The 118,949-nt window shown below is 36.9% G+C and overlaps 2 protein-coding genes across 10 annotated transcripts; both read left to right on the forward strand.

Moving 5' to 3' along the window:
* Window positions 1-2,863: 2,863 nt before the first annotated feature.
* On the forward strand, window positions 2,864-78,988 carry GABARAPL1 (GABA type A receptor associated protein like 1). 8 transcript variants are annotated; one of them, XM_078075593.1, is made up of 6 exons: window positions 2,865-3,239; window positions 7,557-7,635; window positions 8,683-8,801; window positions 9,656-9,717; window positions 30,946-30,992; window positions 73,039-73,094. In XM_078075593.1, the coding sequence occupies exons 1-6, from the start codon at window positions 3,150-3,152 to the stop codon at window positions 73,077-73,079; spliced, it is 438 nt and encodes a 145-aa protein (XP_077931719.1). In that variant the 5' UTR covers window positions 2,865-3,149; the 3' UTR covers window positions 73,080-73,094. The 8 variants fall into 8 exon arrangements, with proteins under 8 accessions (XP_077931717.1, XP_077931719.1, XP_035922347.1 ...); XM_036066454.2 differs by lacking the exon at window positions 73,039-73,094 and adding an exon at window positions 31,788-31,864; XM_078075591.1 differs by lacking the exons at window positions 30,946-30,992; window positions 73,039-73,094 and adding an exon at window positions 19,163-21,347 and having other exon boundaries at window positions 2,864-3,239.
* Window positions 78,980-84,812, forward strand: KLRD1 (killer cell lectin like receptor D1). Of its 2 annotated transcripts, XM_036121278.2 has the most exons (7): window positions 79,007-79,038; window positions 80,094-80,129; window positions 80,393-80,485; window positions 80,630-80,692; window positions 82,206-82,357; window positions 83,213-83,316; window positions 84,362-84,812. In XM_036121278.2, exons 3-7 carry the CDS (start codon window positions 80,455-80,457, stop codon window positions 84,480-84,482), a joined length of 471 nt encoding a protein of 156 aa, XP_035977171.2. In that variant the 5' UTR covers window positions 79,007-79,038; window positions 80,094-80,129; window positions 80,393-80,454; the 3' UTR covers window positions 84,483-84,812. The 2 variants fall into 2 exon arrangements, with proteins under 2 accessions (XP_035977170.2, XP_035977171.2); XM_036121277.2 differs by lacking the exon at window positions 80,094-80,129 and having other exon boundaries at window positions 78,980-79,038.
* Window positions 84,813-118,949: the final 34,137 nt, after the last annotated feature.

Raw genomic sequence — 118,949 nt, forward strand, 5'->3', positions numbered from 1 at the left:
TATTTTTTGAAATTTTTTACCTATTTGAAAATGTTCATAAAAGATCAAAAAAATTCTAACCCTTGAGAACACAAAAAATTAGATTACAAGGAAAAATTGAAATGTGTATTTGAGAAAATGTGAGCTTTTTTTAAGACCTTATTGTTTTTGTTTTTTTAAGATTTTATTTATTTGAGAGACAGAGAGAGAGAGATCACAAGCCGGGGGGAGGGGCAGAGGGAGAAACAGGCTCCCGGCTTAGCAGGAGCCCGATGCAGGGCTCAAAGCAGGGCTCTATGCAGGGCTCAATGCTGTGCTCTATCCCAGGACCCTGGGATCATGACCTGAGCCGAAGGCAGATGCTTAACTGACTGAGCAACCCAGGCGCCCCAGGACCTTATTATTTTTAGAGCAGTTTTAGGTTCACAACAAAATTAGGAGGAAGATAGAGATTTCCCATATACCTACTGCCCCCCACACATGCAGAGCCTCTCCCATTATTAGTATTCTCCACCAGAGTGGTACATTTGTTACAAATGAGGAATCTACATCGACACATCATAATCATCCCAAATCCAAAGTTTACATTAGGGTTCAGTTTTGGTGTCATACATTATACTGGTTTGGACAAATGTTTAATGACATGTATCCATCATTATACGAGAATTTTCACTATTCTCCACCTAGTCATCCCCGACCCCCAACCCCTGGCAACCATTGAACTTTTTACTGTCTCCATAGTTTTGCTTTTCTCAGAATGTCATATACAGTTGGAATCATACAGTATTTAGCCTTTTAGATCGGCTTCTTTCACTTAGTAATATGCATTTAAGATATTTTCATGTCTTGATAGTTCATTTCCTTTTGGCACTGATAATATTACATTGCCTGGATGAACTACAGTTTATCCATTCACCTACCAAAAGGCATCTTGATTGCTTCCAAGTTTTGGCAATTATGAATAAAGCTGCTATAAACATCTGTGTGTAGGTTTTTATGTGGACAGAGTTTTAAGTTTCTTTGGGTAAATACTAAGGAGGATGATTGTTGGCTCATATTGTAAGAATATGTTTAGTTTTCTAAGAAACCACTAAACTGGCTTCCGAAGTGGTTATGCCATTTTCCATCCCTCTCAGTAATGAATGAGAATTCCTGAAATGTGAGGTTTTTAATATAGTATTTTGTCTCTGGTTAAAAATTGAATGTTGGTTGGATATTTTGTCTGATTCAATGTGTTAATTTATAAAATTACTGTTTGCATAATATTTTAAATGTTATGCTGATAATAAAGGTAGAGAGCAAACTTTGAAAGATGCCAAATTGTATATTCTGAGATTAGCATTTTTAAAAACTTTGAGGTAGAAATATTAACTGAAATTTTATCTTCAAACTATTTTTCATATGTAAGTTGCCATTGCGCTTAGGTATTTTTTAAAATAAAAGTTAAAATCAGCATTTTAACTAGCTATGATTTGATCAGAGAACCACACTCTCAAAATACTAATCTCCATCATGGTTACCTTTCTCACCTGGTTGTAAAGTACTTCCTTTAAGAGATCTTAGCTGTAGTGGGTCAAAACTAAAATGAGCTAATAATTTGAATCTGAAAATAAGGACTAAAGATTATAAACATATAATGCAATAGAATAGTTCCTGGATTTTTATTCAAAAAAGGACTGAAAGATGCCATGGAGAAAAATAGTTAACATCAAGAAGTAAAGCTATGCTTTTCATTTTCCTTTTTTCAATGATGAAACTTAGATTTTTTTTTTTTTTTTAATTTTGTGGGTTTGTTTTTTTAAACCAGAGACACCGAGACCGTGATAAAAGAAGGTAGGTGACAGGGACTGCCGTTGTATATTTCAGAGCTCCCTGGACTCCATCAGAGCAAAGTGGTCCTTCCTCTCTCTTCTGTATCATTTACAGTTTTCGCTGCCTTCCCCCTACAAGTCCCTGGAATCCCTGCCATTAGCGGTGGCTGGAAAGGCCTCAGTCCTTTGATTCTTAGTGGGGAGAGGGAGGGCCGGACGGAGGCGACAATGGCTCCTAGCCCACCAGTCTTCCATCAGCCCTTCCGGGGGGCACTTTATTTTCACCTTAGGGACACTTAACAAGTAATACTATCCTCCGGTGAATTTTTGCAGAATAAAAACAGAAATGTTTAAGAAGTACTGAGTTAACCACCTGAATTGCTTGATATTTTCTTTTACGGAAGACAGGCCCAACTTCTGAGTTAAACAGGAGAAAGTGAATCATTTCTATACTGGAACATGAGCGAAGCCCTTAGCAGTCCTGACTGACATCACTTCTCTGGACCTTGATTACATCGCTTGCCCTTCACCTTATACATCTCCTCAAATTCCTGAGTCATGCTTTGTTTATGCTGCCGCTCTAGGAGCAAACTGCGACAAGGACCCAAACAAAATGACGCCAGCGTGGTGAAGGAGGGGTCAGGGTCGGAGGGAGCCAGCCTAGCACCCCGGGAGCTGGCGGCGCAGCTGAAGGAGCAAAGGGCAAAATGCAAGCACCGCGCATTTCCGTACTGGTCAAAGGAATTCCAGGACCCCCATTCTTTCCTTCCCTAGACTCCCCATCCCAATAAGCTGGAAAAAGCTGGATTTTCGCCCTCTGTGTTTGTTTTTGGATCAAACCAAGAAACAGCGAGAAAGAGGGAAGACGATATTTTTGGGACGTATTTTTTGCATTCAAACCATTTTTAGTGTTACAGCCACAATAAAATTCGAAGTAAAAAATTTTCATGTCTGCAACAAACTCTCCTCAGGAAAGTTTAGATTGAAAGAGAACTCCTCGAAAATAGATCGTGTTCCGCCCTTCCCCCCGCCCGGCGCGGTCCAAACGCTGGGGGCGGGGTGGGGAGGCGGGACGTCATGACGTCACAATACCAACGCGCTGCCGTGTTGTTTTTGTGCTCCCAGCGCTCGGGAAAAGCCGCTGGGATTTCTCTACCTGATCCACTCTGTCCTGCGTCCGAGGGGACCCGACATCCCTTCTGAAAGCTCTGCCAAGCTGCGTTGCGACGGGCGCTGACATTTCTGGGGCGGTTCTGATACCTATCGAAATTTGGCAGAGGGAAGGGAGACGGGAGAGACGCAACCATCAGCGAGGAAGGCAGGCCCCGTCCGGGGATCTTAGAAACCCTGCGGTCCATCATGAAGTTCCAGTATAAGGAGGACCATCCCTTTGAGTATCGGAAAAAGGAAGGAGAAAAGATCCGGAAGAAATATCCGGACAGGGTCCCTGTGAGTGTAATGGGGAACGGGGAGGGGGAGGGAAGGGGGTTAGCGGGGCTGGGGGGAACGGGGGAGTCGTGATGGCTGCCCTAAGGTACCGAAGAAGGGTGGTCTCTATGATGACTGAGCCCTGAACACCCTTCACTGCTAGGACAGCCGATGGAATGGACGTTCTCACTGCAGATCTTTTAAAACTCATCTCCCCAGGGCCCGTCATCTTTGGAACTGACCGCATCTTTAGAGCGGAGCCTACGTTTGAGTGACTCAGCAGTATTCAGAGGATGTGTAGGTGTTCAAAATGTGGCCCTTTGTGAGAGAAGGATCAGGTTGGGACCCTACATTTGTTCCCTTTAAGATCCCAGGGAAATTGTTCTGGAAATAACTTGATGCAATGAGGTTTGCGTCCATCGATTTCTGTTTTAGGTCCTTCTCCCTTAAGTCGACTTTGGCCCTCGTAACATTGGGTTTGGGAGGGAAAGGTTCAGAAACCAATGGATCCTTTCTTTATTCCGTAAGTAGAAAAGTGTGTGTGTGTTGTGGGGGGAGGGGAGGGGGCGCCACAAGACAGGTCTGGCCCAGAAAACAAGGTCACGTTCTCTGCGCAACAGCCCGATTGCCTCATCATTCTTGGCTCCAGGGGCATTTATGGATGAAGCCAGTCTCCCACCGGTACTTATTCGATCAGATTGTACCTGCACACAATGATGAAGGACTGAGGCCTTTTTCTTTTCGTTTTGGAAGCTGGTTTATGTGGTTAAAATTAGTGCCTGCAGTTAGGAGATGAGAGGAAACATTAAGGTAGCTTTCTGCATCCGGGCGCTTTTTCCGTCACCCCCTCCCCCGCCACTTGCCTGGTTTTTCTGTAATGTAGGCTGCGCAGCTGGATTGGAAGGTAGAAGACTTTTAAGTGTGGTAGGGGGAACAACAAACCCTTGCGTTTTGGAGATGGAAGAGCAGAGACTTTCAGATTGTGCTATCTTCAGGCAGGGATATTAGGATAAAGATTACATATTATGTACAGGTAAAGTAATTGTGATTATCTGGTGTCAGTTTTTGACCCGCAGGTACCCTTTGGGACTCTTCACTCCTTACCTAATTTTCATCGTGTTACGGCTACTGGAAGCATCTTGGGCATTATGCCCGCAGTAGAAACCCCGTGCAGTCCTTCATAAGGAAGCAAGAAGACCTTAGGGCTGTTCCATTCACCAGGAATTGCACACAAGGGTGTTCGGCTAAAAAGGAGAGCTAGCTCTGTTACCCAGTTAATGATCCTTTGCAAATTACTTGTTCAGTCTCTGGACCTTGGGTGACTGCTTCAGAAGTTTCCCCCAATTGTGGTGATAGCGGTCCTGCTTTCTTAGAATATTTAAAAATGTCAACTTTCATTGACTGATAGTTTTCTCTGTATCTGGAAGTATTGTGCATGCTCTGACTTTATTCACTTAATCCTCACACCATTATAATCCCGTTCTACAATTGAAGGATCTGTAGCACAGAGAAATGAAGTATTCCTAAAGGTTTCCTGTGGCTGGTGTGTGGCAGAGCTGAGATTCCAACTCTGGTTGTTGGATCTTCCATGCCATATCGTTTCTCAGTTTCTAATACAGTTCTATTAAACGATTAAGGAGGCACTGTGTACCTCACACTGTTAGGTATTGGAAATCAAGAGAAAACATCGTGGCCCTCAAAAGGTCAGAGTCGTATGATGCCAGACAGCATCAGTGACTACCATTTATTCAGAACTCTTAGGTCTGAGGTTCTGTTGCAGTAGCTCTACCTAAGTCACAAACTCTGAAATGTACCTGTTCCTAAATCTAGTTAAAATTCCCAGGTATTTCTTCAAAACTGAGCCCTTCCCATTTCAGCCATTTACATGCATTCACCCAGAATATTTCAACTCATCCTCCCTATTTTCCTGCTCATTGTTTGATGTAAAAAAAATGTTTTACCTCTGTGATAATTTGTAAGCTGTTAGAACCATCAGTCAGATCTCATGGTTCCTCCAGTTGGGTTTTAACCAGTTTATAAGCCTCCTAACTGCTCTTCACGTGCTCAGCCTGTGACCTTTGTAGTTGTGACACAGGAAGAAGAGCTCTGCTCTCTGAGTTGTGAGATTTTGTTCTAGTTCTGGGCAGGATCCTTAATCTTGATGTCCTAAAGTGTCCATTTTACAAAAAAAAAGAGGGTTAGTGTAAGTGATTTCTGAAGCCCCTTCCAGCTGGACCATTGGTGTTACCAATGCAATCAAGTACCCTGACTGCTCACATAACTCAATTTTAGTTTGGCCCCACCTTATCTCTTAGCTACCATCCAAAAGAATAGATGTGTCATACCTCCAGAGGGGAGGGTTTCTTGAGATCTTAAAGTATCTTAATAGCTACAATGTATTGAAAATCTGCAACATTGCAGTTAGGAACAGATTGTCTAGGCTTTAAACTGTGTAAAAGGCCCTGTGGAATATAGGCCACATTGCACGGAAGAAAAAAAACCTGAGCACCATAGAGGAAAAGCATTTAACCCAGGGCCCACGAGTAGAGTTGGGATTCTTGGAAACCTAAAATATTTTCTGGTAAGCCAAGGCCTTAATGATTATCCAACCCCTTCCTGTTCCTCTCCAAAGCCTGCCCTCCTGTCTGGATGTCTTATCTGCAGTATGTTTTATTGCCCTCTTTTTCTGCTCTCTTTTTGTGGTTTCCATCACTTCCGACTGATGGGAGCTGGCAGCTCTCAGGGTTCCTTTGAGACACAGTGCTAGGCTCCCTCTCTTTCCCTTTGATTTTATTAACTTGCTGCCTCCTGTCCATCCTCATTGTTGGGCCTTCACTGGTCTCTCCCTGAACCTCTTCCTACTTTTTCTTTTAAATTTCTGATTCACATTTTTTTTTCTCCAGTTTTCATTTTAAAATTTTTAGTGGGATCATGTCCCTCTGGTCTTCCTGGTTCAGGATTCTTTTTCTCCAGAAACACAAAATAATGTTTTTCACTATTTTAATGTGTTCCCTTTCTTTTAAAAGCTTCAAGCCCCAAGTCCTGCTCTTGAAGCCAATCCTTATATTAAGATAATTCTTTATAATTTACAAATCATTGTCACATAAAATTATATGGATTACTCAAGGTTATTGTATCAGTACCGTGACTGTAAAAGATATGTTGGAAAGTTACCATCTTCTTTTACTCACTGGAATGCTGTGGCTCAGTGAAGTTAAGTGACCTGTTGAAGATCACACAGTTCCTTGGGATACTTGTCTAGTGTTACTTCTGCTTCTGTAACTCTTCTACATTTATTGTATGTTTGATCAGGAATTACTGTATTTTCTTTCTTTTTTTTTTTTTGTAAGATTTTATTTATTTATTTGACAGAGAGACAGCAAGAGAGGGAACACAAGCAGGGGGAGTGGGAGAGGGAGAAGCAGGCTTCCCGCGGAGCAGTGAGCCCGACACGGGGCTTCATCCCAGGACCCCGGGATCATGACTTGAGCCAAAGGCAGATGCTAAAAATCGAAAGCTGATGGTTTTATAAAAGATTTTAAATATTTATAATTTTAATTAAATTACATAAGCTATAAATACTAAGTATAAATTTGTAATTATTATATAAATTAAACATAAATGTTATTTAAATATTTAAAATTTTATGCATAAAATCTTCAATTTTTATATATCTTCATTTTTTCTTTTCATTACAGAAATATATGATCTCTATAAAACTTGACGTATTATAGAAATATTTAATGTAGACATTGAAATCCCTTAAAATACCAACGCCTAACCAATATTGATAAATGGGTTCTTGTAAATGACTTCGTATTACAGGATCTCATACTCTCAGTACTATTTAGTACTTTCTTTGACCTAATAAAACATGCCTTGAACATTTTTTTTCAGTCATTTTTGAAAATTTTGACACAGTATAAAAATTAAACCACATTTTATGTATACCTTTAATAAGTGCATTCATTAGAAAGAATAAAACCAGTAGGTACTCAGGAGCATTGGAGGAAATGCACAGTCCTCTTGATGCTCTCATTAAATACGAGGAAGTGTAGATCCTATACCTGACAGGTAACTTGTAATTACTTAAACTCAAGGTTCTTTTTACTTTTCATCACATGCCCTCCATTCTCTTCTTGTTGCAGTAATAGAACTGTAATCTTACTAAGGAAGCCCATGTTCCCATAGGTTTTGTAAGAGGTAAAGGGGAATAAGAAATGGGAACATTTTAGTGGGTCTAGACAAATGCACTTCAAATAGGGCAACTGTAGGATGTGGAAGGAAAAATACTAGATTAGATTCTGTATTTTTCATTCTCACTTTCCTCCCTCCCAGGTGATTGTGGAGAAGGCTCCTAAGGCCAGGGTGCCTGATCTGGACAAGAGGAAGTACCTGGTGCCTTCTGACCTCACAGGTAATGTTTTTTCCCTCCCCAGGCCCTCCTTCCCATCGTGGAGCCTCTCTCGTACCTCCTGTGTGCATGAGATTGTGGGATTGAGAGGAAGTAGAGTTGAAGAAAGTGGGTGGGATTCTCCAGAGAGTGGGGGGGGACGCAAACCGGAGTGACTCAGCCGTTCTTCTCCATTGCCAGTTCGCTTATGCATTTCCCATCACAAAGTCTTGTGTGATTTAGACACAGCAGAATGCACAACATTGAAAGCAATGGCCAGATGCCTGTGTTTTAAACTACTTAGAATCTGCTTTGTTATTGTGATACCAGTTTATTCCAAAAGGAAAGTCAGAGGGCGGATTACATTTTAGAGATTCGCAGGTGAATACTTTGTCTCCTCATATTTGGTAATATGTTTTGTAGATACTGTTTGGTATTACAAAGAATATATTGTTCACCTTAGTGATCGTTAATGGAATAATCACGAATCCAGAAAATACTGGAAAGATTTTGTAGATGTATTTGCCCCAGGGTTGTTAGATTTGAGTATCAGTCTTCTAGAACTTTTTCAATATGTTTGGTAGAAGGTGCAGCATTGAACCCCACTTATTGCCCAGACTTTGGGATGAGCGACCATGCTGAGATTACTGGAGTCCAGTAGACCTCTCCCCATCACTTGTTTGTTGTAAGATGGGAATGGGGATGGAAGTGCATTTCAGATCCCATTTAGACAACGATTAGAGAGTATTTTGGTCTAGATGTACGTAGGATTCCCTCAAAGTCTTCCTCAAGCTTTGAGTGGAGATGCTAACAGTATGTCTGAAATTGAGTAAAGTGGGAAAGGATTGAAGAATAAGCTTCTCAGTGGCATGTCAGGGAATATGGAGGCTTCTTTGAGTTGCACGTTCTATTTCTAAAGCTATAGGACAGTATTTGGCTCTGCTGAGATTTTATCTAAAGCTGGTACTTTAAAGGGCACAGGTGCAGTAGAGGTTTTGTTTTGTTTTTTCTAGGCCTTCCCCCCTTGTTTTTCCTAATTGTCTTCCTTTTCTAAAACCTTCCTTTATCCAGTTGGCCAGTTCTACTTCTTAATCCGGAAGAGGATCCACCTGAGGCCTGAGGACGCCTTATTCTTCTTTGTCAACAACACTATCCCTCCTACTAGTGCTACCATGGGCCAGCTCTATGAGGTAAGTGTCCTAGTCACAACACCGTGCAGTCTCGTGTTCTCTAGCCTTTGTTCCAGGATCTGTTGATAACACACCTGGGAAGTGGGGCAAGAGGTGTTACTTCCCTGTATCCCCTTACACATCGCAGTGTAAGGCTCTGGGCGATTAAATGTCACTTGGCCTCTAGGGATTGAGCAGTTTACTAGATTCATTCTTTTTGAATTCTCAGTTTTGCCTTCTTCTAGGGTTCTAATCTTGGATTGTCTTTATTGAAACAGCAAGAAATTGTTTCTGATTGCAAATTCTAAGTAGAATGAAATTTAAAATTACAAGGCAAAGCCTTTAAATTGATTCATTTGTCTTAATTGATAAACTCAGTTGGAGAGAGTAATTTGCTGACTTCATTTGGTTTAATTGGTAAACTGTCAGGATCTAATGAGAAAACTGTTGTAAAGGACTTGCTCATGCTGTATCACCCAATTTTATGGCTGTGTTATTCCTTAAAGGATTTCACATGGTATTGCCTTCTTATTGTGCCCTGTGAGTTGTGTAAACTTATTCTAACAATCTCTTAATCTCATTTTTATTCCATAGCCTATAATCCCTGTTAGTGTATATTGTAGTATATGTATTTTTTGTATCTGTGTTCCCCTTGCCTAGAATGAGCTTTTTTAAGGGTCATGTTCTTATCCCTGATATCTATATGTATGGATGTTCTCTTTGAAGATTTTTTGTGAACTCAAAAGTTGAATTCCTGTCACTTCTTTATTCTTTTCTCAGTGGAGGCTAATGACGCCTATACCTACCTACCTTGTGTGAGGCTCAAAATCCTAAAGATAGTGAATGTGATGTTTCCCTCTTGTCTCTTTCCTCAGGACAACCATGAGGAAGACTATTTTCTGTATGTGGCCTACAGTGACGAGAGTGTCTATGGGAAGTGAGTGTTGGAAGCCCAGCAGATGGGAGCACCTGGACTCGGGGGTAGGGGGAGGGGTGTGTGTGGGACTTGGGGAAAGAGAGGGAGGGCTCCCACCGTGGAGGAGACAGAAGGGGAAGATATCTGGAAACACTACACTGCACACACCGTCATCATATTTTCACACGCTCAATTGATATTTTCTGCTGCTTCCTCGGCCCAGGGAGAAAGTATGTCAGGACAGAGGCGTTGGATTGGCTTTGATAGAGGAATGAAGACGATTTAATTTCACAACATTTCTGTGAATTGTTTTTTGTGTGACTGCACGGAAGAGGCAGGAGGCGGGCAAGTTGGGACCAGAGATGATTGTGGACCACCCGTAACTTCCTGCTCTCTTTCCTCTTTGGGCAGAGATTCTATTTTTGACATTTGCACAAGACAGGTAGGGAAAGGGGATGAGGATGTTTTAGGACTACTTTCTGGCTTTTCATTCCTAGGGACCAAAAGAAGCCCATTGTAATTAAAGCATTGTGACCCTGACCTATCTCCACTCCTCCCCATCCCTGTCATAATCCCACATACATCCCAAGACATCACAGCGCCACCCAGTGGTGCTGGTTGACATTAGGCAGACATTGAGATGGAGCTCTCTCACCACTGGAAGACAGGGGCCTGGCATGAGGGATGGTGTAGTTTTGAAGATAGTTTTGGTAGCATTAAACTGGAATTGACTAAGCTGAGCATCTCTGTCTAACCTGCTCTCTCTCTGGTGCCCCTTATCCCACACCTACGTGGGACTTCAGTGAGCCACAACCATTTCCAATTACGAGCTATAAAACCACTCCTTCAGCATTTCCCAAACTTTGCTCCACGTATAGGGACAGAGATGTCTTATATATGGAAGGGGCAGGTATGAGGTGAGACAGATTGTCTGCGCCTCCCACTCAGCCAGGATTCTTGCTCCCTTGTTGCTGTCCCTTCAGTCCCAGGCACACAGAACTGCTAAGTGATGACCAGCTGCCTCCTGACTTAGGTTTTCATGTACTGCAGCTGCTAGTTAGACAGGTTTGAGGGGATGACTTAATACTTCACCGGGATTCTATGGATTCTGATTATTTTCACTTTGGGGGTTATGTGGGTGGGGGTGGGGAGCAGGCATCGCACTCAGACATGACATTTCAGTTCATCTCTGCTAATGAAAAGGGTCCTTCCTGTGGGAGAAATCTGTGTCCGTTCTGTCAGCTGCAGATTCTTGTGTAATGAAGTTTATGCTGTCAGGCCAAGGAAATAAAATAATTGCATACCTTGAAAACCAGCCATGAGTTCAGAGATGTTGCTTTTTTTGACCGTACATGTGAATAGATGGCGTGTGGACTCTGAGCAGAAAACTTTGAGTGAGGGTGGCTGTTAGAAATGAATGTTCATGCATGGTCAAACGTAGACAGGTTTACTTAGCTCTTTACTGGCCAGGAGCTGCTGTTCAGAGGTGAATGTGGTGGGGCAGCGTGCCTGGGGCGTGGGTGACGTGTGTGTGATTTTTCTGCTCCACAGGTAATGCTTTGTCATTGCTTTGTCATTGCTTTATGTGTTTCTCAAAGCTGAAGATGGAACACTGCCTGGGTGAGACTATAAGGGGTAAGGTGGGGGTGTGCTTATTAAAAGTGCAGATGTCTATGGCTCGTCCCAGAGTTAGCTGACTCAGAATCTCAGCGTAGGCGTCTGTGTTGTTCACCAGCTCCTCCTGATTCTGCTGTGCGCCCAAGGTGGAGAGGCATTGCTCTCTGTACCCGGTTTGTTCTGAGTCCCAACCAGACCTGTTCTCTCTGTCACGTCTTGGTCATTGTGAGGCCACCATGTCCCAGAGTAGCAAATGGCACATAGGTAAGGCTCCTGGGGTCAGAACAAGCTTGATGTCTTCTTTTTTTTTTTTTTTTTTTTTTTAAAGATTTTATTTATTTGACAGAGACAGAGATAGCGAGAGAGGGAACACAAGCAGGGGCAGTGGGAGAGGGAGAAGCAGGCTTCCCGCCGAGGAGGGAGCCCGATGTGGGCCTCGATCCCAGGACCCTGGGATCATGACCTGAGCCGAAGGCAGACGCTTAACGACTGAGCCACCCAGGCGCCCTAGCTTGATGTCTTCTGACCATATGAGAGTCTCTCATTCATTCATTTGGAACCAAAATGTGGGTGGGCAGTGAGGGTGTAAAGTTATGAGACAATGAAACACCAAGGAAGTAGTATAAAGTCCTGTTTTTTAACCTTAAAGGCCATCTCTAATCCTCTTTCATCTCTTGCAGCCATGTGTCCAGATGGTGTCTATCTCTAGACTTTTATGGACTATATCACAGTCAACAGATGGATAGAAATAGGTGGTTACAAAAGATCCATGGCAGGGTTCCAACCACCACCAAACCGTGCCCAGTGCACTGACTGAGAGAGTTAAGTCAGGATTGGGAGAAAAGGAAGAAGCCCAAGCCCCGCAAGCACAACACGCAGAGAATTATGGAAAGCTCGCAGGAATTTGGATTTTGACATCAAAGCCTTAAAAATGAACACCTGTCAGTACAGACAGAAGAACATCAGGGTGTTGTTTCTGATAAAGTCAAATGGAAGCTCATATTTGAATTATGATACAAACTATATTTTGAAACAAATAGACTTTACCCACTAGCTAGGAATGAGATTAGGTGAATGTTTAAAAGCTAACAAATACATGGCAGATCCCAGCTCTCTGTACACATTGCAGACAGTCCCTGTAGCGCAGGAGACTTGGGCCCTTGCTAAACCTAAGTAGTTAAGTTTGGAGGTTCTCCCCGAGGTGGCCTTTTATTTCAGTCCTCATCTCTGGATATTCCTGGTGGGGAAAATTGCTCCTTGGGTGGGACATTTCATACCATTTTAGACCAGTCTTCTGATTTTATAGGTCCATAAAGTTGAATAACTTTTTTTTTTTTTTTAATTTATTTATTTGTCAGAGAGAGGGAACACAAGCAGGGGGAGTGCAAGGGAGAAGCAGGCTCCCCACTGAGCAGGGAGCCCGATGTCGGGCTCGATCCCAGGACCTGGAATCATGACCTGAGCTGAAGGCAGACGCTTAACCGACTGAGCCACCCGGGTGTCCCCATGAAATTGAGTAACTTAGCTAAGTTCAGAGCCAGACCAGATATTTGAGTGCTGTAATTTGGGTCTGATGCTCTTTTGTGAACAGTATCTCTCCCAAGTGTGTCTCCTGTGTTTCCTGCTAGTGAAGCTTTAAAGCTGCTTTGTAGCCTCAGGCAATTGTGTCAGTCTTGAACTAAAAACACTTTAGGAAATGTCTTTTCATTAACCTTGGGTTAATGTCCCAGGTAAGATTGACTTGCCCTGATCCTTCCTTCTGGAGACCAAGGTTAAATGATGTGTCAAAAAGCCCATTCTTCCCTTGGAGGCCGGTATGACTCAGCAGCAGAGATGAGTGAATCCTTTGCTGTACTCTGGTAGAAAGATCTCAAATACTAGTATGTCGGGTGAGCCTAGATCTCGGTTTCCCAAGGATAGCCTTGGTTCATGCACTTTTGTCCTGATTGATTTATTAATGGTTCCTTATTTCACTGTCTCAAGTTTCCCAGTGGACAAAACATATGGTCCTACTCCTAAGTTTAAAAAAAAAAAAAAATAGAAGTTTGTCCCCCCCCATCAAGAGAGAACACCTGTGTCATCCAGACAGCATGCCCCAGTACGGCTCTGTGTGGGTGACGACTAGAAAAAATGCCACTTCGGAATGGCAGACTGTACTGTTTTATTCCATTTTTTCTTGCTCAGTGCAGAATCGTTCTCTTCCTTTAAAGCACTGTGCACTTAAAAGCATAGTGGTAGCCAGGCAAGCACGTGCACTGTGTCGGGCCACTCCCGGCTATGCTTCTATGGCCAAGTGTGAACGGTGCTCCCCAAAATGGGTGGTGCACAGTCCTCTGGCTGTTACAGTGACCCTTCGAACACAGTATTTTATTGCCGGTTGCTATGGAAATGTTACATTTATTAAGCAGTTTTACATTGTCTTTTTATCATTAAGCAAATGTAGGTATGGTATGACATGGATACAGCGCCAAGTCAGCTGTAAAGAACAAATTCAGTCACTTCTGGAAAATAAATGAGTTGATACATTGATTCCATCCAGTGTTTACAGAACTTAATCAACTATTCATAGCTGTGTTTTCTTTTGGATCTTTTTTACTCTGACAGATTTGAACAAGCTCCAAGCATTCATAGTTGTTTTGTGTTTGTTTGTTTTTTTATCCCCCTGCATGAAACCACCAATTATTTTCAGAAACTGGCCCATTTTGGCCTAGGGTGGCTCTAAGTCCACGTTTGTCACTTCAGTGCAACCCTGAGTAACCAAGTATTTCCTTCCTCTCTCTTGCCTGCCACCCACCTCCTCACCCGCCCTTCTGTTTACCTGGGTATCACTGTGTTAGGTGTGAAGTTTGGTCGGCTCTGGCCTGTGGCACATGGTCCTGTGGATGACTTGGGCTGTGGAGCTTGTTTTTCTCACTTTGGTACATGCTTAAAAACAACAACAGAAAAAAACCCCAGAAACACAAAGGAGTCCCTGTCTCAAAGGCTGTGAGAGGCTGTGGTGATGTGAGCCTGATTGTCCTATGTCTTATGTCATAGGACCATTTTTTCCCACTTTCTATTATTACAGTTATGGACACTTCGGTACTTCATAAATATACGTGCAGATTATTTTCTATGTTTGATGTAGCAGGAAATGATCACCCCCAGAAGTAGTCAGATGACAATTCAATATGCCATTGTTTCAACAGTGACTAACAAGCCCTAAGTCATTCTGGTTGGTGTGTGTCCAACAGCGTGTTGCACCAACAGTGTGTTGGACAGTTTGTTTTGACAGTTCTGTTTTCAGCCTGGCAGGGTGTTTATCTGAGATCTTTATGACTTTGGTTGAGAGGTACTTAAGCACCTAAAACTTGAATAAAATGATCTTGAGATCTTGGGTGGAGGGTTGAAGTGCATTTTCTGTTTTTACACTTCTAAGTAGGTTCAACGTTACCTCAGATCGTTCAGTGAAAGCATGCTGATTGCCTCTTGCTGGGTGTTCAGAGGCTCAAAGTGACAGTAAGCTGCATTTTAGGGGCTGGCATTAGCTAACTCTCTCCAAATCTTTGTTCTGCTGTCACCTCAGGACCGCCCTGAGCACCCTCTTAAGTATTTCAGCAACCTGCACTTACTTGCCACTCTCCCACTCATTCCTACCATGCTTGTTTCTTCACTTAACACAGATCACCTTTTTTTTTTTTTCCAAGATTTATTTATTTGTTTTAGAGAGAGAGCATGTGCACATGCAAACCGGGGGGTTGGGGAGTGATGGAGGATGAGAGGGGCAGAGGGAGAAGCAGAAACAACAAGCAGACTCTGTGCTCAGCGTGGGGCTCAACCTCACGACCCTGAGATCAGGACCTGAGCTGAAATCAAGAGGCTGGCGCGCTTAACTGACTGCACCACGCAGGTGCCCCAGCACAGATCACCTTTTAACTTTTTTTTTTTTAAGTCTTCTCACAAGAATCTAAGTTCCACAAAGGCAGAAACTGTTTTGTTCACTGATTTACATGAACTGGTCAGAACTGTGCCTGACACATAGTTTATGCTCAAAAATAGTGAAAGAACAGTAGCTTCTGATAGGACAGAAGGTTTCAGCTCGAGGACTAGGTAATTCTGCTAAGAACTAAATTAACCGTAAAAGCACAGATTAGAAAAGGGCCATCAAGGAACTCTGGGAGCCCCTTGGAACTTACTAGATCTTGAGGCAGGAAATAGGGCTCGAATCTCAGTGCTGCCACCTCACTAGCTCTGTGACACGGGCCAATCTGTCTACTGTTCAAATGAAATTCTGACTTCCTTTCCTCTCAGATATAATAACAATCACATCTTAGGTTGTGACTGTTGAATAAGTCCTTTGCAAACCACTAAATAGCATTATTGCCTATTCGGAGTAAATTTTATTTAAAACGACAGTAACAGGGTAGCTGGCAGAAAAATTTAGGTTTTTATTATTTGCTGACATTCATTGACAACTGCAGGATAGAGCCTGAGTCGGGGAAAATGAAGCGGCCTGTATTCCGCTGGATGCCTGTAAAGACAGCTCTTAGACGATGGGAAACACAAAAGGGTTTTTTTTTTTTTCTTTCTGTTAAACTCTCCTTGAGGATTGATTTTCTTGATTATCCATTTATCCTCCATTTATCCTCAGTACTGTTGGTCTTTTCCACAGCAGGCAGTAAAACGTAGACGTGGGGCAGAGTAGCTAGACCATTTTTCATCTTCATCGAGCTGGAATCAATATCATGAACCTTTAAACTTTTTTTTTTGCTAAATAATTATGAAATGTCCAGACAAACATTCAAGATGATATACACAAATTAACAGAACTAACTCCCATTCATTAGCTTTTATGCCACCCAAAGCAGAACGTAAAACACGGCCTTCCAAGGAGGACGCCCTTGGCTCTGGTGTTCCGCAGCCGGAAGTGTGGTGCAACCGGAAGTGCCGTGCGGTGCAACCGGAAGTGCTGTGCGGCGCACCAGGAGCGCTTCCCCGCTCCGGAGTGCAGCCCGTGGCTCCAGGAGACTAGTTCCCGGATGGCGAATTAGGTGTCTTTTCTCTTTGCTTGCTTTTGCCTCTTTCGTCTTTATAATCCCCAAATGTCGCATTCTTCTAGAACCCACACTTCTTTTTTTTTTTTTTTTAATTTGACAGAGGGAGACACAGCGAGAGAGGGAACACAAGCAGCGGGAGTGGGAGAGGGAGAAGCAGGCTTCCGGCTGAGCAGGGAGCCCGATGCGGGGCTCGATCCCAGGACCCTGGGACCATGACCTGAGCCGAAGGCAGACGCTCAACGGCTGAGCCACCCAGGCGCCCCTAGAACCCACACTTCTTAAATATGAGTGGGCAAGAAGGAGAGTTAGAGGTGAGAGGGAGAAGAACAAACACGGCCCTCCAAAATAAAGACTAGATTTTCCTGCCCTCCTTGCAATTCTGCATAAATATGCCGGTGACTTTAGCCTCATGAATTTCAGTTTCCTCATTGGTAAATCAGAAGTGATGATGTCTGCCTCCCAATGGCATAGTTCTGTATATAATTCTGTGATGTTACTAAAATCCTGTCACTCTCTAGTTGTTTCTCTCCTTAAGGCCTGGATTATGTTTAATTCATCTTTGTATCTCAGTGCGTGGCTCTGAGTAACATTGGGGTTGGATCTGGAATGACTGCAGTACAAGATAGCAATAAAGACTAAAGCCGATTGGGCATTTTTCATATCTTAAATATTAAATACAATCCTCAGAATTCTCTAGCTAGCGGGTGAGTCATCTTTGGAAGCAAAATTAAATCTTCAAAGCCAACTAGAACAAAGTATAACAAAGTTACTTCCCTACTGGCCTCTCTCAGCTTCAGCTAGTGTTACTCTGCCTTTTGCAGTCTGTGCTGTCGCTTTGGTGGCTCGCTTAGTCCCTCAAGCTCACCAAGGTCCTCATAACCTCAAGACCTTCCAAAGATTTATCTGGAATATCTGTCCCTCTATATTAGTCAAGTTTCTCTGGAGAAACAGAACTAATAGGCTTATATAGAGAGCTATAAATATTTCTTTACAAGATATTTAAGTACTTACCTCATCCTACTTGTTCTTCATAATTTGTCCCTCAAACAAACATGAAGACTCAAAATATTAACCATGGTTTTACCATCTGGTTTTACTCACTTGTCTTCCACTCAAAACATGAAATTAGAAATGCATTTATTTGGCAAGAGAAGTATATCGAAGAACACCCAATAGGAGGAAAAAGAAAAAAAAAGTAGCATTTGCAGTGGTGCAGACAGAAGTTTGTGTTGCTCTGCATTTCCTCTTAGGACGCTGGAGAAGACACTTGGCTTTTTGTGGTGAGACCCATCTGCAAGCATTTCTTGCAGGGATCCAGTCCCCTCCGCTGCAGCCCTGAAGGACATACGCCGCATGTCCTGCAGACGGCGCTGGCCTGTCTAGCTCTCATGCTTTGGACCGCAGCATGACATCAGCAGAGAGAGAAGCAGGCAGAGATTTTTTTTTTTTTTTAAAGCTCCTGAAAATAGCTGCAGGATTCTCATCACCAAAGCTCACCTGAAAATTGAAGACTGTTCTTTGTAATGGTTGTTCTAAGCCCTTCATGGCAAAAAGACAGAAACGGTGTCTCTGTGCTCCTCTCTGGGCAAGGCCTCTCCCCTCACTGTCTGACAGCAGAACTGGACCTGTTCCACTCCGGGTCACCTGGGATGCCTGAGTCAGGGGAGAACCCGGGGAATCAAATCACCAAATCACCTGGCTGGATGGAGCCTCTGGTTTCATCTTTTCTTTTATTAGCTATTGATTTTTCTCAGCTGAAGATTTGGGTGTGCTGATTCCACCCAACCTACTATGCTACTAAGATAATAAATACAAACATAATATTTGCCTTTTACAAGTCTTTTAAAATTCCAGTGCCTTATTTAACTCTTACCACAAACTCATGGAGTCATTATCCACATTCTGCAGATAAAGAAACACTGTCAAAGGGTTTGTGTCCAATGGGTCTGGCTAAGGCAAACATGTTCACCTTTCTGAGTCTTCTGTGTCTCTGTTTTCTCATCTATAAATTACAAGTACTGCCAACTGCAGCTGACAAAAGAGTAAAGCTTCAATCAAAGTTCTTGATTCTACTGGGTAAACGTTTCCTTCCTTTCTAATGTTTAATGAGGAACTCACTCGGAGAGTAAAACGATTTATGCATGGTTTTATTCCTAGTAATTGACAAGAGTTGGGATTCCCATCCAGGTCTTGTAATTTCAAATACCATGGATTTCCCCACAGGTTGATATACAGGCATGGGGCATGCTTCCTTCCTAAAGACGTGTTAGGAGGATGAGAAAAAAATTCTAAGAACAAGGAGAAGCTACACCAAAAAGCCATCAAGGAGGATGGGATGGTTTGACTAGTGGTTCTCAAATTTAAGAGTATATCAGAATCAGCGAGAGGGCTGGTTAAAATACTTTTTGGGGGCCTCACCATGAGTTTCTGATTCCGTAAGTTCAGAAGGGGGCTAGAATTCGCATTTCTGTAAGAAATTCCCAGGTGGTGCTGATGCTACTGGTCCAAGAACCACACTTTGGAAACCACTGTAGTAGAAATTAAATATAAAAACATCTCTTACCTTATTGTACACACTCCCAAGCCCTTGGTGAATTAGTAAGTTGCAATATCGCTAAGCAAAGCTTCTCTGAGATGCATGAAACTACCTGCATCTCCGGATTGCTTGTTAGGTAAACGGAGATTTCTCCTTATTACTCCAAACTTACTAATGTGCATTTCTGAGGGGTAAATACGGAAAACTGCATTTTATTTATTTTTAATATATATATATTTAAAAGATTTATTTATTTTATTATTTATTTATTTGACAGAGAGAAAGAGACAGCGAGAGAAGGAACACAAGCAGGGGGAGTGGGAGAGGGAGAAGCAGGCTTCCCGCTGAGCAGGGAGCCCGATGAGGGCCTTGATGCGGGGCTCGATCCCAGGACCCCGGGATCATGACCTGAGCCAAAGGCAGACGCTTAACAACTGAGCCATCCAGATGCCCCTGCATTTTAAACAAGGCTTTATGTATGTAGATGAAATCTCTGGAACCACTAGGTAAAGTGTCACACGTCCCCTAGAACGAGAGAAATTCACAGTTCGCGTAATAATGTCCCACAATCCGATATATCTAGGCCCCAAAAGGAGTGAAGACCAGGAGACTCATTTGGGATACTTTCTTTGTAGAACAGATTTATTGGAGCCTATTCAAGGAAGTTCTAAAAAGTTATATTTTGGGTTTCTTTTCATTTTCTAATCTTTTTTGAAAACTTAGGTAATATTGGTGTGTTATAATCTGCTGTAATGTAGGGGGTTTTGTTTGTATATCATTGAACAAAATGACCTGTGGCTTTATAACCATGTTGAATTGAAATCACCATCCATCCTACTGAATGGGGTTAAGGGACGTGCTGTTTCCATTTCTGGCTGCCCATTAGCTCAAGTGGCAAGCATTTAAAAACCACTCGTACCAGGGCCCCACTTCAGCGTCACTCCTGGGAAGGACACGGGGAGGGTCTAAGCATCTTTACTTTTCACAAACCCCTCAAGTGATCTCTAGTCAGGGTTGTGAACAATTCATTGGGCTGCGCTTGTTGCACAACATATCGGTATCAGTTCTGGTACTAGGAACTTCTCTCCTGAATTTGCTTAATTTTTCTTCTATGTAACAGACAGAATAATTCCTGCCAGATCCATATTTCCTTCTCCAACTCTTGCAGTGCCGCAGACCCTAAGACAATTTTAATTAGTGAATTTGATTTCTGCTACAGACGAATGGAGGCTATAGCATGAGGCTTCTTGCAAATCTTTAAGAAAATAAGTCACCTGTCTTCTGTCAGCAGTGGCTTTGATGCCATTTTGATCTGACCCAAAGACTTTGATGAACTAACTTGCAAGGCATCCTTATCGTCAACTCTATCACAGCAAGGGAGTCCAGGTTTTTGAAACACTTGGCACGTGTTTATATGTAATGAACACTTATGGCCACAAGGTGGCGGGCCAGATCCACTTAGTAACTCAATGCAGTCGATTGCCAAAGGTGGAGGCTATCATTTTCCCATTTGTCACTAATAAAAGAGTGCGCCACCTTACCGTAATCAAAGGCCATATAATCTTAGGACTAGACAAAAATATGAGAGATCATCTTGTTCATTTACTGTCAACTTTTTTTTTAATCTTTTCCCAAAGGAGGGAGATGCATTACACATTTTTAAATTGTTATTCCAACTCCGGTATCTCTTTCAGAATCTAGATAAATACCAACACTCTTATCTCAAACACATGGAAATGTTTCTGCTGAAAAAATTAACAGTGATGTATATCTAAGAACTCAATTGCTGAAGGAAATAGAGGCCTAGTTAAAAGGAAATAATGTCACATAAATTTGTTCCCTCATTTGTTGTTTGAGCTACTTAAGAGGTAGAAAAAAATTGGAAGACCAATAAAGATTTATAAGGGGAAAAAGCAAAATGCTTAGTTTCAACTCTGATTTTTACACCTCTGAAAGTATTTGCTTCTGTAAAAGGTGAAGTTTTATTTGTAGACTATTGTGGCAATTCAAAAAGCGGGTGCCAATTATAAATTCTTTTAAATGTCTCTCGAACTGACCTTGCCCTCATTTCCTCCACTTATAGAGGGTTAGAAGCTAATGAAGAACTTCCCATGCCAAGGTGGCTAGCAGAGGGTGAGGCAGGGAAAGAAGGGAAAAGAAAAAGAAATAAACATTTTTAGCATCTTTTTTCCAAACGTACTCTACTCCTTGTTTGTTTAGAGATTAAGCTTTCATATAAGGATACAAAGACCAGAAACGCATTTTGGAATTGCCTTAAAAAAAAAAAAAAAGGCAAACAACATAAAAATTAAAAAATAAAAAGACTTCTGCAGCCACAAAATATATATCTAAGTAACGTTCTTTATAATGTCCAAATCTAAAGAGATGTAGCCCTCTGCTTATCTCTCCAACAGCATGTGTCATATGCCCATTGCCCTCTCACTAATTAATCTTAAACCACAGTGGTCTTGCGTCTGTTTCTGGAACTATATTAAGCAATTTCCTGTCTCAGGGCTCTGTACTTGCTGGTATGTTTTGCTGAATTGCTACTCCCTTAGCTTTCTGTATGTCCCATTCATCCTTACACTTTGTCCTGGCTTAATTACTGCCATCTCTCATCACCCAATTAGTGATTGTCCGTCCCTCCACTATTGCTCTGAAGCTCAAACCCTTTTTTGTTTCATTTATAACACTGATTGGAACTTTTTTTTTTTTGCCTTTTACTTAGATTTTGTAATTTTTTTTTTTTTAAGATTTATTTATTTTAGAGAGTGAGCAGGAAGAAGGGCAGAGAGAGAGGGAGACAAAACAGACTCTGCGCTGAGCGGGGAACCCGACGCAGGGCTCGATCCCAGGACCCTAAGATCATGACCTGAGCTGAAACCCAACAGTCAGATACTTAATGGACTGAGCCACCCAGGCACCCCTATAATTTCTTTCATTAGGAGTAATATAGTCTCCCTGAAGACAGAGGCCATGTTTGTTTTTCATTCATACATTTTGTCACTTGAATATTTAATTTGTGGCTACTAAGTGTCAGGTACTATGCTGATAAGCAAGCAGTAAATATTCATTAAATAAGTAACAATATCTCTTTAGAAGGAATGCCTCAATTTTCTATATATGAATTGAGAAGCAAATAGTAAGAGTTTACACTCTTGAATTTAACCTAAGTAGATAATTTCACTTGAATCTCAATGAGAAAGAAATTTAATAGATACGCCTGTTAAATAAGATGAATATGTGAAAAAAGGGGAGCAATTAATTGACCTAATGACTCAAATATGTAGAACACATACCAGAGAACCAGACACATCCTAGCCTAGAACCAAAATAATCTAGCATACAACATTAGTTTAACAAACATAGTGATGAGTTCAAATTTGGTGAAATGAGACAGAGCCAGTCCATTTGGGGTCAAAGTTAGGGGGATTTTCCACCTTAACATATGATTATAGTGACCTTTCCTTTCATTACAATTGTGTGAATCTCATCTGACAAAGGATAACAATGAGTGGTTTGAAATTCACATTTGTGGTCTCTGGGCCTGAGAATTTTCCAGTTCATCCACCTTTTCAGGCCTTCAGAATTTTTAAAGTGTGTCTTGGGCACTCACCTAATTATTGCTAAATTGTTCAAGAAGCTCAGGAATTCTGGAATGCTTGACTAGGCAGGCAGATGAGCCGTTGCCAAAGATTTTCCCTGTTGTTTTATTCCTGTTGTTTTTGCTGTAGCTTGTCACTTAACTTTTAGCATAATTTAACAAGATCTAAAGATATTTATTTAGTAGCATGCAGCTGAAGTAGGCTTCCTCTGGGCCAATGGCCGAGGATAGGCAGGGGAATACAGGACAGCTAACATATTCAAAGAATATCTATTATATAGCAAGCAAGCTTGGTACTAAACAGAGGCACTCCTACAACTAATCTCTAGGCATATGAGTTCTAAGAACCCAAGGTACTGTGAAGATAACTGGAGAATTCCTTTCTCTGTCCAGGAAAAAGACTCTAAAAGCATGACCCGCTCTCTGGGGGTGATACCAATTCAGCTCCACCATTTCTTGTCTTTTCGGTAGTGCCATCACGCGTTCTGATGTCTATAGTTGATCTACCATCTCTCTATCCTTCTAGCATTACTGTAATACAACCTCTGTAGTAAAGCTTTTATTTTAATTTTGTCAATTTTAAGTGAATTAATTTGCTTCCCCTAAGATTATGAAATCACATAGTCATGTCAACAATCTACTGTAGGTGTTTCTTGTGCATCATTTATCCATCCTGGAAAGTGACCATGGAGGCTCTGTGGCTTAACATCAACTATGTGCATGCAATTAGACACCCTGATCCAAGGCTCTGGAATAGTAACTATACAGTCAGAGAGGAGTGTTTCGGTACTGAGTGGTCTGCCAGCTGGACTCAACCTCTTCTGTGGTGGCCACGGCCGGTGTAGTTGAGGTCATGTACGTAGGTTCCAAAGCCAGGCTGCTGGTATTCAAGTCCCAGCTCCTCCACTTCCTAGCTGTAAAACTTTGGGTAAAATATACATGCTCTCTGCATTTAGGTGTTCCATCTGACAAATGGGGATAACTAGGGCATCTACTTCATAGAGTAGTTGTGCGGGTTAAATATTTTACTACATGAAAAGTTCAGTATTTTACTACATGAAAAGTGTTTGTCACTTGGAAAATACACAACAAATATCACTTTTTATATTATATATTCCACTTTTAATTGGGTCTTTTTGCTACATCTTCTCTTTCTTAAAACCTTCTGCCTAATGCTAAATTTCTTTGCTTAGCTTCACCATAGTAATTTGCTTTAGAAGAAAATTACCAAGGGTGAAGCTTCACGGTGTTCTAGGATGCTCACTTCTACTTTCTGAGTGTCTTTTTCCGCTCATGTTTATTGCTCAGATTCATGTCATGATCTTGTGTGCTATGACTTGCTTAGTAGAGCATCCTTCAGACACGTCCTCTGTACCCAGTGACCAAGGGAGAAAAACGTGTTTTTGTATTCTTTAACTTTCTGTTGTGGAAAAGAATTTATTTATTTATTTATTTATTTATTTATTTATTTATTTGAGAGAGAGCGTGAGGGAGGTGAGGGGGTGGGGGAGGGGCAGAGGCCTATAGTCTGGAAAGGTGACCATCTCACAACCTCTAGTCAAATGGAAGCGATGAGAAAATGGGAGAAAAGTGATGACCTTAATTCCTTGTTCAACTCTCCACATCCTCCAAAGTGTTGACCATCGTATTTGCAGTTGTATTTGGAATGTCAATGCTGTCCTGATTTTCTTTTACTAATGTAGAATAAGTTTATAATTTTATGTTTTATGGTGACATTAACAAAATCTGGAATGCTTAAATATTAACTAAAACACGTTACAGAATGCAATTTTCACTTGCCTCAACCTCATGTTTGGACATAAACAAGAAAACACAATCAATCCCTCCTCTCACAAACCAACCAAAACATTATCCACTCCACTATCTTGTAGATAAAGATTCATTTACTCACAATCAAACAAAGGATATGGGACAATGTGTGAGATCTGGGTGCTGTTATTTTCCTTGTCAGTGCTTAGCACTGTTGAGTAGCAATGTCATGGAGTGAGACATCTCCCCAGGAAAAGGGATGTGCCCGTCTAGATGCTATCATGTGGAACATTGGTCTGTTAGGAATTCTCATCGGAAGAGGTTTTATAAACCAGAGTTGAGAAGAACATGATTTCAAAATACAATGTTTCCGTGTTGATTTTGATAAACATGTGATTCACTAATCACTTACTGTAAGTATGTGGGGCTAAAATAAGGTGTTAATACCTCACGCAAGAACTTCAAAGGCTTGCCAGCTGCTGGGGCTCCTTGCAGAAAACCACTGCTCTGGGTGAGCTGTTGGTGGGCTTCAGTTTTCTCACACTGAAGGAGTCAAAGAATTGTGGCAAATAAGTCACTTCTTGGTAGCCAAAAATCTCAGGCAATCTACTAAGGATCAGGGAAATGGTTCTGAACTCCCCTAGCCAGGAGATTTAGGGGAAAATCTGTTTCATAAAACTTTGTAGTCTATGATTTTGCTGTTAAAACTTGAGTGTATATATATATAAAAAAAGACATGCAAATGCCTGAAGGAAGATCAGGGAACAACTTCAGGACTAAAAACTAGAAATTAATCATTCAGTTAGTAACTACCCCTCAGGCTCAAGGATTTACAAACCATCAAATCACCCATTTACTCACTATCAGTCTGTTTATGGGATTTGAAGCCCCAGATACCAGAAACAAACAAAGCCAGAAATAAAGATGATGAAAAAGGACTGATTACCAAGAAACTCAATTACATTGAAGGAGACCATGCTCTTTCAACAAAGTCTGAATCTCACTGATTTAATTTAAATATAACCTCCAGTGATAGTTAACGCTGATTGATGTTCACTATGTGCCTGGCTTCGTATTAAGCATTTGCATGCATTAGTTCATAAGATCTTTGCCATGATACAATGAGGTAGATCACATTGCTCTCTGTATTTTACATATGAAGACACTGAGAATTAAACATTAACATGCTCAAGTTCACCAAGCTGGTAAATTGCAAAAGTTTATTGTCTAAGAAATGTTTATTGCACTCCAGGTTGAGTGCACAGAAAGACAATATGCGTAATTACATTAAAATCCAATTTCTTTTTGCCTCAATTATCCCAGTAATTTTGTAGCTCTCTGGTTGAACTTAGCTGTATAAAAAAGCATGCACGTATTACATGTATTTTGATTATTTAATCATTAGTTGCTGTACATATACTTGTCTATGTACTATATACCTGTTCTCATTGAGCTAAAATATAAATTTTGGCATATAATGAAACTTTGGCTATAACCAAAGTAGTTTTAGGAGTGTAGACATGCTTTCATTATGTGCCTTATTTCCCAGTTTCTTTCTTCCCATGAGTTCTGTCCTTTAAGGAGTGTATACTTACTTTAAAAATAGTCAACTCTCCCTTTCTCTATATTAGAATTTTGTGATACCTTTTTTTAAAGATTTTATTTATTTATCTGACAGAGAGAGAGAGCACAAGCAGGGGGAGCAGCAGGCCGAGGGAGAAGTAGGCTCCCTGGGAAGGATGCAGGACTTGATCCTAGATCTCTGGGATCATGAGCCCCTTGTGATACTTTTTGACATACCTTTCACTTTATTATTGTATTGCTGTTGAGTGGGGCCAATTTTGTGATTTCCTTAGAATTTATTTGAAGTTAACTTTTTTTTTTTTGCCTGAATTGTATGTTGCTCCCTCTTTCAGTTCTGTGTGTGTGTGTGTGTGTGTCTATGAGCGTGTGAGGAGGAAGCTCTGACTGGAAAGATGTCAGTTCAAAGTTGTCACTATAGTCTGAATGAAGAAACGGTAAGGAATTTTCCATTCAGTATCGATGAGCTTTATGTTTACCAAGTTCCAGTAAACATAAAATTACTAAGGGGGTAAAATTATGGCAAAATATGGTATCTCCTTTTTTTTTTTTTTTTTTAAAGATTTTATTTATTTATTTGACAGAGAGAGACACAGCGAGAGAGGGAACACGAGCAGGGGGAGTGGGAGAGGGAGAAGCAGGCTTCCTGCAGAGCAGGGAGCCCGATGCGGGGCTCGATCCCAGGATCCTGGGATCATGACCTGAGCCGAAGGCAGACGCTTAACGACTGAGCCACCCAGGCGCCCCACTGGTATCTCTTTTTTAAGAGCTCAGTCCAGTGGAAAAACTAATAAACACACACCAGTCATAATACATTGATATGATGTAGATGAGGTGTGCATGGCATATAGTCATTAGAGGGTTCAAATCATCCCTCTTGCCTCACCTTTGACTATTTCATCCAGCCTGCTGTTGAAATCCTCTAGTGTAGTTTTGCAGTTCGGTTATTGTATTCTTTAGCTTGGTGACTTCTGTTTGGTACTTTCTTATATTTATATCTCTTTGTATTTTATTCTTTTTTACATTTATATTTTTTATTTAAATTCAATTAGCCAAGGTATAGTACATCATGAGTTTTTGATATAATGTTCAATGATTCATTGGTTGGCTGTATCACCCAGTGCTCATCATATCACGTGCACTCTTTAATCTCTTTGTAGAAGTTCTCCTGTGTTCATCCATTCATTTCCAAGTTTGGTGAACATCTTTATGACCATAACCTTGAAGTCTTTATCACTTAGATTACTTATCTCTGTTGCATTAAGGTCTTTTCTGAAGTTTTATTTGTTCTTTTATTTGGGACATATTCCTATTTTCTCATTTGGTGTGATTCTGTGTTTGTTCCCATCTATTAGGTGAAGCAACTACCTCTCCTAGTCTTTAAAAAAATGGCTTTGTGTAGGAGGTGAATCTTATTGTCCTAGCTCTTGATTGTCTCTCTTTGCCCTAGCTCTTGATTTTCTCTCAAACCTTGGTGATTGTCTAAGCAGCTTGATTTTTTCTTTTTTGGAGGGAGGGGGTGACCAACCCATTTTATTGAGGGGCTTCGGGGAAAGGTCGAAGGGGAGGAGGACAGGAAGATCCAATGTCCTCAGCCCAGCTGGAACATTCCTAGCGTCACAGTCCCCAAAAGCAGCAGCTTGATTTATTCTTGATGGGTCCCTGTTGTCGAGGATGTGCCAAGACCTGTCAGTGTTCCAAGCGGAGGGATCTCATTTAGCACCTAGTTTCAGGCTGATTGGAAGGCAGACCATCAGCTAATTTTTGGTTCTTTTTCTGAAGGAATTGTTCCATATGTAGCTGTAGATCTGGTGTGTCCATGAGAGGAAGTGAGTTCAGGATCTTCCTATGCCACCATCTTTAACTGCTCCCTGACTGCTTCAAAATTAATGTAGGAAACAATCTGTGGCCTGTTGAGAAAAGCCTTTCATGCCATCTCCTAAGTTGAATTTGCCCTATAGGCTTTGGATATCCAAAAAGTATATTTGGTGGTCTTTAATAAAGATTACAGTTTGTGAATTTAATATGAATACATTCTCATTTCAGATAAAAGTGCAGAAAAACAGATAAGAAAAATTAGAAATGATCTATATCCTATATACTCTGTCCTTGGCCTTTTAAATATAGTTGATTCACTCATAGAAACAAACTTTGGGTATTACACGTAGTTATCCAGGTTGACTGCTAGACCAGTTACTTCTGCTATTATTTCTTTAATGTTCAGATTTCATACAGTAGCTACAATACTAAGGCCTCTCTGTATTTTGGGAATTCATTGGACCTTTCTTGTGTACTCTTCCTGCAAGCATGGAAGGGGTCATATTAAAATACTTATCAACTGGTATAGAAATGGATATTGGCATGCCATATCATTCAGTAGACAAAATAAAAATTTATCTTCCTCTTTATTCTGCAATTATATGTTATAAATGGAATATGGAAGGAACATGTCATTTGTCAAATCATTTATAGAATGTACAAATTTTTTAAAGAAAATGTTGATGCAAGTTTTTTTTTTTTTTCCTGCATCTAGCTGTATTTCACATGTGTGTGATTGAATTGAAATAGCGAAGCGGATTGAAATCTATCTTCAATAGTCCATTAAATTGAGAATCAGCTGTTTATATATTCCATAATAATTTTCTACATATTTCTGCTGAGCTAATAGCAGTTGAATTTGAAACTTGTTTAGCTCTTATCATACTGATATTTTAATATTTGTAATGTCATTTAAGTCATCAGAACAATTTATTGAAATGCCATTTAGTCAGCTAATATAATTTTTTAAAAAACTTCTCATCTGAGTAGGTTTGCAAACTTCATTTTGCCCTGTTTCATAGCTCAATTAATTCAAAAACTAAAAAGTTTACTCTATTTTTCACAATTGTCATCAAAAACACAATTTTTATATAATTTTTTAGATAATTTAATAGATTTTTACGTGTTAGACTTGACGTAGTATTTTGCTTCTTTAAAATTTATCATACTTATTTTTATATTTTGCTTCATTTTCATATTTTCCTCTCCTCAATCTATTTCAATAAGTCTAAGATATGTTGTTTTTCACATTTTAACATCTCTGAAATCAGGATACCTCTTAAAATATATGGAGTCTTACAATAACTGTAGATCAGAAGACATATGCTCTGTCTTTGTAATTGTGTGCATATAACTGACCTTCATCATGGATGGTGATAGTGTTCTTCAGATAAGTTATGTATGGGCGCCTGGGTGGCTCAGTTGGTTAAGCGACTGCCTTCGGCTTAGGTCATGATCCTGGAGTCCCTGGATCGAGTCCCGCATCAGGCTCCCTGCTCGGCGGGAAGCCTGCTTCTCCCTCTCCCACTCCCCGTTTGTGTTCCCTCTCTCGCTGTGTCTTTCTCTGTCAAATAAATAAATAAAATCTTTAAAAAAAAAAAAAACAAATAAGTTATGTACATTGGTTGTCCTGCATATTTTTGTCAACAGACTGCTTAAGCACCACCATTCAAGAATGGAATATAAAACCTCTTTTTTTTTCTCCAAAATTTTTACAGACAACTTCACAAAATTTTCACAGATCAAGTAATTATTAGCATAAAGCCTGAATAATGAGCACCAAAAGCTAGGAAGAAAATCTTTACAGACAGTAGAGGGCACTCTTTTAAGAAATGCTACAAGATTTTTGTTCTTAGTATCACAGAGGACAATGTTGTGTTCAGAACAATTCTGATGACAATAAATACATTTCCTTTGCTGACAGTAATCAACTATTTTAAGATTTTATTTTGTATATGTTTTATTGTTTGAAATGAATTACGATATTTAAATATATTTTCTTATTGAAGATGCAAATTTCTTTTATTTGAAACACGAACTTTAATAGAACATCATTATTGTTCTGTTACCATAGAAGACTTTTTAACACTTTCATACTTGAAAATACTAATTTTGAGTTCCATTTGAGTCACTAATTACCAGGTATAAATTCATATATAGCAAGGCATACATGACTGAGAATGTATACCCTATTATCCTTGCCATAAAGTAAGCATATCTTCAAGTATGGGGACATGAGCATCAGCAAACCATTGGAGAAAGTTCTAAATTGAGCATAAAGGGGGAGAAATGGGAGTTGCTAACATTTCTTACATTGGACAATTGAGGCAGTTCTTGATGCCAAATCCTGAGGCCTTTACTATATAAAATATTTCCAGAAAGAAAAAAAATGTAGTAAAACTATGCAAAAGGAGAAAAAGGTATTGACTTGAACAAAGGACAATAACAATAGTTCATGCTTTCTCATTTAATACCTAGAAGAACCCTTTGATAAAGGTACTCTTTTCTCTTCTTTTTACAAATATGGAAATATTGAATTCGTGAGGTCAGCTGGACCAAGATTATACAGGTTTGAATGCACAAATGGAATTAGTATCTTGCCTTATCTGATACCAAAGTTGTACTCTTAATCACAGCATCAGAACACTTCCAAGAAAGTTAAAGAGAGAGCTTGGAACCAGTGTAGAAAAATCTCAAAAATAAATAAATAAATAAATAAAATTTCTTTTATTTATTAAGGAACAACCTTGAAAAAACTTGAAAAGGAAATGTATGAAATCATTTCACACTTGATTTTTTACAAAGAACAAATAATGAGTCTCCTCCCACATGTATCACCTATACGAGGTGGGTAGGTGTCGTGAGGGCTGTGACAATGCTTTTCATCCAGGAAGGGCCATTTACTCTGAACTCTGCTGGGCAGAGGGGTGGGGCTGTGTCACGGTGGTTATAATGAGCTCCTTGATTCAATGACTTTATTTGTGGTTTCATCTGAACTCAGAGGAGCTGCCACTGCTCCGTCTTTGTGGCTCTCATCTCTTCGGAAATGAAGAGGGTGTCAGTCTTCATGTTTTGTACAAGTCAACTTTTAGGACTCCTTATTGTATAGACTTTGTCCATCATGCTCAGATTCCCTAGGGCTTAAACTTCTACCCTGAGTCTCAGTCTATTTATATGGTGGTGAATTCGGCTGTCAACCTAGAAGGAAACATCCCCATCTCCTCAACCTCTCTTTCGAGTCTATGTCAAGTTCCAAGGTCGTGATAACTTTCTGCTTTCCTTTTTAGATGGTCTTATTCTGGTCCGTCTGAATGGTGCTGGAAGCTAAGAAAGGGTGAGCAAAGGCAAAAGCCCTGCTGGTTTGTTTTGGCCCCCATATTTTAACATATTAAAAATCATCTAAAGCCCTTATTGTAATCTAAATGTTTCCTATTGAAGATCCTATCCTCAGTTTGCACATAGATGAAGAGAAAGTCAGAGGCATCTGCTCTCATTTTGCATTGTCCCAAACTTTCCTCCTTAACCTAGGTAAGGCTTGGCTATTAATTTATCAGTTAACTTTTAAAACTTCACCTTTAATTCACATTTGCAACAACCCCTGATTATTCTTCCATATATGTTGAAACAAGTCAGTAGGAAGTGGCTTCAAAATCAGATAATATTCTTAGAATGAGTATTTAGGGTAATAATGTAAGGTGTCTTGTATCTGTAAAGCTAGATAAGATCCACACCAGAAGAAAGTTTTAGGCATTTAAGACCATGTTAATGATTCTGCACCTAACATTCCAATGTGTGTGGGTTTTTTTTTTTTTTTCCCATGCAACCAATCAGTTCTCAGACACCAGCTGGTGTTTTCCGTGTTTGGCTCTTTATTCTTCCATCCTCCTCTCTTAGTGGGTAAAGGCTGTCATTCTGAATTTAGTGTTGTTTCTTGTGGTCACTCTTAACCAGAGTCATAACAACACAAACAATGACATTAAAGTGATAATGATCACCCACATCCAGGCTTGCACACCTCAGTTTTGGGTCTCTTCTTCTCCTTAAGTTTTATCTTCTTCTGTTCTTTGGCCAGGTGCACTGCTTTGACTCCTACTATATTTTTTCAGTTGCTTCTTTTTCTTTTAATCAGAAATGCTGTTGGGGCCCCTGAGTGGCTTATCGTTAAGTGTCTGCCTTCGGCTCAGATCATGATCTCGGGATCCTGGGATCGAGCCCCTCATCGGATCTCTGCTCAGCGGGGAGCCTGCTTCTCCCTCTCCCACTCCCCCTGCTTGTGTTCCTGCTCTCCCTGTGTATCTCTCTGTCAAATAAATAAATAAAATCTTTTTAAAAAATGCTGTTCCCTTCACCTCATCCTCATAAGACCTACGTAGGTACTAAATGTTTTAAGCAGCAACGACTCTACAACTGGAAGTATTCTGTACTGTACAGTGTGATTTGTCAGCCATACATGTTGGACACACTGTATTGAACTCACTGAGTGTATTGAACTAATGCATCATGTCTGAAGAATGATAGGTTGATTGATCCCAAATGACCATTTAGTAGCATTTCTAAAAATTTCAACAGTGTGTCATATCATAATCCAGACAATTCAGTTAAACTTTAATCTCCAAACTAATTATAAGTAATCACCACTTCTGTCCTATGAGCCCCAACATATATATATTTAAATATATATTATATATAAGTATATATGATATTTTTATATGATATACATTATAATCCTTTTAATACTTTTTATGTTTATATATTGAATCATCTTTATGATATATTGCTAATAAACTATTCAGTTTAATTTTATATTTCCCAGATGATGGAAATGAACCTTTTTTTTTTTAAAGATTTTATTTATTTATTTGAGAGAGAGAACAAGCAGGGGGAACGGCAGAGGGAGAGGGAGAGGCAGGCTCTCTGTTGAGCAGGAAGCCCGATGCAGGGCTCTATCCCAGGACTCTCGATCATGACCTGAGCCAAAAGTGGACACTTAACCAAGGAGCCACCCAGGCGCCCTGATGGAAATGAATCTTGAGATTATGTATCCTATTCAGGTTTATAGATCTAACAAAAGAATCAGGCACTTGAAACAATTGACTTTTGATACATCACATTCAGCAGGTTGAAGAAGGAAGGGAAAAGAATTGTCCACTCAATTAGGACATTTAAAAATTAGATTTGAATGTTAAATAATCTGCCTTGTATTGTCATCCTATTTACTTTTGTGCTGCCAGTTTTCTAGATACTCTGTGTGCATTGTTCTCATTAGATTACCCTACTCAATTGATCATTTGGAATGATTATGAACATCACTGAACAAACCCATTTAATTCAGTTTTCCTTTCCTATGTAATACTGAGACATTGGTGTTGAACTGACCTTAGTTGATTTTTAAGTGTCATTCAAATTCATAATGCTACCCCTCACATGGTTCCATTTATACATTCATGCATGCATTCATTCACTGATCATAGAATTATTATTTTTTTAATTTTGCTGAGGGCTTTTCATATATGACTTTTATGATACTGGAGTATGTTCCCTCTATCCCTATACTGTGAAGAGTTTTAATCAAGAAAGGATGCTGTACTTTGTCAAATGCTTTTTCTGCATCTATTGATAGGATCATATGGTTCTTGTCCTTTCTTTTATTTATGTAGTGTATCACAGTGATTGATTTGCAGATGTTGAACCACCCTTGCAGCTCAGGAATAAATACCACTTGGTCATGGAGAATAATCCTTTTAATGTAGTGTTGGATCCTATTGGCTAGTATTTTGATGACAATATTTGCATCCATGTTCATCAGGGATATTGGTCTGTAATTCTTTTGGTGAGGCCTTTGTTTGGTTTTGGGATCAAGATAATGCTGGCTTCATACAACAGAGTTTGGAAATTTTTCTTCCAACAGCTTCAGAATAAGTATTAGTTCTTTAACTGTTTTGTAGAATGCCCCTGAGAAGCCTTCCAGCCCTGGACTTTTGTTTATTGGGAAATTTTTGATTACTCCTTCAATTTCCTTGCTGGCTATGGGTCTGTTCAAGTTTTCTATTTCTTCCTGGTTCAGTTTTGGTAGTTTATATGTCTCTAGGAATGCATCCATTTCTTCCAGATTGCCCAATTTGTTGGCATATTGTTGTCAGAATATGTTCTTATAATTGTTTGTATTTCTTCAGTGTTGGTTGTGATCTCTCCTCTTTCATTCATGATTTTATTTATTTGGGTCCTTTCTCTTTCCTTTTTGATAAGTCTGGCCAAGGGTTTATCAATCTTATTAAAATATTTGCAAACCACATATCTGACAAGGAGTTAATATCCAAAATTTATAAAGAACTCCTACAACTCAGTAGCAGAAAAATATTCCAAATTAAAAATGGGCAAAGGATCTTGAGATTTCATATGAATTTTAGGATAGCTTTTTCTATTTTTACAAAAAACAAAAAAACAACTCACATAAAGTAAGCTACAGATTCAATACAATCCCTGTAAATTCTGAGTGAGTTGTTAAGTGATAAGTTTTCTCATCAATAAACACAGGATGCCTTTCCAATTATTTATGTCTTTGTTTCAGCAATGTTTTATAATTCTCCATGTATAAATCTTTACCTCTTTGCTTATGTTTATTCCTAAGTATCTTATTCTTTTTTATTCTATTTGTAAATATGATTTTCTTCCTTATTTCTGTTTCAGATTATTCATTGTTAGTATATAGAAACACATCCCAATTTTGTGTTTTGAGTTTGTATCATGAAATTTACTAAGTTTCTTTATTAGTTCTTACAGTTTGTGTGTGTGTTTTGTGTGCATGGGGAGGGGTGGAAGATCTTTGGTTTTCTCTAGATAAGTTCCTGTCGTCTATTACATCTTTTTTTCCAATGCCTTTTTTTTGATGCCTTCTCTCTCTCTCTCTCTCTTTTCTTTCTTTCTTCCTAATTGCTTGGGCTAGAACTTCCCCATACTATGGTAAATAAAAGTGACAGAAGTGGGCATCTTTCTCTTGTTTTTAGTCTTAAAGGAAAAGCTTTGAGTATATTAGCTGTGGGCTTTTCATATATGAATTTTCATATATTTCCTTCTATTTCTAGTTTGTCAACTTCTTCATCATGAAGAAGTGTAGAATTTTGCCAAATGACTTTTTTTTTTTGCATAAATTGAGATGATTGTGTGATTTTTTTCTCCCTTTAGTCTGTTAATTTGATGTATCATGTTAATTGATTTTCATATGTGGAACCATTTTTGCTTTCCATGAATAAATCTTATTTGGACAATGGTATATAATCTTTTTAATATACCACTGAATTTGGTTTCTAGTATTTTATTGAGGGTTTGTGATGGTAATTTTATGTGCCAATTTGATTGGACCATGGTGTGCCCAGATTAAACATTATTTCTGTGTATGTCTGGGAAGGTGAAGTTCTGGATGAGTTTAGCATTTAAATCTGTGAGCTCTGTAATGTAGATATCCCTCCATATTGTGGATGGTATCATCCAGTCTCCTTGATAGCCTGGTTATGAAGAGGAAAATTACGCAGAGCAGACCCAGGCCCGGCAGGCCCCAGAAGATGGAAATTTACTAGAGATAACCAGAAGCCCCACTGGGAGCAAGAGATAACCAGCCGTTTCTGCTTCTGTAAGCAGGCTTCCCAACACGAGCTTCCTGCACTGCCCTAACCACTGCCCTAACCGCTGTTCCTGCCTAAAGCAACTCCCCCCACCCCCAATTAAACCCACCTACCAGCAGTCAGCACAGCCCTTGGAACCTGGCCCTCTGCACTGTCCTATAAAAAAGTGGAAGAAGGAAGGATTCCTTCCTCTCTTGCCTGCCTGTTTGAGGTGGAACATCAGTCTTCTTTTGCCCTTAGCCTGACATTTACATTATTGGCTCCCCTGGTGTGTATATCTTCATACTTGGACTGGAACTACACCCACTAGCTCTCCTGGGTCTCCAGCTTGTAGATGGCAGATCATGACAAGATTTCAGATGGATCTCACTTCTCCCACTTGCACGTCTCAGGTTCTATAATTGCATGAGCCAATTCCCATCCTATTGGTTCTATCCTATTGGTTATGTTTTCCTGGAGAACACTGACTAACACAGATTTTGGTACCAAGAGTGGTTCTAAAGGAACAGGATTTTAAGATGAGTTTTCTGAATTGGTTTTGGGGTTACTGGAATTGGTTCTGTAACCTGATTCGGTTTAAAGATGTCTAGACAGTATTGTTAATAATGAGAGCACTGATGGTCCATGGCATGATCAGGTGATAGAGATATGAAAAATATCTGCATTGGATATTTCTAAGCAACCACTTAGAAGAATCAAGGAGCTGAGTCCCTCTGTATATGATACTTTCAAGCACTTTGGGAAACTAATGTTTATAATGATGCTGACCAGTTGCTCCTAATGTCGCTGGATAAAGTGATAAAAGAAAAAAATAAGCCCAGGGGGTTCACATTTTGAGCTCAAGATCTGGGTTGTCACTCCCACCAGACCAAGGCCATGCCATATCAGGGAGACTGTGGGACAATGGCAAACAAAAATGCCACAAAATTCCCTGCTGTTCTGAATGTGGCTTTTTTCTTGGGTAGACACTCTGCAAGTCTTTGACTGTTTCCCAGAGCACTTATACAGTAATTTTAGCTAGTCTTTAATCATCATTTTCAATATTTTTATGGGGGAAACAAGGGCCTGGAACTTCCTAGTCTGCCATTTTGTTGACATCACTCCAACTCTCTCCAATTTTTTGTGATGTATATATATTTTTTTATCTGTGACTAAAATATTTTTTTTTAAATCTTGGCTTCTCTACCTTACATTATAAGTATTTTTATGGTTGTAGAGAGAGAAGCTTAACTTGCTAGATGATTTGGTGAATCTAGCTCAGGTCAGATGATCCCTGCCACTCCCATTCCCTCTATAAACATATGAATCTGAAGGAAATCAGAAGTCTTTTCCTGTTGTGCAATGTATAGTATGTTCAGTTGTGCTCAGCCCAAGCTCATCTTTCTTTGGTCTGATCAAAGTCTGTGGCACCATGTGTTATCCTTAGTTTTCTTGTGCCTTCTTTCATGAGTCATTTGTGGTGTTTGTCCTATTGAATTAGTAGACAATTTTTTCCCATCATGGGACATAAACTACTCTTTCCCAAGATAATGGCCTTTTGGAAATGGAGCAAATTCTGTCCAGCAACTTTGGGGTGAGGGGGTGTCTTCTTTTGAGGAACAATAGTGGGGCATTCAGCCTAAATAAGATAGTCAACGATAAAATGATAATGGGAATTATGTCTGGGGACTACAAAATCCTGGTGCAGAAGATCTGTTGAAAATAGAAATTGAGATAATACATATGTTTCAAATCTCAGGTATTGAAACAGTTGGAAGAATCAATTACTACCAGTTCCACATAGAGACAAACTAGTCTTTACAGAAACAGATATGTCTCAAGGGGAGGAAATACTGCAAAAGAGACCTTTGAAATTTATTGTAGGCCTTCACTTGAGACTGAAAAACAAAGGGAGAGCAAGAATAACGTGAAGATGAAGCTTCTAGGGGTACCTGGGTGGCTCAGTTGGTTAAGCGTTTGCCTTTGACTCAGGTCATGATCCCAGAGTCCTGGGATCAAGCCCCACATCGGGCTCCCTGCTCAGCAGGGAGTCTGCTTCTCCCTCTCTCTCTGCCGCTCCCCCTCGCTCATTTTCTCTCTCTCAAAAATAAATAAATAAAATCTTTTAAAAAAATGAGGCTTATTAAGATGTGACTTCCTCACAAAACTACATGGCTATTTTTCTAGAAAAAGAGGTTGAGAAAAATATATTGTGGGTTACCAATCTCTCTCTCTCTATATAAAGCCAAGGTAAGTGATTCTGTAAGAACTGTGGAAAATTGTGACTCAGAGGTACCTGGGGATGCTTTCACTTTTGCCCTTAGAATCATTCATTCTCATTCTCCAATATCCACCCTCAGTACTTTATGGGCCCCTGAACACTCAGAAAAGACCCAAAAGATAAGGCTGAAGTTCTTGTTTGAACTCCTGCATCTTTGTCTAAAAATGATTCTGATATGAAATCTCTTCCTTCATTGACTTCATTGAATATAATTCTACTAATTAAGTTATTCAATAAATTATTGTTCCATTAATTGAGATAAATTCCTTCACTATATTCATAGTTTTATAAAATTTTGTTATTATTTTAGTGTTTATCCTGAAAATCCCAACATGTGTCCTTGACTTATTAATGTCCAATATAAATAATTGTTTTACCTCTTCTAGACATTGTGATAAACTTAGGCCCTTTAAACTCCACTTATCCCCCTTTTGGTTTAATTGCTACACTTATAGTGTACTTTAAAAAAAAAAAACAAACCTTTTATTTACTTATTTGAGAGAGAGAGAGAGAGAGAGCACACGAGTGGGGGGAGGGGCAGAGGGATAGAGAGAGAGACAGAATTTCAAGCAGGCTCCACACGCAGCATGGAGCCTGATGCAGGGCTCAATCTCATGATCCTGAGATCATGACCTGAGCCAAAATCAAGAGTCGGATGCTTAACCGACTGAGCCAGCCAGGCGCCCCCACTTAGAGTGTACTTTGATTTTACACAATTTTAAACCATAGACATTAATATTATGGTTTTATATAATCACTGTTTCAACTTATACCCACATTTACCTATTTCATTGTCCCTTCAAGGTTCCATTTGGAATAATTTTCTTACACCTAAAGAACCCACTATAGTTTATATCCTTAGTGCAGACCCAAAGTAATAAATTCTTTTTTCTCTATCTTTAATTACCTTTATTTCTTCTATGAAATATGATCATGTACCCATACGATTCTTATATATTTAGAATATTTCCTCTGGGAATAGAGTTTTAGCATGGCACTTTTCTTTCAGTAAGTATGTGGCTTTCATGGTTTTTTTGTCTTATTTATTATTTATTTTTTTAAAAAAATTATTTATTTGAGAGAAAGAGAGAGAGAGAGAGAATGAGTGGGGAGGAGGGGCAGAGGGAGAGGGAGAAGCAGACTCCCCAAAGAGAAGGGAGCCTGACATGGGACTTGATCCGGGACCCTGGGATCATGACCTGAGCTGAAAGTAGATGCTTAACCAACTGAGCCACCCAGGCGCCATCTTTGCCTTTAAGAGTTAGCTGCCAATTGCTCATTTGAAGGTAAATTCTATTTTTCTCTGACTGCCTTTCAACCTTCTCCTGTCTTTGGTTTTCAGCAATTTACAAGATACACATAAATTTGTTTTCACTTTGTTCACCTTCCTGGGGTTCATAAGGCTTTGTCAATATGTAATTTGATGTCTTCTGTCAGTTCGGGAATATTCACAGACATTATCTCTTTCACTCTAGGTTATAGGTAAACTGATGTACAAAAGTGAATTTTGAGGTTTAGGAGACATTACCTTAGCAAACTCATTATATACATTTTTACATGCTTTTCCTGAAAGAGTTCACTGATGATCTGTATATACAAGTTTAGTTTAAAGCATAGTGTGTGGATGAGATGAAAGCATCACCACTGGGGAAAACTTTTAGGTGTGCTTTGTTGAAGATTACTCAAAGTGGAGTTCAGCCTCAGTAAGGAAGAGTGTTGTAATTATGAACGAGCCTTCCCCAGAGCACCATATAGAAATCGTCAGCATATATGCCACAAATTTACCATCGCAGATGTAGATTGAAGTCTTTATTAAAGGCAGTAACAACTTGAATACAGTGCAAAAAGAGCAACAATATAAATGCAAGAGTCACATATTGGAGGAGAATTAAAAATAAAGGAGATTTATATTCTTCAGGCTTGTTAGAGTCTACTAGGGGAAAAATCCCTTCTATTAATCTTTTTTTTTCATATTCCAAAGAATAATTAATATAAACATGTCAATCCTCATGAACAGCTATCATGATATTTGATTCTTGAAAGTTCTTTTTATTTGTCCGTTTCTGAAAGATACATCCAGGGGAGAAAAATATAAATCTGCTTGTATAAGCGCATCTATTTCCAACAAAAGCAATATTCTTACAACTTGGTTTAATATGATCTATTGTTCTGGGGTTAGCATAGCATAATGATTATGCTAATGATCTCTAGAGTAAGACTATCATGGCTTAAATCTTGTTTCTAATTCTTGCTAGCTACAGAATCCTCTCTGGACCTCAGTTTCTTTATTAATATGACAACAGTAATGACAGTATTGTCTCATAAGATTATTGGGGCAGTACATGTTTTAATATATGTAATCACTCAAGTATTACTAGGAATATTAGAAACAATCAATAAACATTAGCTGTTTTAAGGTGCCAATTATGACCAGATTCCCTTTAGTTTGTATGTCTTATGTGATTTCTACTCCTCCCCATTTATTTACTAAGGTATGAAATTTTTATATATTAGTATATACTTCTATATGCAAATATATTAAAAATTTTAAAATCACATAAACATTTTAAGTCCATTTTTTAATATTTTCAGTTTGATTGAGATCTCCGCTTATAATATGTTGAGAATTCTTGAAAGCACACAAGATATTAAAAGGTTTATAATTATGTTCTGTATAAGAAAATATGGTAATGAATATCATGCCATACACTTCCAATTCTTCCTTGCCATTTGTCTTGATAAGACTGGAGCTCAGTACTTCAGAACAGTTTTCTTGTTGCCAAGATTTTATTTTTCAGTGGAAATAAAATATCAGTTTTCTTCAGAAAAGACCAGTTACCTTGACAAAAAAAAGTACATGCATGAAGATAACTTTGTCATCATGTTTGCTCAATGTATTATAATTTTTGTATTATTATTTTTAATTATGCTCCCTAATTTCAAGAGTTATATGAAACTTTTTTTCTGATACCTATGCCATAGTTATCTAACTTTGATGTTATATTTATTAATTGCAAATATACATCTAGATTTAAACAGTTTATATGTGATGCCAAGATTCCCATTGCAATCCAATACATACCTCTGCTTTGTTATATTATTTTGCAATATGTCGTGTCATTTTGCTTAATGGTTTCATGTGTCATCAGAACCCCTTCTAGACAACGAACTGAAATTCATAAAATTTGCAAAGGAAAATACATTTTAAGACTATTATCATTTTCAAACAGTGTTGCAAATAAAATAGAAATCTAACATTTCTTCAATACAACTTAGCCATTTATTTTTTATTATTAACTGAGGAATGAATTGTAAAATATCATCAGCAAGTAACTGATCTAAAATATGAACTTTTCCTTATGGCACATACTTAAGAGTTAATTACTGGTGCTTTGATAATTGTAATTTTCTACATCTGATTGATGCCATTCTAAGCAGTTAGTAAACCTGGACAGTCTGGACATAATGACCTAAGTTATATTTGAAGCAAACATCTTTGACATAGCACACATCCAATCAGCCACAAAGTACTATTTATTCTATCACTACATTGCTTCATATATCTGTTCCCTTCTTCACAGTACCATAATCTTTTTCCTATTCAGATTTTCATTATTTTTGTATTGAGCTATTATTATATTCTACACTGTTTCTATCTCTACCTCTAGTGCTTCTTTATCACTATTTTCTTCAAATTGCCTCTAGAATTCACACTTCCAGTGCACAGCTTGAGTTATGCTACTCTATCAACCATCTGCAGAGACTATCAATTATTTATATGCTAAAATTCAAACTAAAAGGAAAAGTTTACAAAATTGTATCATTTTTCTTCACAGCTCCATTTCGAGCTATCTTCAAATATGAAAACTTTAACCCACATCATTTCACATTGATGTGCTTTGTTTTATTTTGAAGGATCTGGAACTCCATGGCATGACCTGAATTTAAAAAATAATACGCAAACAATGAATCATGGAGCACTACATCAAAAACTAATGATGTAATGTATGATGAGTAACATAACATAATAAAATAAAATTAAAAAAATAAAATAAAATAAAAATTAATAATAATAAAAATAAGAGTGAGTGGAATGTTCCTAGCTTAAATTTATTTTAGTCTGAATGGCTCATGGTTACTTCTAACAGATTTTGGAGACTTCACACAAATTATAGAGAAAATCTTCCTGCATGCTTCCTTTACCAAGATTTGATTTCAGTCCACTTACAAGAACATGAAACTTGCTGGACATGGGGCTTCAACTTAGTCAAGTGCAGACGCATATCACCATGACTTTAAGTTCTCTGGACCATATTACTCCAGCTTGAGTCCCAAATGCATTTCTGGACACATGGGAATCAATGTAATAAATATTGCTGGGTCATTCCCTCATCAGACCACTTAGAGTATTAAAGTTGAGTATTTTTGCTATGCCAATTCAATGGATAAAGAAGAAAGTATTATCATCAACTTTCCATTCCCTCACACTTGCATCTTTCATATTTGTTTCCTAAACTGTATTACATATTTTAAACATATTCTCCTGTGAAGGATGCTGCTAGTCACTGATGTGATGTTAGTTGAATACAGACCTACAACTTTTCTTTCTTGTTTAAAATGAGAAGCCAAATAATTAAGCTAAATCTTATCAATTGAATGAGCAAGCCATGCTTAATTAAATTTTGTACCAAGAACATTCTTTTTTTTTTTTTTTTTTTTTTAAAGATTCTATTTATTTATTTGAGAGAGAGAATGAGATGGAGAGAGCATGAGATGGGGGAGGGTCAGAGGGAGAAACAGACTCCCTGCCAAGCAAGGAGCCCGATGCGGGACTCGATCCCGGGACTCCAGGATCATGACCTGAGCCGAAGGCAGTCGCTTAACCAACTGAGCCACCCAGGCGCCCAAGAACATTCTTGTTTGTTTACAAAGTTGCCCTTCCATTTCTGCCATATGTTTATTCATGCATGGTTCATTTACATACTAAAACCTAAGTATCCAGGAAGATCTTCCTTCGGATTGGTAATTCACAGATAAGATTAGCTACTTGACACAGGGAAATACTTCGGCTGGTTCAACTGCTTCTCTCCTCTCTTGCTTATTAAGACAAAGTTTACTAATAGTAAAACAGAAGAAAAAGCTGTGTTTATTAGGATATTTCACCAATTTATTTTATTTATTTCATTCACAAGTTAGTATTCCATATCTAAATTATATTGGTGTCTTCATGACTTTTCCAGGATATGCTGATCAAAATAGTATGTGCAATTGCTTCTAAGCACAGCTTGGTCCTCACAATAAAATAGTCTTCTATACTTAGTGATAATTTTAAAACAGGCTTTAAAAGCACAATATCTTAGATGAGTACCCATCAGAATCCTAGTTATACTTTATTTTGGTATTTACTACCCTATGTCTGTCATACCCAAATATAATTTCTTCATTTCTAGAATATAATATTTTTCTTTTTAAATTATTTTCTCTTTTACACAAGTGATACATGAATTTATTTATTTTACAAAAAAAGTGGGTAAGTGTATACACTGTAAGGAGTAGAAAAGAGTCCCTTTCATAGTCCCTACAATACCACTTACTTCAGCAAAGACAATTCTGTAAATAGCTTTATATATATCATTCTGGTTGTTTTCTAATTGTTTACATGTCTAAATACTCTTTAATATCTCCATCTTCCATATTAACAGGCTATTGCTTGCTTTCATATTAATAATTGTTTCCATATTAACAGATTATTATATATCTGATTGCTTTGTATGAATTTATATATGTGTATGTGTTTGTATGTATGCATGTATGCTTCATCCTTATATTTTGTAAATAAGCTTGATAATTTCATACATCAAATGTGTATGAGAAAAAAAATGTGTATGAGAGTGTTTACTGTCCAAGTATTAACCCAAACCTATTGTTAAATATCTGTCATTTTGAAGAGCTTACTGTATTATATACTAAATATATATATGCCATAGGTATGAGCATGCATGTGATTTTATTATTAGGCTGTTTTTTCTTATTTCGATGTATTTATTTTATACCAGTACTATAATGTTACTTATAGCTTAATAACTTTATAGACTATTTTGATACCCGACAAGGCTAGATCTGTACCTCTCTTGTCAATATATTTCAATCTGTATTGTGTTAATCTCATACATTTTTACTTCTTTGTATAATTTTAATTAATTTATTTATCATGAAAATATACTTGCATTGGAATCACATAAATCTTAGATGAATTTAGAAGAGTATTATCATCTTCACACTTTTTTTTTTTAAAGATTTTATTTATTCATTCGAGACACAGAGATACAGGGAGAGAGAAAGAGAGCACGAGCAGGGGGAGAGGCAGAGGGAGAAGCAGGACCCCCACCGAGCCAGGAGCCAGACGTGGGGCTCGATCCCAGGACCCCGAGATCATGACCCGAGCCGAAGGCAGACGTTTAACCGTCTGAGCCACTCAGGCGCCCCTTCACACTATTAATCTTCCTACCAAGGAACATTTAATATATATTTAATTCATTAATGCCCTTCTTTATGCCTTTTAACAAAGTATTATAATCTTATATACATTATTAGGTATATGAATTTATTTAATCAAAAATGTTCACTGAGTACCTATAATGGGTTACCATAATATTCGAAAGCAAAGGATAAAATGTAGAGCAAATACAGATATGAGCTGTGTTCTAATGAAGCTACCAATCTAGTGGGAAAGACAGGCATTGAATAAATAACCACACAGATGTACAGGTAAGACTGTGAAAGATGCTACAAATGGTGGTACATAAGATACTGTAATAGAGGAAGCTGGCTTAATTATAAAATTATAAAGGAAAATTTATTTTCTGGGACAATTGATTACTCTAGGATTTAGTTACTCCAAAAAACTGTATAAGTAAGGGTACATAGGGTAAAAGGAATAGTTTATGCATATGCTCGGTAGCCAGAGAGATCATGGATCAAGTTACAATTCATGTCAATCTGCCCAGAGAAGTCCTGATTCATGCTGGTTGTCGTCCCAGAGTAATTATTAATAGCATCTACCCCATTCTTAAAATTATCTTTGTCTTTTTTTTTTTTTTAATTATCCTTGTCTTTACAATGGTAACTTTAATCATGAGTCATTTAATGAACTAGAAGACAGCAACTGTGGCTGGAGCCTAGAGAGTGAGAAAGTACATGGTACTAGCTGGGGTAGAGATCCATGGACCGAGTAAGAAAGGACTTTATAAACCATGTTAAGGATTTTTAGATTATATTGAATTTAGAGTATTAAGAAGCTAACAGTAAAAGTATGGTGAGTTTATAAAATTTATATTTTTGAGGAGGTTACTCTGGAAATTGATTAGAAGTCATGAGTGAATGTAGTTAGATCCCTTGGCGGCTTGTAGAGTAGAAAGAGAGGAAGGGAGAAAGAGAGAAAGGGAAGGAGAGGGAGAGAGCAGGTGAGAAAGAAGGAGATTGTCTTGGATTAGATGGGTAGTAATGCAAATGTAAAGAAGTGAATTAATTCACTAAGTTGAGATAATTAGTAGCACTTAGAAACAGAGATGACTCCTAGGTTCATTTCACTAAACATCAACCACCAAGAAAGACAATAGTATTAAAACATCTGATTTTTCCCTTGATGTTGGTAAGGATCCAGGTTAGGAAGATAGTCTGTTTGGAAATATAGTATGCTAGTTGTTTTTTAAAGATATCTCAGAAGAAATGTTAGTAAGAAACTTAAAATGAGGACCTAGATATTGGACCTTAGTTCTTGCTTGTATATAGTAACACTACATTAACTTTGTATCTAGCTTCCTTATTGAAGTGTTCTTTTATTCTGATTTTTTTCAGTAGATTTCCTTGTAATATATGGGTAAGAATGCACATCATCTGCAGATAATTTCAGTATTTAATTTGTAATATTTATATTATATCTAAATAGGTTTTTCTATATATTTGCTTTTCTTTTGCCAGGACATCCAAAGAAATGTTGAAGGATAGTAGTTCTATCAGTCATCCTTGTCTTACTGATTCTATTGAAAATGAGTCTAAATTTTTACTATGAAAGATATTTGATTCTTACGAATCAAATTAAATATATTTCCTTCTACTTGGAGGTATTTCTTTTTCTCCTCAATATGACAAATTTCTTGATAAATGTACAAGCCCATCCCTGATTTTAACCAGAATTTGGTTATCACATAGTATCCTTTTAATATAATAGTAGATTATGTTAGCTCTTGTATGTAGGATTTTTGCTTCTATGTTTGTCAGGGGTGTTGTCCTAAAATATTTTCCTGTGTATGGAGATAATTTGGAATAATGCTATGCTTCTCTTCCTGATCTGGGTGGCACTTTTCTTTTTTGTTAGTTTATAAACAGTTTATCTTGAAGTCAGATTAGTTATTAAGATATTTTCAAATTCATCCTTTAAAAGTTATCAGTCAGGGACGCCTGGGTGGCTCAGTCCGTTAAGCATCTGCCTTTGGCTCAGGTCATGAAGCCCACATCGGGCTCCCTGCTCAGCGGGAAGCCTGCTTCTCCCTCTCCCACTCCCCCTGCTTGTGTTCCCTCTCTCGCTGTGTCTCTGTCAAATAAATAAATAGAATCTTAAAAAAAAAAATAAAAGTTATCAGTCAGGTATCTACGTGAAGGTATATCACTGATTATTTATCTACAGAATATAGCATATATTTATCTATAGAATATAGTTATTTTATTCAATTTTTCTACATTATCTTGAGCCTTTTATCATGTGTCTTTGCAGGAAATCATACATTTAATCAAGTTTTTTGTGTTTATTATTAAAAATTATATATTCTGCTTTATTCTGAAACAATTCACTTTGAGATTATAATTGATTTAGATGTAATTATGTTTCTTAAATAAATTTATTTGCTATGTGTTTTGAATTGCTGTTTTCTCTGACTTATAAATCGTATTTATCTTACTTTCTATATTTGATGAAATTTTTCACATTTCTGGCCTGTTAATAGTGCTGTGTTATAGATTTATTCTTTTAAAAGCTAAATATTTTTTATAATGTGATGAAGTATTGAGTTTGAGCAATGTGTAGGCTCAGTACAGTATCCTGATCATTTTGCTTTATTTTTTTGATGAATACCTACCCACCATCTTTTCTTTCCTCTGTTAAATTCTCTTTTTCAAATTACTTGATTTCATGCCCTTATAGTTCATTTTTAACTGCCCTGATAGATAAATTCTATAACTGTTTCCAGTTTTTATTACATCTCACAGGTGGTGAATCTAATGTCATTATGATATTACAAAATATAGAATGCTGCTATTATTTTCCACTTTTATTAAATACCCAACTATTCACTGACATCTTTGATAAGATCACTTGGGCCTTTGCTATTGATAATTCAATAAATCACTGATTTGATAAAATACTCATATAATTAAAATATATAGTATAAGAAAATACCTTCAGGAAAATATTGTAATCAATTTAAAGACCTTTAAAAATTATATTCTAGTAATTTAAAACAAATTAATGAAATAGCTCTAAAAAGTACTTACCCTTAGCTGTCATAATCGCAGCTAGTCCCAGAAAAATAAGGTAAAGGAAGGCAAATAATATTGCAACAAGGTACCATGGAGACTCTGTCCGAAGAGAGGGAAGTGAGCTACTATGATGATCAATGAAAACAAGATTCTGTAGTTGGGATTAGAAAGAATTCTGGACAAGAACATCCAACTCACTTGAATTGGACTGAAATCTAAGCTTATGAGAGCACCAAATTGTGGAAAAATATACCCCAGCCTGAGAGGGGAACTCCCAAACTTATTTTGCAGATTTGGGTACAGCCAGAGAATATATGAATATTTTTATGTAGGAAGGGATTATGGACTAACAAGTTGCCCTATTAAAGAAGTCTTTTTAAGACTACAAATGAGTACTTTTAAGTCATTTTTAAAAAAGGACTTCTTTGTTTTTATAGTAGAACTAGGTTAAGAACAAAATTCCTGCATTAGCTGTTGGTCCAGACCGATATTCTGTGACAGTTTTGATAAAAGTCTATTTATCATGAGATATCTCACAAAATACTATAAAAGGGACACTGTGCAAGACTAAAATATCAAACTGAGAAGGTATATATGAAACATTTTTTTAAATTATTATTCTATGGGTATGGTACATTATTCTAAGCCATGTGGCCATCAGTAATACATTGTCATTGGCTTTTAATGCAGCCCTTCATGTCAATATGACCACTTTAAAGGTGTTGATATGAGAGATGAACTCCGATTCAGAGGTTTGTCCAGGAATATTTGTTTTTATGATTGGTTCATTAAAATATTCAAGCAAAAAAGGGGAATCTAGAATTTTAAATGTTTTTTACCGTTCATCTTCAAATTCCTAGTTGTTTTTCTCTTCTCAATACTTGAAGAGCCATGAACTTTGACTTCTGAGTAAGTTACACTTTCGTCACAAAACTCTAGAAAATATGTAAGAAAAACACATAACAACTATTTATATATAATTAATATATGTATGTGCATATACATATCTGATACATAAACATACAATTGAAAAGCATGCTAAAACTAGAAAAAAAAATTATGTTAAAAAAAAGAAGAAGATAGTAGGAAGGGAAAAATGAAGGGTGGGAATTGGAGGAGGAGATGAACCATGAGAGACTATGGACTCTGAGAAACAAACTGAGGGTTCTAGAGGGAAGGGGGTGGGGGGATGGGTTAGCCTGGGGATGGGTATTAAAGAGGGCACGTACTGAATGGAGCACTGGGTGTTATATGCAAACAATGAATCATGGAACACTACATCAAAAACTAATGATGTAATATATGGTGATTAACATAACATAATAAAATTAAAAAATGTAAAATAAAAAAATAAATAAAAGAAAAAAATTGCCCCATCTTATGCTTATGAGAAAGTATTAAAATTTGCTCAATCATGGAGCTGCTTTGTGAAATATGACAATTCTTTTTCTTTTTTAATTCTTTGTTTCTTTATAAAATAAAGATAACAACAGTATTCATTCATAGATATATTGTGGAGATTAAATGTATATAAAGTCGATAGCATAGTGTTTGAAGCAATCATGTACAAAGGTATATGAGGAAAAAAAATCATGCAAATGATTTTATTATTGTAGAAGTAGTAATAGTAGCCGTGTAGAGTAGTGATTGTAAGAATATAATGGGCAGTAGCATTAAGAGTAACACTGGTTGCAAAAGCAAGAGTAGAAATATAAAACTTAACTTAAATGCCTATCTTGCCCCTTCCTATAGTTGAATTTAATCTTAATTAAAAGAGCATGAAAAAAATTCATCTGATTCTCATTAGGTAGGTAAAGTCCCTTAGCAATATATTGCATGTACTCCTTTAGTACAAGTAAAGTAGAACTCAGCCACCAAGTCAGTAACATTTTCTGAATGATCTTAACTCTAACCCCATTGTAAATATTGACTTATCAAATGATGATTGTCTGAAATTTAAATCATCTTCAACTGGAAAATCTTAAATTGATTCATACAGAGAAAAGATTTTCAACTCCTCATTTGAAAGTATCTGGCTATGAACTTTGTTGTTCATAATATTATTTTCTCATTAAATAAAGGGACTACTTAGCAATAACGGCAGTATCTGATTTTACCTGTATTTATTTCATGAAATTCCACTGGCGAAGCATGAAGATCAAGACAAGGACTGGACATTGCTGATGTGTCTGGTTCCATAGTTTAGATCAGATTGCACGGGTCATATGATGAGCAGAGGGTTAGAATGAGACAGAATCCAGAAAACAGATCTCCCTATTGCATCATCAGACAGGATGTTTACTCTAATTTTAATATGTAAACTACTTTCTCCCCTTAAGAAAATAAAAGGCAATGTAATCCAGTCCCTATAGATTAAATTTGTTATTCTTCTATGCATAATGAAGCACATTTTTATTCCCAAAGATAACGTTTAAAATTATCTTAACCATACTAATTTCTTCTCTGCCATATTTTTAAAAAAGAATGAATAAACAATAAAGACTAAAACATTTATATAAATAAATGATATACTGTATTTGAATAAGATTATAACAGATACTGATTTTTGGAAATATCTTTTTTATAGTTATAAGTATCCATTCTCATTACAAATAATTGAAAAGATATTAGAATGTCTCCTATAGAAAGTGAAAATGATACAACCCTGTTTCCTCAATGTACTGTTAACATAATTATTCATAACTTTCTAATTTTTCGAGTGACCAATGAATGTTTTGTTTAAAAAAGTAAAAAGAATAATTTAACTATCAATAAATTAAATAATTAAATGAATTATAATGTCTTCCTACAGTAAAGCTTATACAGTCATTAAATATAAATAAGAGAGTTCTTCAAATACTGATATGGATAATATTCCATAATATATTAAGTGGTGAAAAGTCACAAAGTATTTCATAACATGATTTTATATTGTATTTTGTAGAAAAATAAATGTTGTTATGCATGTGTTTCTAATACAATAATATCTGCCTAACCTGGTAATTTAAGACTGTAGTGTAATAATATTTAAGTGACTAACTTGGTAGATTTTTAGTTTACCTACGTGGTTTTCCATTTTTGTATGACTGTTGAACATTTATTTTTATCATTGGTAGGAATAAAGTGTTTTATATTCAGCTAATGTATGCTTTGATATATTCACACCACAGTGACCACAGGGGCCCCTGCCCTCACCTTTGATCAACAGAATTAAACTTCGTAACAAAAGCATATAATTTGGGAGACCATAGACCGTTCTTGGGCCTTATATTGTTTTGGAAGAGTGTAAAGATAATGATCAATTTCAGACACTGATAATTTGAGTACACAGGCATTAAATTCTAGAGTAAATGCTGACAGGATGGAAAATATAACTTCAAAAATTAGGAAAGAAACATAGATGGAGAAAAGTAAATAAATACAGAAGAAGCTAGAAAGGAGGGGGGAAAGCCCAAGAGTAAGTAGGACAAAGAGAAAGCACAAAGTTATGATATTGATAAAAAAGAAAATATATCTGGGATGCCTGGGTGGCTCAGTCGGTTAAGCATCTGCCTTTGGCTTAGGGCATGATCCCAGGACCCTGGGATCGAGTCCCACATCCAGCTCCCTGCTCAGCGGGGAGTGTGCTTCTCCCTCTGCCTGCCGCTCTCCCTGCTTGTGCTCATTCTCTCTGTCTCTGACGAATAAATAAAATCTTAAAAAAAAAGAAAATATATTGTCAATAAATGTGAACCCTCTAAATGCTCCAGTAAAGAGATAAAAATTAGCACATGGCTTTTAAAAAAAAAAAATGTTATATGCTATTTACAAAAGCCACATTTAATAGGTAAGGATGAAGTGTTTGAAAATAAGAGATGAAAATATGCGTGATGCACACAAATTAAAGCAATCATAGCTTCTAATATCTGACAAAATACACTGTGCAAAATGTAGTATTTAAGGTAGATTTCTTAATAATTATTATGAAAGTTTCGATTTGATAGTAATATATCACAATTTTGATATAATCTTTTTTTTTCAAGATTTATTTATTCATTTTAGACAAAGAGCATGAGCAGGCGGAGGGGCAAAGGGAGAGGGAGAGAGAGGATCTCAAGCAGACTCCCCACTGAGCATGGAGCCAGACACAGGGCTAGAGCTGACCATCCTGAGATCACAACCTGAGCTGAAACCAAGAGTTGGACACAACCGACTGAGCCACCCAGGCGCCCCTAATATAATCTTTCAATATAACTTCAAAATATAACAAAGATAAATGATATGTGTATACAGAAAGAGAAATAAACATAATGCAATCATTTAAGGAAATTTTAACACACTTCTGACAAACATCAAGCAGACCAAAGAGATCAGATTTGGACAATCTAATGAAGATTCAAACAATACTGTTTCTTTATTGAATGAAAATGCCAATTTCTCTCAGGTTTTGTTTGAAAAATACATATTTTTTTTCCTTCATGCTTGGGAAACCTGCCTGGGTATTGAGTTTTATCTTGATTCATTTTCTGTCAACATAGCACATGCATCATTCACTTTCCTCTTATTTCCATTTTTGCTGTTGAAACAGCAGGTAGAATACATGTTGCTTATTTGCAGTAATTGCCTTTTCCTTAGTGCTGCTTTTGGAAATTTATCATTGTTCTTGGTGTTCTTCAGTTTCTACTATAATGTGTCTTTTTGTGAAATTCTTTTTTTTCTTTTATCCTGATTGATGTTAATTAGACTTCATAAATATGTGGGGTGGTGTGTCATTATCAGTGGACTGAAAAAGTCTTTGCTATTAATTTCACAGAGACCACATCTTCTCCTTTTGCTTTTCACTCTGAAATGCTACCTTTGGCATCTAGTGAAGTTGCTTCATATTTATCTTTTTCTTTTTGCCTCTATATACTATATTTTGAACAGTAGCTTCAGAAATGTCTTCCAATTCATTAATTTTCTCTTCATCTGTGCCAAGGTAGATGATAAATCTATCCAATATTTTATTTATTTTATTTTATTATTTTTTAGAAATTCTATTTAGTACATTTTCAAACTTATTTGATCATTTTTAAAGTTTCTTGTTCTCTAAACACATTTCTAAATTCGCCCTATATTTCTTTAAACATAGTAAAATACAGTTAAAATTAAGAATATAAATATACATATAAATTTATACAATGTGTTTGATAATTGCAGTAATGATTTAGAATCTTCAGCTGTCATTTTGTTCCTGCTGCTTCTTTCCAAAATGACTTGTTTACTTGTGTGCTTAATTTTTCAGTATGTTTGTTTCTGGCTCTGAGTTTCTTATCTGCCTCACTAATTTATTTATGGGAATTTAATAAGCCTGGGATGAAATGAGTTGTTCTAGAGAATATTTACATTTTCTTCTGTTAGCTGACAAACATTACTAATTTTGGATACTTTTAAAATACCGGGAGAGTGATGTCATCAAGATGACAATAAAAGCCATTCCTGACTTCCATCCCCTTCAAAGAAGACCGACCAGCAACTATCCATAGACAAGACACCATAGGGAAAATCCTAGAACACAACAGTGAGGGTAAAGTACCCTTTTGGACTACAAAGACCAAGAAGGACTGCATTAAAAGGTAAGAATAATTGTTACACTCTGATCATCACATTAATAAAATGAAAGAAAAAAATCATATGCTCATATCAATAGATGCAGAAAAAACATTTGGTGAAATAAACATCCGTTCATGATAAAAACTCTTAAAAAATTAGGTAATGAAGGAATGTACCCCAACATAATAAGGCTATATGTAATAAGACCACAGCTAACATTGTACTTAATGGTGGAAGGTTGAAAACTTTTCCTTTAAGGTTAAGGATGAGACAAGGTACCCACTCTCACCACCTTCATTCAACAGAGTACTGAAAGTCCTTGTCAGAGTAGCCAGACAAGAAAAAGATATAAAAGACATTAGAATTGGAAAGGAGAAGTAAAATTATCTCTATTTGCAGATGACAGGATTTTCTATATACAAAATCCTGTTAGAGCTATATACAAAAATCTGTTAGAGCTAATCAATTAATTCAGAAAAGTTGCAGGATACAAAATTAACAGCTAAAAATTGCAGCATTTCTATACACTAACAACAAATAATCTGACAAAGAAATCAAGAAAACAATCCCATTTACAGTAGCATCAAAAACAATAAAATACTTAAAATACTTAGGAATAAATTTACCCAAGGTGGTGAAAACTCTCTACTCTGAAAGCCATAAAACATTGATGAAAGAAATTGAAAAAGGTACAAATAAATAGAAGAATATCTCATGTTCATGGATTGAAAAATTAATATTGTTAAAATGTCCACACTACCGAAAGCCATACTTCCTGATTTGAAGCTATATTAGAAATTGAATTGAAACAGTATGGTTCTGGCATAAATACAGACACATAGACCAATGGAACAGAACTGAGGACCAAGAAATACACCTTTGCATATAAGGCCAACTAATATTTGATAAGGAAGACAAGGATACTCAATGGAGAAATGCTAGTCTCTTCAATAATGTTTGGAAAATTGGATATTCACATGCAAATGGATGAAAATAGACCTCTCTCTTAACTACTCACAAAATTTAACTTGAAATGGATTAGAGATTTAGATGTAAGACCTGGAACCACAAAACTCCTAGAAGTAAACATAGGAAATAATCTTTACATGGGTCTTGGCAAAGATTGTTTGGACATGACAACAAAACAGAAGCAACAAAAGCAAAAATAAACAAACGGGATTACATCAAATCAAAAAACTTCTGCACAGCAAAAGAAATGATCAACAAAATGAAAAAGCAACCTACTGAATGGGAGAAAATATTTACAAACCACATCTCATAAGGGGTTAATATCTAAAATATACAAGGAACTCATAGAACTTAATAGCAAAAAACCCCAAATAATCCAATTAAATAATGGACAAAGGACTTGAATAAACATTTTCCCCTCTAAATATTCAAATGGTCAAGAGGCAAAGGAAAAAGTGCTCAACATTACTAATTTTTAAGGAAGTGCAAATCAAAACCACCAGATATCACCTCACACGTATTAGAATGACTGTAATAAAAAAAGATGAGAGATAACAAATGCTGGTGAGAATGTGGAGAAAAGGGACCCTTGTGCATTACTGTTGGTAGTGTAAATTGGTAGAGCCACTATGGAAAACAGTATGGAGGTTCTTCAAAAAATTAAATAGAACTAAATCTGCAGCTCCAAGATTTTAAAGAACATTTATCGAGAACATGCGAGAAAATGAAACTGTTTCATTAAAACTGTTGTAGTGGCATCTCTAGTATGTCACGTGGCCTGATCTCATTGTTCCCAGTGACTCCTTGGACTTTCTGGAATGTGTAAATTATGTGAGGTTGGTGAGAGTGGATGGTGAACCCATCTTAGTTCATTGCAGTGCTGGAATAGGTCCAATTGGTGTGCTGGTCACTGTGGAAACAGCTGTGTGCCTAATTGAGAGAAACCTGCCCATTTACCCCTGGATGTTGTCTGGAAAATCTGAGACCAGTGTGCCATGATGTGCAGACATCAAACCAGTACAAGTTGGTATGTGAAGTGATTCTTTGTGTTTATGAAAAAGACTTAGTTCAAATGCTGGATCCCAGTTAAGACAACTGTGAAAACATTCATTCCTCTTTTCCAAGGATATCCTCCTTAAGGACAGACTTTCACTCTGGAAACAGCAAGAGGACTTTGTAGGCCATGGGAAAGGAATGAGCACATTTGAACCCAGATACTTGAAGAGGTCTATAGAAGAGGTATCGTGTACATAGAAACTGTGTAGATAATCATGCAGTTACACCATCCTTTAGGCCCCTTTTTCCTCAGATAGAAATAAGTAAAAGGGGATCTCAGTTTGGGGCTGGAGAAACAAAAGCATATTATCAAGAGACAGAAGCTTGCTTATGTAATGAATTCCTATAGAGAATAGTGAGGGCACATAAAAATACACCCCTTTCTTGATGAACTAACAATCCGTAGGACTAGACCAACAATCCCACAGTTATGGTTTAAATATCTGGAGGTATGCTATGGGTTTGAGAAAATGAGAAGGTAACAGTAAGTAGTCATAAAGGATTAGAGGGAAGAAGCCCTGTGGATAGCAGGGGAATACCATTCCAGAAATGAGAAACAGCAGTGTTAAGGCTGTTATGTTGGAGGAACAACAGCAAGGAGACTAGTGTGATTGGTGCAGAGTGACCCAAGCTTGAGAGTAGTGTGGGATGAGTTAGAGAAATAATGGGTATGGGGGCAGGTGGGGGTACTGTGAGGACTATGGCTTTCATATTGAGAGAATTGGGAAGCCATTGCAAGGTTTTCATCAGAGGAATGATGGGATCTGAGTTGTGTTTTAAAAGGATAATTGTAGGTACTGGATGAGAAAGAACTGGAATGGGATAAGGGGAGATGTAGAAGATACTGGAAGTTGCTATTGAAGCAATGCAGACCTTAGGTGATGATGGTTTGCAACAGGTAGGGAGTGAAAATGGTCAAAAGTCAGACTTTAGATCTGTTTGAAAGGCAGAGGAAATAGGATTTCCTGGCTGACTGAAGATGGGTATGATACTAAGCCTTTTGCTCTGAGCAAATGAACAATACTGTGGCCATCAACCGAGATGAGGGAGAGTGGGGAAGGAGCAGGTTTGGGGAAGTAAGACATTAGGAGTCCAGTTTCAGATATGTCTTACATTCAAATGTTTCATGTTCATTTAGAGTCAAATATGCCTAAATATATATTTTTTATAACTTCAGGGTGTTGTCTTAACAACCACAGCATACCACAGCATAACCACAGCAAACACCTACACATTATGGATGCCTGCATGTATAAAAAAGTATTTGATGGATTTTCATGCTCTCTACCATCCACAGGTGTTTGGTATTGTTGAGTTTTGGTATGGCCTCCTCAAAAATACACAAAAGAAATGTCTGGGTCTATCTTTCTCACCCCTTCTTGGTCCACATAATATGTACTTAAGAACAATCCCTGAAATAATGATGTTCTAATTATTCCTCTTTATTTTCTGACACTTACTTCCCTTGTGCATTCTGTACAGGCTGTGTTTCATCATAAGCATGGATTTATAAGCCATTAGCACTATTTGCAAAGTAAGACCTTAGTTTTAAATTATATTCTTCTTAAAACTGCCACTTATGGGAGGGATGGGGTGACTGGGTGATGGACACTGGGGAGGGTATGTGCTCTGGTGAGCGCTGTGAATTGTGCAAGACTGTTGAATCTCAGATCTGTACCTCTGAAACAAATAATGCAATATATGTTAAGAAAGAAAAAAAGAAGAAGAAGAATGTAGCAGGAGGGGAAGAATGAAGGGGGGGAAATCGGAGGGGGAGAAGAACCATGAGAGACAATGGACTCTGAAAAACCAACTGAGGGTTCTAGAGGGGAGGGGGTTGGGAGGATGGGTTAGCCTGGTGATGGGTATTGAGGAGGGCACGTTCTGCATGGAGCACTGGGTGTTATGCACAAACAATGAATCATGGAACACTATATCTAAAACTAATGATGTAATGTATGGGGATTAACATAACAATAAAAAAATTTAAAAAAAAAGTCCCTCTTTTGGAAAAAAAAAAAAAACTGCCACTTAAATGCAGAGTTTTTGTTACTGATCGCTAAGAATGAATTGTTTCTTTCAATATATTCAGCAAACCATGGCTATTTTACCTTATTGTTTCAGAAATTATTTTTATCATGGCCTCGCTTTCTGTTTCTCTAATATGAATGTCTGAATATGTTTTACAAAAACTTCCTTATCCATCAATTTATTTTTGTAGAAAGTTTAAGATTATAAAAGAGTGTTTCATATAAATAGTATGACAGGGGTTCTTCTATGCATTTACTTGCTCATTATTTTTATTTACAAAATATGTTACTTAAATAGACCCAATTGAGAAAAAATTTCCAAGAAACACATACTTGGAAATGACTAACATTTACATAGTCGTATGTAGGACTCGCATCAGAGATATTTTCTTTTCTTTTTTTTAAATTTAAATTTAAATTTTTTATTTTTATTAGATTTTTCAATTCATTTATTTGACTGACAGAGAGAGACAGCAAGAGAGGGAACACAAGCAGGGGGAGTGGGAGAGGGAGAAGGAGGCTTCCTGCAGAGCAGGGAGCCCGATGCGGGACTCGATCCCAGGACCCTGGGGTCATGACCTGAGCCAAAGGCAGATGCTTAACGACTGAGCCACCCAAGCACCCCGCATCAGAAATATTTTCATCCTCATGTTGTATCTCAGTCTCATTACATCAAAGATTTTTCTAGCCTCATGTTATTTCACTGTTAGGTTTCTCTTCATTCCTCCCTCCTTCCTCTTTCAAGGAAAAAAGCAGTTATGATGCTGAAGCTAATGTTATTAGTTGTGATGATGTGTGTCCAACTCATAAGGATGCAAATGTGACTGTTTCAGTGGTAGTGATCCCTACATCCAAGCTTGTAAATCCCAGTCTTGATTTCCTTCTCTTCCTTGAAGCTAATTCTACTGCTTCTTGGCCAGCTACACAGGTTTTACTTCCAATATCTTCTACAGTAGAATTGTTTTTTCATCAGAAATTTCAGTCTCTTTTACTATAGCCTCCTTTGTGATCCCCAAGAGTCATTACAAAAACATCAAGAGTGGTTTAGGTGCTAAACACACTTTCAAATATTAGCAACACTGTGGTTGGAAATATTCTGTACAGAGGAGTGGACAGTGAGTTTAACCGCTGGGTTAAATGCTAAAGAAAATGTTGTATCTTTCTGAAAAAGGCCACATATATCATATCAGAATACAGATGGTTTATTTATTTAGTAATTATATGACAAATATTTTTTAGCAGCCAATATTCTAGAAAACTACCACAGAGCACTTTATCAGGACTCAGTTTTTATTCCTTAATGAATAGAATACATTGATTTTTTAGTAATATATATCCTAGGCAATGTTTCGTAGGGCATCAGGATAATGATCATGTTGTGTTCCACTGTTGAGTGTCAGAAGGATACCAGGAGTTCACAGGGACAGATTTTAGCCATTTCCAGGTCCTGATTAGTCAGGGAGAAACTGAAGAATTAAATAATTTGCCTACTTTCTCCTCTCACCTTTCTTGTCAATGTCTCCCAGTGGCTGAAACTAGCCAGAAGCCAAAGCGCAGGGAGGGCTGAGTGATGCAGTTGTTACGAGTTCAGCTTCCAGGAGCATAGAACGCAGCAAAGAATTATGGAGAATGGATGTGGGTGTGACATTATGAATAAAAGATACTAACATCATGCCCACTGAAGTAGCCTATGTGACAGAGTAGTGAAAGTTCCCTTGAGAACACAATGGCATGTCTGCAATACCGGGATAAACTGTCTGAGTGTTTCTTGTGGGCTAAAAAAGGCCCAGGTGGGGGCAAAACTCAACCTGGGGCATCTTGGGTTATATGGTAGTCTGAATAATGGCCCCCAAAATATCCACATCACAATCACTGGAAACCATCAATATTACCTTCTATGGCAAAAGGACTTTGCAGAAGTGATGAAGTTAAGAATCTTGAGATGGAGTGAGTATGTTGGATTTTCCAGGTGGGCATGAAATGTAATCACAAGTATTTGCAGAAGAGGGAGGCAGAGGGAGATTTGAGTACAAAAGGGAAGGCAATGTCATCATGGAAGCAGAAATTGGAATGATTCAGCCATAAGCCAATAAATGCTGGAAGACATGAGAGCTCCATGAGGCCCGGGATATATTCAGTCCTGCTGCAACCATGATATGAGCCTTATAAAACTCTTTTGGATGTTTAGTCTCTCATGGGACACACGGTGTCTTCAGTTCCAGGGAAGAATTGGAACTAGACCACAAACCAATGGAGGTTAATGGCCCATGTCATAGGACCTGCACGTATAGGGTTTCATGGGGACTTCTCCAGGAACTCCCTGAGACTGCAGTGGGGCAAAGAGAGAAGTCAGACACACCCCTTATTCTGTGCTGTTTTTCTGTTCTGAGTTCAGCTGAAGCTATAAGAAGGAGAGAAATTTTAAATTTGCATTATATTCCATAATTTGTTATTGTACCGAACTGGACATTTGAATTGCTGAACTGGCATGTTCTTGTGGTTGACAGTAACTGAAAGATGCAACTATCTGAGAATTACTTATATTATTGGAGACCCAGGGAAGCAGGTAAAGAACAAAACTACATATCAAGTTCAAAGGAAATTGAGAGAAACCTTGACCCTAAATTTACACAGGCAATATCTGAATTATTTTAATTGTTTTGCTTTTATGAACAGGATTTTGGAACCCTGAGTAACACTGATTAGCCCAGAAATATACTCCTTTTTATCAAAATTCTGTTAAAAATATCAATAATCTAAAATCTCTTTTGGTTCCAATCTTCCTAGGGTATCTGGTATTCTTGTCTGTTTGAAAATCAACTCTTCTGGTGGTTAAATGTCCCTGTTTTGTTTATTCTATTTATTAAAATCAAACTATCTGATCTCTCTAATATTTGTCAGTATTACCTAGTCATAGAACTGTCTATAAAATAAAGTGCCTATAAAGATATAGACATTCAATAAAAATACACTTGACATAAAACTTACATATAAGAATACATTTAAAATAGTGAATCACTTTAGATTTTGAATTTCAGTTGTTGGTCCTGTGAAGGAATTTTGGCCTCTTTATCTGTCACAGGAAATATTATAGATCATATGGAATGATAAAGGCACAAATTAAGAAGGTGTGGTCAGAGAGGTTCACATCTTAAAGGGGTGACATTTGAGTAGGCCCAAATGAAGGGCTCTAAAATAGTTGGGGGCGGAACCGTACAAACAATCCAAAGACTCTAAGATGGAAGATTGCATGCTTTGTTTGAGGAAGACTAAGAAGGCACCGGGACTGGAGCAGTCAGTGAGGTAGGAAAGGAAATCAGAGGACTAGCCAGGAAAGTGAAGGTGTGGCAAATAGTTTGGATCTTATTTAAAGTAAATAGTGTACTGGTGAGGGTCCAGGAGGTAAACAAAGCCTATGGCAGATCATTAAATGGGGGGAACTTAATATAGGAAAATGGAGGGAATTTAATATAGGAAAATATTTATAAAGCAGTTGGAAAGCCCAAAAGGTAACAGGAGAAAGAAGACAGCACGGAGATGATCAAAACAGAAAGCTGGTGCCGTTCCTAGAGATGGAGGGACTGAGGGAGGAGGAGGGTTCACTGGAACGACAGTGGATGGTTCCTGGTGGGAGCTGGGAAGAAGAGGCAATTGTGTGGCCCGACCACGTTGTATGTGCAGCCCTGGCAAGAGATAAAGCCTGAAGCAGAGAGAGGAAAGAAAAAACACCATGCTTCTCCCCTCTTCCCACCTTCCAAATATCAAGCCAGTTGCTCCCATTGACTGAACCTAACTGAAAGCGGGTTGGCCATGGAAACTGTGAAATGTGTTTTGCAGGAATCAGCACGCCGAGTTATGGGCAGAGCAGGGAAAGGCCATGGAGACCAAAGAGGAAAATGATTGTGGAAGAAACCAGATTGACCACGGCATAGAATCACAATATCTGGGGACAGATGTTTCTCATATCCAAATAAAAATATGATTTGTTAGCACAATATTCTGTAAAGAGAGTAAATGTATCTTATCCAATCTGTGTCAGTCTCCTTACTGTAACATGTGGGTAGGATTTCTCAGATAAATTATCAGTATGAAACTACATATGGAAGGGTTTGATAAGAAGGGAAAGGATTTTGGAAAAAAGGTTTTGAAGAAAGAATTGAGTATACTTTAATGCATATACTGACTTGGGAGATACAACTTCCCACTTGCTTATCTATAATGCTAAAAGCCAAATATCTATAAGATAAAATATTTTTATTAGTTTGGCTCCAAAACCTGAACTCAGTTGATTATGAGTTTGGTTTTATATATTTTGCTAAGGAAATATTGTTGTGCTTAGTTATAGGGTGAACCACCACCAAATTCCACTAGTATTGTTAACTTATGACTATGCACAGATTATATTTTAAAAGACAAAATTGTGAATCTCATAATACATTTCTTTCCAGGGATTTTGGGTATAGGATTAGGGGCTATACTTGTATTTTGCACATCACTTAATTTTCAGTTCTATCTCTTTTAAAGAAATGGTGAGAAACCACTGTATAAAAGAACAACCTCTGATCTATTCTGCTTGATTTCTCCGTCTCTGTCTCTCCATCTCTCTTATTTTTTGGCTATATTGGTGTTGTTGGTACACTATGACAGTGATGTTGTGTGTTAACCTGGATTAGAATAACATTTTCTTAATTTCAAAAAGACTTTACTATTTACAAAATAAGCTCTCACCTTTAGATCATGTTCTTTTTTTTTTTTTTTTTTTTTTATTTGAGAGAGAGAGTGAGAGAGAGAGAGAGCACAAGAGGGGGGAGTGGGAGAGGGAGAAGCAGACTCCCTGCCTAGCAGGGAGCCCGATGCGGGACTTGATCCCGGGACTCCAGGATCATGACCTGAGGCGAAGGCAGTCACTTAACCAACTGAGCCACCCAGGCGCCCTAGATCATGTTCTTGATAAAATTAACATTTAAGTATGGTGTCTTGCTACCGATTGTAAAGAATGGGCTGCTTTTTTAAAATACTCAGCAAAATCATGACCGATTCACTTGTATTCCTGGAATGATTTTTGCCATATACTGACTTCTTTTTCCTCTCACGTAAATCGACTGTCTATTTTGAAAACTTTCTGTTCCAGTCACTGTGTTGTTATGATAACAGTTCAGGAGGAGCTCAGGGAGAAACAATTCTTTTCACAAACTTTTATATACACAGGCACTCCAGTAACTTTTGTATTGTATTATTTAACCATATTATTTCTCCATGGCAGTTTAAATGTTAGTTTTTTGTGTCCTTACTTATTTACCTTTTCCATCTATAAAATATGCTACCGGTAAGCATTCTATCAGAAGAAAAGTCCAGATAAAAGAAGACCTCATCTAAAATATAACTCCAGTATTTACAGTCTAATCCATGATTTATGATCTTCATGTTATTTTTCTCTGTGTTTGGCTCTTTCCTCTAACTTCCTCCCCTCTTAGTGGGTAAATGCTGTCATAATTCTGAATTTAGTGTCATTTCCGTGGTCACGTTTGCCCACATGATAATGACACAGATAATGACATTAAAGTGATAATGATCTCCACATCCAGGCTTGCAAACCTCACTTTTGGTCTCCTCCTTAAACTTTTTTTTTTTTTAAGATTTTATTTATTTATTTGACAGAGAGAGACACAGTGAGAGAGGGAACACAAGCAGGGGGAGTGGGAGAGGGAGAAGCAGGCTTCCCGCTGAGCAGAGAGCCCGATGTGGGACTCGATCCCAGGACCCCAGGATCATGACCTGAGCTGAAGGCAGACGCTTAATGACTGAGCCACCCAAGGAGCCCCATCTCTTCCTTAAACTTTATCTTCTGTTCCATGACCAGGTAAACTGCTTTGATTCCCAGTATCTTTTATAGTAGTTACAAAATAGCAGACATGCTATTTCCTCTGCCCGATACCCATTTACCATCCCCAGGATGGTACAGTCATGTCAAGGCTAGTGTGAGCATTAAATGTTATTTCAAGCAGCAACAAGTCTGTGGTTAGAAATATTTTGTACAGTAAGTGCAACTTTTACACACATAATGTGCACTGAGCTGCTGATGAAGTCTGACCAAAAGAGCCAGAGTCATATCCGAATCCAGACATCCTTCTTGAAAAACTTTAATCTCCAAACTGAATGTAATTAATGGCCCCTGTCCATAATATATATACATTATATATTACATATACATTATATATGTATATATCCTAATGTTTTTGAGCACTTACTAGATGTTAAAAGTATTTATAAGTTATCTTTATATTGATACATTAAACTATTCTTACAATATATTTCTAATAAACTATTCCTTGCATTTTACCTTTTCTGATGATGAAAATAAATATCAAAGGGGTTCTGTAACCCATTCAAGTTTACAGACCTAACAAAAGAACCAGACTCAGACACTTGAAACTACTGACTTTTGACACCTCACGTTTAACAGGCTGAAGAAGGGAAAAAAGTGATCATCTGATTGGGATCAATTAGAAATTGGTTTTGAATTCTAAACATTCTTTTTTAAAAATATTTTTTGGCCTTTGTATTGTCTTCTCATTTAGCTACATGTTATTTTTCCGGATTCTCTGTGTGCCTTGTTCACATTAGCTTATTCCACTGATATCATAATTTCCATGGTACTGAGACAGTTGTGTTGCTCCAGACTTCATCTGGTTTTTAAGTGTCATTCAGTTTTTATACATCTACTTATCACCTGATTCCATTTCTATATTCACACATTCATTCATTAAACAGATAGTTATTTTTTAAAAATCTTCTGTGGTTTAGGCATGATTCTGGGAGCTGTAGATACAGAACTAAACCAAAGAGATACAATCCCCACTCTCATATTATTTTTTTCTGTCAAGCCTACCAGAGATAGGTAACGACAAGACAGGAGCTATTTTATTTTTTATTTTATTTTTTGAGGTTTTACTTATTAATTTGAGAGAGAGAGAGATAGTGAGAGAGAGCACGAGCAGGGAGGAGAGGGAGAAGCAGGCTCCCCGATGAGCAGGGAACCTGATATGGGACTTGATCCCAGGACCCTGAGATCATGACCTGAGTCAAAGGCAGACACTTAACTGACTGAACCACCCAGGCATCCCGACAGGAACTTGGGCTCAGGTCATGATCCCAGGACCCTGGGATCGAGTCCCATATTGGGCTCCTTGCTCAGCAGGGAGCCTGCTTCTCCCTCTGCCTGCAGCTCCCCCTGCTTGTGCTCTCTCTGACAAATAAATAAATAAAAGTCTTAAAAAAAATAAAAATAGGTTCATGCCTTTCACTGTCTTCAAGTTTTGGAAGTTTTGTCTACAACTCTAGAAGTTTTAAAACTGATAGAATATTGTCGAACTCCAGCTATTGTCAGTAACAGACTGTAACATCGTATGAGTCTCCATTGGAGGGGTATTATCAGGAAATGATCAGAATAACTTTAATTCTAGCTTGTTTCAGTTTTTTAATTTTCTATACCTTTGTTATGGACATTATTATTTAAAAAATAAACATTTATTTTCATAAAGTTTGAATCCATCTAGAGGAAACATCAGTAACACCAAAAATCAAAAGCACATCAATGGGCCCCTTTTCATTCAAAAGAGAGGGAGATACTAAACTCCTATCCAGGTCCTTGAGTTTCCTCATTACTTTACTGGTGTCCAGAAAAAAGACTGGTTCCAAATCTAAACAGTGATTTCAGTGACAAAAGCAAAGTGTGCTTTCCTCGCCCTCCTGCCCCTCTGTCCTCATTCTCTAGTTCCCGTTCTCAGAGTAGTACTTGTTGCACTCTGAACCAGCTCAGAATCTTGCTTATTTTTTTCTTATATATAGCTTAATGTCCCCTATACTGTCAGTATTTCCTGCAACTTCAAAGGTGTGATGAGAAATGGTATTCACATCAATGAGCATAAATCCAGCGTGACATCTCCTCTGAATGACTCCAGGACTGTTTGTTGTCCAGACAACTGTTGGTGGTTGCAGAAAGGGAAATGGCCAGCAGGTGGGGAATAACCTTTACTATTTATCTGACATGCAGAAATCTTGCGATGTCAGCAACTACAGAACTCCACATTCTGCCATGAAAGGGAGGAATTAGTGATCTTCCTATTTTGTCTTCTGTATGATATCTGCATTTATCTTGTCCTTTTCATCTGGCTACTACTAATAAAACACCATTTATCTTTTGTAGGTCAGCATAATTATTTTGTACCCTGTAATTTACACTCATTTTATTTAGTCATCCCCAAACCAATGAGTTAAACATATAATTTTAGAAATTATGACATTCTGGCTGAGTAGTTGTAATTTATTTAATTCACCAAGCTAGAAAGTGGTAGAGCTTAGCTTTGAATCTAGATCTTTCATATTCCAATGCTAAGCCTGTGAAGCTCTGTTATTCATGCTGTTTTCTTTTTTAAAAGATTTTATTTATTTATCTGACAGAGAGAGACTCAGTGAGAGAGGGAACACAAGCAGGGGGAGTGGGAGAGGGAGAAGCAGGCCTCCCGCAGAGCAGGGAGCCTGATGTGGGGCTCGATCCCAGGACCCTGGGACCATGACCTGAGCCCAAGCCAGACGCTTAAAGACCGAGCCACCCAGGTGCCCCTATTCATGCTGTTTTATTCACTATGTTGGCTGAGGCCAATTCAATTCAGTGAGTAGTTTGAATACAGAATTTTACCTGTAATTAGTGCATCTCATTTAAGGAGAAAAATGAGAAAAAAAATAGCTTAGACTCATTAATTATAAACTCACACAACAGATCAAATGGGAAGAAAAATCTTTATCTCAAACTCTAGTTGGCTCAGTCAGAACTAACATGTTCTCATAAAAATGTTCCTATTCTTTTATTTGAAAAATGTAGATATTAACCATGCAAGCTGTCTTGATACATTATCATGTGCCATTCAATTATCTTTTAGTTTTAATGATATCTGAAAACAACAAAGGGAGGGGATGGAAAGAAAATTACAATATAAAATCATCCAAATTCATCTTTTACTTTTCCATTAAAAAAAAATGGACGTCAAATTTTATTGTTAGAAAACTGCTACTGGATGCCTGGGTAGCTCAGTTGGTTAAGCGTCTGTCTTCCGCTCAGGTAATGATCCCAAGGTTCTGGGATGAGTCCTATGTCGGGCTCCCTGCTCAGCAGGGAATCTGCTCCTCCCCCTCCCATTGCCCCTCCCCCCCACTTGTGCGCGCACGCTCTCTCTCTCTCTCTCTCTCAAATAAATAAAATCTAAAAAAAACAAAAGAAAACTGCTACCATTTTAAACATAACTGTAATCCTGATATATGCTTTTCATTATTGTTAATTTTTTAACACAGTTTTAAACAAGTATTAGATCTACTATTAGAGTTCAGAGAAAATTTATTCGAATATATTTTATTTTTTTTAAAGATTTATTTATTTATTTTAAAGGGGCAGAGGGAGAGGGAGAGACAATCCTCATGCAGACTCCCTGCTAAGTGTGGAGCCTGACTTGGGGCTCCATCCCAGGACCCTGAGATCATGACCTGAGCCAAAATCAAGAGTCAGTCATTCAAACCGATTGAGCCTCCCAGGCATGCCTCGATTATATTTTAAAGTTTATTATTTATATTTGTAAAAAAATAAAGGGAAATAGAATGAAATAAAATTGTAAATGAAAAGAAGAAAATAGGTATGTAATAGTGATCATATTAAGATGAAATATCATACAGCATAAGCAAAATGCTAAAGACAGGACCAGAGGAGATAGAGATTAACAATCAACAAGACACTTTAGATATGAAGGTAAGTTAAAGAAAATCTGTGATTAATGAATCAGATCTGTTACTGATTCCAAATAATGACTGCTCCATAATCCTTGTTTTAAATTAAACATTTTATTAGGTTTAATGTACAAATAATGTTACTTTTTGAATATATTTTATATGTGTGATGTGACTGAAACTAAGAATGTACTAAAATTAAAATTTTAATTAAAATTGAAATGAAACTGAAGTGTCCTGACTAGATAAGATGTGATAGATTTCTTTGAAATGCTTTAGATAACATATGTAAAAATGATGTATGTGAAGGAATGAAAGGACATACAACTCTTAGAGAAAATAGTGGAACAAGACAATGTAAAGATTTCAAATGGGTAAGTTCTTTTTTCTTTGAGAGAGCCTTTGAAACTACTTGTGTATCTCATACTGTTTTGGTTATCTATTGCTGTGTGTCAAACCACACCAAAATTTAATGGCTTAGAGCAACAAATATTTTGTTTCTCATGTTTCTGTGGGTTGGCTGGGAAGCGCCCAGATGGGATAGTTCTTCTTTCTGTTCCATATAATGTTGGCAGGCTTCATTCATGGAGCTGCTATTGGCACGGAAGCCTCCATGATTCCATTAATTCTGTCTTGCCCTTCAGCTAAGATGGCTGCAAGGCTGAGGCCTGTCTCTCCTTGGTCTTTATTGTCAAAGACTTCTTTCCCTTCATGGCTATTCATCTTCTGTGACCCATCTCACCATGTGGCCTTGCCAGCATGATAACCCAGACTGCTTGGTAACTTAGTTCTTCACAAGAGAGAAAAAGATTCAGGGCCTCTTAAGAGTTTGGTTAGAGAACTTGAGAAAGAAACATCATGTCCACCACATTCTATTGGTCAAGGCAAGTAACGAGGTCAGTTCAGGTTTAAAATGGAAGGGAAGGGCACAAGGGCATGAATACAAGAAGATATTATTTGGGGGTCACATTATAACAATCTGCTACACATATTAATCAATTATCAATTTAGTCTTGAGTCAATACATGTGAAAACTAACCATGAACGTCTGCTATGGCCCATTGATATTAAGAGCCAGATATGCAAAGATAGTAAAACAGTCCAAGCCTGATGTTTACAATGTTATGGGTTCAGATTCTTTATAGAATTTAATTCAATCAAAAAGGACTTATTTTTACTGTATTGGTCTGGTTCAGAAAAAAAAAAAATCAAGCAAAATCTAGAAATAGGAATATAGTTCAAGCAGATCTACTAAATTGTGAGTATTAAAACAAATAAATATATAATTTCACTCATGTAGAATTTAAGAAACAAAGAAAAAAAACAAACAAAGAAAAAAAAAGAGACAACAAAAAGAACAGATTCTTAAATGTAGAGAACTGGTGGTTGCCAGTGGGGAGATGGGTGGGGGGGATGGGTGAAACAGGTGATGGGGATTAAGAGTACACTTACCATGAAGAGCACTAAGTAATGCATAGAATTGTTGAATCACTATATTGTACACCTGAAACTAATATAATATTGTACATTAACTATACTTCAATAAAAAAATCATAGATTTTGAATGTTAGAATGGATGTTGATCATCTAAATAAGTTGCTTCTAAGTTTTAAAAGTAGCAACCTTAGATCCTCCAAGGCAAGTGTGGGGAGAGTTAAATGGGAGGGTAGCCCTGGCTTCAGTAATAATACTTCTGGGTTTTGTGTATTTTATTGGTTTATATCTCAACTTAAAATTTTATTTATATAAAAGTTCTGCTCTAAAAGATAAAAGTATGAAAATCTCTGATTTAGATCTAAGCACTCTAGCAGTGCTGCAGTTGATACCTAGAGAGGGGGCTTGTTCTGAATCATGTCCTGGTTGGTTGTGCAACCGTGAAGTTCTGTCTTCTAAGTCCCCCGTTAGCATTTTCCTCACTGTTTCTTCCTGAATATAGATGTGTTTAATTAATTTATTTTGATCCTGAACATGGAAAATTCTAATTATTTCCTTTTTCTCCTAAGAATTAACATTTTAACATATAAATAATTCATTAACTAGTTATTGCTTTAGTCCTTCAGGAATTTTCAAGGACCAAATCAGTGTTTTTATATATCAAAGGTTAAATTTGGAGCTGAAAAATATTCAAAATGACATAAATTGATCTCTGATAAGAAATCTATAATAAATCCTAATTTGTTAACTCCAAACATTTTATTGTAACCTTTTGTTGTGTTTCCCTAATTTTTAAATGCATATCTTTTGTATCTGTGGTGAAAGATGTTGTTCACTGTTGACTTTTATTCCCTTGGCATTAAGTATTTTTCTGAGTGTTAGCCTACTGTAGGATATTGTGAATCTAGCTTAGGTAAAATTCTTCCTGACATCTTCAACCTCTTTATAAACATATGAATCTGAATGAAATCAAGATTGCTTTCTCATAGCCCTATCTACAGTGGCTTTGATTGTACCCAGGCGAGCATGCCTCTCTATAGTATGAGCAGAGTCTTCTGCACCATGTACATCCTACTATCCCTGAGTTTCCTTGAGTTGTATCTTGTGTCTTTGTGGTGTTTGTCCTGTTTCATTACTGTTAGTGCCCAACATGGGACAGAAACTACTCTTTTCTGATATATGGTCTTTTGGAAGTGGAACAAGTGTTTTGCATCCACTTCGGAAGTGGGAGTCATCTCCTTTTGGGGGGGAAAAGTGGTGAGCATTCAGTGGAATGGGATGGTCAATGATAGGATGATTCTAGGAATATAACTTGGGGCTACAAATCATGAAGCAGGGGATCTACTGAAAAAAAGTAGAGATCCAAGATAATAAATTTGCTTGAAATCTCAGCTATTGAAACAGTTGGAAGAATCAACGGGGGCACCTGGGTGGCTCACTCGGTTAAGTGAGAAGCACTTCTGGGCTTAGATTGTACATTTCCTAGTAACAGCTGCAGGCTCATGTCAATAAAAGAGCCAAATGAGTACTTACACTGCAACTGTGGAGGCCACAAGCATTCAGTGCTCCTTCCCCTCCTGCATGGTTTGCTCATTCACCTCTTTTCTTTTTCATTTTTCTTTTTTTTTTTTCAAGTAGGCTCACACTCAGGTGTGGAGCCCAATGGGGGCTTGAGCTTGCAACCCTGAGATCAAGACCTGAGCTGAGATCAAAAGTTGGCTGCCTAACCGACTGAACCACCCAGGTGCCCCTTCACTCGCTCACCTCTTTCCTCTCTGCTCAGTTATCTTTTTCACAGTGAGGCTTTCCTTCATCATCTGCTTTAAAATTTTATCATCACACTTCACACCTGTCCCAGCTTTTCAAGTCCTTCTTCTTTGTTTTATTTCTCCATCTGATAAACTCTTTTTACATATGTGTGGTCTCATTGCTAGATTTCTGTAATAGAGTTAAAATACCACAAAACACAGATTGTTTTTTCTTTTGTGGGTTATTGTATTCAAAGCATCCAAAAGAGTGTCTGGCACTTAGGAGCTACCCAGGAATATTCCTTAAGTAAAGACATTGAGTTTAGCTTGAAATATCTTCAAAGGAAGTATTGATGCTTGTTAACATAAGAATTGGGGAAAATCTTAATAATTTCAATATGAACTATCTTTAAAATAGTATTTTTTTTCAAAATATTGGCTTTAACATATTCAGGTATCAATTTACTTTTCCATCAAAGTTCTTCCTAGTCTAGCCATAAAAATTTATAATTCTCATATAATAGAAAATGTGATTCTGTTCTCTATTTACTGTTGAAGAGGAAGAATGAAACTCATTCAGATTTAACTAATGGCAATTTCAAAATACTTAGTATTTCACTTTAATGATACAAGAAGACAAATAGCCAAGATATGATACTCTTCTGGGATACCTCAGCCTATTGATCAACATTCTTACAGTGTTCATAGTGGAATAGCAACACTCAACACTCACTTTCCTCTCATGCCAGTCATTGCAAAGACTAAGAGCATCAACTGCATTTAAATGACTTGGGAGAAAGTAATCAGGATACAGGCTATTTCTGTTCCTTTTTTTTAATTTCCAGCAATCTGAAGGTGACTATAACCGGGAAAAATTCATGTTAAACAAGTAAATTGTAAAATGTAGTATATGTAATATAAAAATTTTTGATTATCTTAAGGTTACAGGAAAATAAAAACAAAGTCTTTATCACTGACAAAGAAGGTTTATCTCAACTGAGACAATTTATATTTTCTACTTCATGTCATGAAGCTGACTTACCAGACCTAACTCTATTATCTCATAGCATGTTGGATGCACCCTTCTTATGTTACTAAAAAATTGAGTTACAATTTTCTAAACTTTTCACTAGACAGAGATCTTAAAATTAGAGATAACATTTATTCTCATCATTCTACCTGTTAGTGTCTGCCTGGAACATTGTAAACATGATATTCACATACAGTGAATAGTAAATATCTTTAATTGCTACTGACAAGTTATAATGTTTACTTTGCACTTACATCTTTCTGGTTAAAGATTTATCACCTCTCTCACCACACACACACACACACACACAAACAGAATAGAAAGAGGGAGCAGGGTAAAATTTTTTTTTTTTCTCTATGAAGTCTAACTGCAAACAAACCTAAAAAATTTTAAAAAGAAGCATCCACTTTGGTACCAATACCCTCTTTTTTTTTTTTTTTTTTTTTAAAGATTTTATTTATTTATTTGACACAGAGAGAGAGAGAGAGGAATCACAAGCAGGCAGAGTGGCAGGGAGCGGCAGAGGGAGAAGCAGGCTTCCCGCGGAGCAGGGAGCCCGATGTGGGACTCGATCCCAGGACCCTGGGATCGTGACCTGAGCCGAAGGCAGACGCTTAACGACTGAGCCACCCAGGCGCCCCAGTACCAATATCCTCTTAAAGTGAATTATTTTATATCTGAAAGTATCATTAAATTCACAAATAGATATTAGTGTATATAGACAGATTAAAAAAATAAGTTATATTTTTTAGAAGACAGAAAGAATGAAAACAGGCAAACCAGGAAGCAAAGCATATAACTGAAAGCTATTAGAGGTTATACAAAATTTTGGTGACAATCTAGTTTAGTGATCTGTTGAAATCTAGGTTTTATCTTCATAAAAATAAACGGTACATAGTCTAGTATGTGTGCATGCATATATTTACATATTTATAATTTATTAAATATTATGTGTATTATTAAACACTAAATATATATTTTTAAAACATTTAATTTATTTATTTGAGAGAAAGAGAGCACAGACAGGGGTTGGGGGAGGGACAGAGGGAGAGGGAGAAGCTGACTCCCCACTGAGCAGGGAGTCAAATGCGGAGCTAAATCCCAGGACCTTGGGATCATGACTTGAGCTGAAGGCAGACATTTAACCGACCAAACCACCCAGGTGCCCTTAAACATTAAATATTTATATATTTATAGATATATACAAATATATGTTATTATTATATAGAAAATATGCATCCAATACATCTATGGTTATTTATGTATCTAAAAATTGAAGATTCAAAATTACTAGGACAATGAAGGACAAATAATATACATCATCTTACAGTTATGAAAAGTGACTCTCTATATTTTGACCTATTAGAGGTAGAAAAAGCTTAGTGAGTCTCAGCTCAGCTGTTGCTAGCTAGTTGACTTAAAGCATACTTCCCTTGATAATCCTCTGTGTTTTCAACTATATAACTTAAGAAATAATGCTAAATAAAGTAAATTATGCAAAAGATCTACCACAAAGCCTGGCATATAGTAAACTGAAAAATATTTAACTGCTTTAAAGATAATTATTAGATATGAAAATTATAATATATTATGAAAATTGTGTGAATTTAAAGGAAAATAAAGTGTAAGGTATCATTATCATTGGCGTTATTACAGAATGAGAAAAATGATACAAATGGAAAAACTAGAATGTTAGAAATGTTGGAAACTGAGTCTAATAGTTTCTGTTAATAGTTTCTGTGCCACCCTCGTAACTTTTTTCTTTCCTTCCCTCTTTCCTTCTTTTCTCCTTCCTTCTTTTTTCTTTTCTTTCTTTCTTTTTTTTCTTTCTTTTTCTTTCTTTCTCTTTCTTTCTTTCTTTCTTTTCTTTCTTTCTTTTTCTTTCTTTCTTTTCCTTTCTTTCTCTTTCTTTCTTTCTCTTTCTTCCTTTCTTTCTTTTTTCTTTCTTCTCTCCTTTCCTTCTTTCTCTCCTTTTCTTGCCAAATCTATGTACCACCTAAACGATGTATTTGTTTTTGTATAACTTGATAAAATCACAAATAAATAAATAAAAGACTACTTCTCTACTAAAGAATTAGAGACACATTATAACATTTTTAAGAATAATCCTTTATGGGGAGCCTGGGTGGCTCAGATGGTTAAGCGTCTGCCTTCGGCTCAGGTCATGATCCCAGGGTCCTGGGATCGAGCCCCACATCAGGCTCCTGGCTCAGCAGGGAGCCTGCTTCTCCCTCTCCCTCTGCCTCTCTCCCTGCTCATGCTCTCTCTCTCTCTCTCTGTATCTCTGTGTCTCAAATGAATAAATAAAATCTTTAAAAAAAAAGAATAATCCTTTATATGCCTCTTTTCCTTCAGATTTAGTTCACGCTACTGGAATTTGGAAATGTATCGGTTAATTGATCTTCACTGGACAAGAGATCAGTATGAAAACTAAAAAGTGAGTTTTCCAGACTGATAGGTTTTTACTGATCTGAGTAACCTCCTGTTTGGTACTTATGTGTCTTACTATTCTTAGGGAATTCTTTTACTTCCCCTATTTTTTCTTTATGCTCAAGTTTCATCAAGAGATACTGATCATAGAGTTTTATAATGCATGTATTTTTGTCTAAAGTCAAGAAAGAGGCTCTGTGCCGTTCCACAGATATTTAGTAAAAATACTTCAGTTTTAGACTTTAGGAAGTAAACAATGTGTCACTTTGGGGTGTTATTTCAGAGTGAGAACCTAAAGACCCACCAACAGCTCACCGCAGACAAACTGTTTCCATCTACATGGGGACCGACAAGCCACAGCTGCAGCCAGCAAGGTCTTTGCGACTCTTACATGAGGTCTTACACTCTACCCAAGTCTCCTGCGATGGGACTTAGTAATTAGAAGACATATGCTTTAAAGGCTGCGATTAAGAAATTTTGAAACAAATTGTATGGTTTTTTTTTCCCCATTCTGGTTTTATAAACCCCTCTCTGCCCTTATTAATCAGAGAATGCCAATGTTTTATCCAAAATCTAGGTTACCGATTAGGACATTATTTTGAATGCTTCTTTTCCTGTGTAGACATCTTACTTTATAAAACAGCTATTAGGCAGGCTCAAGTGCTGAGAAAAATCTAAATATACCCAAAACCTTCACACTATTATTTTTTCTTTCATCTGAATCTGAATAAGCTCTTCCTGAACCAGATGCAGAGTTGCTTGTTTCTTTGGTTTTGTTGCTTGTTTTTCTACTTCTTTTGATGGGTAGGAGTTTCCTGGTACTTTTAATTTCATGGGAAAAAAGGGAAACATTCTTGCATAACATCTTTGGTTAATATCCATGATTGAATTTAAACGGTCATTTAAATCACAACTGTAGAATGATACCCTACTTGTCAAAACAACAATGCAGTATCTAAAACCCATAATATAATTGCACAGATATTGGGTAAAAAACCCGAGATCAAATTAAAACAAGGTATTGAATAAGAACTGAAAAATCAGCATTTCTACTAATGGCAAATATTTCCTCACTTGATGGAGCTACAAAATGATCATCTCAACTCCTTAGAGAAGGCCAGAGCAAGATCCTGTAAGAAACAATTCTGGTCAACTCTTAGGAAAGCTCTATTGGTGGAACTGAATGACCAATAAGAATCTGGTTACTCAATTTAAAGTGATGTCAGGATCTTTAACTCTAGGACAAGAATATTCAAAGGTGGGAAAAATTTAAATGATTTCCTATTGCTATGTTTACTTGTATAATCTTTACATTAAAGAAAGTATTGGATAAAACAGAATTTCTGATGTATTAACAAATTTCTACATCAATGAAACAGTAGAGTGCTCAAATATTTTACTAGAATTAAATGTACTGATACTGGTAAATGTGTACTCATACACTTAATGAGACATTCAATTAAACAGTAGAATAGACATGTGATATTTGCTCAATAAATGTTAAATTTTTCCCCCACTAAATCAACTTATTAAAATGAAAATTGGTAAACAAAGGAAAAGTTCCAGTCATTTACTTTGTCTTTTCTTTAGCAACCAAACTTCAGAGTAACAAAATAAATGGTGGTAATTACTTTCTAAAATATAAAAACAGAGATTATATGATAGTGGTTACACAAATTTATACACAAGACAAAATTGCATAAAACTATACACATACACACACACTCAAGCAAATAAGTGCATACAAAACTGGTGAAATCTGAATAGTGTATGGATTGTATGAATGTCAATGTCATAGATTTGATATTATACTCTAATTGTGTAAGATATTACCATGGGGAAAACTGAATGAAGGGTACCAGGGAACTACCTGTACTTATTAATTTTGCACTTTTATGTCAATCTATAAGCATTGCAACATAAAAAGTGAAAAAAAAAAGAGGTTAACAGAAGATAGTGTATTCTCTTGGTATTAGCACTAGCTATCTTCTTTTCACTTTCTTATGTCTCAACTACACTACCCTCTCTCTAAAGTCAAATTCTGTTATATTCTTTAATAAAATATTCATTCCACCTCAGAAATAGTAAATTCATGGCACCTGGGTGGCCCAGTAGGTTAAGCACCTGACTCTTGATCTCAGTCCAGGTCTTGATCTCAGGGTCATGAGTTCGAGCCCCACACTGGGTGTAGAGCCTACTTAAAAAAAATAGTAAATTCAGAGATGGTGGATGTGCTAAATGTTTTCAAATCAAAGCTCATGGAAGTCATTGCTCATCTTTATAACACTGTTTCTTGATGAATCTGGACTTGAATTGATTATAATTGGTACACAATAAGAAGTTCACTCTTTTTCTGTGCTTCAAAATAAACTTTTACATGTTGATCAGTGGTAGACTCATTCATAAAGACCATTTTAAGAAAAAAATAAAGGAAATAAAACAAACAAACAAAAACTAAAAATTATTGAAAGGGGTCAACAATTTCCCAAAGTTCATCTTTCTAGAAATTTAGTGCTTTAGATTTCCTTTAGATGATCATTACTATTCATTTTGTTTTGAGTAAAGTTGACCCCACTCCAGTGTCCAAATTAGACCCCAACTGATTCAAACCAATCAATGTGTCTTATCCACTAGCCACAGTAATTTGCATATGGCCTAGTCAGTGTCAACAAGATGGAGAGGGATCCTTGGATGACTCTCTCAAGAATGTGAGGAAAATAAGCTAGAAACAGAAGAGTTTATTTTATGTTGTTCTAGTTATATAAATTTAAGAAATGGGCAAAACTAAACTATGGTTTGCATTTGAGGTTAAGATAGTTTTGGAGTCAAGATGGTGATGATATCCAGAAGGAGAAAGAGAGTAGTAGTACCAGTTTAAGTGAGGAAAGATCTTGGGGGTGCTGGAAATGGTCTATTTCTTGATGGGGGTGGTAGTTGCAGGTCTTGCCTTTGATAATCATTAGAATTTTTGCTTTTATTACTTTTCAAAATATATATTTTATTTAAAAAAATGGGAAGAAAATATGTGTGTTGAATTTTTTCCATCTTATTTAGGTATCAGTTTGAGGCATGTCTGTTATCTACTCTCACTGTAACCACAGTTCTGTATTTCCAAGTCCAATTTATCCTACAAGCTCATGCTCAAATTTCAATTTTATTTTATTTTATTTTATTTTTTTTAAAGATTTTTATTTATTCATTTGCGAGAGAGACGGAGAGAGAACAAGCAGAGGGAGAGGCAGAGGGAGAGGGAGAAGCAGGCTCCCTGCTGAGCAAGGAGCCCGATGCGGGACTCGATCCCAGGACCCTGGGATCATGACCTGAGCCAAAGGCAGACGCTTAACCATCTGAGCCACCCAGGCGCCCTCAAATTTCAATTTTAATATGAGTCCTTTCTTTTTCTTTCTGAAGTCATCTCTCCCTCCTCTGTTTCTCTGTTCTGTTCCAGAGTGGATTGGGAATAGATTCAAGGGCTACCTCCTTTGTAATGAAGCACAAATGAGAGAGAGCTGGGGTCTCCTGTGCTTGAGGATTGATTGAATTGGTGTATTGTTATATTTTAGAGTTTTAGTGTATTTCAGTTAGAGAGTAGAGATGAATCAATATTTTCCAAACTGAGTGTCACACATTTTCCTTTGGGTGACATTGAAAAACACTTCAAGATTAAGCTGAATGTTTTTGATTTGATTGTTAGGTTATTGAATGAACATTTGAACAAATTATCTGGTTGTTCCTTGTACCTTAAAATAGTTATTATAAAACTGACATAAGGTGCCTTACCAAATTACGTGAATAGCATAAAATTCAGGTTTCTGGGAAAAGGTTAAGATACTCTTATGAAAATTTACAATGAATAAAAATAGACCATTATGAAATATTAAAATACAGACACCTGTGTTCCTATGAAAATAAATTGTTTTAATTATGAATAAAAATACGTATTCTTACCAGATGGTGTTTCATTTAAATAAAGTGATTAGGTTCATGTTTCATACTTTAGGTGATTGGAGATAAAATAGGTAATCATAATTCTAACATGTGGCTTTAAAATAGAGTAGAATTTCATTTTATCCATTGTTTTATTCAACAACCAATTAAACTTGTTTTGAATCATAACAATTTTAACTCATTTATACCATTTGTTTTAAAATAATGGGGCTTTTTTGCATCTCTGAAATAAGATGTGGAGCCATATTAGAGGTATGAATATAAAAACTAGTCCATCCTTTTAAGAAAAAAAAGTTCTTGCTATGGCTGCATTTAAAACTTTTGCTGACTTTAGAAACTATAAAAAAAAAAAAAGAAGATAGCAGGAAGGGAAAAATGAAGGGGGCAATATCGGAGGTGGAGACGAACCATGAGAGACTATGGACTCTGAGAAACAAACTGAGGGTTCTAGAGGGGAAGGGTGTGGGGGGATGGGTTAACCTGGTGATGGGTATTAAAGAGGACACGTACTGAATGGAGCACTGGGTGTTACACGCACACAATGAATCATGGAACACTACATCAAAAACTAATGATGTAATGTATGGTGATTAACATACCATAATAAAAAAAAATTGTGGTAAAAAAAACTAATGGTGTAATGTATGGTGATTAACATAACATAATAAAATTTTAAAAAATAAACTATAGACATACGCACATGCTTTATTCACAAAGTTTCATTAAATTCAAATGTCCCAAGATGGGACATCTAATTACTTAGGAAGAAAGTGTTGCTTAAGATATTTATGTTCTGATGTCTCGTAAGATGAGTACAGTTTGGTGGTGATTTATAAACCATAAGTGAATGGGCAGAAAGAGAGGGAGAGGAAGAGGAAGAGAAATGAGTCATATGATTACTTGCTTATTATAAGAGAAAATCATGTTGGAGCATGAGGTTAAATAGCGGAGTCTGATGGCATTCATTTACTTTACTCAAAATGCAATGTGCCCAGATTTGCATAGGCAAAAATAAATCTGTGACTCTTTGTGTAATTGGGGCTGCAGGGACTGGGATTTATTTTATATGTTCCACTGTGTTTCTAACCAGGGCTTTATGAACTCCCTACCATCTTAGGTCAGACATTCACTTAGTACTTGGTTTTGGGAGAATGGCTCCACTTTCTCCCATAATTTGTTAAGTGTCAGGTAGTTCTGGTGCTCTTCTGAAGTCTTTTTTTGAGTTTAACCTCAGGTAACACCAAGGCAGTTTTGTAAAATTGCCCTCAAGGTAGAGCCTCAGGGTGTGAAATTTGAGACAAGAAAACAAAGGAAACAGGATAACAATTTTTTTTTTTTAAGATTTTATTTATTTGACAGAGAGACACACAGTGAGAGAGGGAACACAAGCAGGGGGAGTGGGAGAGGGAGAAGCAGGCTTCCCGCAGAGCAGGGAGTCCGATGCGGGGCTCGATCCCAGGACCCTGGGATCATGACCTGAGCGGAAGGCAGACGCTTAACGACTGAGCCACCCAGGCGTCCCCAGGATAACAATTTGACAGGATAAAAAAATCTACCTAGATTCCCAGTAAACTCAAAGGATGAAAACCATACATGTCCTGTTTTCCAAATGATGTTTTAAGATGACTTTGATATTCACATATTAAAAAAAAAATCCCACTCATTTTCTTTTATGATAGTCAAAGGGTTTGCATTACACATGTACTGTGGTAATTTCCTGTGTTGTGGTTCCTGGAACATTTTAGAAGCTAGAGACTTTACTGCTTCTTGTTCATATGATACATTCACCAATAGAAGATTCAAGAACATTGTTCAAATAAATAATTTTTCTCTTTTTTTCTTTTAAATTTCTTCATGCATGACTTCTGGATTGTTTAGCTTCCGGCTCAGCTCTGTGAACCAACACAACACCATCCTTCTTGATTAAGCACACGTTGTGCCTTGTCGGCATCGATACTGGATCATTTCTCATGGCAGGTATGTGAGGCCCGAGTCATAAAATTTAAAAAAATGAAATGAAACAGAAAAGGCATCTCAGGGATATGGCTAATTTCAGGGCAGTGTTTTATAGGAAAAAGTAGACATTTTTAGGCTTTCTATGTATCAGCGCTTTCCACTTCTGATTCTTTATCTGTAACTTAGAAATGATTTTGTGAAGATTTTCCAGCAGGTTTAAAGAGTGGCTTCTGACAGGGATAGCTCTAAACTCTGAATGTAAACTGAATTTACCAGGTTAAATTATGAACAACATAATGCTAGCACCAAAGTAAATAGAGAATGCCAAGTATTAGTGACAATGCTTACAAGTGTTTTTTAAAAATTTACCATTTGTGCTGTGACACCCCAAATCACCTAGATTAATAGTTTGACACATTGGACTGTCTGTTAGTGGCTCTTTGGGAGTATGCTAATGTTAATGCCAAATCTCCTAACATTAAATTATTTTAGGGTAAATGCCAATAAGCAGTAATTTTTGGTATGAAAAAGCATAATGTTCTTGTAAAAAATGGTTGCTTATATATCATAATTTAATGTACTGTGAAATGAATCCAGGTCCCCAAGGTATTACCCATACATCACACCAGGTCTGGAGTGCTCCTATGTCTTATCTTCCCTACAAAAAAAACCTCTACAAAGCTACAAGCAGCCAGATATTTCTTAGGTAGAGAATGCACTAAGATGAATAGAAGGGCACATTTCCAAGTATACTATTGTGGCAATGACAGAATTTGCTAAGTAAAAGACTCTGGGTAAACAAACTTTCATTTGATTTCTGACTTGGATACTTACTAGCTTTGGTATCTGGAGAAAATAACATTATTAATGGACCTTAAGTTTTCTTTTTTTTTAATTTTATTTTATTTTGTTATGTTAGTCACCATACATCATTAGTTTTTGATGTAGTGACCTTAAGTTTTCTTATCTACTTAATGGGAATCATATTATCTTGTGATTCTTGTTGAGAAAATAAATACCTGTTATGTAAGCCCATAAAACACAACCTGATGCCTGCTGATGTCTTCTTACTCCAGATCCCTAAGCTTCTTTGTGGAATTAAGAAATAAATGGTAAGTCCACTTTATGGGGACAGGACTGGTAAAGGAGAAAAGTTATAGATAATCTCAGTAATAAATAAATTACACCACATAAAAATTTGGGTATTGGGGCGAGTTCTGATGGGAATATTTTCATTTTCCAGTGTTTCATTGGCAAGATGATTGGGTTATCAAATCAAAGAATGTTTTAGATTCTCTCTCACCATGTTGCTTTTAAGATCTTCAGCTCCTGCCTTTGTTCTTTAAATAACCACTGTATCTCTCTTTCACTACAGGTTCTCAGACCACTCCATGGAATTTGATTTCTGGGATCTTAGGAGTAATCTGCCTTTTTTTGATGGCTACTATGGGAATTTTGTTGAAAGATTGTAAGTTTTTCTAGGCAAGTTTGTATAAAGACCATAACTGTGGTGAAACCATTTAATACAAAGGTTTCATTTTATTAATGTGTAATATTTTATTATTTCATAAGCTTGTATCTAATGAAGTAAATTTTTAATCATTTCTTACAGTATATCCTAAACAAAGTATTCAGCCAACATTGTCTCCAGATGCAATCACAGAACTCCAGAAAGGTAGGTTCCATACTTTGGAAAACCTTAGTGTTGGTAGAGGATGAAATAGACAGTTTCTTGTTTTTCTCACACAGAGCATAATGGAATAGTACACTTGGTAATGCAAGTTTACCTACTAATTGTAGGATAGTAACATTTCATTATTCTCTAATGTAAAATGCATTAAATTACATTGAACATGGATCATTTACATATTTAAGTCATAAGGAAAATATTAGCCTGAAATGACATTTTTTTTCCTATATGAGTGCTCATGTTTAAATAACAAATATAAGTTACAGTAAATACTATGGTTAATCTTAATTACCTGCTGGTTTGCTCATAGCTCATACTTTTATATCTCTTTACCTTTGCTTCTGCTTCTTGCATGTCTCAGAATATAGTGCACAGATTTCTGTTATTTTAAACCTTACTTATCCAGTGAAAGCCAGCTCAAAGTCCAATTTTTAAGGTATTTTTTGCAAATGGTCTCCAAATTGTCTCACCATCTTCTGTGATCATAGTTATTTATCTTTTTCCCCTTTGCATTTTTTCCATCCGTATTGAGATATTATTGACATATAATGCTGTGTAAGTTTAAAGTAATCAACAGGTTGATTTGATACACTTATATGTTGCAATATGATTACTACCATAACATTTACTAATACCTCTATCATGTCACATGATTACCATTTCTTTTTTTATGGTGAGAACATTCAAGATCTACTTTTTTAGCAACTTGCAGTGTATAATACAGTATTGCTAACTATAATCATAACTGTGTGCATTAGATCCCCAGAACTTATTCACCTTCTAACTGGAAGTTTGTCCCCTTTGACCAACATCTCTTCATTTACCCCACTCTCCAGCTCCTAGTAACCACCATTCCACCCTACACTTCAGAACCATTCACTTGACAAAGATTTGAGTGCCTACCATGTGTCTTGACTTTTATCACTGAGGATAGTAAATGTTCAAGACCCATCACTGGTAGACTGTAGTATTAGACTTCAAGCTAATTGTTTTATTTATCTCTATTTTGAAAATAAAATATCCAAACATCAGAATTCTCCAATTTGTGCTATATTCTTCTCTGACTCGGGAAATATGCTAAAATATTTCCCTTTAAATATCTCTTTAATCTAGTTTATTCCTATTTACACAACAGAGCTCAATTTGGGGTCACTTCTTCAAAAAGGTTCTTTAGCCACCCTCCAATTTATACTCCGCTACCCAATGTTTTAACATACTGACTTATTCTTGTGTATACTTACCAAAATTATCATTAAATATAATAGATAAATGATTGGAAATTATATAGTTCTGACTCTATATCTCGAATATAATCTCTATTAGGAAAAAGGGTTATGTCTGACTTGTTCACATTAATAGCCCCTGAACTATAGTATGTGTAGTAGATTCTCAAAGAATATTTGTGGAAAATAGTGAAGAAATAACAAATGATTTTTGAATGAGTAAATAGCATTGAAAAAATTGAATGTCATAAGTCATGTTTTTTTTTTTCTCTTAGGCTCTAACTGTTGTTCTTGCCCAAAAGGGTGGATTGGGTACCACTGCAACTGCTACTTCTTTTCTGGTGAATTAAAAACCTGGGAAGAGAGTCGTGATTTCTGTGCTTCTCAGAATTCCAGTCTACTTCAGATTGAAAACGGAGATAAATTGGCATGTATTTAATTCTGGTTTCCTACCTTTTCTTTGACCTAGGAAAATATGCTACCTAAGTAAGCTGAATACTTTTGTTTGTCTTTAATTATAGTAAGTGGATTGTTATTATTTGAACTAATGACTTACTAATTTGCTATATCTTGAAACAATCATTATAAAATCTACATAAAATTTCTCAAAGATTTATATTATAGGAATAAAAATCAAGTTACATTCCAGATAAAGCACAAGGAACATTTTAGAGATAATTCAAAGAACGAATAATAGGCCATTATTTTTATTCAAAGACTAATAAAATAACTTCATAATTTTTAGTTCATTAATTAAATTTATAATATTTTTTGTAATTATATCTTTTGTCATCACTCTGGGATATAATGTGTGATAAGTACAGAGAGTATGATCAAAAAATTACCCAATTTAAGAAAAAGTGAAAAATTTCTATAGCTGCATGAAGAACCTGTCCCGAGTATAAGTTAAGTAGACTATATCTATGAAATATATCCTCAAGATACTGTTGATGTGGGATCAAATTTGATAATCTTCTTTGAAGGAGGTGTTCCATGAAAACTCTTACTTCCCTCTAATGTCTTATTCCTTTAAGAAGTGATATTTTGTGGCATTTATTTCTATATCTTAAATGAATATTTGTGGAAATTAGTGAATAAATAACATAAGGAAGAAAAGGAAGAAATATGAGGCATGTGACTATACTTTCTAAACTGGACATTAAAAATTATTTCAGTTTGTGTGATTAAAAAGCTAAATCTGATGCTGACACTTTCTTCAAAGTACATTATTCCCAGAATAGATTCAAGTTTGATTAATGTGTTTGTCTTTGTTTCCAATCAGCATTTTATGAGCTCCAGTAAATATTATTACTGGATTGGACTCTCTTACCATAAAGAATGTGATACCTGGCTGTGGGAAGATGGCTCCAGTGTCTCCCAAGATCTGTAAGTTTCTGGCAGCCAAGTTTCCTTTTAGTTCTTTCTTTCTTTTTTTTTTTTAAGGTCTTTTTAGTTGAGTTTTTTTTTTAAAGATTTTATTTATTTGACAGAGAGAGAGAGAGAGACAGGGAGAGCACAAGCAGGGGGAGCAGCAGAGGGAGAGGGAGAAGCAGGCTTCCCGCTGAGCAGGGAGCCTGATGCGGGGCTCGATCCCAGGACCCTGGGACCATGACCTGAGCCGAAGGCAAACGCTTAACGACTGAGCCACCCAGGTGCCCCTCTTTTTACTCTTTTATGAGTTTATCTATAGATCTCACCAGAGACTGTAACATTTGGGAGCACTGTAGCTAGGATAACCTGTTTAAGGCATGAAAATACAGAAAAGAAAGGAGATCTAACAATTTTAGCTCCACCTAGATCATCCAAATTTATGCTCAACTGACATGAAGTTAGTGTACTTGTGACCATTAAACAGCTTTTGACTTTTTTTTTGCTTTGTATAAGCACTTGGATGAGTATGTGCATATACGGATGCTTACCTTCACAGAAGCTCTCCAGGGAAAATAACATATTTATTATTTTTTTTACTCTTCTTGAGCCTGTTATTTTCAGTATACTCCCATGTTTCAAATATTCTGAGGTTATTTTCTGTATATTTGTAATCTTTAGTTCTCATTTTCATTCATAAACATTGGATGTGCAGCATCAGACAATGACGAATCTTATGCTTGGATTTGTTTTCCCAGGCTAGATTATCCAGTACATTTTTAAACAAAATAGAGGTATACCATATATCAAAACCATTAATAACAACAGCAAAAACACAAAATCCCTGGCCTTAATGCTGTTGATTATTGGGGCAATAGCTGAGTTTTTGTAATACTGTGCTCTGAAATTGTGAAAACATGGCTCTTGAATAAAAATCAATTGACTCAATATATTAATATCTCATTCAAGTGCTTTAAAAAATTCTATCATTTAATAAAAAAACACAATCCCTAGATATTCTCATTTCCTTTTCTCATAGTTAACATTTTATTTTTCATTACAGATTGCCATTAGTTCAAAAATTAAGTCCGGAGAAATGCGTAATGTATAACGCAAGAGGAAGTGTTTTGGATGAACGCTGTGGCAATAAATATCGTTTTATATGTAAACAAAAAATTATTTAGTGTTTCTTGGAGTGGAAGGGGTGGGTGGTGAAGATTCAGTAGTATAAGGACATGACTTTACCTCTTATATTATTGCTAATTATCTACTTCTGGGATCTGTAAAATGTTTCAAATCATATCTTGTGATACAATTTCATATATTTGAAATAATGTTTTAAAATTGGTGAAATTTGTGCACCTATATCTGTAATAACAATGCATCAAGGTAAAAAATTTCAGGACTATTGTGATTTAATGCATATGTTCAATATTAAATTTAATATATTTTATGCATATATTCTTGTAAATTTTCTTTGCAGTAATTCAAATAAAATAATTTGCATCAAATGACCTATATCAATGTCATTTAAGTTCTTTGTAAGGCATAGTAAATTGGAAGTCCCATCTTCATTTTACTTTTCTGGAACTTAGTTCTTTCTAGATATCTATATATCTGTATGTTTTAATTCAGAGCTTAAAGTGTCGTATGACAGCTTCCTCATGTGTATCATCAGACTTTAGAGGGGAACATATTTGTGTTCTTCTCTTGATAGTCCTGAGTTCTATAGAATAATTTTAAATCTTTGTCCAAATAGTGGTTCCCATGTGATTGTTTTTAGATTTTGCAAGGGTAAATGGAATCCAAGCCTGATCACATAAATTTGCAATACTTATTTTTCTATCTTACACATCTTTCTTGCTTTATGGTTATCCACCAGTAAAAAGTCACTGAGATGTAAATTGAAGATCTTAATCTCTAATCAACCCCAAGCCTTTTTCCTAAAAGTTAGGTGTGAAATACTGAACAATTCCCTTTTTCTGTCGGGGGAGGGAGCAACCCATTTAACTGAGGGGTTCTGACTGTGTCAGAGAAGGGTGGGAACATAGTACGGTCTGATGTCTGTGACCTGGATGGGGTTTTCCTAATATCACAGATATCAAAAGCCAATTCCCTTTTTTAAAACTATTGCATATACATCTTTAAAAATTTATATTGACACATCTTTTTGTTTTATATTTCAATTAAGTTATAATAATTAAGAACCTCAATTTGATTTTTAATAAAGAGCCAGGAGGAGAAAAAGCCCTGTGTGTTTTAGTTCTTAAAATATAAGTATAATAAGGGGCGCCTGGGTGGCTCAGTGGGTTAAGCATCTATCAGCCTTGGGCTCAGGTCATGATCCCAGGGTTCTGGTATAGAGCCCCACGTCAGGTTCCTTGCTCAGCTTCTCCCTCTCCCTTTGCTGCTACCCCTGCTTGTGCTCTCTTGCTCTTTCTCTCTCTGTCAAATAAATAAATAAAATCTTAAAAATATATATAAGTATAATAAGACCACTCTTCACATTCTCGTATGAAGATTAGGAAAAATGCACTTAAGTTATGTTATGAAGACTACAAGACAATCTAAATCAAATGTTTAACTTGGACTAAGAGGACACACATTATACTTTCTGGATATTTAAACTGTTTTGGCTTTGGGGCGCCTGGGTGGCTCTGTCGGTTAAGTGTCTGACTCTTGATTTGGCTCAGGTCATGATCTCATGGTCTTGGGATCAAGCCCCATGTTGGGCTCTACACTCAGCAGGGGGTCTGCTGGAGATTCTCTCTTTCCCTCTCCCTCTGTCCCTCCTCCCCACTCTCTAAAATAAATAAATAAATATCTCTAAAATGTTTTGGCTTTGTTGTCCATGTAAATTAAAAATAGTATATTTTTAATGAAATTAAAAAATAGAGATAAACATAATGAAAATTAATAGTTTTCCATCCCAACTATCCCATCTCCCTGTTCTCTTCCCATAAGGCGATTTCCTCTTGGTTTTTTGTTTGCTTTTCTATTTGGGGTGGTTTTCTCTGAAGTGAACCAAGGATGGTCTATTTTTTATAATTTTGTCCAGAATGAATCTCAAGTGTTTTCATTTAGCCACAGCCAAGTATACCTTCAAATTGTTACTTTTCATATCATCACCCTATGAGGTGCCCAGAGCCCTATCTGCCTTTATTCTGAGAACTCATGAACATTCATTAAGATTGCAAGAGCAATGAGGAAACAGAAGGTGCTAAATATGATGAATTAGATCTAATTTCAGAGAGTCATCTATGTAAAAAAAATTGTCTCTACTGAGAGAGGAAAATTCCTGTAGCCTCCCATTATAGCTTAGGTGGTTTTTTCAATTCCCATATAATTTCAGGATATTTATGATGGAAACTCCTGGATTGAAAAGAAGATACTAGTCCTCCACATTAGGGTGCCTTTCTCACAGCATGATCCCATCATATTAGTGACACTGAGTCCATGACCATTAGACCCATTTTATTTTAATTAGTCTTCCTCCTACTCTTACCTGCATACGGCCTTCCTTCATCTTAAAAATATCTTTGTCATCGTTGGGATAGGAAAGACTTCTTTTATATAAAGGTCTTCCTATTAAATATCTCTTTTCTCTTCTAACGTGATTTCTGATATATTTTTTTGGGGAGAAATGTTATTTTTCTTTTGTTCTTTTTTTTTGTTGTTGTTATGAAATGGGCTAATGCACATGGAAGGATCTAGATGAGTGAATATCTCAGTCTTGAATGTGAAACTAATGAAAGAAGGTGAGGGAATGTCCACCCCCCCAGTAACAAAATAATATTGCCAAGAGTTAGCTTATCCTTCCTTAATTTTATCCTGTTACTTAAGTGTATTACTCTGAATGTATTGGTGCATGACAAATTATGATAAATTTAGAAACTTAAAACAGCACATGTTTGTATGTCATAGTATCTATGGATCAGGAGCTGAGCATGGCTTAGACCTTAGCTCAGGGCTTCACAAGGCTAGAATCAAAGTCGTGGCCACATTGAATTCTCATCTAAAACTGAGTCCTCTTCCAAGTTTATTCAGGCTGATGGCAGAATTTAGTTCCTTGTGGTTGTAGAACTGAGACCCTTGCCTCCCAGTGGCTGCCCCTCTTTATAGATGGTCACACCGTGGATGCTTGCTTCTTCAAGGCCAGAAGGAAAGCACTCCTTTCTCTCTCACCTCTAGAGTCTTTTTTAAGTATGCAACTGATTAGGTCAGCTGTACCCACAATATTTTCTTTTTGATTAACTGAAAATTGATTAATTTAGAACCTTTGTTACATCTGAGAAATAGCCTAATCTTTCCATTTAACGTAATCTAATCACAAAGCAACATCCCATCATCTTCATAAATCCCACTGAAATTCAAGGGCACATGATTATACATATGTACACCAGGGCATGGGAATTTTGAGGTCATCTTAGAGCTGCCTACCATACCAACATATTCCTTAAAAATATGCTGTAAGTGCTGCTACATAGTTTATTGAATTTAAACATTGCCTTTTGATTCCTGGTAAGATAACTAAGAATTGAATTCATATATGCCAGGACAAATAATACTTTAAAAATTTTTTTCCAATGTATTAATTCTTAGTTCCTCTACTACTGACATCTAAGTTTGCTTAAAGACAAAGTTTTTGTATAGCTGGATTGAGACAGCTCTTTGCTTATCTCCAGGGATGCTTGTGAGTTGATTTTTGACTCTTGGCCATGTAGGGCAGTGAGCTAGCTAACTAAGTAACTAAGCCAGTTAACATAAAAACTAACTAGCATAAAAACTAATGGTAAGTTTTTTAAAAGTTCAAACTTCCTGTGTGGAACCTAGAACCAATTTGTTTATTTACAACATACTTGAGATAATTAGTTATATTTCCTGTCTCTACCATATAACCAGACTATGCAGGAAACTTCTGTCTGAGCTCTCCTAAAACCAAGTTTTTGCATATAAGAATCAGCACAAATATCAGCAGTTTTATTCAGAGATGAATCATGCCTTTGTAGAAGTAAGAACATTGGGAAGCTTTTTCCTACATGGTTTTTTGGTCCCCAACTGCTTATTTGAATTTTCTCCTGCTGTATTATATTATGTGCCTTTTTAAAAAGCCTTATATGGGTATGCTTACTAAAATCTTATGATTTCTTTCAATTATCTAAACCTGGAAATCTTTGGAACATTTATCTTTTTTTAAGATTTTATTTATTTATTTGTCAGATAGAGAGCACAAGCTGGGGGAGTAGCAGGCAGAGGGAGAAGCAGGCTCCCCGCTGAGCAAGGAACCTGATATGGGGCTCAATCCTAGGACCCTGGGATCATTACCTGAGCCAAAGGCAGACAGTTAACCAACTGAGCCACCCAGGCGCCCCTCTTTGGAACATTTAAACCCCCTTTTGCATTTCCATAATTTTGGACTTTTTGAATTTTTTCTCTTTATGTTTTAGTGTAGGAGTTAGAAAGTCTTCTCTGAAGAACTGGATAGTAAATATTATCAACTTTGTCGGCCAATCTCTGTTCAACTATTCAACTCCGCCATAGTAGTGCAAATGAAGACATTGATAATACATAAATGAATGGTTTGGCTGTGTTACAAAAGAACTTTATTTATAAAAACAGATGGTGGGGTAAATTTAGTCTGTAGGTCATAGTTTGCCAACCCCTGCCCAAATGGCTAAAATGAGAATATGTAGGCACAAACCCTACTCTCCACTTTGCCTTATCACATCTTAGCAGTTGTAAATGTACTTATTAATTTTACTGTACAAAACCAGTTGTGTCTTTTCAGTTCATTGTAAAAGGTAAAAATCCATAAAGTATATGTGTCAGTCAACCTGCAGTGTGTCTGCCAATGATCTTATCTTCTGGTGTACATACCTTTGTATAATTTCCTTCCACATTGTACCAGGGTTGATCTGTGTCACCAATAGAATACAGTGGGAATCATAATATGCCACTTCTAAGGCTAAATCATAAAAGATAGCATGGCTTCTTCCTCTCTTCTCTCTCGCACATCACTTGATATAGGGGATGCCAACTACTGTATCATGAGAAACCCTGTTGCAAGGACAATGTGACAACGAACTAAAGTATTTTATGTATAGTGAGCAAGGAGACCAAGTCCAGCGTCAGGTAATGAGACTTCCTCTTCCTTGACAGCTTCTAACTCTCCAGCCTTAGACAAACCTTCAGACGACATAGTCCCAGCCAGCATCTTGATGGAAACCTCATGAGAAACCTTGAACCAAATTCATTCTGGTAAGTTGTTCCAAGATTCCTAACCCTCAGAAAGTGTGTGATATAATACCTGTTTATTTTTAAGCTACTAAGTGTTGGAATAATGTATTACATAGCAATAGATATTTCAGATTTTGGTACCAGAAGAAACCATAAAGAAACAAACAGAGTACTTGAACCATGACAGTGGATGGAAGCTGGGAGGCCTGGAAAGACCAAAGCCTTCTGCCTGCACCTTTTTTCCCCTCCCACGCCCAGCCTGAGCCCCCGCCAGCTGGCAAGTCCAAGGCAGGCTTTCTTGCCTTCATTTTTAGAGACACTTTTCCATTCACTGTAAATTTACTTAATTTTTTAAAAGATTTTATTTATTTATTTGAGAGAGAGAGAGAGAGTGCGTGAGAAGCAGGCTCCCCCCTGAGCCAGGGGCTCAAAGTGAGGCTCCATCCCAGCACCCTGGGATCATGACCTGAACCAAAGGCAGACGCTTAACCAACTGAACCACCCAGATGCCCCTACTCACTGTAATTTTAATTGTTCACTTTGGAAAATTTGGGAACCAAAAACCAGATACAAGCAAAAAGTGAATATGTGTATATGACACATGTCTGTACACATAAATTAGTACACATGTGTATATGCAGGGGTTAATGTTTGTCCACCCTTTATTGTGAAATACAACACACTTACAGTGCATGAAGCAGAAGGCGTGTAGTTTAGCCAATAGTCATCACATGCCTGCCATGCCACTGAAGACCCCAGAGACGGTCCTTTGGGATCACCCGCTATGCTGTCCAGTGGCCCCCATCCTGATTCTGGGCATACCATTTCCTTGTTGTTCTTTGTAGTTTATAAATATGTATCCCTCAACAGGTTAGTCTGGCTTAATTTTGAGCTGTATGTGAATAAAACGTCCCATTTATATTAAAAAAAAAATGATGGAAGGTTTCTAGTGAGGGCTTACAGGAGAAGTGAGAAACATGTTTTAGAAACTGGAGTAAGAAGAATTCTTACTGTTCAGTGGCATCAAGTTTAGCATCACTGTAATATGTGGAATGTAGAAAATGTACCTAATAAATTGAGTGAACAAGCTAAAGTTATTTCTAGCCAGATTGTTGAAGATAGGGCCTAGTTTCTTCCTCTTGCTTATATTACAATGCAGTAGGAGACCCATTAGCTAAGGAAAGACCTTTAAAACAAGGAGCCAGAGCTCACTGGTTTTGAATATATATACACACAATGGACTATTATGTAGCCATCAAAAAAACTGAAATCTTGCCATTTGCAACCACATGGATGGAACTAGAGGGTATTATGCTGAGCGAAATAAGTCAATCAGAGAAAGACAAGTATCATATGATCTCACTGATATAAGGAATTCTTAATCTCAGGAAACAAACTGAGAGTTGCTGGAGTGGTGGGGGTGGGAGGGATGGGGTGGCTGGGTGATGGATATTGGGGAGGGTATGTGCTAGGTGAGCGCTGTGAATTGTGTAAGACTGATGAATCACAGACCTGTATCCCTGAAACAAATAATACATTATATGTTAAAAAAAAAAAAAGAGGATAGTAGGAAGGGAAAAATGAAGGCGGGGAATCGGAGGGGGAGACGAACCATGAGAGACTATGGACTCTGAGAAACAAACTGAGGGTTCTAGAGGGGAGGGGGATGGGGGGATGGGTTGGCCTGGTGATGGGTATTAAAGAGGGCACGTACTGCATGGAGCACTGGGTGTTATATGCAAACAATGAATCATGGAACACTACATAAAAAAATTAATTAATTAATTAAAAAAATACAAGGAGCCAGAGCTCACTGGTTTTAAAGATTCTCAAGCTTCTTCAAAGGTCAAAAAAAAAAAAAAAAGCTAAAATTAACACGGATTCTGAGTGAAGATCAAATCCAGGGTGCTCTCAGAGAAGCACAGTATAAAGCAAAAGCTATGGGTATAACTGTACAATTCTCTGTTAAGGTTACAGAAAGAGCAAAGGTGGTGCCTCAGTTCAGTAAAACAAAAGATTTATACCTCAACTAGCTTTCTAGGAAGCTTCAAATTTTCCTCAGTCATCTCAGCAGGAGCTCTCTGCAGAGAAACTCAAAGAGATGTATGTGTTTGGGCTTTTGGGAATGAAGTGAAGCCCAATAAAATGAATAGGAAACTCCAAAACATTTTTAAAATAATTATATCAGCAGAGCATGGCTAGTTTGATAAAAAAAAAACAACAAAGAAATCTTGCCATTTACAAGGACATGGATGGAACTGGAGGGTATTATGCTGAGCAAAGTAAGTCAATCAGAGAAAGACATGTATCATATGACCTCACTGATAATGAGGAATTCTTAATCTCAGGAAACAAACTGAGGGTTGCTGGAGTGGTGGGGGGTGGGAGGGATGCGGTGGCTGGGTGATAGACATTGGGGAACGTATGTGCTATGGTGAGCGCTGTGAATTGTGTAAGACTGTTGAATCACAGACCTGTAGCTCTGAAACAAATAATACATTATATGTTAAAAAAAAAAAAAGAAGAAGAAGAAGAAGATAACAGGAGGGGAAGAATGAAGGGGGGGAAATCGGAGGGGGGAGATGAACCATGAGAGACTATGGACTCTGAGAAACAAACTGAGGGTTCTAGAGGGGAGGGGGGTGGGGGGATGGGTTAGCCTGGTGATGGGTATTAAGGAGGGCATGTATTGAATGGAGCACTGGGTGTTATATGCAAACAATGAATCATGGAACACTACATCAAAAACTAATGATGTAATGTATGGTGATTAACATAACATAATAAAATAAAATTTAAAAAAAATCATGGCTAGTTGAGCTGAAAAGGACAGTGACAGTAAAAATGCATACATACACACAATACAAACACACACATACATATGTACAAACATACATAAATGGGAATCTTGGTGTCCCCAAATATTTGCAAGTAGAAAACACCTAAGAAAACTATGAAGCCACAAACAAATGCTGCCTTTAATTAAAAAGGAAGAATGATTCAGGGAGAGAACCAAGAACCTAGCAGTTTGGTCCAGGAGTTATGGAGAGATATTTTAGGGCAAAAGTAGGACTAAATCTTAATCAAGTATCCTTGGTATATTATTTTATATTATTATAACACCTATCAACTCAACCCTCCATCTATCGACATGTATCATCTATAGCACATTTTCTTTTTCCATTCATCTGTCAATGGGTATTTAGTGTGTTTCTACATCTTGGCTGTGGTGAATAGTGCTGCAATAAACATGGGAATGTTAATATCTCTTTTGATTCTGATTTCATTCTTTTGGATACATATTTAAAAGTAGGATTGCTGGATCATATAGTTTTATTTTTAATTTTTTGAGCACTCTCCATACTGTTTTCCCCAGCAGCCACACCATCTTGCATTCCCACTAAGAGTATACAAATGTTCCAATTCTTCCACATCCCGGCCAACACTTTTTTTCTTCTTTTTTTAATCTCTATTCTAACATGTATGAGATGGTATCTTGCTGTGGTTTTGATTTGCATTTCCATAATAATTAGTATTATTGAGCATCTTTTTATGTGCTGTAAATTTGTAAACGTTTTTTTAAAATTTATTTATTTTTTATTATTATGTTCAGTTAGCCACTGTATAGTACATCATTAGTTTTTTAAATTTTACTTTATTATGTTACGTTAATCACCATACATTACATCATTAGTTTTTGATGTGGTGATCCATGATCCATTGTTTTCGGATAATACCCAGTGCTCCATTCAATACGTACCCTCCTTAATACCCATCACCAGGCTAACCCATCCCCCCAACCCCCCTCCCCTCTAGAACCCTCAGTTTATTTCTCAGAGTCCATCGTCTCTTATGGTTCGTCTCCCCCTCCGATTCCCACCCTTCATTTTTCCCTTCCTGCTATCTTCTTCTGTTTTTTTAACATATAGTGTATTATTTGTTTCAGAGGTACAGGACATCATTAGTTTTTGATGTAATGTTCAATGATTCATTAGTTACGTAAACACCCCGTGCACATCACAACACGTGCCCTCCTTAATACCCATCACCCTGTTACCCCCTCCCCCTAACCTCTTCCCTTAAATTTGTAAATCTTCTTTAAAAAAATGTTTATTCAAAATTTAGCCTATTTTTTAATTGTTGTTAGTTTTTTTGGTATGGAATTATAATAATTACTTATCTATTTTGGAAATTAACTCTTTATCTGGTATATGGTTTGCAAATATTTTGTCTCATTTTATAAATTGTTTTGTCACTCTCCTGATGGTGTCCTTGATGTGCAGAAGGTTTTTAGTTTGATACAGCCCCACTTGTCTATTTTTGCTTGCTCACCTGTACTTTTGTGTCATATCCAAGAAACAATTACCAAGACCAATGTCTTGAAGGTTTTCTCCTATGTTTTATTCTAGGAGATTTATAATTTCAGGCCTTTTGGTTCAGTTTTTAATCCACTTTGTGTTGATTTTTGTGTATGGTATAAGCTACCATACTTTGCATGTGGATATCCAGTTTTCCCAACACCATTTGCTGAGGAGACAATCCTTTTCTCCATTGTGTATTCTTGGCACCCTGTCAAAGATCAGTTGACTGTACATGCCTGGATTTATCTCTGGGATCTTTATCCTGTCCTATTGATCTATGTGTCTGTTTTTATGCCAGTACCATATATCTCTGTAATATAATTTAAAATCAGGAAGTTTGATGCCTCCAGCTTTGTTTTTCTTGTGTAAGATTGCTTTGACTATTTAAGATCTTTTGTTAGTCCATATGAATTTTAGGATTTTTTTCTATTTCTGTACAAAATGTCACTGAGATTTTGGTGGGAATTGCACTGAATCTGAAAATCATTTTGAGTAATATGGACATTTTAACAATAGGGAGTCGTCTGATCTCACCAACCAGCCTGGCCAGATATTCTGCAGTACCTCCAAACTTTGTGCTAAGTTCAACCCTCTTTGTTCTTAGCAGCTCCAAGTCATCTAATGTATGCAAGTCTTCAGTGCTTTGGCATAAGGGACACTGAATCCAGTTCCTCAGGAAACCTCTGTAAAAGTTAGTTATCAGATGCTCTTTCCACTCTTTTACTCCCCAGGGAGAAGCTAGGAGCTGGAGGGTTTTGTCCACTCACTTTGTGTTGGGCCAGGGGGAGGATCTGTGGAGCTATGACAGCCTCCATCCCACACAATCATCTCTGTTCTCACTGGTACCAGGCAACCAGACTCTGCTGGGTCACATTAACACTTCAAGAGAGGCTAGAGAGAAGTCAATCCTATGGGAAGCGTCCCAGAAAGTTAGAACATTGGATGTGTAGTCCACTTCTTTTCCTTCCCAGGGAGAAGCTGGAAGTTGGAATTTTTTATTTTCTCACTCACTGCTGAGTGGGCTGTGAGGGCTATGAGACTATGATGACTACCAGCCCATACCACTGTCAAAGTTCTCGCTGGACACAAGCAGCTAGATTATGCTGGGTGTTATCAACACTCTGAAATAGGCTAGACAGAATCCAGTTGTTTGGGTAGCCTCTGGAAAAGTTAGGGCACTTAGACACTCAGCTCACCTCTTCCTTCCACAGAGAAAGCAGAGAACCTGGAGTTGCCTCCTGATTGCATAGACTTCAGCCAGGGTAAACATTATGACAAGAGGGTGTCTCAATTTTCCCTACTGGCTTCAAAGTGGGTAGTTTTGCACCCACCCAAATCACATGAAACCTCTCAGTTAGTTTTAGAATTTCTCACAAAGGGATTCTGTCTATGAATTGTTATTGAATTGGTGTGTTTGTGGTTGGAAAGAGGGTCAAGGGCTTCCTGTTTTGCCATCTTGCTGATGTCACTGGCTGATTTTTTTTCCCCTAGAAGGAAAAATAAAAATTAGCATACTATATATTTATAATTTACATGTATTTATATATACCTATTTCCAGGCTTAAGTGATATAAAATAGAGATGCTTATTACTCAATTTCTAATTTATATCTAAATCAGGTTTGAATTGCAATCAAATGTCGTTTAACTGTATTTAAATGGACAAAAGTAATCACCCTGTGTAAGTGAAAGAATTGTGACTGGATTCATCTCATGACTGGGAGAGCAATTGCCATTGTAAATAATGCCATAAAACATCTCCTTATAACACTAACTAGGAATTTTAATATTTTCTAATTACCTGTTGAGGTTTTCTGAACCATATCCTTTGAGATGCTTCTAGCCCCTATAAAACCTATGGTGTAAAATCCAATGTGATACTCTTTCTCTGTATGTTTTTACTTGCACCAGCATTAAAATTGTTAGACTTGCATTTTTTTCAGCTATTATGGACTACAGATGTTTGTTAAAACACTAAATAAATAACACAGAGGTGCTGCGAAAGAGAGCTAATGCATACATGGAGAACACTCAGTTTAGCATTTTATTTTTATTTTTTTAAAGATTTTATTTATTTATTTGACAGAGAGAGAGAGACAGCAAGAGAGAGAACACAAGCAGGGGCAGAGGGAGAAGGAGAAGCAGGCTTCCCGCGGAGCAGGGAGCTCGATGCGGGGCTCGATCCCAGGACCCTGGATCATGACCTGAGCCGAAGGGCGCTTAAGGACTGAGCCACCCAGGAGCCCCACAGTTTAACATTTTAGAGTGCTTAGTCACTGAAAACTAATGAGTCTTCCATATAAGCTTTTGCTGGATAAGACTATGAAGTATATTTTAGAGTACAGATCTAAAAGAAGGGGTATTTTAATAAATATATTAGCTAAGCCTCCAGTTTCATATTGCAGACGTTGCCTGATTTCAAATATCTCCCAGCTCTTCCCCAAATACATTCACTCAATAAGAAAAACAAATAAACCACACAAGACCCATGACCTTTCGCAACTCCTGATACGGAGTACCACAACCTCCAAATTAACCGTAAGCAGATAAAAGAGATTTAACGGAGTTCTTGCTCCAGCCTACTACTTAATGCATATATGGTGAAGCTTCTGGGGATTTCTATAAAAAGGACAACAGAAGGCGTGATGAAGCCAAGACGTAATCAATCCAGGAAGATAAAACTGCAATAATAAATTCCAAAATACTTAACATGGTTTGGGACTTGTATTTCATAAAGGGTTTGAAATGTAAGACATGTGAGAAACTTGGAAAAGCACTTTTTTTCCCCCTTGTGGGAGAAGCAGATAATAATGAAGAAGTGGTGCCTCTTAGAGATGCGAGTGTGAAAGTAATAATAATAATAATAATAACAATAATAATAATAATAATAGGGATTTAAGGATCCTGAGGAAAGGAAAAAGAAAAAAGACATGCCTTTTCCCCGCACACCGCACTCTTATGTCAGCACCATCCGAAAAGGAAACTGAACAGAACAAGGGCAGAACTGACAGAAGAGGGAGCTCTCTGACTAGGAACCTTGTACCGGTACATGACTAGGCATAGAAAAAAACCAGACTACATCTGTAGAAAATCTCTTTAACAATTCGAGAATATGAATAAAATATTTTCTACCTACAAAAAGTCATGCATCTAAAAAAGAAAACAACCATAAAGCTGATGAAAACCATAGTGCCACACAGGAAATTAAATACAAGATCCTCACACAGTCATAAAAAGGAACAGAAGTGTCCAAAAAAAAAAAAAAAAAAAAGATTGAAATGAAGCAGAAGTCAATGAAACTCAGAAAAGCAACAGATTGCCCAAAGTAAAGCGATGAACAGAGATTTACAAGGCAAACAGAAACATAAGAAAGCAGGTGTTGCAAGCCCCATAACCAGGCAAAGAGGTATACCTAAAGAGAATTAAATGAGACCAAAAAAAAAAGGACTCTTTATAATCTTAAAAGATAAATGCCACTATGAAGATTAATAGTTATGAATCTATTCAATAAGTAATAGTGACTATATATTATAAAAATTACAGTCGATGCGAGAAGAAATAGGCAGTAACACATTACTAAAAGGTGGTTTTAACAGGCCACCGTCAATAGAGGACAACAAGTTTGAACAAAATAAGTTATGTTATAGAAGCTCTAAATAACATAGTCAGCATGGTAGATATTTTAGGTATATATTGACCACTATACACTGATAGTAGAAAATATACCTTCTTTTCAAATGCATTTGAAGCATCCACAAAAAAATGTATGGATACTTTCTGATCTGGATGAAGTACATACATATACTTAGTTGTGTGTATATATATATGTACATGTATGTTTATGTTTCTGAGTATTCTAAAGTATTTTGCTTTGCAGAAAAACTCTTAAGGTATTCCAATGGAGTTAGGAAAATAGCATAGATGTCGATTATCTCCACTCTTTATTAACACTGTTTTGGTGGTCTTAGCCAATATAACTAGGCTAAAAAAAAAATAGGCAGAAAGATAAAAAAAAAAAACCCTCTATATTTGCACGTGTGATAATATACCTAAATAATATGAGATAATCGATGATAAACCTAACTCTAATAATAAGAAATTCAGTAAGTTAACAGGTTGTGGAGTTTTAATATGCAAAAATAAATAACATCTTGGGCACCTGGGTAGCTCTGTTGATTTATCTACCTTCCCCGGGTCCTGGGATCTAGCCCTGTGACGGGCTCCCTGCTCAGACAAGAGTCTGCTTCTCTCTCTGCCCCTCTCCCTGCTCATGCTTAAATAAATAAATAAGTAAATAAATAAATAAAATCTTAAAAAAATAACATCCATTTACAGAAATAAAACCAGTAAGAAGACATGTTGAAGGAAAAAACTCTATTTATAATCATGATAAATAAGATGAAATATTTGAGAATGAACTTAACAAGGACTATTTAAAATCTATTTTAAAAAACGTAAAACATTCCTGGAAGACAAAAAAATAGACTTTAAAAAGGTAAGAACATCTATTTTTGGTTGGGATCTTTTCTTAAGTTAATTTATACATTTGAAGTGATCCCTCCAAAATCCAATGACTGATGGATCTGGGCAAGTTGACATTGAAATTCATATGGAAAAATAAACACAAAATATGTAGACTGCAAAAGCATAGCTATGAGGAAGTGCTAGACCCACTAATTATTGAAACATATCTCAACAACCTCCAGTTATAGTATGGTTGGTAAAGACACACAAATAGACAGACCAAAGGAATAGAATACAAAGGCCAGAAATAGTCTCAACTACATATAGAAATTTAGATTATGATAAAGATAGTGATTTTAAATCATGGGATACATGTTGTTTGGACAACTGGATAGCTATTTGTAAAAGGTTAAAGTTAGATATATTCCTTAAACCATATACATTTATTTATTCCTATAAACGTCAAAGGGATTATAAATCTAAATAAATAAAATGAATAGAAGAAAACTGGATATATTTCTCTATGATCTGGGGGAAAGATTTCTAATTATCTTAAAAATTTCAGTGCTATAAATGTAATGCTTGAAAAAATATAGCTACCTAAATTTATTTTAATTTACATAGCAAAAAATACCAAAATCGAAGTAAAAATACACATGAAAAACTTGGAAACAAATATTTACAATATACATTACAGGTAAAGGATGATATTCTTTATATATAGAGAATGTTTAAAGACAGAAAAAAGACTAAAAATCCCCTAGCAAAAACATGGGCAAAAACCTGTGAACAATTATTTCATATAAATAGATATAAAAATGACCATTAAACTGAGAAAATCACTGCAGTCATCATGAGAGAAATGCAAACTAAAGTTATAATGAGATTCCATTTCTTTTATTTTTTATTTTTTTTAAAGATTTTGTTTATTTATTTGACAGAGAGAGACACAGGGAGAGAGGAACACAAGCAGGGGGAGTGGGAGAGGGAGAAGCAGGCTTCCCGCGGAGCAGGGGGCCCGATGGAGGGCTCGATCCCAGGACCCTGGGATCATGACCTGAGCTGAAGGCAGACGTTTAACGACTGAGCCACCCAGGCGCCCGATGAGATTCTATTTCTAATCTGCAGATAGACAAAAATTCAAAAGCTTGATGAAGTTGAGGAGAAATGGGCATTTTCATATATTGCTACTGGGCATGCTAAAGGCTACATCCCCATGGAGGAAATGTCTCTTTTCCTCTCTTCTCTCCCTCCGCCCCTCCTCACCCCATCCCCCCATAGAAGGAGAGTTATAGATATTGTTATAGGCATAGGCATAGCGATAGAGCTATAGTAATGGGTAACAACAGAGACACTCAACACACCTGATTGCATATTCATGTATTCCTTAAGTCAGCAATCCCATTTCTAGGAATTTATTTTGAAGGTGATGTGCAAGGGGAAAGAAATAGAAACCCATGGGACATACATGTGCAGGGAAAGGAAGCTGGATTAGAGACGGTATAATGTATCAATTAAGGGTACTCTCTGAAGCAAGATTTCCTGGGTCTATAATTTATGCGACTCTGGACAAGTTATTTTTTGTCAGTTCACACTTCAGTTTCCCAATTAGAAAAATGAAGACATTAATAGCATCTTCCTTGCAGAATTGTTTTTAAGAATAAATGAGTTAGTTTAAGCAAAGTACATGCAATTATAGTGGCCTATTCAATAAATGTTAACTCTTTCTAAGGGAGGAACATTATTTTTATAATGAAATTACCTTAAAAAATTATCTTTTGTTTGCTTATCTTTTGCTCAAATATTTGAATGCATTTTTTCCCAAAATGATATTTGCTTTCATGGATTAAAACAAAACAGCAAAATAAAAAATTCCTTCTCACCTTTATAGGTGTTAATTTAAAAAAATCTTGTATGGTGTTACCCTTTTATTTACTTTTAGAAGTAAGTGTATTCTCTACTTTTGATCATAGTATTATCCATTGCTCACAAAGACACTTAATAAGCGTCATTTATATGTATGGTTTTTCTTTCTCATCTTTTAAAAACTTTTTCTACCCACATCTTTTTTTTTATTTTTTATTTTTTTTTAAAGATTTTAATTATTTGACAGAGAGAGAGAGAGCACAAGTAGGGGAAACGGCAGAGGGAGAAGCAGGCTCCCTGCTGAGCAAGGAGCCTGACTTTGGGCTTGAGGGCAGACGCTTAACCAACCAGCCACCAAGGCACCCCTCTAACCACATCTTTTCGATTTCTTACTACAGCTCAAATTCATGATCTGGCACCACTCTTCTCTCTCCTGCACTCATGGTCCCTTGTATACATCTTGGGACATTTTTTTTTAAATTTAAATTCAATTAATTAATATATAATGTATTATTTGTTTCAGGGGTACGGGTCTATGATTCATCAGTCTTTTATAATACCCAGTACTCATTACAACACATACCCTTCCCAATGTCCATCACCCAGTTACCCCATCCCTCAGCCCCCTTCCCCTCCAGCAACCCTCAGTTTGTTTCTTATGATTAAAAGTCTCTTATGGTTTGTCTCCCTCTCTGGTTTCATCTTGTTTCATTTTTTCCTCTCTTCCCCTAAGATCCTCTGCCTTGTTTCTTAAATTCCACATATCAGTGAGAGATCATATAATAATTGTCTTTCTCTGACTGACTTATTTCGCTTAGCATAACACCCTCTAGCATAACACCCTCCACCCACATCATTGCAAATGGCAAGATTTCATTTTTTGATGGCTGCGTAATATTCCATTATATATGTGTGTGGTATATATATATATCACATCTTCTTTATCCATTCATCTGTCAATGAACACCTGGGCTCTTTCCATAGTTTGGCTATTGTAGACATTGCTGCTATAATCATTGGGACACAGGTGCCCCTTCGGATCACTACATTTGTATCTTTGGGGTAAATACCAAGTAGTGCAATTGCTGGGTTGTATGGTAGCTCTATTTTCAACTTTTTGAGGAACCTCCATACTGTTCTCCAGAGTGGCTGCACCAGCTTGCATTCCCACCAACAGTGTAAGAGGGTTCCCCTTGCCAACATCTGTCATTTCCTGACTTGTTAATTTTAGCCATTCTGACTGGTGTGAGGTGGTATCTCATTGTGGTTTTGGTTTGTATTTGGGAACATCATTTTTAATGGGAGGTATGTGGTGCATGAATTCAGAAAAATAATAAGAAACTAACCCCTGGGTGTCAGCATGTGCCTGGGCCTGAAATTATTTAGGGTAATGCTTTTGTATCAGACAGTATAATTAATATTATAATTAAAAGACTGACATGTAAATGTGCTTTTTACATTCATCTTAATTTCCTATTCTTCTGTAATTTATAAATCATTTTGTGCATTTTTCCCAAGGGTCTTAAGGAACAGATTGTATTTATAGTACTTCTGAATTCTGAGTGAGAAACTGAAATCATCTGGTTAAATTATGATCTACAAAATTCTAATATAGAAAAGCAAAATGAGACCAAATATAAATGTCATAATGTATAATAGCCTTATATTAGCATTTAGCATGTTTGGTGGAATATCAAAAAATGACTCAGACTTACTAATCTTGGACATTACACTCTTATCATTGACCTCACTCTTCATGACCTTGAACTTCTGGTAATGTGAATTAACATTTTAACAACATTGAGGGATTTAGGAGGAAAAGCCAGTACCAGGTATTTTTATTTTGAGTAAATGAATATGAATGGCTTATATACCACAAATCAATTTTATGGAAGAGAATCCCAGGGCTCTTCCAGCCCCCAGTGCCCCACCAGTTCAGTATTTGCATATCTGCTGTGGAACCTCCCGTGAAACCAGGTACAAAATTGTTTTCTTTTTTCCCCACATACTTCCACAAAGGTATATATACAGCTAGAAATAACTCAGAATACAACCTTCACTTGCATTGAGAAGGATATATTCCAAAAGAGTAATTTTATTTGTGACAATGGTAAAGTAGTTCAGATTTAAAGGCTCTAGCGGCTTAAACAAAGCTGAATTTGAATTCTTACTTGAATTCCTATTATATTTGAGACCCTGAGCAAGTAATATTATTTTCAGAGCCTCAGTTTTCTCATCTATACAATGGGAATATCTACTTTGTGAATTTGCTGAGAAATAAAAATAAATACTTGCAGAGCAAGCATATAAAACAGAAGTGAGAACAGAGTAGATGTGCATTAAATTGACTTCACTTGCTGTCTTCATAATGCTAGATTTCTAGGCTTCTTTGCCATTTTACTGTCTTCAAAAGCTCTGGAAAGACACTAACAGGGGTAGGGAAGGAAGAGCACAAAGAATCTTACTGGAGAATAAAGTAAATCACTAAAAAATTATGGAGTTAGAGGTCTGAACAGAATGTCTTTCTTTTCCAATGTTTCACTGGCCAGATAACTATGTATCAAATAAATGACCTAAAGACTAAAAGATACTTTCATGTATTTATTGTATGGATCCTGGAGCTTTTTGAATTCTCTCCAACTGCTTTTCACCTTTAAGACCTCCATCCCTTGAGTTCTTATCTTAACCTCTCCCCTTATCTCTCTTGCTTCCCCTGGACTGGTTCAGACTGTCCATTAAGGTTGATTTCTGAGACTTTAGGAGCACTGCACTTTCTATTGACAATCATGGTGTGACTCTTGTTACAAAAATGGTAAGTTTTTCCAGAGGAGTCTTTATGAAAATCAAAGCTTTTCTGAAGCATTTTGATCATAAAAGTTGTATTTCACCAATATATAACATGCCTTTTATTTCATGTTTTTCCCGAAAACCAAACCTAATCATATGAATATCTAATGATTCCGTCAGTGTTTTCGAAACACAGTTTTCAGGCAATATCTTCTCCAGGACCCACCATAACCACTCAGGAAGTAGGTTCTAATATGTATTTGTGAACTCCTGTGGTTGGTTTAACCTGAAAATAGAGGGTTTTCTGTACATCACCGCTCAGGAATGTGAGGGAGTATAACAAGGTAGTAAAAGTTCCCTTTTCTCAATGCGGGAGAGTCCAATTCCAATGTTCTCTGAGATAAGGATGACGGCAATGTTCAACATCTGTATACTAAATGGGTAATAGAAACATGAGCTCGATTTGACAGATTCTTCCTATGTGCATATGATTATGTAATAAGTGATAAATAAAATACCACAAATATTTCGGTGAATTCTGATGACCTGCCTGAGATTGCTCATAGCCCTTGCTCTCTTTTTTTTTTTTTTTTTAAAGATTTTATTTATTTATTTGAGACAGAGAGAATGAGAGAGAGAGAGAGAGAGCACATGAGAGGGGGGAGGGTCAGAGGGAGAAGCAGGCTCCCTGCCGAGCAGGGAGCCCGATGCGGGACTCGATCCAGGGACTCCAGGATCATGACCTGAGCCGAAGGCAGTCGCTTAACCAACTGAGCCACCCAGGCGCCCCAGCCCTTGCTCTCTTAACTCTCCCTTTGCTTCTGCTGTTAACTACATGACTCAGGAAAAAGTACAAATATTTTGCATTTCTAAGTCTTTCTTATTCTAGGAGATCCAACTCAAAATCCAAATGCTATATGAATTCTTTCCTGAAGGCTTCCTGAAATGGTCCCTTATTCTTCCATCGTCAGGAAGCACTTCTTTCATAACTCATTTTAGTGATTTCTGTGCCATTCATTTGGCAAACACTTGAGTCCTTACCATAGGCTATGTCTTATGGACACTGAGGGAAAGGAAGTAAGACGCCATAACCTTTGGGGGAAAATAAAAACACTTTCTGAACACCTATGAAAGTTTTACCATTAAACTACCTAGTTATTGATGCTCAAGTAAAATTATTTTCTTAATTTATTTGCAACTAAACAAAAAATTCCACCATTACACAAGGGTCTTTCCTGACTCAGGAGAGGTGCAAATGCTATTTCTTTTGCCTGTTAAGCTTTTCCCATTTACTGCCCCCTACGGTTAACTTCTCTTCACCCTTGAAGCTCAGCTTACAGGTCACTTCCTAAAAAAGGCTTTGTCCTAAGCACTCCTATCCCATTCTCTGCTATAGGTTCTTTTAGCATACTATAGTTGTTTTAATACTTTCCAAAAGAATAACTTACTATAATTAATAAATTATTGGTAATTTTATCATCTTACTCTTTACCTCATCTTTTATAATATAGTGTAAAAGATCAGGTCTCACTTGTGCACAGTTATATCCCCTGAGTGCATCACACTCTAGTTTATATAGTAGGTTCTCAATTAATATTTATTGATAGAATAAACAAATAACAAGTGGTTTTTGACTGAGTAAAAACCAGTAAAAATTTTTGAAAATTCCAATATCGTTAACTACGTTTTATTTTTCACTCTTACGCTTTGGCTGCTCTTTGCTGATGAAGAAAGGAATTTACCAGAGAGCTGGGTTCTCTGTGCTACTCAGAATTCCATTATACTTCAGCGGGAAAGCACAGATGATTTACTATGTACTTAATCTTGATTTTACACATTTTCCTTTGGCAGGCAGTTAGATCTTGGAAAACAAACTAGCCATGCAAGTGGAATACTTCGATATGGCTCCTTATTCAGATATTAAAATTGATAGGTATCTTTGAAAAAAAAAAAAAAGACTTCTTAATTTCCTGTACTCTGAAGTACTCATTACAAAACTGGGATAAAAAACAGGGTGCCTCATGGAGTGTAAACAACATTTCAGGGAAAATTCAATAAGAAATCATTCATATGTATCTAAAAATATAGAACATTGTGATGCCATGAAAATAATACTAAAATGTATGTATTCTATGTTGGCTGATGCTGTTTACAGGCCACTTAAGGAAACTTCTTAGTTGCATTTTTACCCTTTAGATGATTATAGGTAAAATATGTCTTATAATTTGAATGCTTAGTTTTAGAGTAATAAATACAGAAGATATGGTTTTAAGAATTACTGCATGCTTGGGAAAAAGTGGAACCTGTGCTGAGTGCAGAATCAACAGGGAGTGCCACGGGTAGTTACCCTTCCAGATAGCACTGATTTGGGATGTTGTGAGGCCAGGACCTCTGATTTTCTATGAAAGTCATATTTCACGAGAACTTTAACAACCTTCATAAAATGTTTCTGTCGTTTATCCTTAGGTAAATGAAATTTTTCTGGTTTGGTTTTGTTTTTGTTTTTCCATGGGTGGATGGGCCTGATAATGAGAACTATGAGCCATAGGACTGTCACCTCTTACTAGAAGTTAAAAATGTTTTGTGATTGACTAGCCGAGTCTGAATCTGGGCTACTGACTTTAAAAAGAAAAAAAATGCATGGTAGCAAGAGCAGATTGGATTAATTTGATGTATTTGTCCTTGTTTCTAAACAGAGTTTTATGAACTCCCTACTACCTGTTTCCTGGACTGGGCTTTTTTTTTTTTTTTTTTAATTTTTTTTATTGTTATGTTAATCCCCATACATTACATCATTAGTTTTAGATATAGTGTTCCATGATTCATTGTTTGTGCATAACACCCAGTGCTCCATGCAGAACGTGCCCTCCTCAATACCCCTCACCAGGCTAACCCATCCTCCCACCCCCCTCCCCTCTAGAACCCTCAGTTTGTTTTTCAGATAGACTGGGCTTTTTTGTAATGAAGATTGTCGAGGCTGACTCTGCTCTGTCCCCAGTCTATATGTTTCTGGCAGTTGGATATCTTTTCCGATCTTTGTAAATTTATTTTTGTATCTGGTCAGTGCAGGTTACATCTAGTAGCACTGCAGTGAGAACATGTCTTTCACACATAAAATGTGTGCAAAAGAAAAACACATTTAGCCCCACCCAGAACTTCCAAGTTTATGCTCAAGTGTCATGGAAGTTAGCAATCCTATGTCCTATGATACATTATTTTATGCCAAAATAATCTTTTCTGCTTTTCCTGTGGTATAAACATATGGACATACACACTATCCTTCATTCATCTGCTTTGGCAGTCAAGAGAAATTTATAAAGCCACTATTCATTATTCTAGAAGAGTCCACCATTCTTAGGTCTCACACTTTTTCAAAGATTTCAAGCTCATTTTCCATATATTTGTAATCTATGAATCACAATTCCAGTAATAATTATGGAATATGAATATTAATGCAATCCCAAATGTTCATCTCTGGTGTGTTTTCTCAGCCTGGATCAACCAATACATCTTAAAGAAAACAGAAATAAAGTATATAATACAGTACATACTCTTTTTGCCTGCATTCTTTGACTCAGGATTATATCTGTTTGGTTCTTTATTACTGTGTAGGTTTCCATCAAGTGAATATACAACAATTTGTCAATTCTATTCTTCTACGTGTGATGGTTATTTTGGTTGTTTCCTATTTTTAATGTCATGAATGAAACCTCTCTAAACACTTTTGTGTATTTTGTACATGCTTTTTTGCGACTATGTGTTCTCATTTCTCTTGTATATGTACTGAAGAAGTAAACTTCTAAGTTATGGTGTGAGCATGTATTTAGTTCTAGTGGATAATAGCAGTTTTCTAAGGTGCTATAATTTTACCAGTAGTTTTATGTGACTTTCTGTTGCTCTACATCCTTGCCAATACTTGGTATTATCAATCTTTCTAATTTTACATATTCTGGATCATATGATGTATTGATATGTAACTGTAGTTTAAATCCCCATTTCCCTAGTAATTAACGGTACTGATATCTTTTTGTTCATTAGAATATCCTCTTCTACGTAATGTCTTTTAAGTCTTTGAGCATTATTTATTGATTGTAAAAATGTCTTTTACAGCAACTTGTCAGATATATGGGTTGCAAATATCTTTTCTTATTTAATAACTTTGGTTTTCAAAGTCCCTTGTGAACAGAATGGAGTTTTTCTATAAGTAGAAAATTTGATTAATAAATTCTGGTTAATAAATTTTTTTTCATTATGCATTATCCTTTTTTATCTTAAGAAAACTTTTACCTATAAGATCATGAATATACTACATTTTTTTTCTGGAAATAATTCTTTTCAAGTTAATTTTTTTTTGTCTACAGTATAGATCAAAATTACTTCATTTCTATCAAGAACTATTTATTGAAAAGGTCATTTTCTTCACTGAATTGCAATGACACCTTTGTCGTAAATCAGGCAATACATGTGTCAGTCTAATTGTGGTCTTTCAATTAGGGTGCAGTGATTTATCCTGACACAATACTATTCTGTCTTAAATACTATAGCTTTATAGTAAATCTTGACATCCAACCGTTTTTTTCTTTCTTTTATTTTTTAAGATTTTATTTATTTATTTGACAGACAGGGAGCACAAGCAGGGCGAGCTGCAGGCAGAGGAAGAGGGAGAAGCAGGCTCCCGGCTGAGCAGGGAGCCTCATGCAGGGGCTCGATCCCAGGACCCTGGGATCACGACCTGAGCCGAAGGCTGATGCTTAACAACTGAGCCACCCAGGCGTCCCTTATTTTTTTTTTCTTAATAATTTATTGATTGTCTTGGATATTCTTCTAGGTCATGCGTGTGTGCGTGTGTATAAAAGAGAACTGATAACCTTAACAAAACTGACTCTTCACATCCATGAACAAGATTATCTGTCGTTTTATTTATGTTGTCTTTATTTTCTCACAGAAAAGCTTTGTTGATCTCAGTAGAAATGTCTTGCAAAACTTTGTGCTAGATTTTTTCCCCTAAGCATTTGATAGTTTTTGGTGTGATAGGAAATGGTTCTCTTTATCTACATATTTTCTAAATTTTTATTGCTAGCAAATTTTTAAAAATTTGATTATTTTTGGCTTTATTGAGGCATAATTGGTATATATACGGAAGAAAACATCTTTAAAGGATACAATTTGATTTGTTCTGTTATATGTGTATATCCATGAGATCACTATCAAGATAAAAAACATATCCTTCATGCCCCCAAATTTTCTTATGCCTGTTGTCTTCTGTGGCTGGTGGTTCCATTTTAGCTCAATTTCAAAACCTTTGCTATGTTGCTTGGGGTCTGCCTTGTTTGTGAACCTTCAGTTCTTATGTAAGATTTCCATACATAGTGGGATATAGATCACAGTTCAGTTCTCAAAGTCTTTGTTGTCTGGGTTTGTTTCCCACTTGTAAAGCTCATTGGTGAATCTGGGGCTTCTGTCAGCTCATACACAAAATTAAGGTATACTTTTTCAAACTTTCTCCTCTCTGAAATTTCCTTTATTCTCTCCAGAGCTCCAACAGTACATTTTCCTGTTTCATTTGTTTGTATGTTTTCTGGGCAGGAAAATACATTTCTCTCAGAATTTTAGCTTTCTCTGCTTCAATCTTTTTTTATTTTTTCTTTTCCTTTTGAGAATGCAATGACACAAATGTTAAACCCTGTTGGTATTATCCCACAGCCCTGAGTCTTTTTAAAATATATAAATATTTCTTTCTCTTCTTTAGATTAGATAATTTCTAATGATCTATCTTCAAATCACTGGCTCATTCCCCTATCCTTTCTGTTCTGTTATTAAGCCCACCTACTGATTTTTTATATCAAATATTGTATTTTTAGTTCTAAAATTTCCATGCTGTGGAAGTGCTTATGCATATATAAATGAATATAAATGTTATATAATATCAAAAGCTGGATCCTGGAAATGTCAAATAAAATAAATCTCTAAGGTATTTGATAAAGGAACAGAAAGTCAGTACCATAGAGTTATAAGTTTAATACAGCAAAAATGTTACTTCCATAACACAAGTTGAAAGCAAAAAATATCATTAGTTTTGGTTACACAATGGGAGTAAACTGGGAAAATTAAAGGGCAGCAGGTGATCTATCAGCAACACATAGTATCAAATTGCTCCTAGAAAGAAAAATTTGAACTCACTATAAGCACTGGAGTACTTAGAAAAAAATTTACAGTTTCAACATTAAAAAAAAATTACATTCATAAAATCCTCCACATGGATTTTACTTAAACTTTAAAGAAACTTACCACTATCTGCTTAAACTAGTCTAGAACATAATACAATGCCTCCAAATTTATTTTGTGCAGCTCACAAATCTTTACCAAAACTTGACAGAATATTCCAAACTTGTAAGCTGATTCATTTATGACTAAAAAAGCAAAAAAAAATTATAATAAATTTCAAATGTATATCAAAATAATAATGCATCATGATAATGTAAGAAATTTTACAGGAATGAATGTTTCCAAGATTAATTGCATGAGCACATTAGAGAGAAATATCATTAGTTACTAAACTTATTTGATAAAGGTTGACAAAAATTTCTCATATGAGCTCTACGTAAAAATAGAAACAGAAGAAAAAATATTAATTTAAATTCTACTACCCCAAACTAACACTAAACCTGCATAGTAGAGAGAAATTTGAGGGTATTTTCATTAAAAATCTTAAAAATTCGAATGGTTAGATATCATCAGTACCAGTTGATAATATTTTTTGGATGTTTCACCTAATGCAATGAGGTAAGAAAATAAATTACATAATATGAAATTGGAATAGAGGCCGCAAAATAAATGGTATGTTAATATATATGGTTATATCTTTAGGAAATCAAAAAGGTCCTTGTATCAAATCTTTTTTTTTATTATGTTATGTTAATCACCATACATTACATCATTAGTTTTTGATGTAGTGTTCCATGATTCATTGTTTGCATATAACACCCAGTGCTCCATGCAGAACGTGCCCTCTTTAATACCCATCACCAGGCTAACCCATCCCCCCAAACCCCTCCCCTGTAGAACCCTCAGTTTGTTTCTCAGAGTCCATAGTCTCTCATGGTTCCTCTCCCCCTCAGATTCCCCACCTTCATTTTTATCTTCCTGCTAACTTCTTCTTTTTTTTTTTTTTTAACATATAATGTATTATTTGTTTCAGAGGTACAGGTCTGCAATTCAACAGTCTTACACAATTCACAGCGCTCACCATAGCACATACCCTCCCCAATGTCTATCACCCAGCCACCCCATCCCTCCCACCCCCCACCACTCCAGCAACCCTCAGTTTGTTTCCTGAGATTAAGAATTCCTCATATCAGTGAGGTCATATGATACATGTCTTTCTCTGATTGACTTATTTTGCTCAGCATAATACCCTCCGGTTCCATTCACGTCATTGCAAATGGCAAGATTTCATTCCCTTTGATGGCTGCATAATATTCCATTGTATATATATACCACATCTTCTTTATCCATTCATCTGTCGATGGCATCTTGGCTCTTTCCATAGTTTGGCCATTGTGGACATTGCTGCTATAAACATCAGGGTGCACGTACACCTTTGGATCCCTATATTTATATCTTTGGGGTAAAAACCCAGTAGTGCAATTGCTGGGTCATAGGGTAGCTCTATTTTCAACTTTTTGAGGAACCTCGATACTGTTTTCCAGAGTGGCTGCACCAGCTTGCATTCCCACCAACAGTGCAGGAGGATTCCCCTTTCTCCACAACCCTGCCAACATCCATTGTTTCCTGACTTGTTAATTTTAGCCATTCTGACTGGTGTGAGGTGGTATCTCATTGAGGTTTTGATTTGGATTTCCCTGATGCCAAGCAATGTTGAGCACTTTTTCATGTGTCTGTTGGCCATTTGGATGTCTTCTTTGGAAAAATGTTCATGTCTTCTGCCCATTTCTTGATTGGATCATTTGTTCTTGGGTGTTGAGTTTGATAAGTTCTTTATAGTTTTTGGATACTAGCCCTTTATCTGATATGTCATTTGCAAATATCTTTTCCCATTCTGTCAGTTGTCTTTTGGTTTTGTTGACTGTTTCCTTTGTTGTGCAAAAGCTTTTTCTCTTGATGAAGTCCCAATAGTTCATTTTTGCCCTTGCTTCCCTTGCCTTTGGCGATGTTTTGAGGAAGAAGTTGCTGTGGCTGAGGTCGAAGAGGTTGCTGCCTGTGTTCTCCTTTAGGATTTTGATGGACTCCTGTCTCACATTTAGGTCTTTCAACCATTTTGAGTCTATTTTTGTGTGCAGCATAAGGAAATTGTCCAGTTTCATACTTATACATGTGGCTGTCCAATTTTCCCACCACCATTTGTTGAAGAGACTGTCTTTTTTCCATTGGACATTCTTTCCTGCTTTGTCGAAGGTTAGTTGACCATAGAGTTGAGGGTCCATTTCGGGGTTCTCTATTCTGTTCCATTGATCTATGTGTTTGTTTTTGTGCCAGTACCATACTGTCTTGATGAGGACAGCTTTGTAATAGAGCTTGAAGTCTGGAATTGTGATGCCACCAGCTTTGCTTTTCTTTTTCAACATTCCTCTGGTTATTCGGGGTCTTTTCTGGTTCCATACAAATTTTAGGATTATTTGTTCCATTTCTTTGAAAAAAGTGGATGGTATTTTGATAGGGATTGCATTGAATGTGTAGATTGCTCTAAGTAGCATTGACATCTTCACAATATTTGTTCTTCCAATCCATGAGCATGGAACGTTTTTCCATTTCTTTGTGTCTTCCTCAATTTCTTTCATGAGTATTTTATAGTTTTCTGAGTACAGATTCTTTGTGTCTTTGGTTAGATTTATTCCTAGGTAATTTATGGTTTGGGTGCAATTGTAAATAGGATTGACTCCTTAATTTCTCTTTCTTCTGTCTTGTTGTTGGTGTATAGGAATGCCACCGGTTTCTGTGCATTGATTTTATATCCTGCCACTTGACTGAATTCCTGTATGAGTTCTAGCAGTTTTGGTGGAGTCTTTTGGGTTTTCCACATAAAGTATCATATCATCTGCAAAGAGTGAGAGTTTGACTTCTTTGCTGATTTGGATGCCTTTTATTTCTTTTTGTTGTCTGATTGCTGAGGCTAGGACTTCTAATACTATATTGAATAGCAGTGGTGACAGTGGACATCCCTGCCATGTGTCAGACCTTAGGGGGAAAGCTCTTAGTTTTTCCCTATTGAGAATGATATTCGCTGTGGGTTTTTCATAGATGGCTTTTATGATATTGAGGTATGTACCCTCTATTCCTATACTCTGAAGAGTTTTGATCAAGAGATTATGCTGTACTTTGTCAAATGCTTTTTCTGCATCTATTGAGAGGATCATATGGTTCTTGTTCTTTCTCTTATTGATATATTGTATCAGATTGATTGATTTGCAGATGTTGAACCAAACTTGCAGCCCAGGGATAAATCCCACTTGGTCGTGGTGAATAATCTTTTTAATGTACTGTTGGATCCTATTGGCTGGTATTTTGGTGAGAATTTTGTATCCATGTTCATCAAGGATATTGGTCTGTAATTCTCCTTTTTGATGGGGTCTTTGGTTTTGGGATCAAGGTAATGGTGGCCTCATAAAACGAGTTTGGAAGTTTTCCTTCCATTTCTATTTTTTGGAACAGTTTCAGAAGAATAGGTATTAATTCTTCTTGAAATGTTTGGTAGAATCCCCTGGGAAGCCATCTGGCCCTGGGCTTTTGTTTCTTGGGAGATTTTTGATTGTTGCTTCAATCTCCTTAGTGGTTATAGGTCTGTTCAGGTTTTCTATTTCTTCCTGGTTCAGTTTTGGTAGTTGATACATCTCTAGGAATGCATCCATTTCTTCCAGATTATCTAATTGTTGGCACATAGTTGCTTATAATATGTTCTTATAATTGTTTGTATTTCTTTGGTGTTGGTTGTGATCTCTCCTCTTTCATTCATGATTTTATTTATTTGGGTCCTTTCTCTTTTCTTTTTGATAAGTCTGGCCAGGGGTTTATCAATCTTGTTAATTCTTTCAAAGAACCAGCTCCTAGTTTCGTTGATCTGTTCTACTGTTCTTTTGGTTTCTATTTCATTGATTTCTGCTCTGATCTTTATTATTTCTCTTCTCCTGCTGGGTTTAGGCTTTATTTGCTGTTTTTTCTCCAGCTCCTTTAGGTGTAGGGTTAGGTTGTGTATTTGAGACCTTTCTTGTTTCTTGAGAAAGGCTTGTATTGCTATATACTTTCCTCTTATGACTGCCTTTTCTGCATCCCAAGGATTTTGAACAGTTGTTTTTTCATTTTCATTTGTTTCCATGAATTTTTTCAATTCTTCCTTAATTTCCTGGTTGACCCATTCATTCTTTAGCAGGATGCTCTTTAGCCTCCATGTATTTGAGTTCTTTCCAACTTTCCTCTTGTGATTGAGTTCTAGTTTCAGAGCACTGTGGTCTGAAAATAAGCAAGGAATGATCTCAATCTTTTGGTACTGGTTGAGACCTGATTTGTGACCTAGGATGTGATCTATTTTGGAGAATGTTCCATGGGCACTAGAGAAGAATGTGTATTCTGTTGCTTTGGGATGGAATGTTCTGAATATATCTGTGAAGTCTATTTGGTCCAATGTGTCATTTAAGGTCTTTATTTCCTTGTTGCTCTTTTGCTTAGATGATCTGTCCATTTCAGTGATGGGGGTGTTAATGTCCCCTACTATTATTGTATTGTTGTTGATGTGTTTCTTTAATTTTGTTATTAATTGGCTTATATAATTGGTTGCTCTCATGTTGGGGGCATAGATATTTACAATTGTTAGATCTTCTTGTTGGATAGACACTTTAAGTATGATACAGTGTCCTTTCTCGTCTCTTATTATGGTCTTTGGTTTAAAATCTAATTTGTCTGATATAAGGATTGCCTGCCACCCCAGCTTTCTTTTGGTGTCCATTAGCATGGTAAATGGTTTTCCACCCCTCACTTTCAATCTGGGGTGTGTTTGGGTCTAAAATGAGCCTCTTGCAATAGGTCTTGTTTTTTAATCCAATCTGATAGCGTGTGTCTTTTGATTGGGGCATTTGGCCCATTTACATTCAGGGTAACTATTGAAAGATATGAATTTAGTGCCATTGTATTGCCTGTAAAGTGACTGTTACTGTATATTGTCTGTGTTCCTTTCTGGTCTATGTTACTTTTAGGCTCTCTCTTTGCTTAGAGGACCCCTTTCAATATTTCTTGTAGGGCTGGTTTCATGTTTGCAAATTCCTTTAGTTTTTGTTTGTCCTGGAAGCTTTTTATCTCTCCTTCTATTTTCACTGACAACCTAGCTGGATATAGTATTCATGGCTGCATATTTTTCTCACTTAGTGCTCTGAAGATATCATGCCAGTCCTCTCTGGCCTGCCAGGTCTTTGTGGATAGGTCTGTTGCCAGTCTAATGTTTCTACCATTGTAGGTTACAGATCTCTTCTCCCAATCTGCATTCAGGATTTTCTTTTTGTCTGAGACTCGTATGTTTTATTATTAGATGTCAGGGTGTTGACCTATTTTTATTGATTTTGGGGGGGTTCTCTGTGCCTCCTGGATTTTGATGGCTGTTTCCTTCCCCAAATTAGGGAAGTTCTCTGCTATAATTTGCTCCAATATACCTTCTGCCCCTCTCTCTCTTTCTTCTTCTTCTGGGATCCCAATTATTCTAATATTGTTTCATTTTGTGGTATCACTTATCTCTCGAATTCTGCCCTCGTGATCCAGTAGTAGTTTATCTCTCTTTTTCTCAGCTTCTTTATTCTCCATCATTTGGTCTTCTAGATCACTAATTCACTCTTATGCCTCACCTATCGTAGCAGTTGGAGCCTCCATTTTTGATTGCACCTCAGTAATAGCCTTTTTGATTTCGACTTGGTTAGATTTTAGTTCTTTTATTTCTCCAGAAAGGGTTTCTCTAATATCTTCCATGTTTTTTTCAAGCCCAGCTAGTATCTTTAAAATCGTCATTCTGAACTCTGGTTCCGGCATCTTACTAATGTCCATATTGATTAGGTCCCTAGCAGTCAGTACTGCCTCTTGTTCTTTTTTTTGAGGTGAGTTTTTCCATCTTATCATTTTGTCCAGGGGAGAGAACAAAATGGTAATGGGGTAACAACGACCCCAGAAAAATATACACTAAACAAATCAGAAGAGACCTGAAACTGGGGGAAAAGAAAGGGAAAGAAAGAAAAAAGAAAAAGAAAAAGAAAATGATAAAAACAAATAAACAAAAACAAAACAAAACAAAACAGAATATGATCAAATATGATCAGGCTGGTGCATAGATCAGTGCCACACACTAGATTTTGGGTGAATTTTGTTCTGTTAGAAAAAAGTGCCTCCCAAATTTTTAAAGAAAGAAAAACTTATATATGTACAAAAATAAGAGTAAATATGATGAAGGGATGGAATATGACTGTAAAGATGAAAATTATAAGATTTTATAAAAGGAATTGATAATATAAGAAGTGGTTGAAAAAAGAAAGAAGAGGATTAAAAAAAAAAAAAGGGAGAGAATGTGGTCAGGCAGGAGACTAGAACAAAGCCATACAGTAGAGATTTAGGGTATATATTGGTCTGTCAGAAGGAACTATATCCCAAAATTTTAAAGAGAGAACAACTTATATATACATATATATATATATACCAAAAATAAGGTTAACTACTATGAAGGGATAGAATATGACTCTAAAAATGAAAAATAAAAAAGATTTTTTTAAAAAAAGGGATTGATAAGATGTTGGTTGAAAAAGGGAAACAGAAAAATTGAAGAAAAAAAAGAAAAGAAAAAAGAAAATTAAAAAAATTAACTTTGAAAGACTAAATAATCATGGGGGAAAAGCCATGAATTCTATGTGCAGTATTCCCCTAGTGCTGGAGTTCTGCCATTTTCATTGATCGGTAAACTTGGTCTTGGCTGGCTGTTCTTGCTGATCTTCCCAAATGTCTTTGCCAGAGGCGGAATTGCCCTGTCCTTGCCCTCCGGGCTAAGTAATCTGCTCGATTTTGCTCTTGGGAGCTTTTGTTCCCTGCAAGCTTTCCGTTCAGCTTTGGAGGACAAGAGTGAAAATGGTGGCCTTCCAATCTCCACCCCGGAGAAGCCGAGAACTTGGGGCCCCACTCCTTAGTGCACCCCCAGAGAAAAGCAATCACTCCCATCTTCCCGGTCTCCGGCTGCACACCGTGCTCACCTGGCCTGTGACCGAGTGTTTCTATCTTATCTTTAGAAAGTTATCTTTCTAAAACTGGAACAGATGGCGGGGAAGGGGGCCTCTGTCAGCTGCTTCTGGCAAGTGATAGAGCAGCAGGGCACAAAATCAGAACTTTTAGAAGTCAGCTCTGCTGAGGGACATCACTCCAGTGGCTAAGCTGGGGGTGGAAGCTCGCTGGGACAATGTGGTCTCAGGACCCTCGGGGTCACAGAAAGACTGGGGGTGCCTGAGTGTGGCGGAGCTCTCAAGTATTGGAGCAGGGAAGCTAGCTGCAGAGACGGAGCTGAGGCGCGGGCTCTCAGCTCGGTGGAAGTCCCCAAACCCAGCAGATCCCTGCATTGCACTCCCATGTTGCTCCTCCTGGGGGAGGAAGGGGAGTCTCCCCGAATCTGCTGCTTGTTGGGTCCCTGCTGGAGGAGCAGTGGCCCGAATGTGCTGTGGATCATGGTTTATAGCAACCCCGAGTGATGTCCCTCAGCAGAGCTGACTTCTAAAAGTTCTGATTTTGTGCCCTGCTGCTCTATCACTTGCCAGAAGCAGCTGACAGAGGCCCCCTTCCCCGCCATCTGTTCCAGTTTTAGAAAGATAACTTGTTTCTAACCCCTTGGGTAAGGTGGCCCCTAAGCTTTATCTGGTTTCCAGTGCTCCATGACAACAATCAAAACAGAAACTAAGGTTCCCAAGTTTATTTTAGACCCTCAGAATGAATGTCAGTTTCTGTGGTTGCTTTTCTCTTGGGCATCCCATTTTCACTGAATTGTGACATTCTGCCAAGTTTTTACCATCTTGTTGGTTTAGAAGTGTTTTCCCTAAGCTGGTATACATTATACAACAATATTATAAAACGTTTTTTTGTTATTTTCCGTGGGACCTAATAGCAGGCTATTTTCCCTTCCTTAATTCCAGAAACAGAAACATAGTCCAATTTATATTGCTTTATTTTTTCAAAGTAAACATATGTGCTTTTTTGCACACTTTCTATGATTTAAATATTTAATAATAAAATCTTAAAATAAATGTGACTAAATATTAAATTTTTTAAATTATGAGTGGTGCATATTACAACTTTACACAAGAATTTAAAAACTAATTTGGACTAACACATTCCTCAGCCCTTGATTGACTATGTAGAAAATAAATGATTTTCTCCATGGCATTTTATATTAATTTTCCCCCAAAATGCTGTTCAACCCACTTCTTCATGCCCCTCACAAAACACACAAATGGCAATTACACTTAGAATAAAAACCAAAATTATAATGGGGTACACAAAGCTCCACATGATTTAACCTCTGCTTCTCTCTCCTCCACTTCTTAGGCTCCTCATCTCTATCATTCTGCTCTGATCAAATTGGCTTTTTTTTTTTTTTTTGGTAATTGTTTTGTTTTGCCATTTTTTAAATTTGAGTGTAGTGCATAGACAATATTACATTAGTTTCAGGTATGGAAGCAACCTAAGTGTCCATCAGTAGATGAATGGATAAGGAAGAGGTGGTATGTATACACAATGGAATACTCCACAGCCATAAAAAAGGATGAGATTGTGCCATTTGAGATGACATGGATGGACCTGGAGGGTATTATGCTAAGTGAAGTAAGACTGAGAAAGATAAATACCATATGATTTCACTCATACCTGAAATCTAAAACAAACAAATGAATAAACAAACAAAAAGCAGAATCAGCACACATGAAAATATGTTCATCATCGTTAGCCATCAGGGAAAGTCAAATCAAAACCACATCGAGATACCACCTTATACCAGTTAGAATGGCAAAAATTGACAAGGCAAGAAACAACAAACGTTGGAGAGGTTGTGGAGAAAGGGGAACCCTCTTACACTGTTGGTGGGAGTGCAAGTTGGCATGGCCACTTTGGAAAACAGTGTGGAGGTTCCTCAAAAAATTAAAAATAGAGCTACCTTATGACCCAGCAATTGCACTACTGGGTATTTACTCCAAAGACGCAGATGTAGTGAAAAGAAGGGCCATATGCACCCCGATGTTCATAGCAGCAATGCCCACAATAGCCAAACTGTGGAAAGAGCTGAGATGCCCTTAAACAGATGAATGGATAAAGAAGATGTGGTCCATATATACAATGGAATATTAGCCATCAGAAATGATGAATACCCAACTTTTGCATCAACATGGATGGGACTGGAGGAGATTATGCTAAGTGAAATAAGTCAAGCAAAGAAAGTCAATTATCATATTGTTTCATTTATTTGTGGAACATAAGGAATAGCATGGAAGACATTAGGAGAAGGAAGGGAAAAATGAACGGGGGAAATCAGAGGCAGAGATGAACCACGAGAGGCTATGGACTCTGAGAAACAAACTGAGGGTTTTAGAGGGGAGGTGGGTGGGAGGATGGGTTAGCCCGCTGATGGGTATTAAGGAGGGAATGTACTGCATGGAGCACTGGGCATTATACATAAACAATGAATCATGGAACACCACATCAAAAACTAATGATGTACTGTATGGTGACTAACATAATAATAATAATAATAATAATAATAATAATAAAGCAGAATCAGATGTATAAGTACAAACTGGCTTTCTTTAGAGTCATAGACTCTTCCAACTTCTGCACGTTTGCAAGTAGTATCCCATTTGCCGAGAGTACTGTTATCCTTATGATTTCCCCACACAACTTCTAGTCACTCTGCAAGTTTCCACTCAGA

This window comes from Halichoerus grypus, chromosome 6 (genome assembly GCF_964656455.1).
Source record: "Halichoerus grypus chromosome 6, mHalGry1.hap1.1, whole genome shotgun sequence".
Lineage (NCBI taxonomy): Eukaryota > Metazoa > Chordata > Mammalia > Carnivora > Phocidae > Halichoerus > Halichoerus grypus.

Excerpts from the sequence above, each read along its gene's own strand:
- KLRD1 (XM_036121277.2), top strand. Across the intron at positions 82,358-83,212 it reads TTGAAAACGGAGATAAATTG|CATTTTATGAGCTCCAGTAA; the intron begins GCATGTATTTAA and ends GTTTCCAATCAG. Across the intron at positions 83,317-84,361 it reads TCCAGTGTCTCCCAAGATCT|ATTGCCATTAGTTCAAAAAT; the intron begins GTAAGTTTCTGG and ends TTTTCATTACAG.
- GABARAPL1 (XM_078075591.1), top strand. The coding sequence starts at position 3,150 with ATGAAGTTCCAGTATAAGGAGGACCATCCCTTTGAGTATCGGAAAAAG. Across the intron at positions 3,240-7,556 it reads AATATCCGGACAGGGTCCCT|GTGATTGTGGAGAAGGCTCC; the intron begins GTGAGTGTAATG and ends CCTCCCTCCCAG. Across the intron at positions 7,636-8,682 it reads GGTGCCTTCTGACCTCACAG|TTGGCCAGTTCTACTTCTTA; the intron begins GTAATGTTTTTT and ends TCCTTTATCCAG.